We start from the raw sequence: 137,740 nt of genomic DNA, 5'->3' as shown, positions 1-137,740 counted from the left end.
AATTAAATTAGAAATTTTAAAAATAAAATTTAGTTCAAACTCAAATATTTAAATTTAAATCTTACATTCTATTGAACAAAATTGAAGTATACACCTTTCCTCCTATCATAATGAACCAATCAGCCAATGCTATTTTTATTTTTATTTTGACTTTCCTCTTACCATAATTGCTGAACATTTTCTGGGGTCATTGATAATTGTTGAACATTTAAAATTTTAACTGTTGTAATTTTTACATTTAATATTTTCCCGTGAACCGAACGACTCAAGCACCTACGAAGCTTCGTAAAAAGGGAGCGTTCACACATCTCTCTCTGTTCAATATTTATACGCCTCTTCCTTTTATGGTCAACACAAGTCCTCTGTTCCTCGTTCTTCTCATAACACAACAGCGTTAACTTTTCCTCTGTTCCCACAGCATGGCTTCAATCTCGCATGGTTTTGTTTTAACCACCGCCATGGTTCTGTCAACAACCGTCCTTTACCTTGCTTTCTCAAGGCATAAGACTTCCCCGCTATTTCAAATTCTTGGAGATTCCAAATCTCCACACTCCGAGAACCAAATTTTACGCTCTTGTTTATACTCAGGTAATTCCAATTCCATTTCCTTACCCTTTTTTCGTTTCCAAACGTTATTTTACATCATCCGACTTTGTTTTATGGTATTCATTTAACGTGTTGGTGTCTTTTATTTTTCCAGAGGAAAAGAAGAAGAAAAGGAAGAAGAAAAAGAAGAAGAAAGTTAAATTCGCAGAAAATGTGATGGTGAAGGAAGTATTCAGAGAAGAACAGGGGAAGCAAAACAGAGTATCAAGCAGCATCTGCGGAAATGAAACTTCAGAAATTCATGAAATGCCAGCGAATCGAGTTGCTCTGTATAATGGGATTTTAAGGGATCGAGTGCACAGAATGGCTTGCTGTCACTGATCAGTGATCACCCTAAGGCTTACGATCCTTCGTGTAGATTCTATTTTCCAAGGTGGAACAGGGGAGAGATTTTAATTCGAGCTGTTTCTTCTTCTTCTTCTTCCTTCGTTTCTTCTTTTTTAAAAAATTTCAAGTTATAGGAAACCTGAAAATAGGAAATTTTATGCCATAATTGTAGATGTAAGAGTCTTAAAATTTGTAAATATTTATAAAGAACTAAATAAATATAAATTTTTCAGAAGAAACTCTATTATCAGCGTTAGTGTGTTCACTCTGTTCTGCTGTTTTTTAAACCCAGGTTTTGAGCCATTTGTAACTACGGCTTATGGAAAAGTTGTTTTGTGAAGAAGAAGGAAAAAAATCTGATGTATTTTTGTGGTTGTAAACATGTACTTGTTCAATTTATGATTTTCTTATTTCTCAAATAATCAGCAAAGTCTAATTTATTTAAAAACTGCCCTGTTATTGCCTCTCTTTTTTTTTTTTTTGAAGTTCATAAATATAAAATAACCTCTTAATTAAAAATCTCTTTTTAGGAAAATAAGATAGATTTGGCATTCTTGTAAATGAAATGGATGGAAGAATTAAATGTTTAACATATTCACCTTTTATTGTATTTGAGAAAAATTATTACTAAAATTTAAATAGTTGTCATGCAAACATTTCTACCTGGTGTGCTGTAATAATTATTACCCGAATATTTATTTATTTATTTATTTATTTCCCCTAAGTGAGAGGACTATTCTTGAACACAACCAAACATGTATATTATTTGGTAGTTATTTTAGTTTATCTGGGTTCTGAGTTCAGTTCAAATTCCTATGAAACAATTGTACTAAAAATTCAAAAAACTTCATCACATATAGCTTAACTGACATGGTTAAGATTTAAATACCAGTATGATGCCTAAAGTGGGTTTTACATAAAGAAGATTAATTTTAACCATTAAATTTTATATGAATGATATATATTAATACACAAAATCATATTTTTTTAAGCAGTTGTATAACCTTTAACTTTTAATTTATTTAATTTTCTTTCAAATAAAAACAATATCAGTGGATAGATTCCTCGTATACAAAGAGGATCAGAAATAATTGGCGCTGTAATCAGGAACAGGTAAAGTGGGTTCATGAATAGAGACGTCCATATGAGGAGTGTGATGTGAAACAAAAACACGAATCAGAATGGACCACATAACATTACATGTTTAGATGTGTCAAAGTTTGAATGCTGAGTCTTGGCCTCACTAATCACCCTTCAACGTCGTAATCTCTTCAAATTTTCGGACTTTGTTGTTGAATTGGAAAGGAACCCATTTTAGTCTTATTAAGGTAGCCCACAAATTTGACCAACCCAACTTGAACAACTGAAATCAAAACTATATCGTTTTAAACAATTTTAAACAGTACTTTCATTCATAGCTTACTATAAAGTTACATAGACATGTAATGTAAGAGCTACAACAGTTAAAAAAACTTAAAAATGATAATTCATTAAAAAAAGAAATCAAAATAAAATAAAAGACCATTTAAAAGAAATTAAAACTAAAAATTTATTAAAATATCATGAGTGAAAATACATTTAAGTCTTTTAAATATTATGACCTGAATTTTTTTAATCTGTATCTCATTAATCTGGATTCTGATTTGGATGTCAATTTTTTAAAGTATGACGTTGTTTTTAAAGAGAAAAAAGGATACTATTATAGAGTTGAATATTCTCCTATTGCGACATTTACAGGTTTTCAAAATGGGCCTTACATACCACGCCCAAAAAAAAATCTTTCAAAAAAAAACTTGTCTTGACCTTTTCTCTCGGATTAAAATCTTATAAAGTCAATGCTTTTCTAGACATAAATGTATTAATTATTTTACGAATTAGCCACGAACTATGCGTACATGTATTTTTTTTTAAAAAAAAAATGGAAAACAAATCTAAAAGTTACCATAGTAATTTCCCACTTTTTTTACACCCTTTTTCTGTGCTAGGTAAATATTCTCATAATCATATTAAACTCGGAAAATAGAACTTGTCATTAGCAATGAAAAGGAGACAACGGAACCTGTACACTTTTATAGTCAAGAAAAAACTTAAAAATAAATCTGTCTCAAGACTCTAAGCACATCTCTTACATAACTATTGATAAAACCATGTTAATAGCTACATAAAATGCAATATAGTTAGGAAGATAAAATGTTTAAATAAGATAAAATTTATGCCATACTTGTTGAATTTGCGTTTATATCGATTGCTTTCACTACCCAAATCATTCTAAAGGAAAACGGGGACAAGCTTGGTGAGAATAATTTAAACCAGAAAACAGGTAGAAAAACAACAAAGACATTGTGGGAGAAAGGAAACGCTAATTAGAAACCAGTCAAAGTCATAGCAGGCAACAACATCGGATAACTAAAACCTGTCATAGACATCTTCAGAAAAACAAAAACTTCTCCACCAGGCATCACGTACTATATCAAGATTATTACTATGCAGTGATGAAAACACAGATTAATTACGATGTAAGCAATCAGAGTTTTATAACAGAGTACAAAATCAAACTAGGTAGTGAGGATAGGGGGGAGGTAGTCAGCTTTGCCACCAAGAATGCGCGCCTTGGTGTCAGGGAAGAACTCAAATCCTGGCAGCTCTGTGACATCACCTTCACTGGCAACTCCGATAGGATATCGGAGCAGGTGACCGGGAAGGTCATGTTCAAGTGTCTCACTAGAATAGAGATCCCAATATTTATCAGCAATCTGGTTCACCTTACTAATGCATTCGTCACTTTCCGGCCGGTTGAAGGAGTCGTGAAGCATGCCGAGGTGCTCATACCACAATGACATGCGGAAGCCATGGATTTGACCCCGTGCCGGCTGCCTGGTAGCCAAATGATAGGGCTGATAAGCGCCCATGGCAATCTCAGAGTCCCTAGCACCATCCATGGACCTCTGGTTGATGTTGGCAGATCCAATGATTATGTATTCATCATCAACTGCAAAGGAAGAACATATATAATTTTGACAATAATGATAATAATATCCAATGTCATGGATCCAAAACGTAAATCATTTGTAAGTTTGTTTTCCAATTTACCTATCATCATCTTGGTGTGGACATAAATCATGAAACGTCGAGCCTCTTGGGCTCTCATATAATCTGAATCAGGTTCTGGTTGTTCAGAAGGCTCATATTCTCCCTGTTTCTTCACCTCGCGATTGCCAAGGCAGAAGAAAGTTAAATAGTTCCGAGGATCTTCCTCAATTCCCTTGGCCCTGAGTGCTTGAATAACGTCCTTGTACATCATCTCCATTGTTCTCTTCTGCCAGTCCAATATTGCCTGAACTGATGCACTTTCTGGGACACCCTCTGGCCACATTGGGACCACAACATACACGGCAAACCTTTCCCCAGCTTCAATCTTACTTACAATCTTAAGTGATAGTTCCTTCGGGATTAGATGCAAGGCGCCGATATCTTCAGGCTTAATTCCATCGGCACTCCATGCAAAACAGCTGCCAAGGAAATACTGATTTTCAATATAGATGAAATTCTTTGCACGTCGAATAGCATGAATATAAGCATCTTGAATGCTACGATCTATGATATTATCCTTCCCACTAACAAGTCCAGCTTTGGCAGCATCTTCAGGAGTCTCTGGGAACCCAAAAGCAGCCCCCCCATCAATTGATCTAAATAACTGAACATTCCATGTCTCATGATCTTCAGGAAACATTACTGGGGATGGAGGAATGATGTCATCTTCAAGCTCTCTCAGTGGAACAAGTAGGTCCTTCCCACCTTGCTTCCTCCATCTCTGCTCAAAGTTAAACAAAACATCCCAAGCTATGGGTCCCTCGAGTCGGGAGTGGATGTCATGCCAAGGTTCCCTGGGACCACCTTTTGTGATTGCAGCACCAGGAAAGTTAGGCTGATGAAAATCATCATGGTGTGCCGTGTCTAGGGTTCTGAAAAGTGAGTGGAAAGCAGTGTCATATCTTCCATCACAAAGGTCAATACCCCCAACAAAGCTCACAATTCTTCGCTTATTTGACCCTCCATTAGGCAATTCACTGTCAACCACCACAATCTTCTGGTGATGAGTAAACATGGCAGAAATTTGTAAATCCTGAACAATGCTGCCACCATCATCAGGATTGCGGGGGCATAAAACACAGTGCACCTCGGTGCCATTGAAGAACTGCACGGTTTCTTCATCATGAGTAGCCATCAATCCATCTTTTTTCAACAAACCAACTGATGTTCTATCATCCCAAACAAGCATCAATACCCTAACACCTTCATTTGCTTTTTTCTTAAGAAGCTCACCAAGTGTTGCGTCCCCCCCAGCCTTAGGCCTTCTAGAATCCCTTACCAATGAAATTTCAGTATAAACAGACCAACCAGTAATGTATATCAAGTGTTTTGCATTCGTTATTGCATCAAAAATATCCTCCCAACACCTATGAGGCTCATAAGTCTTTCCTCCAGCAAGAGGTATTTTAGGGACAAAATTATCTGGCACATGAGCATCTTGGTATAGAGACACCTTACATCCTTTCCTCTGTGAGAAGAAAGTATAGGGAACACCAGGGAATTTAGCACTTTTAATGCCTTGAGCCCAGTTACGGTCTTTTGTGACATCAAAATATTGCAGCTTCACATGGATTTTTGAACCTTCGCGTATTGGATTTTTATCCTCATCCAAGATTTCAACCCACCTATCTATTTCCTCACCATCCAAGACCTCCGAAACAGGCACATATGCTCTTCCAATTAAAGTTGCCCCAATAGGATTATCATCTTTCACAGTGAATACAATATTCGAAGCCATATGGCCACAATAAATATGAAAAGACTCATACCATCTGGGATTAGTATGTTCATTTTCTATAATTCTAGTCCTTCCCACTCTTGCCTTCTCCAGATCAATGGTTGCATAGAGTTTAGTAACTCCCTTTCCAATACCAACAGTCTCCTCAATGTTTTGCTTGAGCTGTAATAGAATAAGCATTACATACATCAAATGTGGCTTGCTAAAAGAATAATTAATAGATAAGGCTACACATATTGGCTCGTACATAAAAATATTCAATCCAGCTTTTGCAGAAATAATATGCAAAGCAAAATACACTCTAAGCAAAATACATATGATAGAATTAATGGCTGAGGTAAAAGACCGTTAAATGAACATAAGGTGGTCTCAGCTGAAGACCAACAATTTGATTCATGTTTTGTAAACAGTTAAATCACAACTTGTAATTAACATTTATTTCCAAAACCCTTGACTACAAATACTGATATAGATTAATATTGTTCTTATTTTAATGACAAAAGCTGTTAAATATCATCACAATTCATTTCAAGATAGAATTCCAATACAGGTTTGCAATCAATTGGCAGTACTAGAAACAAACAAGAGTTTAAACCAGATAGGAAATTTAAACCGATGAATCATTTGCACGGAGGTTCATGGACAATCTCACAATTGCATCATCTTTAACTTCCTTTTCCTTATAATACATCACAGAAAGCAATATAGCAGGAGTAGTTTCTTCTTTTAATAAACAAAAGTTCCCAGATCCTTCATTTTGAGTTTAAATCACTGAAACATCATCACCAAGACATTTATTCGATTTAAGAATTCGTCAACACAGATGGAAACACATGCACTTGAAAATCCGAAAAATTGGAAATCGAAAAAATCAACCAATTAAATCACCAGATTCAACAAGATCCAAATAGGCCAAAAAATACACCTTGCTCAAAAAATTGCCACCACCACCAGCATTGAGCTTATCAACCTCATAGATGGTGGCATGAAGAGTTCCATGAAGCAGAATTTGCGCCATGTCTCACCTACAACACAAATTCACACAACCCCACTTCGCATTAGATAACATAAAGCTGAAAACACTAGAAAAGCGTCACCTCAGAACAAATAAGCGGAATTGAAGTGTATGACGCACAAAGATACAAACTTTGCGAGATGAAAGAGTTAGATCGGATCACGGGTTGGATCAAAACGGTTTAAAGTTGAAATGAGGATTTGTGGATAGAAACAGAGCATGTGAAAAAACAGAGAAAGAAGAGAAAAGATACTAACTTGGGCAGGGAAAACGTTGAAGAGGAAGAAAGGAGGGAAAGGGTGTGAGAGAGATCCGAGAAAGGTGCAGTAACAATGGAGGAGTAAGTGTGTCTCAGCTTTTAACAAAGGAAGAAAGAACATGCATATTTTTCAACTTTATTATTACATAATAATTTTTATATATATTGCAATCTAATCTCTTCGTGTCTGTGGGAATGCATAATCATCTCCTTCACTTGACTTCTTCCATTCCTGTTGATGTTTTGTTTTTAATTATAAATTTAATACAATTTAATTTAAAAACAAATGATTACTTAAGATAATTATTCAAATCAATTAGTTTTCAATTAACCATGATTAATATTACAAAGATTTCCGTATATATTTTTTCAATTAATTTAATACATTTACTTATTCAGTAATTCCTAATAAAATAAATGAAAAAAAGTTGTCTACGTCTTCCATTTTTCTATTTATCAAAACCAATATATCTATAAAAAAATTAAATATGAAATATTAAATGCACGATTAAATTTTTTAGTTCTTATTATTATGTAGACCACTTGCATATATAATAATTTAAACTTAAAATAATTATGATTAAAATAACAACAGTATGTTGTTGGACAAATAATATAATTATTTTAACAGTAGCAGTATATTTAACTAAGGAAAACATTAAAGAGAATTTTTACGACACATGTTAAGAGTTTAAAAATGTCAAATAGAGACTAATTTTTCAAATTCTCAATGCATTAAAACACAAAACAATATTTTTATGACTGAACAATTGTCATTAAAATAAACTTATAGACAGTCTCGTATTGAAAATAGAAAATAAATCTATTATCGCGGATCTGAATAGTTAAAGATACAAAACCGTGTAGCGTTAATTGCACGAAACAGCGATTAATGTCGGTAGGAAATCAACGTGTCAATTTCATGCCTCACTTTTCAATTTGTTGGATATCAATTAATTCAATGCTTCTCAAAGGTGTATATAAAAACAAATAATCTGAGACCAGACTATGTTTTTTAATCATTTAAATTATGTTAATATAATTTTTTATAATTTAAAAAAAATAATAAATATGGATGATTATAACGTGATTAGTTGAGATTATATAGTTTTAGATATTTTTTTCAAGGATAAAATTCTTTCTAAAATTTATTAGATTTTTATCTGAGAAAAGAGGATAGGATTATAATTTTTGCATGTGATAAGATTTAAAGTTCAGTAATTTCTTCCATTTCATGTTTTTCTAACTTTTATCATTGAGGAACTATGAAATTTTAATTAAAATAATTAGTCGACATTGTTCAGTTGGGTTCGTTCTTTAGCCCGTTTCTTGTCTGTCTTTGGGCCTTTAATCTTCAGGCTCTTGCAATCCAACTACTATTGACCAAAAGGAGAGTGCTTAGTATTTTGGGCCCTTCGTGGGTGCTCTTATATCTTTTGGGCCTTTTTCGCTTCTTTTGTTTTGAACAAAAATTCAAGAGGAGAGTGAGGAGATTTTTAAAAAAAAAAGAAAATAATGGTCTTATTTTGTTGAGCATTACTGCATCATTATAACCATACAAATTTTATTAGACATTACGTTACATTCAATCAAATGGCACACATTAGCCACTTTATCCAAACCTTACGAAATATCAGTCGAGATTTTCACCCCTAGAAAATATTTTTTTTTATTAAAACCACCCTAAAAAATGTGGTGAAGGAGATATAAGGGGTTTTTGAGAAAGTTTATTGAACTTAAATAGAAGCAACGACTTTTTTATAAAGTGCGTTTGTCAATGTAACATTTTAATAATATTTTCTCAAAAAGTCCTATATGTAATTTTTGAACATATAATATCTTAACTCTTTTTTTATAAATTTTTATCCACACTATATTATGTTTTTTGTTTTTCCTCATCCTCTTTAATTCTGTAAACCCTGAGAGGAATTTTAACGACCATTGCACAACACTGTTTTTCAGCTTAGGAATCATTCATAACACAATACCAACATTAGAGTTGCATCACGTGGCAGATCATAGAATCAATGGTTCCTTCTACGATGAACAGTTCTAAATGTGACAAAAATGGACAGAATAGTGTGATTGTCCTTGGTGATCTTTGACTGCTTCAGCGTGGATGACGTTCTTCACCAGTGTCACTGTCTCTTCCCACTATGCCACGGCCATCCACCACCCCAAGAGTACAGAAAGAAGATTGGGTGGGAAAGGAAGAAAAATTGAAACGATGAGGAGGAGATAGATTCGGTGAGGGAGGAAGAAAATCTGTCAAGAAAAAAATCAGTTGGGGGGAGGAATATTGTAAAAGAAGAGAGAGAGAGGGGTGGATGAACACACAAGAAGGAAAAATATAGTCTCAAAATGAAAATAAAAGTAAAAAGATGCGAAGTAGACTTTAAATTGGAACCTATTTAGTGATTTTTTTTAAGTTACACTAAAAGAAAACAAAGTTGCTTAAAGTGAAAAAAAATTTGTCCTTGATATACATCACTTTAACCATAGCCATTTGGTTAATTATGACAATTATTTAAAAAAAAACAAGTTTGTAAAATTTACTATTATTATTATTAATTGTTTAAATATTGATATTGAAAAAAGTTGTCAACATACTCTTAACATATTTTTTGAATATACTTTTAATTATTAACAAATTTATTAAAAATAATAAAAATTATACAGTTTTTACTCTTTTTCACTTTTAAATTGATATTTTTATTTTATATTTTTATATTTTTTAATAAATTTTAAGTAATAATTAGAAGTATATTAAAAAAGGTGTGTTATAAAATATGTTGTTAAATTCCTCATGTTATATTAGTTGAACAAGTGGACTTGTCCCATTCATACTATTGTCAAACTATTGATCATTAATAATTAATTAATTATAGACATGCTTGACGTAATGGATAGACAGAGGTATTAGACCATGATTACCTCATGATCACACATGCATGCAAAGATATATGGGTTGAGAGAAAAAAATTTGTTGTTGGATAATGACAAGTTAACTAGTCCTCATTTAGTGCCATGTTGCCTCAATCATATGTGCGACTGAAAGTAACTCCTAATTTAATATCATTTATGATGTAATTAATTACGTGTAATTAGGTTTAATTACAAAAATCCTTTTAAGACAGTGATTCTTCCTGGCAAAGTATTCTTGTTCCTAATTATTGATAACAATGCTTATGCTAAAATCAAGGCAAATTAAGGGGCGGGGATTAGTGGAAGGACTGAGTTTAGAAATTGAATGGAACATTCGACCCATGTCACAATGTCATTAAGTTCGGAATATTAGAACTTTTAATGTGATGTAAGATATTTATTTTCTTAAGATTTATAAGAAGTGGGTAGTGGGAGATAGCTGTCTGAGTCAAGCATCAAAATTTAGACAAGGCAAAGCGTTAGGCCAAGGTTGTCCAACGAAGGCACTGACCCTAATCAATTTGATCGTAAACCCTTTAGTTAAATCAATAAAATGACAGGGTGGTTGATACACAACGTGAATCCCCTTCCACTAGATGGAGAGAGAGAGAGAGAGATGAAAAGTAGCTTGCACAAGCAATAGTTAAACTTGGAGTGTTCAAGGGAAGCCCCTCCTACACATGTGCAATTGTGTAATGCTATCCCAGCTTGTAATAAAGGCCTTGCACATACCATGGTAGCTATGAGGAAGCATGCACGTTACCTTGGGGTGTTCAACCCCGCTAGCTTCTATATGTCGCCATAAATAATGCTCTACCACAGTGCAATCACTTGTACTATGCCACTCAATGTTTACATCAGATGAGCTGTTAGTTTTTCTATTACGGTGAAAACACTCACGCTATGTGCTCAACTTAGTTAGGTAGTTGCTCCTTTTGAACCACTAACCTTGATACAACATGCCACTTTATGAAACAGGACCACTCTTCTGTTACCACAAGGTTAGAATCAAAAGACAAAAAATATGAGAAAGAATATATTGATGCCGTGTATAATTTTTTACTAGTGAATTCAACTATTTTGCCATTTGAGCTTTCTATAATTTTAAGTCAACGTAAAAATTCAAGAGCCAAGATACAAGTAAAAATGCACGTGCATTCCTCAATCATGATAGTGATCACACTCCTAAATTGGAAGGAACGTCTTTGCTGTTTGAATTACCAATGCGGAATAATCAAGGAAAAGTGCATTTACTAAATACAGCTTTTTCCCTTACATAAAATCCTACCCCTTTCCTTATAACTTTTTCATTACCTTTATATCTGTATGAGAAATACATAAAAGCTTTCTATGTCACTAACATGCAAATTTGTTATTCCAAGTATAAGAAATGCATCAAAACTTTCTTGAACATATTCACATGCAAATTTGTTGGTCCAAGTATTTGTGCAGCATTTTCCTAAGAAAAACCAGCACGTTCTCACACCTCTGCTTGCTTTCTGGAGACTCAACCTTATTTTCCTTCAAAAGAAACATTCGTACTGATAACTGAAAAGTTGAAATCAGATCAATCAATGTAGGAAATGAACGCAAGAGAATACTTGGTGAATATGTATATATCAATGACTGGAGTATGCTATATGCATATCATGCTTCAAAATTCATACTATTCTTATATCTGCACATCTATGTGCACACATCTTGAGATACACAAAGTGATGTGGAATGATAATAGTGTGGCAATAGAACAAGATATAGGTTGGTTTGAGACTGCAGATAGAAATACACATTTTTTTGTACTTTGCTATCAAAGATTAATAATGGATTCGGACATGCATCATTTTGTGTCCTTTTGTCCATGGTGTTTTGGGAGATAATGAAACCTTGAACAAGTTTCTGATCATTTTAACTTCTTCATTATACACTAAAAAGTCAAGGCTTGGTTAAAAAATTCTTGGTAGTGGATGCTAAATTCTAGGACCATATGCTTTTAACCCTGAAAAGATAAAAATTGATGAAAACCAATTGCTGCTGGGTTTTGTTTATCCAGAACTGTGGGACATGATTTGTGGTAATATATTCAAAATTACAGAATGGTTTTTGAATTTTTCTTGAGATTTATTCACCGTTACTTGGCCAGACTAGTATATAGAATAAAGGAACTTTCAAAACTAGGACTATTGGTTACCACTTTGTTGCAATTGACAATCACTTCCAAATTATGCTGAACTGAAGCATTAGAAAAGGACAGCCGCCAACCTATATATACATATGCATACATACATTACAGATACGTATATGATGAATTCCACCATGCATGGCGGAAGATGTTTATATAGATTTTACAGCTTGGATCTCCATCCACTGTATTTATGTTATGAATTATATACTCATCTTCCTATATCATGATATTCTTTGAAGGTTGAACTTAAGTGATAACTTGAGTGGAGATGTCTCTATCAAAGAGCCAAGCATGTTATATTTATGAGGTCACTAACAATCACAGTCGCCAACTTGCCATCTACATAGCACTGGATAATGGACCACTACTTAAGTATATATATTAACAGTGGAGTGAGATATTAGTTGAGGTAGAAGGTGAAACTCTTATTATTATCTTAGAAAGAAAACTGAAATAACCAACTTATGAGCTTACCAAAATAAGATAGCAGTTTGTGTTTGTAATTGTAACCCTTCCATGGAATTGGAATATCAATATCAGTGGTAAAAAGAGGGTAAAACAATTTGGTCCATTGGTTTACCTTTGGTGTGTGGAAATCCTACCAAACCAACAATCACGTGTACCCTTGTGTGGAGGTAGCCTTAAATTGCTGCACCATCACCACCCCGTGCTCTATAACTTGGCATGACTTTCTCATTCTTTCTCACAAATTCCATATACCCTCTATCACTCGTTCTTTCTTTCTCTCTCACTCTCTCTCTTTGGTAAGACAAGATAGTTCTGACCAACATGGTGCAATCAAAGAAATTCAGAGGTGTAAGGCAACGCCATTGGGGCTCGTGGGTTTCTGAGATTCGTCACCCTTTATTGTACTCTCATCAAACTCAACTCACCAAAGATTTTCAATTCTATATTTATTTTTTTCACTTCTCGAAAAAGTTTGCACAGCATCATTCCTTTTTCGTTTCATCTTTTAATATGCTTTCGTACACTCCTTGCCTCATTACCAAGAGATATTACTTAAGATCTTTGAAGTATGTGAATTAAATTTGGTGCCACATGAAACTGTGCATTAAATGTGAGTCTTATAAATTTTGTGGTGTTTGAATAGGAAAAGGAGGGTGTGGCTTGGGACATTTGAGACAGCAGAAGAAGCAGCAAGAGCATATGATGAAGCAGCCATTTTGATGAGTGGTAGAAATGCCAAAACAAACTTCCCAGTTGCTGATAACCCAATGGCAAATCAAAGTTCTACTTCTTCCTCCTCTTCCACAACATTATCTGCAGTTCTAAGTGCAAAGCTTAGGAAGTGCTGCAAGTCCCCTTCACCTTCTCTCACATGCCTAAGGCTTGACACTGAGAATTCTCACATTGGAGTGTGGCAGAAGCGAGCTGGCCCACGTTCTGATGCAAACTGGATCATGATGGTTGAGTTGGAAAGGAAGAAAAACCATGAGGGCAGTCCTTCTCATTCAGAAATACCTGTACTTGTTGATGCACCAGAGAAGGTAAAGCCTGAGGAAGACAGTGGCTTAGATGAGGAGCAGAGAATGGCTTTGCAGATGATAGAGGAACTTCTCAATAGGAATTGAAATAAGCTCGTTTGTTATGTGCTTTTATTTTCACGTGGGTTCAAGCTCATAGGAGGAGTTTCAAGTCCCATCTTAAGTCCTTTTCACTTCGGTTTTATGGGTTTGTTGTTTGTCCCAAGTAGGATAGGAGAGTGCCATACATTCATTTCGTGAAGAATGAGGATGTTTAGTGTTTGTGTTAGTGTTTGTGGCTGTTAATGCCTCCCAACGTGTGTAACTAGTTACCTACCTAGATTCACTGTGGTTAAAGTTCCTTTTCTCTGTAAAAAAAAAATATTCCTTGTATTTGGAACTATGCTTGAGTTCCATTCCATGCATAAATTTTATATCATCGATCTTATTATTATTAAATGAATGAAATATGAAATGCCTTGGTTATTTTTTGTCCAGAGAAAAGTTCGTAGGGGATCTTATATTTATGTTTCTTTTATTCAACATTTTTAGTAAACTCATATTAGAATAGGTATTGAGAAGATAATTTAAAAGGACATAACATTTATCATTTTATGAATAGAGAGATTGGTTCTTTAAGTCTCTTTCTCATTAATAATTATGGTTTATACTATCACCATCGATGTCGATGTGAGAAAATAAACAAAAAAGTTTCGTACAAAGATGGAAAAATAAAATAATGAAAACGAAAAAAACCATGGGATTTTCCGAAGTCAGTGCATCATTATACAGTGTTTTAAAAAAAATTAGCCTTGAAAATATTTAAATTATAACTTTTTAAAGATTTTATCATCAAATTAGCAACATGTTTTTTCAAATACATTATTAAACACATTTTTCTGTGAGTGATAAGTTTTTTTTTAAAATAAAATATTTTTTAGAAAGTGTTCCATTTAGGAAATAAATATTTTGATTTTTTTAAAATAGACTAATTATAAATAGTATGTTAGAGATTGTATTTAAAGAATATAGTGTTATTATTATTTTTATTAAATTTAATTAATCCCTAAAATTTCTAAAATTTCATTGTATTGATTATTATAAAGTGTTAAAATGGGGATAAACAATATTTTAAAAAATTAACTTAGTGACAAATTGCACTCGTGTATTTTAAAATGAATAAAATGTAATGTTAGATGTCTTTATTATTAATATAACACATTTTTATTTCATTGTACATAAATAGAGTAAAAAAATTAAATGGTTAATGTTGTAAACAAATAATTTCCACTACTAGAAAAGTGCTTAATACAGACAGATTTTATAGACGGATTTTAATCCGTCTGTATTACAAATGACTTTACAGATGGATTTGTGGAATAATTTTTTTTTTTATTTTCTAAAAAATCCGTCTGTAATATAGATTGATTAAAATTTGTCTGTAAAATCCGTCTGTATTTAGCCCGCCTTTTGGCGCCAAACGTTATAGACAGTAATTAGTAATTTGAAAATAGGAGGAAATATTATAGCAGGAAATTACAGACGGAAGCGAGAAATTACAGACAGATTTTCCCATCTGTAAATATGGCGATTTTAACCGACCTTTCAGGTGGCACATTACAGACGAATTTTTCCATCTGTAAATGGGATTGACGCATTTACAGACAGAAAAATCCGTCTGTAATGTGCCACCTGAAATGCACTGTTTCATTAAACCCATTACAGACAGATTTTCCCGTCTGAAATGACTGACACCCATAAAAAATGCGTCTCCTCTTCCCTCCCCCATTATCAGAACCCCCTCTTTCTCTCGCTCCTCCCTCTCTCTCTAGGAGCTCAGTGTTTTGGCCATTGCGAGTGATTGAAGCAACCATTTGAAAGTTTTTTTACATCATTGTATTCCTTGTACGATACTCTAACTTTTAATCAGTTTAGTTTTTTAATTTTTTATATTTTTTAGAGACTTAAAATTTCTAAGATAGAGTTGTAGGATTGGAGATTGTATGACTAAGGGAAGGGCGAGGTCCTTCTCTGAACCTGATTATTGTGTGCTGTGGATTGTTTGTATTTGTGCAGTTTGTAGAATATGCATGTTGTGGAGTTACAAGGAGATGTGCTCTAGAACGGTTTAGGATTGTGATGTGTTTATGTTTGATGTATCGAATAATTTATTGTTATATAATTTATTAGTTGATTTTAGGTGAAATTTTCATTTTTGTAAATTAATGGTAAACAAATGTAAGGAAATTAACATGTATTAGGGGAGATTCTGCCAAAATTTATATTAAAAATTTCTGTAATGTATTAGGGGAGATTATGGATGAACTTTCATCGAATAATGATGAAGGTAGTCTTGAACTATCAGAGTAAATGAGGTAAAGTAAGTAGGTTTGTTAATTTACTATATTGTCATGATTATTTAATTTGAGTTATCACCAATATTATTCATATTTTAAACAAATTATAGTATTTGTCTCTAAACATATATATGGTTTGATTCATATCCCCTGCATCTGTCACTGGAGATGCCCCTTCTCTTGCACCTGAGGATGTGGAGGACATGGTCCGCACTCAGGTCCATGCCCTCAATGAATAACTCCAGAAGCAGAATGAGAAGATGTGGAAGAGCAAAGAAAGTGCATGGAAGAAGAAGTGGGCAAAGAAAATGGAGAAGAAGGTGGCGTCGAGAATGCAAAGGGAGGTCCAACAGCAGATGACGCAACAGCATATGCAAATGCAGCAGATGCATGCTTATTTTGAGCTCATGAGAGCAAGCAGTTCTACACCTCTTCCTCCTCCTCCACCAGCTCCAGCACCACTGGTTTTCACCTCCATGCATCATTCCTCTACTGACTCCTCTTCTATTGATGATGATGCGCCTTCGGATTATGACCATACAGATTATTCCTGATGAAGACTTGTATTTTATTTTTAAATGTATTTATTTAGATGCTTTTTTGTCTTCCTTTATAATAACATTTAAATTTTATATTTTATAAATCATTTTGGAATGTTTAGATGTCGAATCTATAGTTTCTATTTTGTTTATAAATTGTGATAATCAAGAACAGCAGAAAATAACTATCTATATAAATAAAAAAATATCAATAATAGTAAAATATATCACCGACGAATTACAGATAAATTTTTCTGTCTATAACTTACAGACGGATTTAAAAATTCGTCTGTAATTCTTTACCGACGAAGATATTACAGACGGACATAAACCATCTATAAATCTGTCTGTATAAACAGACTTTTTAGTAGTGTTTCAATCCAACTCATTATCTTTATATTTATTAATTGAATATGGTGCATTAAAATTTAAAATCAAAATTGGTTAAGATTATAATAATATTAAATGTTAGTTTATAAAAAAAAATCTTAATTTATTCCGGTGAGTTAAGATTGAAAATATTATATTATATTTAAAACTAAATTAACTCAATTGAAATAAAAATATTATAGAGGAATAAATAATACACAATATAAAATAGTAATCTTTATGCAAAAAGTTAAAGACATGTGATTTAATAAAAGAGTAATTTTTAAACAAATTCTTATTAAAAAATGGGTGGCAAGAATGTATAACACATAGCTACATGGTAAGATTGAAAATTCATGTCATATGGATCATATTTATAAAATATTAGATTATATTGATTTAAAATTATTTAATAGTTGATAAATTATGTTAAAATTAGTATAATATATGCTTTTAAAATATAAAAATAAAAAAACTTTAATCGTATTTTTACTATTATCAATTTCTTAAAAAATTGACATAATCAATCAAGATAACATGGAATCTAAATTGATAATCAAATCAATAAAAATTACATTTTACATAGAATTATTATTAATAATGTAAAAATTGATATAAGTTATAAATATATACTTTGTTTCTTTCTTTAAAAGGTTATTAATTTGGTGATGAAATTTTAGTTTAAAAGGTTAATTTGATAATTAAAACTTTTAAACAAATTATATAATGGCCCGCATATTACATATGTAACTTTGATGGATGAAATTTAGAGTTTTGTCAAATCTATTTCGCTCCAAAAGAGAGTGATTTTACGGTTCCTAATGAGAAATGAAAATTCCTGTCCATTACCAATGCTTCAGTTTCAATGCTCATCCATCAAGCCATGCCAAAGTCATCACACCTATAAAGAAGGAAGCACAATAACACGTAAAAGTTGCAATCTTTTTTTCAAGATGCTAACAATATAATTTTTTTATCACACTTTTAATTATTATTAAAATTTGTTGAAAATACAAAAAATTTGTAGACCCTATACTTTTTCACTTTGGAAATATTTTTCTCTCACTTTTATAATTTTAATAAAATTTAACTAGTGTTAAAAAAATACATTTTATCAACAGAGATTAGTGCTAATAGCAAGTAGCTCAGTATCATTTAAGTAAAATTTTGAGTTTAAATTTTTATATATATAAAAAAATTTCTGTGATAAATTTATTCATCTTGTTCTGATGCATGACTAGATCAAATTTAATTTAAATCAAATGTAAAGAAAAAAAAACATTTTTAATACTTTTCTTTTGTTATAAATAACTCGCAAAGAAATGCTGATAAAATAAATTGACTCTATTGCCAATTAAAATATAAATGTAAAAAAACCTTATCCCTTAAATTTAAATACTCAAATAATTAGTTTGGATTTCTTTTTTCAGTTTGCTTCGATAAAACCTCCTATTTATGTGAGTTTAGTGCAACTTAGCTTGCGTGGTTTTTGAGCTGACGACATTAACACCACTTTTAAATTTTTTTAATACAAAAATAATTATTTTTAAATGTTACTCTATTGCATATGAATAGTAGATGTCACTAATAATTTTTTAAAATAATAAATATCACTAAAAATGATTATTTTAAATTTATAAGAGATGATATATTTTTAGATTTGATAGATGAACTAATGATATTAAGTTGTAACATGTTTTAATTTACTTTAAATACATTATAATTTAACACTTTAAATTAAAAATGTGAATATTTTTTTTGTTTACATCTCATGCATATTTCATGAAAAGTAATACTACATTATCATAGACGATAGAATTAAACTAAAACAATCTTGTAATAAATAATCTATATACTCAATAATAATTAACAATACGAATCTAATTATATAAAACAAACTATTATACAGATTAGTACACGTAAATTAGCTACATTTATAAATTCAAAACACTGTCCTGTTTAGCTCGTACATAAATTTACTATGCAGCCGGGGCCTATGCAGCTCTAGAATACAATGTACACACACTAGCTCGTACATAAACGCGTCCTGCTAGCAGAAACGAAGGATAATTAAATTAAATTAAAGTATTTATTATGCATAATTAACTTTAAATCAACAATAAATAAAATTTAAAAATTTCATATTTTATAATGAAATCTCACAGCAGGGATACGATGTTTTATGACTCAAGCATCTCATAGTTTCGTTTAAAACACAACTCATTATCTCCAAAAGCTAATAGCAAAGATTCATGTTCTTCCAAACCTAACAGGAACTGTGTACGATTGTTCCGTAATTTGTAAAAGAGAAAACACGACAAAAGTAGTTGTGACTTCATCAATAGATGTCGACCCTCGACATATTAGCAATTATCGTTTGGCATGATCCTATTGTTTTGTTAACGTGTGAGAAATAGAAAAATAATTCTAACATTTTATTAATTTATTTTGCAAAAATAAATCAATAAATAATTCTTAAACCTTTTTGGAATATTAAATATGTTTCATGTTCATTTATTTTTATTTTTCAATTTATGAATATATTCCGGGGAACATGATTATCCACACCCATACATTTATATAAATTATTTAGTATATAATGCTTGTATATATATATATATATCTCTATCACATCTAACGACCGTGTAGAAGCACCCCAAAGTATTTATGCATATGCTTTGTCAAAATCAAAGAAACATTGCTAATTAAAGTACCCATATCAAAACATATGCTAATTTCGGAGACTACGACGTGGCTTTGGTTCTTTAATAACTATGAAAGCTAATAATTGATGGAATTTAAATTGATATCGACAGATGAAAGATTCGTGATCCCATCATCATTAGCTAGATAATCAATTTTCACATTGAAAATTCCTGCCGACAATTATAACTATTGCCAAAAAAAATATTTTCGACAGAGAAGATTTTAACATCTAATTTATTTTAAAATGATTATATTTAATTATTATTCTTATTGTTTGGAGTAGTTTTAAAATGATGAGTTGATCATAACATGCATTATACTATTCTACCATTTCAAATTTTTGCAAAATTCTACCAGATTGGAAGTTTTATTAGGCATGAAGAAATTAAATTGGTCATGATTTGCAGTTTGGGAGTAAAATCCTCAATCCCTTACTTAAAAAAATAGTTTAAGAAAGACAATGAAGAATTGAACCCCGTATTAATTTATGGGGTGATGTCAAAGCATGGCAGAGGAGAATGGAAAAAGAGATTCATCTGTATTCTATAAAGGGTGTAAGACTGAAACATCCCATCATTGAATGGAAATTAATGAATTTTGGAGTAACAAAGTGCATGTGGTAGAGATTTTATAGGCTCCATAGGTAATGGCACTTGTGTTTCTAACAAGAACATGGAAGATTAAATTGACTTCGAATGAGCACTACTGTGGAAAGATGCTGCTGCTTCTAATTTGTTTGTCTTATTGTATGAGCTGTCCATATGATAATGTTGAAGAGATAGTTAGCAATTTATTTAAAACTTATGGGAAGTGTAAAAGAAGTACACAAGTGAAGTGAAGCTATGTTGATCTTTCATAAGCACTACAGCTTCGATGTACTTACCACTGTACCAGCGGTGTTTAATGTTACCTATTTACTAATTAATAATGTCTATTTTCAGTATAAGTTTATCGTTATATTATTTATAATTATGAATGTGATAGATATATTTTTAGTTGATAGGCCTAAAATAACCCTTAATAGTTGTTTATAAATTTGAATTCAAAATTCAAACTCTTAAACAATTGTTTATAATTTTCAATTCAAAGTATAAATCTTGAATAGTTACATTCGAGTAGTATGGATAGAAGGACCATGATCTATGGAAGGCTTCGATCTTTATTTATTTATTTTTGGTAATTGTCACTCACTGCTGGTAACAACACTGACATTAAGTTCACTTGATATTTAAAGTTCTAGTAGTTTTCATGTTAGTATTATAACACCAAAATTGCCATTCTAATCTCTTGCAGAGTAGATTGTCCCAACAACAATGAAATGGACACATTGATTTAGTCGGCATAGATCAATATGCTCGTGTAATCATGTTTTTGCTGTAGTAACCACTCACTTACCTTGTTACAGTAACATATTTTTTTCTATTGAAAAACATGCAAAGTGTGATTGACAATTTTTTCAATCAATTTTGGGTTGATCCTCTATTGTCGGCAATGAATTTTTGGTTAACAAAATTGTCTCATATGGTCGACGACAAAATTTTGATCGATAGATTTGTCTTTGATCATCGACAACAATTTTTCAGTTGATAAATTTATCGTACACTATTGATAACAAATCTGCAGTGAACAAAATTGTCTCACATTGCTAGCAGTAATTTTTTGTTGACGAATTTGTTTCACACTATTGGCTTACTCGTACTTGTTGATCGTACTACACCAATTTAATTGAATGAAATTGCATTTAACATTTTGTCCTGAAATTACTAGTTGACTTTATGCATATTTTGTCAGCAAGTTCACTTGTAAACAACAAAAAGGTCTTTGTCGAAAACCAATTTTACTCCCAACAATAAAATAGAACGAAAATGTAATAAAACATCATGAAATGGAATGATAATCATCTTGTTTCTTTTTGTTTCTCTTCAATGCGAAGATAAGAGGTGAAATCAATTATTTTTTATTTATTTTTTAGTCTAAATCACATGCATTCTCTTCAAGAGATAATGATAAAATTATTATAAAAAAGAAAGTTCTTCTTTCAATTTTTTTCATTCAATTATAAAATAATGAAATAATAATTTTTAAATAAAACTAAAGATTCTAGTCATATCTTGCAGCACACAGATGAATCAATACTAACACATTTGTTAAAATGGAAAGTCAATAATAAACAATTAAACATACCGTTAATAAAACATTTGAGGACATTTAAGTGTTGAAGTACCATACGTTAGAAATTAAAGTAAAATTTTTGTAAAATCATAAATTAAAAGGATTGAAGCTTGTATATTGAGAGACAATATTTACTCTTATTTTTTCTCAGCGCTTCTCAGTTATACTGGAACCCCATCAATTTCTTCAATTCGTTTCCAACAGCTCGAATTTCTCATGCTGATATCTAAAAATTGAATTTTGCTAATCGATTCCTGTTATTTTGATTGGATGCGAAATGGGTTTAGCTTGGTTTTGATGGAATGGGGTAGTTGTAGTAGGTTTCTGAAACTATGTGAAGGAGGGACTTTCGTCATTTTGTTTGTGTTAAAACCAGCAGTTTCAAAAACTTTCACTCTTTCAGAAATACAAGATTAAGCTTGATTAATTAGGGTAATTAATTATAAGGTATCTATGTTTGCTTACATGAATTGCTTTATCTAAGAGCACTCTGTCATAGATTCTGAAACTAGGAATGAACCTTGGTATCGCTAAGTTGAAGTTGAACCCTTTTATTTGAAATTTTGAATCATGGTGAATGTAAATTGTCATGGACTCTACTCAGTTCTCATTCTGTATTGTTAGTGCAAGAAAGATTAACAAACTAAATAACAATACTTAGTAGAATAAACCTGATATTTTGGTAAAACAACAATTCCAGATGGTGTAACTGGTAACAGGAATATCATAAATGAATTGTAGAAGAGGAAGCCAAATGAATAAATCACACACGTGGAAACTTGTTCTATATATGATGTTTTTCTGTTTAGAGAAACTAGAATCATCATTTTTATTTTTTTTTATCATAATTTGGCTTTTCTTTGCCTTCCTTTTTATCACTTGCATATTGTTTGCTATATCAACCATGTTTTCATTCAATACTTATTTTATGGATTTTGAAGGGCACTCCCAAGTTTCCTAAGTACTGCTCCATCTTCATGAATGTTGGGCAGTTGTTAGCTAAGGATTGGAGAGTCTATGAAGCTTTTCAGTGGCAAAGCCTAATTCTCTACAGTACCAAAAAAACAATACTTAATTTTATTGAATGAGGAGTTTCCAGGCTTGGTTAAAGACATTTCATTTTGATACCATTTCAATGAACTGAGAATACATTTTAGGGGGTGTTTGTGAGAAAATTTTGAAAGAGAAAAAGAAAAGAAAAGACAATAATTTTTTTTAAATTAAAAGAATCATGTATTATTTATAATAATAATTAATTAATTTTATATTATTTTTAAAAACATTAAATTAAAATATAATTATTTAAAATAAAAAATGCTCTTTCAAACAATTTCTTACAGATGTATGAAATTGAACTTATGAGTTCAGTACAACGCTATTAACATTAAGTCTAAGAATAATTGTACTGTAAGTTATTTAATTTTAATTAAAATACACATTAAATATCTATGATTAATATTTATTTATGAATTAGTTTGTAAACATTAAAAAAAGTTATACTTTAACCAGTGTACTAATATTTCATTACATTTTAGTTCTTAATATTGCTATAAAAATACAATTCAATAAATAGTAATTTTTATTAATAATGTTATAATATTATGAATTTAAATATATAAAACACTCATAAAAATATTAAATGTAATTTAAAAAAATAGAAGTTAATTTATAAATTAGTTTTAATTATAGCCCATAACAATTGCAAAACTAAAGGAAAGGACCCCTCTTGTTTATGAAAATTTGAACCAAGAGGAGATTTGAGAGTCAATATAAAAAAAAAAGTTAACAATTCTTTTAGTAGTTTTGTTAATGACATTGATCAAGAAATTAAGAAATAATAAAATTTTCTTAAAAGCGACGTTAAGACATCTTTAAACTAATGGAGAGAAGTATTTTTAAATTTTCTAATAAAATAATTTTATTTTTATTCATTAAGGGCACTGATTAACAAATTTTTCAATAATTATTTTTTGAACCTATCGTTCCTAAAGTCGTACGGCAGGGAAAGTGCATGGGCAATTTGGTCTATTCAAGAGTTGAACGCACTATATCTTCTGAGTCATTGGCTCTGAAGCCGTTTCTCACTGTTTCTCTGCCTTAAACCCAAAACCAGATCTAGGGTTTACTTTTCATTTTGAAGAAGCCTCTAAATTGTTCGCGTGATCTAAGGTCAGCTACTATATACTCTCTCTCTCTCTCTCTCTGTTAAACCAATTCAATTCACTCTCTATGATTCTCTCGAACTGAAACTGAAGACTCTAACCCTAACCAACAGAAGTAGAATGGGTGAATTGAAGGACACAGAGGCTTACGAGGAAGAGCTCATCGACTACGAAGAAGAAGATGAAAAGGCCCCCGATTCTGCAAAACCCGCTGCTGAAGCTGGCAAGAAGTTAGTTTCCATATCCTTTATCTTATCCACTTATTTTAGAAAGTAAAAAAAATAAAATCAAAATATGTTGCTATGAGAATGCTAATTCATAAAATTCGTAAATTAGGTTGTGATACCACGTATAGCTATAAAGGTTAAAGTTAGTAGGATATAGTATGTTTGTGCTTCATGGGCTTGCTTTTGTGGTGCTGAATTCTGATAAAAATTGTTCTATATCATGCGTATTGGAGAGGGTCTTGTATGCTATTTCTACATGTTTATTAATGTTTGGCTTTAAGATTCTTGTGACATATCAATGCAACTCTTTGTAATTAAATATTTATTTGATTGGGTTTTATAGGGAAACTTAGATGTTACCCCTTTACTCATATTGTGTATAAATTTTGTGGTGCAGGGGTTATGTTGGGATCCATAGTTCGGGATTTAGAGACTTCCTGTTGAAACCAGAGCTTCTTCGAGCCATTGTAGATTCGGGGTTTGAGCATCCATCCGAAGGCAAGTTTTAGCTATACTGTCATTGCATGACTCTAATATAGATGGATCATCAAATAGTTTATATAAACTTGTCTTGTGTTGGGCGTTCATTAAGTTGTATTTTTCTTTCTAGTAATTCTAGATGGCCTGCTTACCTGTGCTCTTAGTTGGTTCCATTGCCAATGCTATTGATCCTGATATTTTGTACTTTTTGTTACCATTCTCAATATATTTTGTGCTATGTTGAATTCATTGGTGTCTCAAGTGTATATTTTTCTAGGGTGTGGCTTACTGATCATTGTACAATTTAGGGCATGCTTGTTTGGTTTCTTGGGAGGAAATAATTGCCTCTTTTTCCTTGAAATCTTTTTTCGGAGTTATCATAAAAGGCTTTTTTGATCTCAGAAGTTAATCCAGATTCCAGACACATTTATTCATCTTATCATATTCATCTACTGGAGAATTTCTTGCTTGTTTATCTCATTATTTATCAAAAATCTTGGATAGTAGTGTGTAGCTGCTACCCTAAAAACTGTATAGCGATATTGATGGATGATGTTCCAAATTTTAAAATAATTTATACATATAAATGCTAAATTTTTAAAAAAAATACTCAACCTTCATGACATATTTATACAATAAAGGGTCATAGGTTTTAAGCAAAACATACCAGTAAACAACAATAAAACTCAAGGAAACGAACAAAATTCACAACATATTCATGTTTCAAATGCATCTTAAACAACAACAAAGCTGTATTCTACTAAGTGGGGTGTTCAGTGCAGATTCAGAGTTCAAATTTCAAGCCTTATCTTAAAAAGTGAGAATGGGTGTTTCTAAGAGAAAAGAACAGAGGAGGTTGAGCGTTCAGAGTGGAGGTATTCAGGGTTCAAAGTAGAAAACAAAATGGAATGTAATTGTTGCGAGAAATAGTGCTGGAAATGGGTGGGTGTACAGTGTGAGTATTGTGCCATAGATAAAAGCATGGGAAACTCAATCCAATTGTGGCTTTTTTAAATTCTTAAAAAGGACAGGGAAATCTCAACTTTGTCCCTAAACACCCCCTCTCCAATGCTGCTATTTTGATGGCAAAAATGGGTTGTCAAAAAAGCCTCACTCTAATATCGCACCCACTATGAGAGCACCACAATTGCGGCTGCTATTAAAAAATGTACTGTTGTTCAAAACTTGAATTGATAACTATTTTATTTATTTATCCTAGTCTCTTTTCATTATTATGATTTTCTCTGATGTTTTTTCCCCCTGAAATTTTCAGGTAATCCTTAATAGCTTATGAATACGTCACGAAAATTGGTTGGTAAACCTTTACATTAAAAGGATCTGGCAGATCATATATACTTACTGAGGATTCGTCCACTACAATTTTGTTTGCTTCTTCATTAGTGCAACACGAATGCATCCCTCAAGCAATTTTAGGAATGGATGTCATTTGCCAAGCAAAATCTGGAATGGGAAAGACTGCTGTTTTTGTTCTTTCAACTCTTCAGCAAATTGATCCTGTTCCTGGTCAAGTTGCAGCTCTTGTTCTTTGCCACACAAGAGAACTTGCCTATCAGGTATGCGTACATTAATTTGGATATAATAATATATCTGAACTGTTTTACTTGTGTTTCCAAACACTAACTGAATAACATTTGTGTGCATGTGTACTTTAACAGAAGCTTCTTTTTTTGTTGAATTTGTTCAGATTTGCCATGAATTTAAGAGATTCAGCACTTATCTTCCTGATATAAAGGTTGCTGTTTTTTATGGTGGTGTCAATATCAAGGTTCACAAAGAATTGCTCAAGAATGAATGTCCTCACATTGTTGTTGGAACACCTGGGAGGATTCTTGCTCTGGCTAGAGACAAGGACCTAGGTTTAAAGAATGTGAGGCATTTTATACTTGATGAGTGTGACAAGATGCTTGAATCACTTGGTCTCTTTCTCCATTCTCTCTGTAAATTTGTGTATTTGTGGTGTTGCATTTTCAAACTATGCAACATCTGCATTTTTTATTTCTTAACATATCTTCTGTATGTATGTCCTCCACAGATATGAGAAGAGATGTCCAAGAGATTTTCAAATTGACTCCACATGATAAGCAAGTGATGATGTTTTCAGCTACACTCAGCAAAGAGATCAGACCTGTTTGCAAGAAATTTATGCAAGATGTAATATTATATTTATGTGGTGATTTCTTTTACTTAATATGGGTGGATGGTTTTCATTGTTCCGCTTAATGTGATGTTGCTATTATTGGTGAATAGCATTGCTGCCCTTTTTTCCATCAAAATCGTTAACTTTTTGAAGCATTTTTGTTTTTTCTGTAGTTATATTTGCAATAAGTTTTGAACTCTTTGTCCTTTGTTAAACGTTACTGCAATCACTGTTTTATGAATCAAAATCACTGAAATCTATATATCTGTTTTCTTTAATTAAAGTTATCTTTATCCTCTCATTGATGATCTTTTTTGTTCAGCCTATGGAAATTTATGTGGATGATGAGGCCAAATTGACTCTTCATGGTCTTGTCCAGGTGTGTTTTATGAACATTTTCCCCTCCTCTTGTTAATTTTTTGAATCAAATTATGTCCATTAGCTTATTTCTGTTCATTGGTCACCTTTTCAGCACTACATCAAATTGCAAGAGTCTGAGAAGAATCGTAAATTGAATGATCTTCTTGATGCGTTGGACTTCAACCAAGTTGTTATTTTTGTCAAAAGTGTCAGCAGAGCTGCAGAGTTGAACAAGTTGCTTGTGGAATGTAATTTCCCATCAATCTGCATACATTCTGCTATGTCACAGGAAGAGAGGTATTTACAAATTATTTTGAAATTGGTGGTATATGCATAGTTTTCATGCATTTTTAATGCTTTATGCTGATTTTTTATATGCTTGAAGTTTTTTTAACCTTTGGGTTGTTTTACCTGTAAAGAACTGTTAAAATGTGCCTATCCTTGGCTCGGTAAATATTGGTCTGGTCCTCGTAAGTGTCAATTCCAAGTGGGGTAGACTGGTTTGGCATTACTTGGTGGGTGAGATCAGGTCACCCTATCACTTTTGGAATAATTTACACATTTAGTGTGTTTTTGCAGGGATGTTGATTTTTATCTAGTAATTGCAGTTTCACAACTTTTTATTCTCAATAGAATGCATTTCCCTGTTCAGATTGAAACGATACAAGGGCTTCAAGGAAGGGAAGCAAAGGATTCTTGTGGCAACAGACTTAGTTGGAAGGGGGATTGATATAGAACGTGTTAATATAGTTATCAACTATGACATGCCTGACTCTGCTGATACTTACTTGCACAGGGTAATTGCTGGATCCATATTATAAAATTTATTTTCTCTTAAATATATTTTCTGGCATGGGTTTGTGGTGTGCTGACATGCTTGTAATTGATCTCTGTTCTTTCCACTGTTGGATGCTTTGTCAACATGTGAATTGATAGGTGGGAAGGGCTGGTAGATTTGGCACTAAGGGGCTTGCAATTACATTTGTGTCCTCTACCGCAGACTCCGAAGTTCTAAATCAGGTTAAGTTCCACTTTCATAGAGATATAGGAGTTGTTTGTTTGTGCTGCTGTTATTGAGAAGAGGATGGAGGAATAAACGGATGTTTCATCATGCAATGTTTTTTAGTAACTAATATCTAAACTCTGATTTCAGGTGCAATCTAGGTTTGAGGTTGATATAAAGGAGCTTCCTGAACAAATTGACACTTCTACATACAGTAAGATGATTTTCCTGGATGCTTAACTAGTTTTGACTTAAATCATATTTGAGTAGATGCACAAAGTTTATCAGAATTAGAAGTTTGATGTTTGCATATAGTAGTACTTTCTCAAACACTCTGATTTGAGACTTGAGTCTAAAGCAGAGCAGGTTCTGAGTTGATTAACTCTGAAGTAGCATTTGGTAGACAGGTCAGAACACAACATAATACGAGTTCTACTCTTATGTTTGGTATTAGTTTTAAAATCGAACACAATGAGGCATAAGAATTAACAATTGGGACATTTTGTTTCGACTTTATTATCTATTTCTCATTAGCAAAAATAAAACTAAAATATTTTTACATATCGATCACCCATTACTGCTCCATCACTTAACCATATCAATTCTGGGCCAACGAAGACATTTTTGATGATTCAAAATTCCTAGTTATCCCCTGAAATAAATTTTGAGGTTCCATCAAGTTAATAAGCTTCTTATTTTTTTCAGGCTCTTCGTTAGTTATTTTGTTTCACACCTTTCAGTTAGTTTTGTTGATATCTCCTGACAACTGTTTCATAATTATTAATGTGTTTTTCTTATGATTATCCATTGGCTTATACAGTTATTATTGTTTTCATTCTCAGATGGGAAATTCTCAAATTTGATTATTATATGATAATTCTTTTGGAATAATTTATAAAATGTATTTTATAAATTAAAATAATCCATCCAAAGTTTTTATCTTAATAAATGCTTTAACAATTCTTGTATGAACTAAAAAACTTTAAGATACTAATGTTTTAAATAAAAATTGTCAAATGCAAAACAAAACACGTGGTCCTGTTCAGTTCTAAATTTACCAAACAGAATGCAGACCTCATTGGTCCAGTTCCGGTCTATTATGTTCCATTCCGTTTTCTTCTTTTTATGCGTAACATTATTTACCAAACAAATTTTTCTTTTTGTTATCGAGTAGGTTTGTAACTAGGTCATATAAATGTAACATCATTTTTATTTTTTGCAGTGCCAAACTGATGAAGTTACGAGACAATTAGGAGGTGGAATGCGAATGATTTATTGCTGTCGGGGATGGATTAGTCGGCATTTCATCAATTTGAGAGTTTCGGCACACTATTTAACCAACGATGTTATTCTTTAAATTGTACGGAATATTGGCCAATTTGAATGACTCCCTGTGAGACTGAGGAGATGTATCAGTAATTCAACTTTTTTTTATGCTCCTGTATCCGCGTTTTATTCAGATGTAGAAATGCGAAATAGAGTCAGCGTAGCTTATAAATGTATTGTTAATCATCTATTCGTTGAACATTTTCAGTAGTGGCACTTGCTATAATTATTCGTGCTGTTTTATAAGTTGAATTGAACGAATTTAACCACCCCGCCCCCTCTCCCCGCTCTCGCACCCACATCGATTATTTATGATTGAATTTCTGGGCCAGATTAGATATCACTGTTCTTTTGAGGCACTACTGTGGTTGGCAATATCGCTTTGTGTTGTTTTTTAGAGTCGAGGGATGGTGTTTTTATGGTGATGTTGCGACTGCAAGTATTTGTTGTTAGAGTTTGGTGTAATTCTATTCATCGGTTTTTGATATGCCATTGCTAGGTTAGGGGTGATTGAGAGGAAGAGAAATGTTAGAAAGATACCCTCGCAGAACACTTTTCAGTACTCATAACAGGATAGAATTTACAGAGCTCAGTAATTGATGAAATTTATATATTGCCTTTGATTATATTTATTTTTAGAGAGAAAAAAAAAATAGATTAAAGAGATTGATTATTGTTAGAAATATCCAATAAATGTAAATATTTTGTTTATTAAAAAAGTTAACAATTTTGTCTTGAATTTTTTTGGATAGGTAAACAAGAACGGAAGTATTTGAAGGGATTAACTTGAGTTTTTCTTATTTAATATCCTAGGCCAATAAATTTGCTGATATTTCCGGTTGTTGATGATAGAGGACGGAAAAGTCATTATAAGCGACGGTTAACATCACAAAGTTTGTCATGAAAAATGGAAAACTTGTCATTTTCCTAATATATGCTCTCTGGACTTGTTGGCAAATTCATGTCTATATATAATTTCGTATGGTTTTCTATTAATTTTGAAATATCTAGACCCTATACGCTTAGCGATAACTTATTCCCCTCGATCTTAATGGAAAATGAAGAAAGAACAAAAAAAAAAAAAAAACTATTACACTTTCAAGAGTTGCCAGCTTTTTAACGTCACGATTCTCCTGTTTGGGAACCATCACCCGCCAAATCAAATGGCCCAACACACAAAGCGGGTGCATATGTTGTAAGTTGTATTTTGGGAATCGAGGGATGGGTCATATCTTCTTGGTGTATATAATCAAACATTGTGACGAGCAAGCTTTCTTCAAGGTTCCCCATCCTTCTCTTCTAGTGTCATCTTAACCAGAATGGATTACTCATTCATACTCTGTTTCTATCAACAAAATTGAAGGCTTGAGTCACTTGCAGCCGAATGGAAGACGGGGAAACAACTTTCGTTATCACAGTGAAGTTAATTAAGCAATTAGCAGCTAAATATGCCTAAGTGATTGGTGTTATGGTGAAAGTGGTAAACCATATGATGCGTATTTAAGAGTGAGTGTCTTATCTTTGAGACCGATATATGTCATCAAACTATTTTAAAAAAATATATTTTAACAAATTGAAATTGTATTTTGCTAACATATGTTTTTTTTCCCAAAAGATAAGGCCGAGAGAGTATATCAACGTTTTAAAAAGAATGGATAGTTAGTTAACATCAAGAAAAAACTTTAAAAGAAATTCCTCTTTTAAGTCATATTTAATTGCTAATCATTTGTATATACTTCAAATATTTAGCATAATTTCAGGTATCTTGTTATGAAGTATAATGGTGGCAGATAAAGAATGCTTAAATAAATGAATTTAGTAATTTCTAAGTTAAACAAAGAACACGAAAGAAAATTCTAAAGCATGAAAACGCAAAACCACGAAGCTAAAATAGGGCATTCAGAGACATGCATGCACTTGAAATGATCATGTGTGCCCACTTGATCAATAACACGATGGGTATTTATAATTGTATGCCCACTACTGTCCATACACTAATTGTGCCAAAAATTCATTAGTGAGAGTGTTTAATAAATAAATAAAACATAACATCAATACAAACGAAAAAACAAGCTGACAGAAGCTAAGGGGTGCCTTTCTGAAAAGTGACACACTAGCACTTCATATGCAGCATAATGCCAGAAGTAAAAAGTGATGAATCCCAGACCCAAAATCACAACTTGAATTCGCAAAAACACTCGGGTAGAGCAGAGCCTCTTCCCATGGCAAAATCATCTCTGTGAAGCTTCCATAGGGCTTGCATCAACTCCTTTCCCTCAAGACCCTGTGAGGTTAATTCTGCAAAACCTTTTCTGCTCAAAAATAGTGTTCTGTACAAACCTTTGAAAGCTCTCATTGCTGCAACCATCTTATCCATGTTCCCAAAATATGTAGCTATATATGAATCACTGTTAATAGACACATAATAATCCAAAGCAGCTTTTGTATTGCCATGCATGCTTGTGAAGTCTTCCCCACTGAGAAGGCTAGACTTGGTAAATATGTTAGTGTAAGTATCTGTCAACCCTTCAATTTCCATCAGACCATCTCCAGCTGCCAAGTATATATTTGTGGTTGGTGAGATGGAAAGAGATTGAAGTATTAAAGTTGTCTCATTAGGTGTAAGGGGACATTTCCCCCGTTGTCTCCAAATGCGGGCCAATTCTCCAGTCCATGGTTTTCTGTCCACCTGTGCGGCTTCTATGGCTTTGATGGAAGCAGGAGAAAGCCCTGGGTACTCGCACTGGCTGTATGCAACCATGTCTGGCTCAAAACGAAGATGAAGAGACAAAAACGGTTTAGGTATTGCATCAAGGAGCTGAGAGGCTTTCATTTCCAAGGATCTGGTGAGACGTAATGCCTTGTAACAAGCTTGACAGAGAGCAGCTTTTGCATACAAAGGGTTTCTGCAACGGTAGAAGGAAGTCAAAGAACAACCAAACTCAATTATAACTGAAAAATAAAGAGGGGGAGGGGGGAGGGGGGAGGGGGGAGGTTCAAGCAAAATAATCTTATAGCTCCCATTTTCCATAGCAGTTTATTCATTCTGGATTACTGAATGGCATTCCTTCTATCTTATTCTCTAATTTAAGCTATAGCTAGCTTCATGACGACTGAAGTTGATTGTATCAATTGCAACTCAAATGAATTATTCTCACCAGTATTAAGTGGATCAAGCTTCAAGGAAAAGCTCATAGCAATAGTAGATAATATATATCAATATATCATGTTGACAACTTTGACAATGGATGAAGACAAATGCTGTCACAAATAATTTTGCTTGTAAAAAGTTATACTAAAAATGCTAAGAATTTACTCATTATAAGATTGACATAATGAGGTAAATCCTCCTCAAAATACAGAGAAAGGGAAAAGAAAAATAAATTGGAAGCAAATTATTCAGTATGAAATTATTTCAATCAACGATATCCAAGATGTTTATATTTTAAAAGCAATTAATATCCAGTCTCAACTAAGAAAGAGACAGTTAACACGTCGCAATTGATGGAGGTGAGATGCATAATCATACCTGTCTCTTCTTTGAGACATTGCTGGTGTGATGGAAATGTATTTGTGCTTTAACAAAGATGGAAGAACACTTTCAACATAATCAAATTGCCCCTTTCGTTTGCTACAGTCTACTCGAACGGGTTCTTTTGATGCAATCTCTGGTGGTATCTCTTTCACGACTTTGACAAAGCCATTCATTTGTTGAATGAAATAGTCTACATCATATACATCTGCAAAACCACTATAATTTGAATCGAGTATTCAGAAGTAATTTTAGCAGGACTAAGGCAAGTGGAACATCGAAACTTGGAATAAGATAGATCAGATGATAGAACAACAAAATTTACTAACCAACCAATAAAGAAAATTTCTAATAAAATATTACAATTAGAACAGTTCCACAGAAATGGAAAGGAAAATTGCCTTGTTTCATTCCAATATGCAGCCACTTCAAACTTTGGCAGGACAAGGGTTGCATTTAAGAGTCGAGCAACGCCCACACCATCACAGAACTGCAACAACCATTGTAGATTTTATCTCAATTTTAAGAATGCAGCAAAACAGTATTGAACATTTTCTTCAAGCACTCACATCTCTTCGCATCTGATTCAGGCCTCCATAGCAATCAACTCTGATATATCCATTGGTTTCTAATGGTAGAGCTGCACCATTTCAACAACAAACAAAAAAAGGAAAGCAATTGTCTGCAATGAAAGCCAATTAAGGTTGATTCAGAAAATAAAAAGCCAATCAGCAACCCTCACCCTCAACAATTTGATCCTATCCATTGCCAATTCCAAGTTCCAATACAATGAAAAACCAAGCCTATGTCCTAACTTACAATTATTCAAAACAAGTAGAGTTATTTCAAGTAATTTCATAAAGTTTAATCACTATTTCCTATGAGACTCTGACTTACTAAATGAATGCAAAAACCAATCCCGAACTCATTTTCACTAAATGAATCTAGTAATCACGAAAGTTCATTCAAGAGAACATAATTTTACACTCCAAAGCTGAATCAAATGATTAAGAGAAAAGTACCTGTTAGGTGACCTTGTAGCCACCAATTGCAAGGTTTCCATTCCACGAGTCTCCGAACACTCCATATATCCACCTCCCCTCTGAACAACACATTTCAGAGATCAGCAACAAAAACCAAAAACGTCACTGCCCAAGATGCTAAATTCCATATTCAAAATGCCTAGTTGCCAAGTTCAAAACTTTTTAGCAGATTCAATCCTTAGAAAAGAAGGGAATTGAAAATTGTTAACATACAGTGAGGGTTCCCCAGAAATTTGACTTTGGGAGAAACGTGAAGGAGTGAATAGCAATGCGAGAACGAGAACAAGTGAGAGTGAGATGACAAGAAGGCTGAATAAGGGTTTCACAGAAAAAACGACCATTTGATCACAGAACGGTTTGTCTCTACGATTGCGACGACGATGGAATGTCGGTGAAAAATCGCTTCGCTGTATGCAGCATATTACATTTGGGTCTTCTGTTTTGTTTTTTTTTCCAAATAAAATACAACTCTTTTGGTCGCTATACTTTTTAGTTTTGTACATTGCAATGAATTTGAATAAAAATTGTATGCAAACAATAATTAAGTTTTATTTCAATAAGTAAAATAGATTACATGAATCACCAGTCAACTCAGTAAAAAATTAAATTTTTAAAAATGCTTTTATAATCAAATCTCTTTTGATAATTTATTTTGAAGTTTTTTTAATCTCTCTACTCCTTTTAATAAAATTTAATTGTCAATAGTATTAAGAAATTAAATACAAAAATAATTTATCAGAAAGTATTTATAATATTATAATATGTATTTTTATCATAATTTTTTTAGTAAAATACTAAAAATATTTATTAGTTATTTGATCAATGCCTAAAAAACAACACCCTTTTGAGCAAGATTAACGTCCGTGTCCTACACGGTCCTTATTTGCAAAATAGGGATGGCCTTAATAATAATAATAATAAATGGCTTCTTGTAACAATAATTAGTCAGTTTGACATAACATTTTAGTTGATAGCTCATGACTTCTAGTTAATCAAATTTAGTGTTGAAAAAAAATAGTACGGACATGTTCGTGTCTCTGTATTAGCAATCCTGTTGTAAAGTTAACGACTAAAAATGTGTTTCACAGACATTAAGATGTAGTACATTGAATAATAACACTTTTTCTAACTTCATGCAAAATCAATTATTCGCTGTGGACAAACAGGCCTTTTGTGACCATTCAAGAGAGACTTGACAACAATTATGCGACAATATTGATTCCTCTCAGAGCAAAAATTATTGTTGTCAGTAAATGTGTCTCGAAATTGGTTTTTTCATAAAATTGACGGTCTAACTTTAAATAGGAATCGATTGTGGATAGCTACACGCCAAAACAATGTATTAGGAATTGTGTTAAACAAAACTAGTATGACATGATTGTTAATGGCTTAAAACATATACAGCCATTGCTGATTTATTTTATCAAATTACTTCCGCTTTTTCCATTTGATCGCTTTAAAAATCTAGTAATATTTTGAATACGAAATGCAATGAATATCTTCATTTATATTCAAAGAACTTTTAATTTTAGTATGCCTCCTACTATTAGGACCATAGACCATAAAGGCATTTAGGTCCTCAAATGTAAGAGAGCCAAATAAAATCCCCACAAATCATGGATCTTTTGCCGTCCATATATTTCTCATTGGCAAGATCCATATTGAGCTAATAAATTCACAAAACCAAAGGCTTCGTACGTAGTTAGCAATGTTTATGATCAGTAAATATTTGATATTATGAGCTGTATTATCCCAAAACTAGTTCAAAATTTAGTAGTTAAATGTGCCAATCCACCCTTTCCAATGAAAAACGACCAACCGAACCCAGCATAGGTGAACACACAAAAAAACTCTATTTATATGGGAAAGAAATGAAGGAATTACATAGTTCAACATACCAGATCACTCTATAATGAATTCTGTGCTTGTCCACTACCTACTAATAACACAAATGCAATTCATTAAAGAGTACATATCTTCACCCGAGACAGGTGTAATTTTGATAAACTTCATGCGGTGTGCTCCTCAACATCTCCATTTTCACCTTCCTCCGCAGCTGCGGCAGCCATCAGCTCATCGAAATTCGCAGTCTTCCCCAATAATATTTCAATCTAAAACATGATACAAACATGTAGTACTTACAAGGTAAGTCATAAAGCAGAATCCAAAGCCATAAGTTGGAATGATTAATAAAATACATATTCTAAAGTCAGCAAGAATTGTGGTTTCATCCTTACCTTGGCCTTTTGGACTGGTCTACCTCTAGAATCATCTTTGATGTCAACTGTTGATGTCATGATTTCTACAAAAAAGATTCCATCATGAATCAAATTTGATTGTTCAAGAATTTGAGAGCGGCGAAAGGGAGACAATTCACTCAAAAAGAGAACGTAAAATCTCACTCTTTTCAACAGCAAGCCCATTATTTTTCAATATTTCAGCTACAGTAACCACTGTAGCGATAGCTGTGACAATAAAAAAAAAAGGATATCAGAAATAGGACAAATATCACCAAGAAAATAGGTTGGCCATTATCAAACTTCAACGGAATGAATCTATAAATCATGAAATGTATATGTAATAAACTTAAACCCCAGATTAAAACTGCAAGGGGAGTTTAAATTTCATCATCAATACAAAATAAAATTTTATAGACAGGAGCTGTTTTCCTATCAGAATCAGATCTCAAATGGCTTCTTAAATGCACAAGTTATGTTATTTGTTCACAAATCTCAATTTCTTTTACATATTATATCATTGGCAGAAGCAGAATTTCTTTTTTCCTTTTCAATAAATATGCTAGATCCTAACAGACTAATACAATAAGAGTATACCTAGCTTTACTCTGTCCATGTTCAGGGAAGACAGAGTCACAGAGGCAGCGAAAGAAACCTAAATAACACCTTAACCACCTGTTCAACTGGCCAAGGCCTTAAAACATTTACAGAGACTACCTATAAGAAAATCATGTTTACGAAGACTGATATGCAATATGCAATATGCAACACGCAACATGCAACATTCGTATCAAAGGCAGCATCTACATTCTACAGTTCAATATAGTTCCAATATATACTATTCTTCAGTTTATTACAATTTTTAATTAACATAATTAAAGTGATCCATGAAATAATTAAATTAAAAAAACTCAACGATTAAAGGGGAAAGTCCCCATTACAAAATGCGCAAAAACAAAAAGAAGAAAAGGGATTTAGTTCCAAGATGCGATACCCATTCCTAGTGCTGAGAGCTCAACCTCATTATGCTGCTGCATATACCTCTGCAATAAATAAATAAATAACAATAATGCGACAAAACAAAGTAACAAAAAATTAAACAAAATTGAAGGTATACGCAATAATTAAAGATGACCCATAACTGAACAATTTCACAAGTTTGAAACTTGAATATGGAAAGGGAAATGATTTTGAAGATTACCTTAGCGAGATTAACGTAGAAAAAGAGGGGCTTTTTGGTGTTGGAGACCTGAATGCGATTCTTCTTGAAAGAATCGGAAATGTTGATGTTGTTCACTCCCTCCGTGATTGCTTCCATTGCTCTGTGTGTCACTCTGAGGCAACTGATACAAACAAACGATTCACTCCAAACAAATAGAAACCCTAATCAATAAAACGTTCTACCAAATCCATTTGTTTTTCTGCTGAAGGAAAGGGCAGACAAATTGGGCCACACTGCCACAGCTTTCTTGGGCCGTACTGTGGCCCTAATTATTGAACAAAAAATTGTGGCTAGTGTTTTTCGTGCATAGATTTTTGGGAAAAGGGGATGTTGTTTTTCTTGGAATGTGGTAGTAGTTGCTTTTAGCATCATGCTTCCTCTTTTCTGATCTTTAAATTTAATTTTTCAAATAATTAACATATTTTTAATTGTTTTTTTGAAAAGGAGTGATGTGATTAAAAAAAATGATGTAAAAAGAAAACAAAATAAAAAGCTTATTTATTGCTAAAAATATCCGATATATTGTGTAGGATAGATTCTGAAAATTTTAATCCAATTTTGCTTTCACATAGCCTGGTCTAACATAAACTGGATGTCCCATGCAGGTTGTTGCCCCCTTTATTTTATACTTTATAAGGTTTAAATTCTTTTCTTGCTATTGTTTTTATAAAAAAATTATTCATTTTAATTCGTCAAAATTTAAAATAAAAACTTTTATAAGAATTATAATAAAAAATTACACAAAAATATATTTAAGCTTAATATTCTTGTTTAATTATTAGGTACCTTTTTTATATTAGATTCAATCTTCATATTAAAAATAACAAACAAAATATTTGAAGTTATTAGGAGTGCGATATTGTTGAAGTATAATAAGAAAATGATAATTTTACATAAATGTAGTATAGATATTTGTGTGTTTAATCTTTATCATTATTTTTTTTTTGTTATATAGTGATGGAATAATAATTTGTCGTATCATTATTTATAGGTGGCACAAAAATCTCAATTAGTCCTAAAATAGAATTGTCTCCAAGATAGCATACTCTTTTGCTTAAATAAAAATAAAAATAAAAAATCAGGCCTGACCAACAAAATGAAGAGAGTGAGTTCAATATGGAAGAGATGACGAGAAAATGTGAACTTTGCTAGAAAATTAAGAGAAAAAACGAAAGGGTAGATGGATGAAGGCATGAATTTTGCAAATTTAAAAAGGTTCTATGCATGCTACTGTCGTGGGTTAAAAAAGTTAGAAAAATGAAATAAAAATGGGTTTTCAACATTGAATTGATACCATTCAGTAACGTTGATCAAATACAAGAAAGAAATAATGTCAAAATGACATGAAAAAATGTGGGACAATTTACGAAACATATTTAATAAACTTATAAAAATTAAACTATTGGAAATAAAAGTTATTTGATCAATTTAAAAGATTAAAAAATATGTGATGTATATTGTAAGATTTGAATAAAAATTTAGTAATTTGACCAAGTAACATCATTAAAGATGGTCTAAGTGAGAGTCATGTCATCTTTTCATCCCTTTTTTATCTCCAAAACCAATGGATCGAAATCACACTTACCCTGATCATGGTAACAAACAAACAACCACCCAATAATCTTGACGGGGAGTAATAAACCTAAATTAAGCTGTCAAAGTAAAAATTACAAAATAAAATATTGAAGGGTAAATCATTCTTTATTTTGTATTTTTTTTAAAAATAGATTAACACATATCTTAATGAAAGTTGTGGTGCCCAATATTTTGAAAAACATAAAAATTAAAGAACACTCGTTTATGTACCAAATAAAACTAAAGAACCATAAAATTTAATAAAAAATTATTATTATTAGTTATTTATCCTTTATCATAATAATAGAATATTATTAGATGAAATAATGATCATCAGTGTTAGTGTAGTAGTATTATTATTTTAACAATAAGATGGTATTGTGTTGTATATATTAATGTCAATATTCCTAACTGGAGAAATTATGAGGATGATCACACACACATACGACAATAAAACTTTCCAAGAAACTTTAACCGGTTTACTAATCTTAGGTCATGTTAAGGTCAATTGCAAACATTAATGTCGCCACTAACATATATATGTTTGAGGGATTCTCATCCCTAACATTGACGATGAAAAGCACTTATGCTTCACTTTCAAACAAAAAAGAGTAACCTCCTTTCCGTCATTTTAATTTGGTTGTAGGCACATCATCATATTAGGGAGGTAGATATGGCTTATTCTAGCAAAGAAACATTTGCTGAACTTCACATTCATATATAAATCTTTTACAAAATGGTAAGTGTAGATGAGAAGTTGAGAACGGGACGACTATATATAATAACAGCAACATGTATATAGTTGTTTTCGATGTGTATGATATCAAAATAGGCAACATGTTTCAAACCATCATTATATTTTCAAAATGAAAATGACAACTAAGGTATAATTAATAATAAGTACTTATAATTAAGAACCAAGTACCAGCTGCGAACCATGCACTTTGAAAGAGTTTAATATAGTCAACTATATGTGAATGAATTAGTAAACAAATAAAGTTGTATATCTAATTGGATTTGTTAATTAGAACGCCACTTTTTTGACATATATAATGATGAAGAATGTAAAGCAGTGCATGTATCGTATTGGCTTAAACTTTATTTTTAATTTCAATTTGCTTTTGTAGTAATTATTATCGCCACGTACGAGTGAATGCGATTTGCAATTAATTTTTAATTATAAAAATAAAACTGGCGTCATTTTAAAAATATATATAGATAAGATTCGCATACCTTTATTTATGAGCTTTTGAGGTTGAATATGGGTGAGCTAGACACTATCTATCTATAAACTAAGACAACAATTAAAAGCTCTAAATTAATAAGTATCAGATGAAGTTTGCTATGAATTTTTGTTGTAGGAGAATTTTATTTTATTTTTTTCAATTGTTACTTGTGTAGAAGGGCTGAGTTTTTAATGGGCAACAATATATAAATAAACATGAATAAATGCATGCATTTTTACATTTATAATATATAATATATATGGGTTAAGCCTATAAATGAGTGTCAAGATTTTTTTAATCACTTAAACTTGGTTTGTTAAATGATAGATTTATTTATTTCATTTTATTTGACATATATATAAATAATCATATTTGAAATATTTTAGTTAATTTAAATTTTATTATATACGAATATACTAAATAACATATGAGGTTAAAAAATATGAATAAGATTCACATACCTTTTGGACAGTTTCGTTTGTTCTTAGGTATTTCCCAAACCCACAGATCAACTTGCCTTATAATTACTCTTATACTAGATATTAAAAAAGGACCGTCAATAAAAATAAAAATAAGTTTTAATTTCCAACATATATTAAATTTAATTTCAATAATTACAATTTTTTGTTTAAATTTATATATTTTTTAAAAATAATGTAATATTTAACCACTATTGAATAATAACATAACTACCTTAAATATGAGTCGACAAATTTTATAAAATAACGAAGGACTTTTTTCTTAGCCCACACATGAAGTAAACTAAACGATAAACAGAGCTAATCAAGTAGTGTTGTGGTGCTTATCTACTGTGTACTCCATAATCAATACTAATACGAAAATCACTATATTTAAATACTGTTAATTGTAGGTAGATAGTTTTAAATAACGTTTGGTAAGAATAATAATAAAGCTATTATTTATTCATACGTAGCTTTGGAAGCTATTGTCTTGTTCTTACTGTACACTGAGGTATACTCATGTGATGTGATGTGTCAAACAAAACCGCAGCTATGCGTTCTCTTCCCATTGTTTTTCATATGTTGAGGACTATTTAGCAAGTTATTTGATGTGTAAAACACCGTGTAATAATTAAAAATAATTTTAATTTTTTATTTATAATTATATGATTAAAAAAAAACTCTCTCATTATATATATGGGGATTTTTAATGTAAAAGAGTGAGATAGATAAATATTAAATATAAATATTGTAATGAATAGTGTAGAAGCTATATGATTTTTTTAAAAAAAAATAATTTTTTTAAGGAAATCATGCTATTTAATAGACGAATTTCTCGTGTATTTGATCGTAATTTAATTATTGTATGCTGGTTATTTGAGCTGTAATTAAAAAAAATGTCACAATATTATCTAGGAAAATTCTTTAATATTCACGTTTATAGCAACAAGGGAGTCAACTCAGTAGTAGAGTATGCTTTTAATTTTTTATTTATATATTTCTAAAATTTAATATAATTTATATAATGTTAGCAAAACTTTGTTAATTATTAAATAAGTATGAAATTTCTTTTTTCAGAGAACGATGCTGGTATGCTTACCATTTATCAGCAAATGGATCGGCAACAAAATTGATAAAATCTTGGCAAATCAACATTAATTATATAAATTATAACATTGTTCTAAATGAGATAGGTTGGTATGTTTGAACTTTGAACATTGTGGCAAAATGGAAAATGATGACAGGTTGGGATGGCAAAACAGCCTTCATCATCTTAGTCCTCTGAAAAGTATACTTAATATTTTAGTTTGACTGCACAAGAGTTATTTAATTTCCCAAAAATTTTAAAAAGTAAATTAATATATATATCTATATATATTTTAAATTATACTACTTACAAACATTTATATAATATTTTTAAAAGAATAATAACTAATAAATAATGATATTTTTGAAAAATAAAAACATAAGTTAAAAGGAAACAGAATAGACGATCCAACAAATATGAAACAGGAACTCACTAGCAATTTAGAATGGACCACTCGGATGCACAGCCACCTTTGGAATAATTGCAGTCCAAATTCATGAAGATCAAATAGAGTCAATGATGTGATTGTTCGTACACATTAATATTAATATAATAAATATCAAACTCGTGAAACTACCTTTTAATTTATTAATGAACTATATCCCCATCGAGTGACATATTACAATTTAAAAAGAAATATAAACAGTATATAGTTTTTAAATTGATGTTCATGAAAACGCCATATGTATATTTTACTACAATCTGTAATAATTATTACACATTTTTCTATTTACGGATCAATATTTGGTGTAATTTACTCACTGAACTGCAAATCGTGTATATGTTTACTTTTATATTTTGTAATATGTATAACATATTTTTAAATGGAGATCCTAAACAGTTTATTAATTGGAGTGTTGATTTACTATTTGTTACCTCCCATCTATTTCCTGTGTCAATTAATTATTCAATTAATGAAAATACATTCATTTTAATATTCTTTATGGTTATTTCTGTTTGAAGTTGCATTGATCCATATAAAATTACAGATACGTAGAATCAAAAGGTGAAGTAATTTTCAACAGTGAAATTAATTGCTGTGGCATATAAATTATAATAATAATAATAATCGGGTTGCAATAGTCCAACTCAAGACACTAAGCGCAACATGATAAATATTGTACATGGAAGCTCACGTGTCACGGCCCCACATAACACTCAAAATCCTAGTCAGCAACGTGTAATTGATGTGACAGACAAAATACGTATCTGACACGTATACGGAAACGTGGCGCACAACAGCGGCTTCTTGGTTTCTATATAGAGCTGTACCCATCTCATTACTTTCGTGACAATCTCTCTAGCTAGATCAGTGTTTTTCCTACTTTGAATTTTCTCCTTCTTCTCTTCTTTAACTTTTTCTAACCACATTGTTTTTCTCTCAAAGTTTTAAATTTTGTTTTTCGGATTAGCATTTTCTTCTAGTTTATAGTTGAATTTTTTTAAGAGACGATGAAGGAAAGTGTGGGAAACCCTTTGCACCTTAAGTCTGTGAACCATATCTCCCTCATATGCCGATCAGTGGAAGAATCAATGCTTTTTTACCAGAACGTTCTTGGTTTTTCCCCAATCAGGAGGCCTGGCTCTTTTGATTTTGATGGGGCATGGTAATTTCACAAACATGATCATCACAAGCAAATATAATATATATATATATATATATATATATATATATATATATATATATCTTTGCAACTGATAAATGATGCCTTGTGGGTTTAAAAATTAAAAAAAAAGGTCATATAAACATGATAAAACATACAGAATTTCGTTTTTAAACTGTTTTTCTTTGTTTTCCTAGATAGGAAGAAAATTTTGATGTGGTGTATAACTTTGCAGGCTATTCGGCTATGGTATTGGAATTCACTTGCTAGAAGCTGAGAATCCAGAGAATTTGCCAAAGAAGAAGGAAATTAATCCAAAAGATAATCATATATCTTTTCAGGTGAGATTAATTTGCATCCAGTTATGGTCATCAAACTTCACATCATTGATCATTTAGTTTCGCAGGTGGATATGTTTCTAAATTAAAGAATTGCATTGATGGATTAATTAATTAATGAAATGTTTTAGGTGAGAAGTAAAGAACGCTAGAACAATCTAGAGATGAAAGTAGATATAGAACACGACAAGGTTAAAAGGTAGACAAAATGATGACCCTTTCAGCCTAATATTGTTGGCATTATCACTTTGAACATTTGTCTGAACTTCTAACTATTTCGGTCTCATTCATAAGTGAGAAGAAGAGACAAAATACACACAAACAAACTTATTACTATAGCGACATTTTGCGATTACTTGCACGCGTCTTTTAGTGTTAATTACGTAGCTGTCATAAACTAGGAGTGGGAAATTAATTATGTTTTGAAGATATTATTATTATGTGTGTAATTTGTGGTTGAGCAGTGTGAGAGCATGGGAGCAGTGGAGAAAAAGCTGAAGGAGATGGAAATAGATTATGTGAGAGCAACAGTAGAGGAAGGTGGGATCCAAGTAGATCAATTGTTTTTCCATGACCCAGATGGTTTTATGATTGAGATATGCAATTGTGATAGTCTTCCTGTGATTCCCTTGGTGGGTGAGGTGGCAAGATCATGCTCTCGTGTGAATCTTGGGATAATGCAGAATCAACAGCAGATGCAGAAAATGGTCCACCAATTGTGAGCCTTCTGTTATTGTGGATAACAACATTGAAAATTCTCATGTATCACGAGGAATTACTGTCTTTTTTGTGTTGTCTAGTTGTCATTGTACCATGCTGTTCCTTTTGTTCTGTTTCCTTTGTGTTCATTCACTAAATTGTTGTTCCTCACCAAAATTGAGTTGCCATTTTGCGTCTATCAGGGGTGTTTGCTTTCTGGTATTTGTTTCTAATTTAATAATAATGTGATTTCTGGTAAAGTGCGTGCATTGTAACCTTTTTTTGTCCAAGTGACCCACGAATTGAATAATTAATTGTACCTGGTTTAACTAGGGACAACTTTACAAACTCTGACATTAAATAATTCTGTCATATCTTATTTACTTTTTATAACCTTTTTTAATTTTATAAATTGATTTTTATTCTTTTATGTAAGTCACAAACTTTATGTTTTTTTATTATTAACAAATTTTAAAAATGTTAAATTGTGAAAATTGCTTCCTACATATATATCTAAAAGTATATAAGATATACTTGAATTAAAATCTGCCTCTGCACAGCTCAATTGGTCGAAAATTAATACTATAATGTCCAGGAAGACTATGACAGCATTATCTGACTAAAAATGGATATTTGTGGGTATTTTTTATACTATAAATATATTTTTGGGATGTGTGTGTATAAGTAAAATAAATAAAAAAATAATATATAGTATTACATACAACAATTAACGGAACTGTATCATCTACCAGCATTTAATTGGGCATTGACAGCAAATGCTGATGTGATAGCAACTTTAGTGGAAATTGTTTGAAAACGATCATGTTTTTTCTTTAATCATTAGAGGAGATATTCTTTTAATATTTAAATTATATTTTTGAGATATGTATATTTAAAAAATGAAATACAAAAATTACCGGTACGTTAAGTCAAATATATTATTAGTTTTAATAATTTAAATAAGAGAAATTGTTTTAAAATAAGTAATTATTACATAATAAATTATAAGTTTAAAGTTGTTTAGGTAAAGAAGTGAGATTTGCACTAAAAAAGAAATCTATGTATACATAATTATATTATTTAAATTATTAAAGTTTAATACTGTATATAATTATATTTTTCCCACTTATTTTTTCTGTACATATATGTATCAAAAAACAAATTTTAAAAGCATAATACCCCTACAGGTGTCCCTTCTATATGCAATCCATAGATAACCCATATTCTAAAATAAACACAACCCAGAGTTTGGTCCAATACTAATTTGTTTGGATCCGAGGGACACACCATCGTCCTGAAATTGTAGGTACGATCATAAATTTTTTTTAATTTTACTTGTAATGATAAATGTTTGATTAATATATTAATTTATTTTAAAAAATATTAATTTTAAATATATTTATTTAAAATAAAAAAATTGTTTCTTTTCCTCTCCCTTTCTCAAACAACACTTTAGAAAGAGTGCACATGACGGTATGAATAAGAAATGGAACCTACACACATATATATATATCAAAGTTCTTTATGAAAAATAATCGTTACACAAATATATATTACATGCATAAGCCAAATGAGGGCCAGGGACTGGAAGAATCAACATTATTTAATTTCTCATATGATCCCTTGATGTAAAACTATGCTTTGGGCATAGAAAAGTGGAAAGAAAAACAACGTTATGAAATAATGCATACATAACATTAATATAGCCGCATGCAAGAGCAGATACGACTAATAATTTATTTATATATAACTATAATTAACTGAGGATATGTTGATGAGCTTGCTACTGATCCCTTGCAAGCATTTTCTTGTGATTCTCTATGGATTCGAGCCTCTGAAGCATCAAATGGTGCCTGAAATTCTTGATGAATGCATCAGCACTAGCGTTGATGTCTTCTGTTGGCATCCTCTCTAGCTTCTTTGTCTGGCTCTGAGAAGTCTCTTTCTTCTCTTCTTTTCCATGCTCCTTTGGAAAAGCTTGATGATTGTGGCGTGAAGGTTCCATGTAGCTTCTTCTCATTCTTGCTTCTATTATTGTCTGTGTTAGTGTTTGTGTTGTGTTGCAATGGAATGAAATGGATGCTCCATGTGCTTCCTTATATATAGCTTAGCAAGCGAAAAGGAATATGCATTTTCTGATACTTGACATTTTAATTTTCTTATTCTTTTCAAAATGTTCTTTCTTTCTAACTTTTTCAAACCCGTTGTTCAAATCAAAGTCAAAGATGGGTGACAACTATATAAGATGCGTAGAAATTTCTAAGCATATATTATCTTATATTTCCTTTTCAAGTCTCTCATTTTTTACCAGAAAATCTAGTGTCGTCTGATTTATAGAATTTTCAATTTTCAAATTAAAATAATTAAGCTTATGTTTATTATTATTATTATTACAGCTTAATTTTGGCAAATAATTAATATAAAAACTATATTGACTGCCAATTAAAATTATTATAAAAAGTAATAATTTTTAATTATATGACAGCGTAAAATATATATATATTAATTAAATTCTTATTATTAAAGACAAATTAAGTATAACTTGGAAAAGTTCATTTTAAATATTACGTGTAATATTGGAAAAATTTAAAACGAAATTGCTAATATGACAAAATTGTTTATTTGACTGAAGACTAAGGGCTAAAATTATCCACACGGACTTGTCTTGTGTTAGGCCATTCAATTTATGATCATTGCCTGGAAGTAGTAATCCTTCAAAGCTTCTTGTTTGCTGAGTCAAATAACAATGCTGCAACTTTAGTTGATGAGAGATTCTTGTGTGCATTAAATTTAGGTTTTGGTAACAAGTATCTTACACATGACCAAGCAATTGTTCATTTGTGTTTGCATTTGATTTACTCTTCAAAACACTAGAACGATTAATTATGAGATTTATTTAATAATTTTTTTAAGAAAAGGGAAAATAATTATAAAACATGTATTATTTTTAAATAATTTTGATATATTAAGTATTTTCTATTTGTTTAAGTATAGTATTTTCTCTTAATTAATTGTCATTTTAATGACATTTGCATATTCCATAAAGTAATTTTTTTAATAAAATTTTGTTAAATGAAATGATTTCTTAACAATCAAATCTTATAATATTAAGTGAGGTCAGTTATATAAATCAGACAATGCTATTAAATTTAATAAAAAGTTAAAATAATTTAATATATTATTTATCACCATATTTTTTTACAATAATTTTCTGTAAAGCTTTTTCTTTTTATTAAATAAAAATTATGTTATTTACTTCTTTTCACTAACTATTTTAATTTCTTTATTTGCATGTGTTTAAATAACTTTAATTATTTTATACAATAAATATTATTTTAATATTCTTTCACATATAATAACTTTTTATGATATCCTTTCTCGCGTGGTCATTAATTTATTTTACCAATCTCACATTTAAATTTTTAATTTGTTCCTTGTATTGAATTAACTGTAATTGATTTATGAATTTAGTAAACATATATTAATGCATGTGATAATTTCCAGAAAATGTTTTCTTAAAAATAATAAAGAATAATTGACCACCTGGCATCTATACCTACCTGCCTAACCTTTGATTAACAGAGGAGACAGATACAGTGCATGCAAAGTAGTTCCTCGTAGGGAAAGAGATTAAGAAACATGGTTCGTATAAATGGTATTTATGATGCCCATACGTGGCATTGATTAGAAAAGTAGAAGCTTTTATCCCTATGGGGTTTTTAATAATTTCTATATCTCTATACTAAGTCATGGTAATGCCAAAAATGTTAAAGTTCTAAGCTTATACTCAACGAGTTAATTATCATTTTTTGCATGGACTTGTATAGCATGTTTAGATTATATTATTTTTAGAATTTATACATAAAAGTTAACAATTTATTTTTTCTTCTCAACAGCTGATTAATTTAAATATAAAACTGGTTACTATAAATACTTTGATTTATTTGTTATAATTTTCTATAGAAAAAGTCTTTTGAATAACATAAACAAAATAAATTATCTTAAAATTAACTTTTATTTAACATATTTAAACAGCATTTATTTCACACAATTAATCATAACAATAATCGATTAAAAAACATTTTTTTTCACAACTCAAACACTTAGTTTGACTGTTGAATTTGACTTAGATTCTATCCTATGTTAGATAGGTTACAATTTAATCCATATCCAATTTTCATTGGTAGATGGATAAACATGAGTCCAGGTTCTTTGACAAAGCAAATAGAGCATATCGCAGGGCATTCAAATAACTTGAAGACTAAGTAATAGAATTCCTTCTAATTTATGAAGAACATTGTACAAATATTCATTTCGACAAGGAACTCTAAAAGTAAATAAATAAAACAAATTTAACTTCATTCAGCAGAAAGAAAAGCATAACATCATGTAAATTAAACTAATAGGAGTTTCTTATGGGTAAGGCTAGAAATGGATAAGTTGAATTAAGCTTTCTAAGATTTTAGTGTGATTTGATCTTTGAATTTAAGATTTGAGTCCAGTTTATCTATTTTATATGAATTATTTTTTAAAGTTTGAGCTAATATTTGTAAAAGTCTAACTTAACTTACAAGTTTATTTAAAAACTTATTTTATAATAATATTTTTAAACAAATAAAAAATATTTATCATTAACTAAATTAACGAACTTAAATTTATATATAATTCAACAAAATTAAGTCTTTAATAAATATAATTTTAAGATATTACAACAAGGAAATAAATTTATTTCTAAATTTCTCTACTCAATAACATTTTTTATACATAAAATTTTATTAATCAAATTATTCAATCATAAAATCTTATCTCCACAATGAATATCAAACTTTGAAAAAAATTCAATACTTATAACTATATAATTTTACAAGTGATCTTTGTTTGTATTTTAAATTGCATATTATATTTTAAAATTAAATTGTTTGATAAGATTATATTTTTTGAAATAATAAAATTTTATATGTATGAAAAATTGTTAAATTAAATAAATCAGACAAAACTTACTCTTATAATAAGTTGACTTCTTCTATTATAATAATAATAATAATAACAATAATAATAATAATGAGTAGTAGTAGTAGTCCACATATCCATTTTCATCAATAGGCATACATAGCTATTTTACTTGGAGAAAATAATATTTAACTGCTCAATCTCTCCAAGTAATAATAATTATTTTACACATAGCATGAGATCAATAATAATTATTTTTTGTCAAAAAATAAAGAAATATATTTATAATCTCAAACAATCATCATATAAAACGTAATTAAATTTTAATAAATTTTCTTATACAAAATATGTCACATGATAATCGACTGAAATTATAAAATTTTAAACCTCTTAATAATTATTATATATGTAATGGACTTTGTCCCATGCAGACATCTCTAGGAAAGAGTGAAGTAAAAAAGGGAGATAAGGTTTGAATCAATCCACACATAAGATCCAATTCTTGAGTCTCTTAATATTATGCACAAAATCCATTGTCTGAACCATGGTCCAATCCAATTCAACTCTCCGTTGGTTGGGTTCAGTTGAAAACAGATTATGAACCCAAAATCCATTTCATGGCTTAGTTTGGGTCCAAAATAACATAACCCATAAACACTCTGAACCAGACGGGTGACAGTGGTTTTGGTGGTGAAGATAATCTGCAGAATTCAAAGCAGAAAGGCAATGGCCATGGAGGCCTTGCACTTGTACCGTGTGCTTCCCATATCTCTCTTTTGGCGTTCTACTGCCACCCCCTTACCCTCAATTGTCACTGCAAGGCCACCATTGAGTTTGAGCTCAGCGTCTTCTCAAACTACCACTGCCAGAGCAGGGTGGTTTTTGGGTCTTGGATCAGATAACAAAAAATTGAACTTGCCTGACACTGTCAAAGCTGGTGACCCTGTTCTTCATGAGCCTGCCCAGAATGTTGATCCTAATGAGATTGGGTCTGAGAGAGTGCAGAAGATCATTGATGACATGATCCGGGTCATGAGGAATGCTCCTGGAGTTGGCCTAGCTGCCCCCCAGATTGGAATTCCTTTGAGGGTCTGTTTCTTTCTTTATAAATTTGTGCTTTCTTATAGATTAAGGCCTTTGAGGGTACTTCTTTTGAAAAAGGTAGCAATTTTAGGATGAAATTACTTCATGCTTGCTTGGTTACAACTTACAATAATAATGTGGGATAATTGAAAATGAATTGGTGCCATTCCTTTAATATAAAGGTGTGTCGAAGGTCTTTCTTGCAAAAATTTAAACTTTCCAGTCCGCCCTCTTTTTTCACCCTGAATGTGCCTATAGTTTAAAGCAGTGAGGTTTATTGTGTTAAAATCTTCTGGATGTTACTGCACAATGTGGAGCTGTATAAAGTTATGTATATATTGTTTTTTTTTTTTTGGTTCTTTTCATGTATGCAGATAATTGTTTTGGAAGATACCAAAGAATATATTAGTTATGTACCAAAGGAAGAGACTAAGGCTCAAGACAGACGACCTTTTGATCTTTTGGTATGTTCATATGCTGAGAAATGGAGTGTGTTCACTTTAAATCTATAGTTTTGCCCTTAAGATCTGTTGTTTAATACATCATCCATGAGCTCCTCTTGAGGCAGGTGATCCTGAATCCCAAGCTAGAGAAGAAGAGCAACAGGACTGCCCTATTTTTTGAAGGGTGCTTGAGGTGTGGCAATAATTGACATTTTACTTTGTCCTTCTTTATTACCCCTCTTGCTTTGTCAGATAACGATTCACTTTTTTATGCTCGTAACAATTCAGTATTTGAGATGAGAAGTAGAAGCTAATGCATATCTCTTGTTACTCTAAAAAATTTGTGCATATGGTTATGGGATTTCAAACTTGACAGAATACTATATTCCTTAAATACCAGTCTGAACGCTTTTTGTATTGCTTGAATCTAGCACACTCACCACGTATTCTGATGTGAACCTGCATCTGTTTTGTTTTTATAATTTGATGCCAATATTCACGAGCTTTGTGAAATTTAAATTTTAAGCAATCCTAAACTATAATTTGTCAACGGTAAATTATCTTAGTGTAAAACATGAAAATTGCATGGTTCCCAAAGTGGCCTCTGACAGTATAGTATGATATCTTAATGTTATGTAGTCCTCTAACTGTAAATATGCCACGTTTGAGTGATTTAGGTAGCAATATTGTGAGCAACCATACATATACTCATTCCTTTATCCAGTGTACCGTTAACATCTTCAATTGTTATAACATTTTGCAGTGTTGATGGTTTTAGAGCAGTGGTGGAGCGGTACCTTGACGTTGAGGTTACAGGTTTGGACCGTAATGGTGCGCCAATCAAAATAAATGCTTCTGGTTGGCAGGCCCGGATTTTACAACATGAATGCGATCACTTGGATGGAACTCTATATGTTGATAAGATGGTACCTAGAACTTTCAGAACTGTTGACAACATGGAACTGCCTCTTGCTCAGGGGTGTCCCAAACTTGGTCCTCGTTAACCCAGGTTTTAAGGCTGTGGATGCCTCTGATTAGGCCATCAATATGGGTTTCGTATGAATGTTGGGGAAAAGTTGACATTTTTAGATCCTGTAATCGAGGCCAGGTTCCATATGTTAGAAATAGTCTCAAATTGAGAAAAGTTAAATCTCCCTTAGTTTCCAATGCCGTCATTTTGCCTAGAATTGTCATTTTTATACACTATTAATTAATTCACTTCATGTAAGTTTCAATTTTACAGCTTATACTAGAAAATTTTTGTAGAGGTGTGGACTATGGTCTTTTGATATTGATGGTGCCTAACTTTTCTATAGATTGAACCTTTGGTGATTTGGAGCATTCAGGTAGTTAATAGGGCATTAGAAATTTATGTAACTTCATTTGTTCGCTGTAGTGCAGGTGTGCGCAGATCTTGCTTGCTTCATCCTCCAGTGATGAGGGAAAACTGATCGGTGTAATGAATCAAAATGATATGAAAGTCATTGTTCTAAATACAAAATCCGTTCTAAATCATCTGTTTTTACCCATTTTTATGGTGACTTTGCTTTTGCCACTATGTTAAGCCTAACTCTGCTGGTATTCGGTCATGATATTTATAGTCTACTAGAGACTTAAAACATATTATTGAAATTTGACAAATATAAAATACATTATAAGGGAACTGAGTCAACAACGGATGAAAGAAAGTATAAGGATTTATGCGGATTTTATACAGCATTCACTATTTCTGCTTTCTAGTTGGACAATTGTCCATAAATTATGCGTTGTTACGGCATTTATATACAATTTTTTTCTAAATAGAATATGTTTGTTCAGATGGAACCAAAGCAGAGTCCATCTCTAGCCAGACATTTTGCCTAATGAAATCACTGCCGCTAGTAAAACAGGCAGGAGGGTATACAAAACCCCTAGTAGAACCATGAGCATTCCAGCAGCAAGATTTTGTATTTCCTCCAAAACCTGGTATAAGATAAATATTTTCTAGATATAGTCCTTCACAGGGAAAGGTATCGCTGCAAGCAAATTTTATTGCTTCCTCTGTTGCTGAAGTTCCTTGAATATCAATGAAGGATATACTCTCCACTTTTAAAGCTGAAGTCTGCATTCTCTTACGGTAGAGAACATCACATTCTTGCGACATATGTTAGCATCAGGATAATTAAAAAACTTATATTCCTATGTCAAAAGCAAACTACTTTATCGACTATTTTGAATTGAGTTTTGAGAAACATCAAGTACTGTAGTCCTTGGATATTGAGAGGTGTATGTCGTGATTCTAATGATAATGTGAATTATGAAATTAACTGTTGTTTTTCAAAGAAAGACTTGCTTTTAGAATCATTTACAGAATTAATAAAAGAGCCATGCAAATGCAAGCTATTCCACCTAGAAGCATCACATACCTGATTCTTACATGGGATTTTTGAATCACAGTAATATTGGTCTATTATTATTGGATTTGACACATTTTCCATCAAGATATTCTGGAAATTGATATTGGAGACAAAGCCATCACCACCCTAACGAACATTCAAGGCAAGTCGATCAACTTGATCATCTCTGGAAAGAAAGAGCTAAAATTTGTCAAGAAGAATACCTGCCATGTTTTGATCCGCACGCCATTATCAGTGTTATAAAGATAAGCTCCTTTGACATTTACATCTTGCACCTTCTCCCATGCTTTTGATTTTCCCAAGCTACCAATACTGAAAGAATACGTTCCTGTTATGCTACTTAATGTCATGTAGCGAAAATGAAATTCTTGTTTCACCTTATGCCATGGCCTGGACCACAATAAATGTTGCTGATTCTGACCCTTGAAGAATTTCTGACTATTGAGATGCAATCATCTCCTGAAATAAATTGAACAAGACTCAATGTTTGTTGTTCAGATACACTACTTGAAGAGAGCTGTTGACCAAAAAAAGAAAATTTATTCATGAACTCCAATTAAGTAATTGCTCAAAAGTAATCATTACTCATTAGTTACTGTTTGCTTGTGTCTACTATCATAAGTTACTCACTTAAATATGTTCAATGTGTCACAATTACATTTTTGTCAGTTCATCAAGTCGCGTGTGCATTTATTTTCCTTCTACTCCTTCGTATCTCATAACAACAAGGAAGAATGATAAATATTTTAATTTGTGCCAAACTTGGTCTGGTTTAACAAAAATCAATGCATAGAGGACAAAATATGAAAGAATTCACCTGCGTATCATATTCAAACACCTCCACAAGCCAAAAGAAGTTTCAGATGTTACTTTGTTTCTAAATCCATTGTTACTTGAGAATACAAAAAAGACATTTTAACTCATCCTAATCTTTAGGAGTATATGTTTTCTGAAATATGGCATACTATATAATAATTAGTAACAATTACAAATTACAATTTAAAAGAAAAATGACATGTTAAAAGTACCCCAGAAGCCTTTTTTTTTCCTTTAAGACAAGTAAAGCTAATGTTGCATTTAATGAGGATAACCAACCTGTTCTTATTAAGCTGTCCTTGATCTCAATACCCCTTGTGGCACTAATGTGGACTCCATCAGTATTGGGGCTGAAAGCAGGCGCTAGTACTTCAAGATTGGATGCAACAACCCGGATGCAGCCGGTGAAAGCCATGTGCATTTTTTGGCTATTCAACACCATCAGGTTTCTGACTTTCAGATTCTTGCATTTATGAAAAGTGATGGCCTGCAGTATAATCGTGGCTTCATAATCAGGGAAATGTACTATTGTACTCCATTTTCTGAAGCACCCTAAGTACTAACCGTTGGAGCAGGTTGACATGGCTGACAAGGGACATTGTGAGGTAACAATTTTAGTGCAAAATTCATATTATTCACTTCTAATAAAACATTGAAGTTAAGATTTCCAAGTTCCATACATTTGTGGAGTTGATTTTGCATGATTTGGCCCACCATTCCTGTCCCATTCCATTGATTCTTCCTCCACCATCAACAGTTAGGTGATTCACCTCGTGGAAGTAAAGCCATCTCCGCTGATTTAAACCGTGCCACAGTGCAGGATCTTTTGGTGCTACTATTGTACCTAAGATCTATCATATCATACATTTACCAAGAATCACGAAAACAAAATAGGGCACCTTTGAATAATATTTTTATCAAGTACTTATTCAAGAAACTCTTATTACATAAGAGATTTATATTACAAATTAAATCATGAAACTTGTTGACACAAGTTTAAAATTTTTTTATTTTGATAATTTACCGAAAGAACTTTATTGAAATAAGCTGGAAAGAGCCTTTCAGAGTGTATGTTATTTGTATAAGTTATTTCGAATTTAGCAATAAACATTCTCCATAAACAACATCACGAACAAACTTTATGAGCTGATGCAAAAATTTACTAAAACAATCCAGAGGTTCATACAGTCAGAGTTATCTTAGATCGACAATGCCCGGCAATGTTAACTGGATGGACCAGAAAAGTTTTCCCTGGTGGAAACACAACATTCATTCGTCCAGAGTGAGCACAAGCATCATTCCAAGCCTCCAGGAAGGCCTGAAAAGATAAACAAATTAAGTCAATATCGACGTTTGATGTTTCAATAACATCATGGTGCTTGTACATTGTGTTCATAAACATGCTGCATGAAATTTCATATCAGTTTTCTTAATTTCATTCCTTAAGCTTGAGTTTAAGCATGAAAAAGTAAGAATTTTTCATTGGATAAGAAAATATTTATTATATTTTTGCATCTCCCAACATAATAAATATTTGAACTGATAGAACTATCAAATGTATACTAAAACAATAAAAGAAATTATATCGATTAAAATGCAAATTATAGAACAAATATTTTAGTAGAGATACATAACTAGCCCGGAGCCCATCGCTCCTCTCAAAGTAATGCTCTAAGCATTCTCTGTCAAACTAAACAATTTTACAACAAATTACTGCAATGCTGCCACCCCTCTATCCCCATTCTCTCCTTATATACCAAACTCACTCTCAAAAGTTACTTAGAGTGAGTAAATTGTTTAAACCTTATAAAAAGTATTTTGAACATGTTTCTCAGTCGACATGAGATATCTTAACATTTTGCGCTCACTATTGCCTCTCCATTAAGTATTTGAATAAGATGGACCCTGCTAGTTCTTAAGCAAATCAGTAAATTAACTTATTATACTGATCTTCCTCTTGCAGTAGAATTTCCAGAAACACTTGCTTATTTACAGTAAGCACACAGTGAGTACATTTTCCAAATCACGAGGGAAAAAAAAGAACTTTTTGCTTTTTAAGCAATGAATTCATCTTTGGAATGGTGGGAAAGATAGGAAAAGGAGCATTGAAGCAGAAAAGGATAACCAAATATGGAAAGGAATGAAAGGAAACTTGAAAGTCATATAATTGAATGATTACATAAGCTACCTTGGTGTCATTATGAAGACCATCCCCTTTGGCACCATAATCAATGACAGAAAGAACGCGTTTAGATCTGGTCAACGCTGAATGTGGAAGCTGTATGACAGAGTCAAACCCTTTTGTTTGAGGGAAGAATGAACTCAGTAGAAGGTGTATATGAACAAAGACAAAGGTGGATGTTGAAGATGAAAAGCATCTCAACTTCTTCATTTTTTGTCAGATATTGTGTGATTATGTGGAACATGATCCTTTATAAAAGCAGGATGTGCACATTAATATATTACAGGTTCTGATTAATTAACAAAGATTCATATTTTAATGATTAAGATCTTTATGTTTATTTTTAAACCGTTAAGGTACCTGATTCAAGATTAAGATACTCTATCCCCATCTAATATTAATTTTTTTTTTCAAATTAAGTTTTAAGACCTGAATTACCCTTATTTAAAATATGTCTAAATTAATCAGGTCAACTTGAATTAAGATTTTTCTTCATATGTTGATTAAATTTTAAAATTTAGATAAATAAATAACTTAATTTTAACACGAGAATAATAAATACTAAGATAAAGACTATTTTTAAAGCCTTGCACTAAAATGTTTATTGATAATTTATCCAATAAAAAATAATGTCTTAAATATGTAGTAATGTTGCTGAAAAAGAGACAAACAAAGGAGGAGAAGGTGCATGGTAAACGAGGGAATGAGAGAAAATGTTTAATGTGAAATTTTAAAAATTAAATTTATTTTGTTTGATGAGTAAATAAAAAATAAATTGATAAAGATTATATATTCAAATATAGTAATTTAAAAAATATATTATGTGCAGTTTGGATTGGATGATTTATTAACCTAAGCCTATTTTAACTCAATTAAATCAAAATTGGAGACACTGATAACCTTTTTTAAAAAAATTTGATGGACAAGGTAAAACTTAATCTGAAGTTACGAAGTGCTTGGACAATATTGGGTCATGGGTAGAGTCATTGTCTAAATACTTTTGTGTTATGGTTATATAAGGAAAGTGGAAAATATAAAATAATTTTTTATTTAAAATATTAACATGACAAAGAAGTAAATTAAATTTCATAAAGAAATAGTAAATTATTATTAAAAGGAGGAAAAAAGTGATCTATAAAAGCTGTGAATTTATCTAGTTCCCTTATTTATTGCAAATCTATTTTATTTAATAAGTTTTAAATATAACTTAGTAATTATTTGGTTTTCCTCTTTAAATTTATTCTTTGTGTTATTCTGTTCTGTTTTTTTTAGGTGAAAATCTCCTTAATTTTATTCAGCTGGGTTAATTACGAATAACTAAACTGTATAGTCGTTTTCTTTGAATTTTGTTAACTTTTCATATTTGTGTTAGGTTATGTATGCATGAATATTTATTTTATTCTCTCTTGACTCTTCAATGAAAGATCACTAAGTTCAATTGTTCGATTCATGATAGTTTCTTTAAGTACCAGACATTCAAACATTTTACTAAATGAATTTATAGATTTTCCTAATTTCTTGGAATGAACTAAGACTTGTCAATGATCAAATAGGACTAAAAATTCAGCAAATCCTGCATAACAGAATAAAATAAAAAACCTTGAGTTTAATATAAGGTTTGAATTGTTATAATTATATTACAAGTCATGTCAAATGTGAAATGAAATCACCTATTCCATATTTTTTGTATATATAGTGAAGTTTTGATTTGTTTTTATAAAGAGTTATGGTGGAGGTTCTGTCCGGGGAAGGTTATGCTGTTGATTCTCATATAAATATTAGTGAGAAAACTTTTAAAATAATATCCAAAGGTTTTCCATATGTTGAAAGAAAGAAAAAAAGTGCATATTTTTTCAAATTATTTTGTAAAAATAATTGTTTTTACTTCTAAAAATATTATAATTAATTATTTTCTTAAATTATACTAACATTTTATTTGTACAAGAGATAAAAGAAGTAATAAAAAATAAAAAAATACAAAAATATATGTTATTTAAATGGATTAAAAATAGAAAGAAAAAGTCATTAATTTAGATAAATAAAAATTATTATATGATATAATACTTACGATGATAGTAAAATAATAATTTGTTATTCTTGCATATTTTTATATTATGTAAAATATTACTCAATATTAAAAATTAATAAAATAAAAAACCACTCCCTTCTCTTTCCACACATTTAGAAAAGATAAACGTTAATACCCTTTCATCTTTAATACATTAAAAGAATCATAACGATTAAAAAAAATTGTCTATGTCATAATAAAATCATTTTCAGACACCATAACCAATGTTTAAGGTGAAATTTAAAATTAAGATTAATTAAATAGACAACTTAGTAATGTTTAATAATTTAAAATAGAGTTTATAAAAATAAAATAACTTTATCAAAATCTATCTTTCAAAATAAAATAGATAAACAGGGAAAATGTTGACACGGTAATGGTGTAAAACAGAAGCTTGTCTTTATGAGAATGTAAAAGAAAAGAAAGCACACTTGGATTGGATAATGTCGTTTGGTCTAATTTGGCTGCGACGCTGGCATTATGTGTAGCTCACGGTTTTCTTTCTTTCTTTCTTTTCTCACCAATGAACAAATCCAAATACAAGTAATCATATTCTACCTCCCATGAATGTAATTATATATTCATATACTAATCAAAACAATTATTTAATGCAGCAAGTAATAACAATATGTAATAATAATTTTCAAACATGGGTTGGAGCATCTTTTTACTAAGACCAATTTTGTAACAATAAAAAGATAAGTGGGTGTTTGAGTTAAAGTAATATTGATTTATGTTGGAAACTTGTCTTTTAAAAATAAATATATAGTAAAAATTAGTATAAATTTTTCAACTTAAACACAGAAATTATATTTTATCATACATTGGTTAAAACATAAACTTTAAGATAAAATTTTTGATAAGAATATCTAAATATTAAATTTTTTTATAAAATCGTATTATGATAAAAGAATTTTATTACCCTCGACCCTTATAGTTGAATTTAAGCATAAAAAATAAAATAAAAATTATAAAAATATAATAAATACTTCTTTTTTTAATAAAATTTTATTATTATTAGTTACTTCTCCTTAAATGAGTTTAACAAAACTCTATAATAAAATATGATAAGAAGAATCTAGCATTTTGACACGCTAAAACTCCACCTACAAAAATAATAGAAAAAAAAGTGAAAAGCAAACAGGAAAAAATAAAATTTGAAAGCAATATGATGTAACAAAAGAATAAGAAGTTAGTGGGAATGTTTGAAAATGATTCCTAGAAACACAAATCGCTAATCACTGATAAAAGATTGCTCTCACTTTCTCGTGGGCAAAACACTACTTGCTCTAAGGTGTCGTCTCATGGAGATGGGGAAAAACCCATGTTGATTTCGACAAAATCGTTTTTTCAACTTTCGAATCAATTATAGACCCAACAAAATATTAATCAAATCCCTTCTGCACCACCGACATTGAATGGCTAATTAACCAAACATCTTTATGTTTTAACCAAAATAATAAGGAATCTTATTCTTATTCATAATTTTATAACCTTGTTGAAAAGTGCAAAATAAGATAAATGATGTTACAAAAGAAATACAAAAAAGTTATAAAAATAGAATAACTGAAATTAAGAAGGGAGAGGATAATGGAAAGGGAAGAGTATGCATAAAGATTTTCCTTTCCTAGCATGCATAGTATTTCAATTCCCAAACCCAGTGGGATAAGAGATTGCTACCTCTAATTACTTCTGGATGGGTATATCCAAAAAGGCCCATTTAATTCCTGTTACACCAACATCAATTAAGTGATGTCTACCCATTCTTTTTAAAAATGCTCATCAATCTATTGTCATTCACTAACGTTATAATCAACAATGAAAAAAGTTACACCCACGTGAAATTTGACTTGTAGCTGATCACAAAAAAACAAACAACTTAGAGGATAGGGTTGATTTGAAACAATGGAGATTGAATGTGACGATGATCTTAAATAGCGTTTTCCTAAATTTCCTTGCATCCATAACATGTTCATATTTATTTATCAAATATATATGATCACATACAATGCTTTATCTTATTAAACAAAAATAAATTAAAAAAAAGGGGTACCCATTATTCAATCACGTTCAAGTATGAGGAAACCTTGTAAAATATTATGCAAATTTCGCATCCATCCCTAACTAACAAAAGCATAATCATGTGAAAGATCCCATTCGAGATATACTTTGTACATAGATCAAAATTCTTCGTGGACCCGACAAATATACAAATAATTACAACCCAACCCATTCTCAAACAATCTTTTGAGTGTCTATGAATTCACGTTTAAGTACTTATAAGATTTACGTTTCAACGTTGTTTTACTAATTGTAACTTCTGCTAGAGTTCTTTCAACATGAATCCAAACCTATGCTTAATTGAAACAAAAGCTCAAACACAGACGCAAACACAAGAGTTTTTTTTTCATACATGATGAACTCGAACCCTACCCTCTTCAACCAAACAACCCATCTCCGGTGACCGAAAAAGGCGCAACGATGATTGAGCAACCTACCTCGATCGATGCTTAATTGCCTTGGAGCGTTGACCCTTATCCCCTGTTTTTCCAAAAGCACCACAGAACCCACAAGCAGAGAGCTTGGGAGAGGGAGGCTCGATCGCCGGCGAGACTTTTCCGGTCCGGTAGCCACGAGCGCCGCCGTTGGAGCGGCTTCTCTGGACGGTGTTGATAGGTTCAAGCGTTGTTCCTGGGTTAAGCTCTTTAATCTCTGTTTTTTGGTGTTGTTCTTCTGGTTGATCGAGTTTGTTCAATTCCCCTGACAAAAACCTGTCATCCCAAACAAGCCCTGATGAACCTTGTCTTCTGAAAGACACTGCGGATCTTTGAAGACCAGCCATAGACACAATCACGTACACACACACTTTCTCTCTCTATCACTAGGTATCTTTTCTGGATCTTTCTTTGTAGGTGTAGATAGCTGAAGTTAAAGAGATTTATACGAGTGAATTTGTGTGTCTACAAGTGTGACTTTCTCTGTGTAAGTATATATATATATAATGGGAATGAGTAATGATGATGATAGAGAAAGAAAGAGAAAAATGGAATGGAAGAGAGAGTTGGTGAAGGAAGCTAATGGGTAATGGAAAATGGTCATAACAAGACAACCTAGTCAATTAAACCTCTTTCTTTTTTGTTATGTTTTCTACTTGTCTTTCTGTTCTGCTTCCACATACGGTTTTGTTTTGGTATTCACTTTTTTTGTGGGACTAGGGGATTAAATTTAAACCACAATGTATATATATATAAACAAAGTCATTAATATGTTAAAAAGTTAAAACTAAATATATTGGTTGGTAAGTTTTTATATTGAATGAGTATTTTTACTTTTAAATAAAATAAAAATAAAACATAATGAGATATATTTTTACTTTAAGATAAATGAATATAAATTTTACTGTATTAAATATGAATAAATAAATTAAAAACTAATATTATGTGTTTAAAAAGGAGGAAATAAACTGAAGGAGTAAAGGGCTGAACACTTGTAATCTTGAGAACTATTCAATTATTTCTTTCTAAGGACCAAATAAAATTGAATAGTTTTTGTAGGAAATTAAATTGGGTGTTGACTCAGACTATTTTCAAATAGGTAAGTTCAATTTAGATTAGACTATATCAATTTCAAAAATAAGATTTAAAATATAACCCAAATTAAAAGGGGGAGGTTTTCATATATATTTTTTTACATTATATAGGATCAGCTGATAACTTTCCTACATATTTGTATTCTTAAAAAGTTATGTGATGAAAACAATGTGGAGTTGGTCTTGAACTTATAATATAGCTGGACCACAAATATGAACTGGTTTTGTTAATTGTTCACTCAATCTGAGCCCTTTCAATCAATTCTTGAAGCATTCAAAATGATATTTTAGTTGGTCATATATATAATAATCAATGTCAGGGTTTGCAGGTTGCACGATTACTGTGTCTAAGTGCGTAGCACATTCAGTTGCGTAGCTTTATAAAGAGGCAATGAATTTGCAACCCAGATTGGAGGATAAATACAGTACGTAATGGGTATGTGGAATCAATCAAGAAAGGAAAAGCCAGCACGCAGATAGAGTTTTATTTTAATATGATTCATTAATTGCCAATTTTTGTGTCATAATCAAACATTCGTTAATGGGTAATTATTGACGAAGACAAAATCGGAAATTGCACAGAAGACGAATTTCAATACACCAGTTTCAGCTGGAAATTATAAACTGTGCATGTTTAAACAAGAGTAGAACACACAGGTTAAAAATTAAAAAATCTAAATTTTGTCCTATAAAATAGTTGAATAAAACTCTTAATTATTCCTTTAGGATGATATAATAAATATAATTATTTTATAAGTGTTTTTTCAGTGCAGGAAAGTCCACATAATTAAGAACTTAGTTGTTCACGGTTTAATTTGTTTTACGTATATGATTATATATCCATGTCAAATGAGTATCCTTAAAATTAAATGTATTCATGATTCATATAACATATATTATATTTCAACTATCAAATGGCAAGTCCTCTTCCATATTATAAAAAAAACAATACGTGTCTGAATAAGTATAAGACAGAAATAAAAAACTATAAATAGTGTAAAACCATGAATACTAAAAAACAGTTGAATTAATTAGAACAGCTGAACTGTAATAAAGTTTGATTGAATAATCTAAATGTTATCAACAGATGAAGACAAAGTTGTAAAATGGTAGATACTCATAATGGTGTTTAAAATTTGATAATGGTGTTATTTAAAAACAAAAAAAAATGTTGACTGTGTGGACAAGGGAGCATGAGGGTTACTGTGTTAGGTCCACCAATGCACCGAGTGCGTTACTTCTAATGTTCTCATAATCAATCAATAATGAAAGCCATATAATGCATTCATGTCCTCATCAATGTGATGTCAACTCGCTAACATTCTTTTAAAGGAATAAAATCATATACGTATATGTAAATTTGGTTTTAATTAGATAACATAGATTTTTAAAATTAGATCTAAAATCTAATTCAGTCAAATCTTTTTTGTTTTTGTTTTTTTGGTTTAGTTTTGTGGTTTATATTGGATTTGATTTATACGTGAACAATAAATACTCTTCGTAGGCTTTGATGAATTAAGTTTAATAATTAACAAAACATAACAATTATGTAATCTATTATTAATTTATATACATTTTAAAAATATAAAAAATAAATAAAATAAAAAGGTTTTATTATATTTTATTTAAATATTTATATATTTTTACAATTTATTTAAATTTATTAAATATGTCATACTTTATTATATTTTTACTAAATATTAAATAAAAATTTAATTAAAACAATTAAAATTTAAAAGAACTAAAATCACACATAAATTAAAATATTAGAACAAAAGTATAATTATTTCAAAATGTTTTAAGCGTAATCCTAATTAGCAAGGGATATGTTAACCCTTTTGACTTGGTCCACAAATATATACGAGATGACATTAATTCGTAATTATGCTCTACGAATTCGGTAAGCTACCTTATGATGAGGACAAAGAAGCCAAAAAACATGGTTAGCCAACTTTAATTATTCAAAACATTTTTTTTATAAATTAATACAAAAAGTTGTCATCGTCATGATCATCATCTTCACATCATCAATGTTATCAACTGAATCAAAGATTGCTCAAATAATAGATAACCTTTTCGATAGGTTGCCATTAAAGTTGACATAATAGGTATGGAAATTGACATTCAAATATGATCCCAAAACCAATTTTATATAGAGAAACGATAACATCATTTTTAATATTATTTCTATCATGTTTTCATTAAAATATAAATTTAACTTATTCAATAATATTCACATATAATGGTTTGTTAGCGAGTGATCATGGGAAGTTGTTAAAGCATACGAATACTCTCGTTCTGGTATAATACATTAGATATGACTATTTTTAAATAAAAGAATAAATTTTAATGGTAAATCTTATTAAAAATGGTTATATTTAAAACGTGAAAATTATGCTATATTATTTAATTTTAAATATTAACTATTTATATATGATTGTACATTTTAAATTTATCTTTTTTATTCTCATATTAAAATATCATTTTTATTAATATATTTTGATTTACACACTGGACATTCACCAAAACCTACGTTAAAGAAAGTATTGCATAGACATTTTTTAGCCCATATACTAAAAAATAAAGATTTTTTGAATTAGTGGAAGAGTGAGTTAAAAGAAATGAAGAAATTATATAAAAGAAATTGACACTCTTAAATTAAATGTGTCAAACCATAATTGTCAAACCAATGAAGAGTAATATGAAATACAAATATGATTCTTAGAAATAAAAATAGGTAAAGTATTCAATTAGTACTCACAAAATTTATCCTCTACATATAAAGTATTTACTTGTTACATGAGTACGAGTATATGTATAAAAAATATCTACAAATTTTAATAAGATGAGTGCGTGTATGGGTACTTAAGTACCCAACTCACCCCATACCCCCCTCCACACACACACACATATATATAATGCTACTTATATGAGTGAAGCATTAATCCAAAAGTCTATTATGAGGAGAAATTAGGGTTAATACTTAATACTTTATATATTTGGTTATGTTCACTCTGTAGTCGTTAACAATTATGTAATCATATGAGTTGTTTCACAACTTGTCCTATCGAGAGTTATATTTTAGGGGTATAACTTACAGATAAATTTCTAACCCATCATTTCTCATATCCTATCGAGAGTTGTATTTTAAGGGTATAATTTACAGATAAATATCTAACTCATCACTTCTCATAGGATTCAGAGATCAAGTTCAACAATTTTTATACTAAATAAGTATTTAATAAGTAAGTCTAAAACTATGTTATAATAATTATTAATATTTTCAATTATCTTTATTGTTCTAATTTCATATAATCTTGTTTGAATAATTTTTTACTTACAGTTGAACAACTAAGAATTTAAGAAAACAAAAACTTAACTCACTTTTAGTTTTTAGAAAGTTTTTGTTGATGCTTTTATAAAATATTGGTCAAGATAAAAATTTTACTATTTATTTTATGTAATTTTATATTTTATATTTTTTACTCATTTCAGAATTTTTTTATAGATTATAATTATTTTATTTTTTTGAATGAATAAATTCTTTATTTTGAATTTTTGGGTAATATTATCTTTCAACTTATAATTTTCTATTTTCAAAATTTTTATATGCAAAATAAAAATGTTAAAATTTTTAATATAAATATTTATGTTACTCAAATAAAAGAATACATATTTAAAGATATAAAAATTTATCTAATTAAATTTATTTTATAAGATTAACATAAAAAAATATTTATCAATAAACTAAACTATAATTTTTTTATATTTTTAATAGATAATTTATTTATAATTTTATATCATTTAATTATGCTAATACAATTTAATTATTACATGGTTGATATAAAAATTAATTCTTATTATATAAATATATGTTCTAGTTTCTTTTGGTATTGTTTGACCAAAGCAATATGTAAATCTAAAAAATAAGTGTTTGCTCTCATTTAGAGAGTCTAACTTTGATGAAGAGGCAAAATAGCCTAACTATATCTATTTTTTTAACTTTATAATAAATAATTAACTAAGATTCTTTTTTTTTAAGTCTTGGAGAGTAATATTACATGACTTTCAAGTTTATGAATTAGTTGTTTTAGATAATCTTGAAAAATATGTGTAAAATTTTGCTTATAATTTTTAAGTACTTTAGTTTAAAAATTTGATGTATTAAAATACACCTATCACTTATAATTTTTGAATATTTATTTTCTATTTATGTTGAAATTTTATTCGTAAGTTATATATCAAAATTTTTATATTATTATACTATTTATATAAAGTTATATAAATATATTTTTTTTAGACAAATACGGATAATAAAAATAAGTATAGATATGTAAGTACCTATAAAATACAAATATGAAAATTAAAATTACTATCCACATAAATATAAAATTAAATATGAGTATTTTTTAATATGCGAGTATGGGATAGTACCATACTCATTCTCATCCCTAATTTTGCCTCTACTCTTCAAAAAAGTGAGGACAAAATTTTTGAGTGGACTCTGCATCCAAAAGTTTCCTTTCCCCCTCCCCCCCTCTTTAATCTATCACCATCTTAAGCTATTAGCTTTATACATTCTTCTCCTATTCTCTTATCTATGTTTCTCTTCTCCTACATATCTATGCATAATTGTAAGAGTTCATTTTATCATCGTTGACTGAAATAATAAAAGCAGAGTAAAATTTAAGTGGAGATTAAATTAGACCTCAGTTTGTATTAATTCAACCCAATCCAATCCAACCCAACCCAATCCTACTATGTGCTAATATTTCACCTGACAGTAACATTCTATAACATTTCAATTCATTTATTTTAATGAAGTTGTACATAAATTAATCCTTCCAAAACTCTCACAATCTCACTTCCAAACATTTACATGTACCAAAAGATGACTAAGGATTAAAAGATTAGAGAGGAAGCAAGTGTAGGGTGAATAAGCGCCCCTCTTATTGGGCAATTGGGCACTTGTTTCCCCTTGATGTAGCCACACCCATCAACCCAAACCCATTCCCATCTACACATATCCCTTACTCTTTTGCAAACTAACATTCCAGTTCCAAGATCCCTATACAAACAAATAGCATCATCACTACCAACACACTTAACACTCTCCCAATTTCTCTTCCCAGAGAGCAATCTCAAACCCAATTCACTTGGCACCTTATCCACTAAGCACCATGTGTCCCCTTCATTAAGCTCCCAAATGCAAGCACTCCCACCACACGTGCCACCAACCAATGCCAATGCACCATTCCACCGAACAAGCGTGGCAAATTCTAGGCTCTCCGCATTGGGCACACCCAACTCCCTCCATCTGTTTGAGCCAACACCAAACTCCATCACACTATAGGCTCTAGCCGAGGTTATCCAATACAACGTTGTTGTATCCTCTATGTACACATTTTCATTGGGTGTCCAAACGGTAAGTCTAACGGCAAATTCTACAGGCATGGACCCCACAACCTGCCACGTGTCTAACCTTGAATCATACATTTCCACATTGTGTTCATAGGTGGCACCACCTGGTGCTGCCTCCGACATGCCACCAGCCACGTAGATTCTAAAGGAAGGAAACAGAACATCATGGTTTGGCTCAGAAATTGCGACTCCAACAGCAGGGTTAGTCCTTGAAACGTGTAACCGAGGAAGGTACCTAAACTGGGTTGTGAAGGGGTTGCAAAGACCCAATTGCAGGGAGGTAGAATTTGTGAGCCTCAGGAGAAGGAGGTTCCCAATTGTAGCAACTAGTCTAATTGATCCAAGGGGTAAGAATTGTAGGGAGAGTTGGTGCCAATTATCTATTACTGGGTTGTGAACATATAAGCATGGTTTGTGGTTGCGAATTGGCAAAGCCAAGAACCATGGAGAGGTTGTTGGGGTCAAAGGATAAGCCTTTGAACATGTGTGCCAATTCTTGCAAGTTGATCTAGCTCTTGCTAAGGTGTCTGGGGACAGAAAGGAGAAGATTTTGGTTAATAGATCAAAGGGTAGGTTGCTCCACATAGTTGAAAAGTGAAGGTTTCAGCATGTGTGAGAGATAGATGTGTGAGAAGCAGAGGGGTGATGGTTAGCATATATCTATCAACAAGTAGATTGTAAATGTCACCTTGCTTGCCCATGTTCTCATTCATACCGTCTTATTATATAACTAAAAACTTCATCATCAACATTTGATTCACTTTTAGTAAATTTTGTTGTGCTACTTATACATGGTATTTTTACAATGGTTGGTGGCCCCATACAATTATTAGAGGCCAATTATTGCATCGGTATGTGTGACCCACATGTGATGCGGAGCTCTGTCATCTCACCCACTTGTGTGAATTTGTTCCTTTTCAATTTTAATATCTTCCCTCTGTGCCTGCTTTCAAACCTAAGTTGGATGGTTCCTGGATTTAGCCAAAGGGTGAGAGAATATATACTAGCTACCCTTCTTTTCTTCACGTCCACAGGAAGAATTTGGCTGACTCCTCTCATCTTTTTTCAAAATAAATTCTGTTACTCTAAATCCTCTATTATTTTTTGAAAGTAAATTTTTATGTAAAGATTCATACTAGTTTTAGATTAGTTGTTTGTAATTTTCTTTTCTTTATCAGTAGTACATTGTTATAAATTATAGTTTGTAATTTCAAGGTTTAATGCAAACAAGAGGTTAACTATTCATAATGATTACCAATATAAAGAAAATGACCATGGAATATGGCTTTTATGGATTTTGAGTGCTCAAGTTGTTACCAACTTACCAAAGCTGTGTGTTGCTTTAGCATAAAAAGCTACGCCTATTGCTTAATTAATTAATTAAAACATCATTACGGCTGTGCTTAGAACCTTTTCCTCAAGTAAGATTGTCAAAGATGAGGTGATACTGATATAGATTATGTTACTGTCAGAAAAGGCAACGTTGCGTCTTAAATTTGTGTGCTATACAGTTTTTTTTTATTCAATGTGATACGTATCATACAGAGGAGGATTAGGAATTACGAATACACTTTCAATTATTAGTTGAAATTTGTTAAAAATTATAAAAATATGAGAAAGAATTAAGATGTCAAATTATTAAATAAAGAAGAAACTTATATAATTTTATAAAGTTGGTTAATAATTAAGAGTATATTAAAAAATGTGTCATTATTTTATTTATATAACAAAAATATGGTAATAGCCACACTAGCAATTTGGGTCCTTACCCTCCGTATTGCGATTGGGATTAAAAATTTTCAATTGTTTTCATTGAGATGAACCAACAAAAGGGTGTGACGTGCTCAATTTGTCTAGGCCCAAAATTTTTATTCAGTATAATCGGACATATGAATGACCCGAATTTCTTTTTTTCTTTTTGGGTTTTTTATGCCATCATTTTACACCTTTTAATCGGCAATGCCCAAATAAAAACCATTTTAACAATTGGTGAAATCCTGCCTTACTTGATCTCTCTCTTAAAATAAATAAAAATAAAATAAGTGTTGTGTTTCAGTGGAATCGTTGTCGAGTCACATGCTCAATCAGGATTCAAATGATTTAATTTATAAAAAAGAAGATTCCTCGACGTTGATATGTACATAGAATTTGGCAGTATATGAAAAATAAAAACAAGAGAGTTAGATGTGGATGTGGTCCAATGCAGACCAAATAGTTACCAAACAACAATCGTAGAAAAACCAAAATGTTTCCCTTGTTACGTTAAAACTTGTTGATTTCCCTTCACTCCGATTTCCTATAAATTCAGAGGGATTAACGTCTTTTGCAAACTGTAAATAAAATAAGAGATAAAGTTCAAAGGGATTTTATGCGATTTTTAGGGTAAAATTGAAACTGTCAAATTGTTCACATCTCTGTTTGCCATTGCCACATCTATTCCATCAGTTTCATTTTTCGGGACCTTTTAGAGGGTCCTCTCAAAGATTTGTTGCCATGGCTTCTTCTAAGAGATGGGCTAGCCTCATTTGCTCCATTGCTTTTTCAATCTATTTCTTTATCATCATTTTTCAAGTACCCATTTTCAGGTATCATTTTCCTTAATTTTTTTCACCCTAAAATTTGATAAAAATATTATTTTTAACCCGGGAATCTTTTTTTCTTAAGCTATAACCCTACAATGGTCAAATTTTGTTTATAATCAAAGAACGCTTCTTGTCATTTTCTTTTTAGCATTTCCCATTCAGAATACCAGGGTTATAACCTTAATGAAATCATACGTATCTTCAATTAAATATTCCTGAAATTAGGGTTGATGTAACATTTAGGCAACCCACCTTTTTTGTTACTTATATATTTTAATTTTCTGTAAGTTTCTGATGTGTTGGTCTACAGTATCATATACTCATGAACTAACAAACAGAAGCGTAAAATCAATCTTCTAGGTATCAGACAGTTGAAGTAGCATGTAGAAAATCATAACATTATTTGGGTTCATGATTGCACTGCCTCTATTATTGGAATTGAGTTCTGAAACAGTACTTTTAAATTCTGTTTCAGTGATAACTCAGAAAAATCCTATTTGTATTATAGTGATGATACTCACACAAGTCCTATGCATTTTCCAGTGTTCCATGTAGAACAGGAATTTGTGAGACACCACTAGAAGTGACATCTTCTCAGTTAATTGCAAGTGAGATTTTCCCTCGTTTTATAGTGAAGGTTCTTCTCTACCCAGGAGCTCTTGCAAAGGCCATTTGCAAGCACAAAACCATCCCAAGCTTTGGAAATCTACTAAAGTTGTACAAGTTCAATACAAGAGCAATCACTTCCACATCAGATCTCCAACGCCTTGAGGTGTTGATTAGCAACTGAGAAATAATGTTAATGCCTCTATTAATTAGTATTGAATATTGATGAACTCCTTGAAGGTTAAACTTTGGTACTCATTTTGAAGTTGGGTTCTTCATGCAGGTTCTAGCAGGAAGCTATTTGTCTGTGGCAGGAGCAATCATGGGTCTGATAAAATCAGGAAAAATGAGCCTTTTTGGAATACTTCTTCTTATGTGGGGTCTGATTAGAGAGTCCATTATGGGAAAATCTAGTTTCACTCATGCAAAAGGTATCCATATCTATCCAGCCATGTATATTGCACTAATCTCAGCATTCTTCTCTATCAGAAAGGATGTCAGGAAGATAATTCGTAGCTTCACTCGAAAGCATGTTGTGAAGGGAAAACGTTTCTAGATGAAAGGTAAAATGAGACTAGCAATGGCATGCATGCATCCATCGCCTAACTAGCTAGGATGTTTGAGTTTTGCTTACTGTTTAAGGCTTCTTAATCTTAGGCTAGGAATTGGAGAATATGCAGCATAAAATCTTGTGTATTATTTTTGAATGAGAATGAGTTGTAGACATGCATATAACCTTCGGGTTTTCATTGTTAAGTTCGTTCATTGCTGCTGTTCTGAATAGAGGGTTGACATAATTCTTCAGGATGTTCACAATGCCAGCTTATTGTCAACTTTTAGTTCTTTCATTACATTATCAAATCCAAACAAAAAGGTGTTTTCCAAAAGGAGACATGTATAAACAGAATGAGTTGTAGACATTTAGACTTATTATTGTCTTTGTCGACCTCATTGCTGCTGTTCTGAATAAAAGATTGGCAGAATTCTTTAGGAAATGCAAAATGCATCTTATTGTGTGCACTTTTAGCTCTTCCATTGCATCTATTAAATCTAAATGACAAGTTGTTTATTTCCAAAACTTGAAAGCAAATCCAGCATTTTCTATGAGAGCTTAAAAGATCAATTTAGTTTGTTTCATTGCATTGTTAAATTGAAGTGTCCGTTTAGCTTTTGAAATTCAACACCACATTGGAACTTAAAAATGGGATTAGCCTTATTAATTCTATTTTTTATGTTTAGGATCTCTTCAATTTCATATGACAATTTTATGGAATTATAAAATAATTAGCTTGAATATCTTTCAATTTTTACTCAATACCATTTATTATCGATTCTACATTTAAAAATTAGAGGTGGGGATTGGCACAAGTTTGAATAGGCTCCTAAACTTGAGTTGAGTTGACTTATGTTTATTATATTTAAGTTAATAATTTGCTTTTAATTTATGAAAAGAAATTATTCATTTTCAATTAATTTTTTTTATAAATACTTTTTATAAGCTTACTTAAATCGAGCCATAATACAATTATTCAAAAACATGTTAGAATCACTTGATAAATACTGCTGTACGAAGTTATAACAATGATATATAGCAAAGATTGGTCTAAAAGCGTTTTATAATATAAAGATAAATATGAAAACCAAATTAGGAGAAAACATTATGTAAATTAACTACAAAAATTAAACTTAAACGAGGAAAAGAAGAGAAAGCAGCGACCTCACCAACCGCAGCACATAAAAACGACTTCGTTTTAAGACAGAATATAAACACAACAACGATTTGTTGGGGGCTGCTGAAAGGGGGAAAAGAAGAGAAAGAGTGTGCTGTTGAACTGCGACAATGGCGATGGCGTTGTTCTCTTCAACGGCAATTGCAACCGTTCCTCGAATCCTCGCATTCGCTTCCTCCAGCAAACTCTCCTTCTCTCTTCTTCCATCATCATCATCATCATCTTCTTCTTCTTCTCGATTCCTTTCATTTCCCACTTCTCCATCAAACCTCGCTCTCTCTCTTCAATCCCCACGCGCCTACGTGTCTCCTTCCGCCTCCGCATCAGCATCCGCATCCTTCCACGGCCTCTGCTATGTCGTCGGTGACAACATCGACACCGACCAGATCATTCCTGCCGAGTACCTCACCCTCGTCCCTTCCAAGCCCGACGAATACGAGCAGCTTGGTTCCTTCGCCCTCGTTGGTCTCCCCGCTTCCTACGCCACTCGATTCATCGATCCCGGCGAGACCAAAACTAAGTACGCGATCATCATTGCCGGCGCTAACTTCGGCTGCGGCTCCTCCCGCGAGCACGCGCCCGTCGCGCTTGGTGCCTCCGGTGCCGCTGCCGTTGTGGCTGAGTCCTACGCTCGCATCTTCTTCCGAAACTCGGTGGCGACCGGCGAGGTCTATCCGCTGGAATCGGAGAGTCGCCTCTGCGAGGAGTGCAGAACTGGCGACGTGGTGACGATCGAGCTCGGAGAGAATCGGTTGATCAATCACACTACCGGAAAGGAGTATCGGTTGAAACCGATCGGCGATGCGGGTCCTGTGATTGAGGCCGGTGGTATCTTTGCGTATGCTAGGAACACCGGCATGATTCCCTCTCGTTGAGGTATTACATTCTTCTATTCAATTACTTTATAGGTTAATTATCTTATCAGGGACTAAATGAGGATTTAAAATTCAGGGTAAAAGTTATTAGTGCTTAGGGTTTGCTCAAGAAAAAGTGATGAAGCAAAAACATGCATGTTAGATGTGCTATTGATTATGAAAGACTAACTTGAAGAAACTAAACAATGACTGTTAGATATGCAAGTTATGATCATTAACAAGCTTTCACTGTGTAAGGACCGCGTGAATTATGCGTAGTTAAATTCTTGATAGTGAACTGAAGAACAGGTAGAAAAGGGTCCCTATGATATTCTTAGGAACTGCAAGAGTTATGATAGATCCCCCGTTTCCATTACTTGTCATCCCAACCTAAGAGGCTAATATTGCAAGTTAACACAAAATTGAAAAGAGTAGGCTAATATTGCAAGTTTGTTGTTCTCAATATGTATTTGATTATGGATCTGGACCCCAGCATTTGCCTACCCTGAGATTAGATGCTGTGACATGCGGAATAATTTCATGAAAACCATTTTCAGATTAATTTGATTGTTGTTGATGTTTTTATGGTATTTTAAAAATGAAAATAATACAATGGAGCGGATGTTATTGTCATTCTTTTGAGATTTTGTTGTTTGATTTGTTCTCAACATTCAACTAGGTTTTTACATCATTTTTTAAAGTTAAGTTAGCGTGCCGATGATGTTTATGCTCTTTATGTGTTTCCAATCCAAAATCTTGTTGGCTCGGCTCTTATTTATATTTGCTCTTGAAGTAGATGAGACCAGACTTTTGTTCTCTGTTTTCGTTGGGGTTCTAACATCATATGTGTCTGCATCAATTGGATTGGAAAACTTTTTACCCTCCAGATAGATGTTGCATGTGACAGTAGACATTTCGGGAAGCTGGAACCATTCATGGATTTGTTGGAACTGTGACAACTTCTTTGGCAGCAACTGACAACTACCCAATTATTTGAGTATTTGCAATATACTGCCTGCTCAATTCAGATTCTTTCTCGAAAGGCAGTTTCAATTGACAGTCAATTCGGCAGATAACTACTGTATTGTGTACTGTCTTTCTAAGATGAAAGTTAATTGGTTGAAAATTAGTATTGTAATTTGGCGTTAAACTTTAGGAAATATGGAGTTTCCTTTTTTGCTTGATGTTTATGCTTCCATTAGAACATTTGAAACTTTAAATGTATGTTGCATCAGCAGGATCTTTAGTGTATTCTTCTCTTGTACTCCTTCGCAAGTGCTGACTTGGATTGGCTAGTTTTTAATTAATATAATTGAAAACAGGGGTATTAATATTTTAAATTTTCAAATGCTGTACGAATCACAATAACCGTTTTGATTAGCTACAAAATAATATAAAAAAATGGCAAAAAATTATGTTTCGGCCTGAAGTTTTATCTTGTATTTTGACTTGAGGAAGATGTCTTGAAACTGATGTCCTAATGCCAGTTGCACAAACAAAAACCGTTTTTTCTTCTTTGAATTCTTGCAAAGCATATTCGTGATATCAGATAATGAGTTGTTTAACATAGACAAAACATTCAAATGCAGAGAATTGTCAACACACCGGTGGAGTACAATGACTGCGTTTCTCACTTTGCTGTCTCGTGTTTATAATGACTTGTGTTGACTGTTTAGAAAAAAAATGTTTAACTGTATTTCTGATAACTTGAGTTTAGATTATATGCAATTTTGATGATCTTATTTTTTTTGAGCCCATTAAGTATTTTTTTTTAAATCAAGCAAAATTGGAGCATCTATCAAATTTCTTGTCTAAAGCTATAGTTTTTGTTTTCTATTCAAGTATGTGTAGGTTTATCATGCATTTGGAACAAGAAATTGTTTTAGAACTTTTCAAGTTAGAAATTTAGTGAAAATTTAATAAAATGTTTTACAAGATGTGTGATTAAAGTTTGCAGATGAGAAGAATGTATATATAATATATATAAATTGGATAGTTTGATGTTTTGGTTAGTGAGATTTAAATAGAAGGTTTAAAACAGATTTAATTTGTAAAAAAAAATGGTGAAAGATGAGAATGAGGTTTAAAGTAGTTGAAAGTTAATGAATGGGCTAAATTTGTTTAATTTTAAAAATAGGATATAATTTGCTTGAAAGAAAAATTGAGAGACTAATATTACATGTACTTCAAATTAAAGGGATAAAAATATAATTAAATGAAAAGAATAAGAAGACAAAAATTAGTAACGTTTTATGCTTACCAACTCATGGATGTCTAGGATGAAAGGAAGAAATTGGGCACGCCTATAAATGAGTACCCCCCAAAAAAATCTAAAAACTTACAAACCAAGAATATGTGATCTACTCACAAAAAAGTGCTTTTTTGTTTTTTTTGTTATAGGTCAGCTCTATATTTTTATTGGTTTTGGTCAAGGTAACTCAGCTCTATTTCATTCTACCATCTGGGCGATCAGTGGATCAAGAGTAGTTTAGAAAAAGCCTTAACAACTTCTTTCATGAGCCTGGGCCCAAACATACGGCTACCCAATTTGCATCCTTTGGAAGAGGATGTTGTTAAGAATCTCATATTGGCAAGTGTAATTTTTTTTGTTTATTATGTTATTTTAGAATATTACAGTATTGCTTTTTAACAATAACTATTTAAAACCATATTTCAAATACTTTTTAATTAGTTGATAGTATAATTTTATTTACATTAAGATTGTATCAAAATTAAATTATATTTTAAATAAATTTGACTCTTTAGAAACGGATGTGTTTTGTATGATAAAACAAAAGTATAATTATAATTATATAATTAAGATTTTAACAACTTAAACTTTGTTAACTTTCTGATCAGCTGTTATAATTGCATTTTATCCCATGGATCTTGAATAGTCGAAGACGAACAACATCAACTTGAGTCAACCGGAGAACATGACAGTACAACTAATGCGAAACGTGACACGAAGATTCTTCGTGGTTTTAGATATTGTAGCTGCATTTTACACACGGGCATTTAAATATACGGTTTTCTTAAATTTTATATTTGTATTTTCAGTCCAATTACCAATTTAAAAAGCTACCCTTCATTTGATTTTGTGATAAATGACGATTAGAAACATGACTTAAGGTTTTTTGGTTTCAGAATTTAGTTATCGTCTTAGAATTACAACTTAAAATACAGCCATCGGTTTGCCTGGATAGAAGTTCAGTACATGGGCCTACTTTGGCGTAAATTCAGGTGTCTGCACAAGGGATTTTGGTTGGTTCCTGTTCTTTGAGTTTCTTACTACACTCCAGTCCAGAACACAAACGGGGTTGTAAATTTCATGCACGAGAAACCCTTTTTGATCAGAGGAGAAAAAAGATGAATTCCTGATTGTTCAAGTTCTAAGGTACACCGTTCTTCATTTTTTACTTGTCAATGAAAGCTGTAGAACTCCAACTACAAAGTGTTTTCACACATTGGAGATGTTCCATGTCATTTTGACAACGTCTTTCCAGAGCTTATGTTGTCTGTCCCAGACATTAGGCTTTATAAATTCACCTAGAAATCTGTACAAGGCACGGTCTTGCCAAGTACAGGCTGCACCTCCCTCATCAATTATTTTAAACGCATATGAAAGTGATGAATTTTCTGAGGGTAAGAAACTTTATGGATCTGCCACCCCTTTGGTCAATCAGGCCAGTAGCGTGGGAATAATTGGAGGGGTATCTGTGAATGCTACACTCAAATTTTTTAGGAAACTTGTGGAGTTCAGTGCTGAAGATGGAGGAAATCCCCCTCCTTTGGTACTGTGTTCTGATCCTCTTTTGAGTAGGGAGCTTTTGTCCTATGAAAGAGATTATTTGGTTTCTGGTACTAGTAAAGTGGAAAATTTGAAATTGGATTCTTCATCTATTGTGCAGAACGTTATAAATAAAAGGGTTTTTCTTGAGTCTTCTGGGGCTCGTTGCATTGTGATGCCTTGTCATGTATCACATTCTTGGTATAAAGAGATATCAGCGGGATGTTCTGTTCCTTTTCTTCACATGGCTGAGTGTGTTGCCAGGAAGCTCAAAGAAGCTAAGTTAAAGCCACTTGAAGCTGGTAATTCTTTGCGGATTGGAGTGCTTGCAACTAATGCAACTCTAGCAGCTGGGTTTTATCAGGAGAAGCTTCACAATGAAGTAATTTCCCCTAGCACATAATATGTTGTGATATTGTTTTTAATAGATAGCATTTTTAATTAAATGCAATTAGCGTATCTTCTGCTTAAGAAGAAAAGTAGATGCCCTGACAAATGCCCCATTTTAAAGACTTGCTTTTTTACTGTATTACTTTTAAAATATTCCATGTGATGCAGAGTTGTAGATCTTTGTAAACTTTCTTTTAAAATTTGTGGATTTCTTCTAGGTTGGTTATGACATACGAGAAATTGAAGAACTGTTGCAGGTTTGCTTGAATTTGAACATATTTATGCATTTAAAATTTGAATTACATGGCAGTTCATATTTTCTAAATCAAGAGTAGAAAAAGGAAAGGGAAGCTCCTTCTTTTAATGGATGGTGTGATTGAGGTGTTTTGGTGTAATTACCTAAAAGTTTAATTTAGGTGAATTTGAAATATTGTCAAACATGCAAACTCTAATGTTTGAGCAAATTTTGACTTTTCAATTTCTTAATTTATATTCTTCACTAGGAACTAACTCTGTTATGCTCTAGTACGCAATGAGCATATAATTTATCTATTATGTTCTTTACTTCATCAAACAAGTGCCAACAATATTTGTCTTATGCTAAACCCTGCAATAAGGTGTTAGAGTTCTGTGATACCTTGGCTGTTTCTATATTATCTGTAACCCAATTATGTCTGTATTTTGGAATATGGTGGGATTTGAATATTGATCTAGTAGTCTCCCAAGAGACAGTACTATGCCACATGAACTAACGTGCTTGAGTGCATTGTCATGCTTAATATTTGGAAAACTTTGGAAGGCTTACAAGTTACATCTTATTAAACTACAGCTACATCTGTGCAATGTTGTTAGTAACCATTTGCAAATGACAATGTTTATAATGAATTTCTATGTCTAGCATGTGCACGCAAAATTTTGTTAGTGCAGCCCTGCCTTTGTATTTTACTGTGCTTTTCAAGTCAATTTCTTGACTAAATTTCTTCTTTTGCTTATTTCACTCATTTCTTTGCTTTTCTCCAATGCTTACTTCTACATCACAATTTAGGGGTTTGAGGTTGTGCTGCCTGATAGAGCAACTATGGAGCATACAGTGATACCTGCAATTGAAGCTTTGAACAGAAAGGATATGGAAGGGGCATGCAATCTATTGAGAATTGCACTTCAAGTTCTTTTGGTGAGGGCAGTGAACTCTGTTATCCTTGCTTCTGATGATATGCGGGATCTATTGCCCAAAGATGATCCTCTTCTTAAGAAATGCGTTGATCCAATGGATGCCTTAGCTTGGTCAACTATCAAATGGGCAAGATCATCTGGAGATAATATATGGCAATAGAAAGTGAAATTATGGTTCTTTCTGAGCTGCTTCTGTAATCTCATTGATATCATGTTTCGAGTTAATGTAATTTTTTGTATTTTGTATTCATCATTGAATTCCATTTCCCTCATTTATACTCAAAATGTTACTTATTTTTCATTAAACAAGACAAATAAATGACTATAAAGAAAATAATCAATGGATTCTAACTCTGGCAAAGAGAGAGGAACCCAAAAAGAAATGGGAAAACTTGTTTAATCAAGGAAAATGTCCCTTATTGGAAAGAAGAATAAAAAATATTCAACTTCAGAATTGATAGGTATATTAGATTTTCAAGGGGATAATTTTTAATAATGAGCACCGTTGCCGAACTGCATCCAACTAGGTGGACATCTTGGGACCTCCAACTGATAAGTTATGTAGCTTTTAACAAAATAGTAATAATAGTAAAATTTAGAATAATGGTATAATCGTTATATAAGGAGGACCATAGACATTATATTAATATAATCGAGATTCTAGATTTGGAGACATTTCATCAACATAAAGCTTGCCCGAAAAGAATTGGAAACACTTCACTAACATAAAGCTTGCCTGAAAGGAAGATAAGTGTCCTACATAAAAGCAAATATAGTTATGGAGTCTTGGGCTCATCTTTTGAATCTGCAATGGACATCCTTTTTAAAGGTATACTTTACATTCAGTGAAAGGAATCCAATGTGATTTGTGTTTCAAATATGCTAGCTAAACCAGTAAAGTCAGGACTTGGAGATATTTCTTATAAAAAATGAAAAGAGGTTAAGGAATATATCTCAGTAATGGGTACTCTGCCCTAGGACTCTTATACGCTGGCCATTTAAAATATGCTAAACTTAATAATTACATGACAAAGGTCTTTGTCTTCTTTATTTCTACCCTTATTAGCGAATTGAACTGTTTGAATGCTGATTCAAAGTTAAGTATTATCTTGGTCAACTTAAAGGTTTAAAAGGATCCTTGTTAAATAAATTGCTTAGTGGACTTCTGTGTGTCTAGTTCTATTTTGTTTTTTAGTTACCAAATAGTAACAAATGGCGTACCATATGAACTCGCATGCATGCTTAACTTTGTTGCTGTCTAATTATACAAAATAACCTGGTCCACTCCATGATGGTGAGTGAGGTGAATGATGGATAATTCCATCACACCTTCTGACATATCCGTTTAGAAAGTAGTAGTTCATCTCATGAGAAAAGACGAGATTCATATTCATTTAAGAAAACCACGCACCATACAATAAATGAACTCTCTAACACAAAAACTAAAGAAAATAGTTTAAAGCACCAAACAACATTGCTGTAGTTCTTGAGGTAAATCCCAAGGGATGTAGCTTCTCTGTAACATAGCATTTAAACCTCCTTTTCAGAATTCACACTGTCTTTAACATCCCAAAGAAATTAATAAAGAAATCTTGCAGCATCTCTAGTAATTAATGTAGTCTTCTTGCTGGGATAATTTCATTTCTAGTACGTGTCCCTTGGGGCACTGCATTTAAAACATTCCATTCTGCTAGCAAAGTTGTGCTCATTGCATCCTGATCTGCTCAAAGAAAAATAAAATAAAATAAAATAAAATATTGTCAAGACAAGAAAAGCATAGAAAGACTACTGTTTTACTTTTACCTATTTAAATAAATAGTGAATGAACCATATTTTGCACCTATGATCACTAAGCATAAGGGACAACCATTCAAAGTATGCAAATTTATAAAAGCAGTCAAAGAAAGGGGAACCCAATAAAGATATCAGTTGTGCCTATAACTTTGGTTTGTGATATATGTCATATTCTTCAAACATCAAAGGCAGGAAATAAACCAAAAAGTGTAAGGTGTCTCCTACGAAAGAACCAATAATTAAAAACTAAGAAACAAGAAATCAATCACCTGTTGCATATCCAGTCACCAGATTTCCATCCAGGTCTTCCATTGCCACCAAAACCTCTAGAGCGCAAGATGTCACTGTTATAGCCTCCAGCTAAGTCATCCTTGAAAGCACCACACTTGAAGCAGCTTGAGCGGCTAGCAAAGTTGTGTGCACCACAGTTAGCAGCAGCACAATACCAGTCACCAGGGCGAACATCTGACCCAGTCAACCCAAATGAAGACCCTCCTCTTCCTCCAAATGCTCCAAAATCAACTCTATCTCCATATTTTGAGTCCCCACATCGTTGACAAGAATCTCTCCTCTGGAAGTTCAGGTGCTGGCATGACCTGCAGTTCCAGTCTCCTGGCCTACTCATTTTTACTTATCTGCAAATTACTGTTGCATCCAGCAATCTTCATTAGAGGATCACATGCAGAAATGATGCAGAAATAGTCAAATATTAATGCATTGTTAATGTGCCATATCATTATTTTTACGAAACTAAATTTTATGTTAATCAAACTTGATATATTCCTATATAATAATTGCCACATTAGGCTGCATAAGTGTTTGTGAATGGTACTAGGTACTAGCTTGCTAGCTAGAATCCTGCTTATTATAATATAAGGACAAAAAATAAAAACAAATGGTGGGTTAACTTCTCTGAAAGCTATAAAAACAAGTTACGAGGCTGACATAATAGAGCACTAGACAGATTGATCACATTACTAATAACTGAAGAGTTAGCCAAAAGTTTTTGAAGATTAGGTAAGACTGAAAAAGAAAATGAGGGTGGATAATGGAAGTGAAAAAAAATGAAAGACCAACCTCAAGAAAATAGAGTTGCTTGAACTATTGGAGATACAGAAGCTGAAGAGGATTTGCTGATGAGGAAAGGTGATAGAGGGGTGGTTTATATACTGGCAGAGACCACAGAAAAAAGAGAATAAATGGAGGGCCGTGTTGTAGTACTTTTTAGTGTTGTTTGAGTGGCAACCTAGATAAATGGAATCAATGAATTCTAAAGGAGGGAAAAGAGATAAAGGAAAATCGTGCTACAATTCCAAAGAGAGCACACTTTGAATTTTGAACATATACTTTGGCAGTGGGCTACAATTTCATTTTGTTTAAGTTTTAATGGTACGGTAATGGATACAAAGTGCATATAGGATAATCATTTGTCCTTCAACTCCAATATCAGACACAGACAGGAGAAGGGGAAGTGGGGGTTGGTAGGTCTAGTCTGAACTGAACTTGGTATTTCTATTCTTTCAAATTTTCTGTCTCCAAGCCTTAAAAGGATTACATGCGTTACGGTTCAAGCACAACAGGCGCATTCAATTTGATAGCTTTTTTCATTATATAACATGGCCTATGGGAGCTAAAACCCTGGCCATACGGACTATTATGTTAATGGAAAGATTTACATTCCTTTTTATAAGCAAGCAAGATGTCAGAATATGCAACTTCGCAATTGCAGGATTAGTTTATGTATGACCTTAAAATTGATATTGAATTTTAAACATTTTTCTCCTTCAATTAGGTAATAGCAAAGTGGCTCTTAAATTCACAAAGCTAGAGTTTAAAGAAAAATTCTGATGGAGCCACATAAAATCATTTGTACAGCTATACATCTTACAAAGTCTGTAAATAACATTAATTATGAAAAGCTATTTGTTAGTATTATTTATGGAATTTGCACTATTATATGTTATTTGATATTCAACCATTGCACAACACTAAATAAGCAAACACTTTCTCATGATCTATATAGCTGCTAGCAAAAATAGCTAAGTCAACAAACTCAAGACATACAGAAAGAGCATGTAACCTAATAGCACAACAGACAGTGTCCAAAGATCTCATCAATCAAATAAACCATGAGCCCTAGAAAGTCCCTTTGACCACAGCATTTGGTTATATGAATCAAATTCGAATTGTGCAGCCCCACAAACAGAATCCATGTATACAACAAAAAGAAAAAAATCAACTGTATAGGAAGAAAAAAAGAAAAGAAAAGAAAGTTGGAGGCCTCTAATTGGACAATGTGGAATCCAAATCAGCATTTGCCACCATGTAATGAATATTCGTACCATTAAAATCATATACTCCGGCCCACTAATTATCCCAATAACATCCACGAGGGGATCTAGGTCTCTTTCATGTCCATTACTCTTTGGGAATCAACAGAATTTTGACAGTCAATATGTTTCTAAAATAGTTTCTGCTTTACAATTGATTTGAATATTCTTTTATTCTCTAATAAAAGCAAGAAGGGTAATGAGTAAAAAGTTTAGTAATAAAATTATTAGGATATATGAGTTTTCCTCAAACAATAATAATGATAATAATAAATATAAGATCTTGCATATAGACACATTAATTTTGTAGCCAAGAATTTTTTGAGGGGTAAAAAAAAACTGAAACAAAAATCTTGGAACTGTAGAGGTCAAGGCTAAAATATATACAAAAGAAAAATGTATGATATATATTAAGTTGTAATAGATATACATATGATATGAGTGGAGGCAAGGAAGCAAGCTAGTAGAACTTTGAAAGCAAAACAGACAAGAAGATTAAATAAATGGAAAAAGAGAAAAGAAAAGGTAAATGGTGAGTTTCAATAAAGATAGGTGAAGCTTATGATGGAATAACAAGTCTTCGAGGTTTCATTTTGACCATCTTTTGTATTCTTTTTCTATTCTTTGCTTGATGCACTGCTGCGGCTGCTGCTGAACTATTTTATTCTCTTTCTCTCACTCTAACCTCACCCTTTTATCTCTATGCATATGTATGTATATATGCTTATGCCTATGATCTCTCTCTCTCTCTTGAAGGGTAAGAATGAATGAGCCAAGATCTGGCCTCCATTCTCTTGGGGAAGGGTAAAGGGAAGTAGGCAAACTGTAAAGAAGAATAAAGGGGGAAGTGGGCTGATTCGATTCGTCTTGGGAATCGTTTCCATGCAAGACCACGACCACATAATGTGCATTCTCTTCTGCTATGTGTCATTGTGTGCGTACTTTTGCTAAGCAAAGATATTCATACTTAATGTTTACTACTCATTGCTGCTAACTATATCCTCCTCAGTTTCTTTTTTATTTTTTGATAATTGTTATAATATTATAGGATATCTGCTTTTTTTCTCACTTTTTTTTCTTGGTCAATCACTTTCTTTCCTATTTTGTAAAAGTGTTTGTTGTTCATTGAGAAGATCATCTACATATCACATGGTTTGGTTTTATACGTAACTTAATAGTTAAGCACACTAAATCTATTGGTAATTATATGACTTCTATAACGAGAAAGGAATACTCAATTCCAAATTTTATTATGTCATTATCAAGTATATTCGTTTGGATTTGGCTCCTTTGAAAGATAGATTTTGTGATAAATTACATGGACATATATAATGAATCATAAAATTATCTTATTAATTAATAACTATATATTGCTCCACATTTTATCTTTTAAAATGCATCCTATATTTTAAAAAGTCAAATCCAATACATATAAATGCAATTGTTAATATACCTGTGAGTGTTAAATTAATATGGAGTTCCTAAAAAAAACACATAAAAATTTCATGTAAAAAATAATTTAAGTTGAACTACGTACATGCAGAAAATTCAAAATCTCGAAGTTAAAAAATATTATATTTAGCAATCAAGTGCCCCAATTTTAGTGAGAGTCTTGTTGAACACAATGCATGGGAGATCGATGCTCAGGTGTAGAGATTTCAGATTTTAATCTTTTGATGTAACAACACCATGATTTTTGTTTCCTGCTCTTTATATGCCATGTTACAATCAAAATGGGCTAGGTTAGCATTGATCCACCGCGTGGTGGACCAAACAAGTTTCTTTAATCATTGGTTTAAAGAAAAAAAAAATCATATATCAAGCAATATATATATTTTAACCTAAACAAAATTCACAATTTAAAAAAATTAAAAACTTACATGACTTCTTGTGAGTCAAATATTAGTGCCAAAACAATAAAATTGAAATAGTAAAAAATATACAAGAAATTATAGTATATAGAGATGAAAATTGAAATCAATAAATTCTCACAAAATTCATATGTAATGAACAAAGCTTTATCTATAAAAAGACCCTTGATCGAGTCTAAATTAGAAAAAAATTATTAGCATAGACGTGAATTTGAACACCACGTTTTTCACTGTATCTCATATCGATGCATGTTCACAGAACATATATATAAAATAATATAATTATATACTTGAACAAGCACTTGGAGAATTCAAAGCTTAGCTATCACTGGGTAGCTTTTATATGTTGTTTTCATTATTTATTCTCAAAGTGCATGTTCTTAAGTGCGAGGCTGCTTCTTGAGCAATGCTTTCACTTGCCCTCCCATCTATATTTCATATAACTGGAAATAAAGTGTTAATAGAATTTTCCTTTTCCTTTTTTGTTTTTTGGACGTGAAAAAAGTGTTACCAGAACTATTCTTGGTCAAATTTTACTTCTATGTTTCTATTCATTTCTTTTTGAAATCATGCGAAGGAAAATCCATTTGTTGCACGTTTGAAATCATTAGTGAGGGAGATAATACCCCTTTAAGGGGTACATGATGCGCTAATTAAGATCAAAGTTCTTTTAATTATTTCTGTTTGATATTTATTCAAATAAATATTCCAATGCAATTACTAGTTCAACAACAATAATAATAATGTAATTGTTAATTAATTGTAATGTACTTGCCAGTTGAACAAGGGTAGTGGGTAGATTGACCTGCGTTTGTCCCTTGGTTCTCACGTCATCTTTCCTAATAAAAAATAACCCCCAACACTTGAGATTAAAGGAAGAAAAGAACAAAACAAAATTTCTTTTTCTTGATCTTGTACTTCAATTGCTTTTGAGTCATATACTTTGCAGAACTCTTTTCTAATTTAATTTTCTTTTCTAACAAACAGAAAATCAAATGATTTATACATAGTTGATTCGTATACCCCTGTTTTCCATATTGGTTTCGACAATTTCTCCATTACTATGCACAAATCTATCACTAGTTAAACATTTGTTTTTGCTTTTACAAATTTTTCAAAAAATGAATCTATCACTAGTCATCCAACTATCATTATATCATCATTCAACCGATGGCAACGTGGCAAGATTCCAATGGCTCATTCCCCCTATCCAAATATATCTTATATATAAAGGTGCTCAAATTTGTATCCATCACCTTAGAGGGGCACGTGTCGTACACGTGTCATGAAATTGGACACGTGGCAGTAATGCACAATCCATGAAAATACTATAGATTAAGAATCAACACAATTCAAACCTCGTCATGAACATAACTTGCTAGCAATATCACAAGAAAAAATTGTATTACAGTAGTAGTGAGCTTATTACACCCTTTGAAGAAGAAAAAAATGGCATCCCATGAGCAGAGCTACAGTGCTGGTGAGGCCAAGGGCCGAACTGAGGTAACAAATATATCATTCAACTTACGTTATTTGTACACTTTTTTTTTTACGCATTGCATCAATAGGATGCAGAGTCATTATTTATGCAACTTCACTTATACAGATAAAATAAATAATGTAATTTCTTTTTCACCTTAAAACATAATAGTTTCATCCTCGAGGAGGATTCAAATCAACATAAGTTAATAACGACAATTTTTTATTTGATTGGTGTGTTGTTATTGATTATTATTAAAATTTTAAATTTTATGAAAAAAAAAGTGAAAAATAGTTTTTTTTTTCTATTTATATAAAGTAGTTTATTAGTGGTCTGTTTGTTGATGGATTAATGGATCAGGAAAAGACCAACCAGATGATGGGCAATGTGGGGCAGAAGGCCCAAGAAGCTAAGGAAAAAACGAAAGGGGCAGCCCAAGCTGCAAAGGACAAGACCCAGCAGGCGGCTCAATCTGCAAAGGAGAAGGCCCAAGAGAAGAGTGGTAAAACAAAAGAAAAGGCTTCAGAGATGGGCCAGTCGACAAAGGAGTCGGCCCAATCTGGAAAGAACAACACAAGTGGGTTTCTGCAGCAAACGGGGGAAAAGGTGAAGGGAATGGCCCAAGGTGCTACTGAGGCTGTGAAACACACATTTGGAATGGCACCACAGCGTGATGAAGAGAAGGAGCACTACGCAGCCCAACATGGCAGAGATTACTAGTCACACTGTTTTATTTTAATTAATGCAATTTGTGTTTCTTCAATGTAATTTTCACTTTCTACTATCTAGTTTCAACTATGTTTTACAAAGCTATCGAAAAAACTTGCCTACTATAAAGTATTAAAAAAATGCTACTTAATTTTTTTTCTAATAATTGTTATATATATATATATATATATACACACACACACGTTAGTATTCACACTCCAATTTACTAGTTATATAAAACCATGTAAATTTTCTTAACGACTTTTTACGTGATCTTGTGAGACTAAACAAATTTAAACTAAGGAATGTCAAATTTTCAAACGTGTTGGTATTAGTATGTGCATAGGCAAATATATGGGGGTTGTAACATAAATTGAGGACCAATCAATGTTCACTTGAGCTGAGACAAGTTTTGAGAAGAAACAAAAAAGTGTGCTTGACACTATCAATCTTCCAATATATCATCACTTGCATCAATGTCACTAACACCATCAAATGCTTCATCTGATTGTTGTTCATCTTGGTCAGTTTCCATGGCATCCTCAGATTCTTCTTCACTGTCATCCTTATCCTCGTAGATGACTGGAACTATTTCACCTTCATCTACCTCCTCATCAACAACCTTTTCAAAAGAAACCACTAATAAATACAAGTTTATCACAACTACTAACTACTTGTAGACAAATTGTGTAGAGGATTACCCTCGTGTAAAGGATGTCTAAGCAACTTGAGAGTTGGATGGCAGATTTGAAGGTGGAAACTCTAGACTCAATCAACTGCACAAAAAAGCAAAAGATCAAATAAGGAAAAAACTATTGGAATTCATGTCCATGATAGTTTAGATTCTTTAGAAGAAAGAGGTAGAGCAAGTGACATATTAAGTGCTTATCAAGTGGATTCATCACACAGAACTTACTTGATACAGAGAGTTCAAAACTTTTAATGAAGATTCCTGGGACATTATTCCACTTGCGTGTTGTAGTAGTAGACACTTCAGCCATGGAAGAGCACATGCCAAAATTGCACCCCTAAAAAGTAATTTTAATGGTTAAAAGTTTTGATGTAGTACATATAAGCAGTAAATTATGGTTGCAGTTGATTGTTGTTCAAGCTATTGTGTTAATGTGGTGCTGATTTTGTAGCAAACTTTTTATGAATATAGTTTATCTCTGTTAATGTGGTTTTTCTAATAAACATTTCCCACAGGCAAACAGAAGACTTATATCAAATAAGTAATCTCTTCAACACTAACAGGCATATTGAACATACATTACCCGATTATTGTTATGATGTGTTACCTAGATTCAATAATGGATATGAGAGAGTGTAGAAGTTTGAGGACGTTAGATGGGTTCAACTGTGCAATTGACTTCCTAATAACCTGCAAAAGGTGTTACAACATGCATAACACACAAGAAACTGAGCAAGTGGGCAATGTCTATTTAAGTTTACACACAGTTTAGTAGAAATAGGAGGGAAAGAGAACCTTCTCATCTTGCGTATACAAGCAATCTAACAGAAGGGCGCGATCATCAGCATTTAATGCCTGCTTAAGCAAAACATGAACAGAGTCTGCACTTGGAGGCTTTGCTGGGATAGATGATTCTGGCTCTTTCTGACTCATGGATTTGTTCTCATCCAGCAGACTGAGACTAGCAAGTTTCTCTCCCATTGTTGGTTCATTCAGATCATCATCAAGAAGGACTCCTTCTGCAGCCTCTCGTTGATCTACATTAAATACCAGTAAAAGAAATACTCATCAATAATTAATACAGAATGTACACTTCTCAGAATGGTGATACTCTTGCCATTGATCAAACCAAAGAATAATTTTACATAAAATCAACACATGACAGATTTTAGTAAATCAAATTGTCATATTTAGTATGATTTTTTAAAATCTTATAGTACTCAGATTTCAATAGCCCACATAACTATAGTGAGTTTAGGAATTTGTAATGTAAATCATGCGTACACTAAAAATATAAGTACTTTTCAAAATTCAGGAATAAACAACCCTGAGTATAACTGTAATATAAATTTCAATGGGAACACATACCAAGAAAATGAAGTGCAAAACATAAAGATACTTGATGAAGTTGGAACAAATATCTCATGCTGACTAACATCTTAAAATATTATAATTCTTACCAAAATCAATCTCGTCAGTTCTGGTCGGAAGATCAGGATCAGATGTTGCTTGTCTTTTCTTAGCCTTCTTGGTTTCTGTTGGTACAGCTGCTTATAGTTCCAAGTCAAAGGAGTTTAAAATGATTAGAGAACTTGTAAACAACAAACAAAGGAAAAATGGGAATACCATGAGCTTGCCAACAATATATCACGAATTCCTATAGGAAAAGTATTTAAGATTTATTAATCATGAAAACATAATAAAAATTCGAATCACCTAATATTTGATCAGAAGGAAGTACAAGAAAAGCTATGAGTTTATCAGACCTTTGCTAGAAGGATTGTCATGCAGCTGAACAGAATCAGCCTCATCTCCTACATTTAATATTATATTCTCCCCTGAATTGCTAATATTTAAGACAGTAAACTGTGGATGATCAACAGAACCATAAGTCACAAGAGCTTTCATCTGTTTGTCTTCCCCTACAGATTGTAATCTGCATGCAATAATTGATGTCCGCTTTTTCTTTGAACTTTCACTGTTTTCCATATCAGTTTCAACTTTTTTAGTATTTGTTGTCAATTTAGTTGGCTGTATCTGATCTTCGGAGGAGTTATTCAAATTCCATATATAAGCAGAACCTGAACTCGTAACTGCTAAGACAACAAAATCTTCTTCTTTATTGCAACCACAGTGGCATTCAAGAACTAATGGTCGATGCTTCATGGGAAGTGTAGGACCACTACTCACAGTTCCTGAATTTAAATCACACCTCCAAACTTGAAGATGCTTACACTCAAGATCTGATGTAACTAAAACTTTAGCATCACTGGATATAGAAACATACTGTGCATTTCCCTGATAAACAATAAAAATAAAATCTGATGATGCTTTGAGCTTGTACGAACTAATATTCATATCCAGCATAGGTAATGAAGTGTACCAAATCATCAGGGAACTTCAGAACCTCTTTCCCAATTTCCCAGCTTATTACCCTCAGTTTAGTGCTCACAATAGCTAAATATTTTTCATCTGGAGAGATAAGTAAAATGACATGTGTCAGTTGTTGTGTAAGAAGATCAATGAACATGAGGGACCAAGCATAAAATGGATTTAGTACTCACCATGTGAGAAAGATAGAGAAGAGATGGACTTTTTTGAAATTTTAAATTCTTTTAAAAGCTCTCCAGTTTCAGTGTTAACCTCGTATCCCATCCCATTATGTCCAACAATTCGAAGGATATGTCCTTTCTGTGCAAATGTAAGTCCACAAACGCCCCTGGATGATTACAAGAACCATATTCTACACTGGTATTAATTATCATTTTAATCTCATAATCAAACAGCAATAGCTTTTGAAAAAGATAGCATGCATGGAGATTTACAAACAAAAAAATCATTTGTATTACTTTGTTACAATATGATTATATGTTGAGACTTTATAAGATAAATATAACAATACATTGAAGTTTTACATTAAAAAGAGGAAGTGAAATAACAACAATACCCAGGGTAGTTAGTAGTCCACTCTCTCTCACCACTGGAAACATCAACAGCCAGAACGCTTCCGTCAACTGTGCCAAGAGCTAATAAGCAAGTTCCCTGTTCTTTTCTACGCTAATTATAAAAGCATACAATTCTTATCAGATGGGGAAAAGTAAGATTCCAGCATAAAAAAGTAGTAGCAATTAAGTTTATTTTCCTATGAGCCCATACTACCTTTTTTCCAATGAAACTACATGCAATACAAGAATAACGAATATCGTGATCTCCATCTGATGCCTTCCACTCTGCTAACAAATATCCAGTGCTTGTGTTCCAAATCTGAAAATTATATGATGGTTTTTTGTTATCAAACTAACAACCTTACAAGAACCATGGTAAATACCATCACAAAATTACAACATCCAACAAAATCTCACTTTCAACTGCAATGCATGTTGACTGTTTAACATTATTTTGACTCGCCAATGATTGACAGTACATCAGTGATAAATCTCATTAGGTACCGTTTATCAAAATTGTTCTTATGCAAATGTGAAGACTTGTAGTGTATAAAGTACCAAAGTAAGACATAGTTATCATCTAATAACCGTAAACTCAAAGTAAGACTAATCCGCTATAGCAAAACAAAAAAAGCAATTCAAAATCATCCACAATCAGTGCTCAAAAGGGAAACTTAAGCACTTATCCCGGAATAGTTCAGGTACACTACTACTAAACATGACTTCATTTGGGAGGGGAGAAGAAGATGGATTTACTTTGGCCTTTCCATTGGGAGACAGAATGGCCGCAAAGTCACCATTATAAGTGAAAGCCGTGAGAACATGTTTCTTTAATTTGTCCTTCACCATCTCAGTCAATTTTCTTCTTCTTCTTCCAAGTAAACAATTTTGGATAGGCAAACAGTGAGTTAGCAACAGCACCTAAATCAGACATAAGCCAGTCAGCACCAAGTAAAGATCATAACTTAGTAGTTATACAAACAAAGAGGCCAATTGTGTAGGTTCAACCATATCATAACAAACACAAATTACCGAAAGTTCAACCATAACAAACAAGTGAAACCAATACAATAAATGACAAAACTTCTCAAATTCAACATATTTTCAAAACCTTGCTCACACATAACATATCAATAATATAATAGGCTCAAGAGAACAGCATGGAATTGAGGCATAAGAAATTGAAGGAAATTTAATAAACAGAAGAGAAAGAAGATAAAGGTAAAAGAGAAAAATGATACATAAAGGCTAACCTAAACAAAACGTAAGGAAACCGATCAAAGGAGATTGCTTTTGATGGCGTCTTCAAGAACGAGGCTGCGGAATATGATTGTTGAGTTGAGGAACAGAAAGGGTTTTGGGTTTTGGAATAGGAAATATTATCCAGGGGTATTTCTGACCTTTCAAAATGAACACTCATTCACTCTTTTTTTTTTTTTTTTTTAAAAAATCCTTTTTTTAATCCTACACCAAGAAAGTGTGGCTTCAAACAGCGAATCCAGTGTTGGGTGCATTCAGATTTTGGTTCCTCAGTGAATTCGAATGGCGACGTCGTTGTCAAACATGCTTTTCAAGGGAATCGTAGCTCGTTCCCTTAGCAGGCCCGTAAGATGTTCAAGCTTTCATTTTTGTGCATTTTAATCGTTACTAGTTTACTTTTGGCTTCTACTTGTGTGAATCATAAAAAGTTGCAGTCTTTACTTAACCCTGCTTAATGGGTATCGTTTATTTTGTGAATTTTTTCACTTTGTGATTTCAATCTGTCTTGGCTAGTTTGTTGAACTGCACTGTTCTGGGGAATTTTTTTTCCCCATTTTTTCTCCTTTTGTGGCATTGCATTACTTAGTGCCAACTGTTATTGAATGGTTTTTTTTAATTCTTCAAACTGCAAATTGTAATTTCCTTTTCTAATGGTCTTACTTTAAGATGCTGGCAGTTAAATGGATCATTCTATCGCATGAGATACTCAACTACTGTGTCAACTGATTCTGACACGCATGATGACTTCAAGCCAGCTAATAAGCTTGAGAGTTCTGGCATTTCTTTAACAAATGTTATTGAGCATGTAAGGGTATATCAATTAAATATTTTACCCGTGAATTTTTTTTTTCTTGCTTTAATAATTTTAGTAGTCTGTAAGTTGAACTTTTGTTCACTGTAATTAATATGTGCAGGATGTCAACGGTAATCCTGTTATGGTTTACATGAAAGGTGTGCCTGATTTTCCACAATGTGGATTTAGTTCGCTTGCTGTTAAAGTTTTAAAACATTATGGTGAGTAGTACTAAAACTATAAATTAAAACACAGGGACTTATATGTTCTGAAATTGTTTCTTCATGGTGGAAGTGCTCCATTTCCCCATGTTAAAGAATTCTATGGTAAAGTTGTAGAAAAAAATTTGTTACACTGTGAATTCACATTACTTGATAACAATTTTGTAAGGTGCAATTATCATTATATATTACTCTTGCAGATGTTCCAATAAGTGCTAGAAACATTTTGGAGGATCCTGAACTGAAAAGTGCAGTAAAAGCATTCAGGTAACTTAATACTTATTTATCTTATTACCTCTCTGCTGCCTAACATATTGATTCTTTCTCTCTAACTCATTCTCGGATGTTATTACTTTGCTTGTTGAGCTTAATTTATGGCCACTTTCTATCCTCGTTCTCTCTCTTTATTCTATGTAATAGATTAGGCTATTTTTGAGCATTAATGTTTGATCATTAACTATCAGTAGCTCATAATACCAAGGGTGGGGATATACCCTATCAAGAAATATTTTATTATTATCAGCAGATCTTCTCAGTATGAAGATGAGTTGAATGGGTTTTACAATTAATGTTATGACAAAGTTTTTTCAATAAAATGAAATAGCAAAGCAAGATTCTTCAATGCCCATGGAATTTAAAGGATGAATGTCCACTGAAAGTCAGATGGTCAAAATTTGTTCATTTCTTTGTATTTGCATAAATCTGGAGCAATTGATCTAATAATGCCTAGTGAATTTTACCGGTTGTTATTTGTCTTTTCTTTGCTTAAAAACCCTCTAGTCTCTGAAAATCTGAACCACAAGCCATGTCAAAATCTCTGGAAAGTAGTCAACCCGCAGATATCTATACATATTTGTGGATATATGTCATTTTGTCTTTACACTTAATAATGGGATACAACTATGATCTTGTATTTGATTGGTTCTTACCACCGGAAAAGTACAGTTACTTCCAAGTTTTATTATTGGTTTCCTTTACAATTTTTTGTATGATCCCAGTGTTCTCCATGTTCTTTCTGTGCAGTAACTGGCCAACATTTCCTCAAATTTTCATTAAGGGAGAGTTTGTTGGGGGATCAGATATTATTCTTAATATGCACCAGGTTTGTTTTCGTTTAAATACTTGATTTTTTTCACTCGTGGCTATTATTTTATCACTGTACTGATCAATAAATATTTTACATCCATGTAGACTGGTGAGTTGAAGGAAAAGCTTAAAGATGTTACTCCCAAGCAGTAAACACGGGCATAAGATGATTGAATTTTAAGAGTTGTGGTGTGTTTGAATTCACGTTCAAAAGCCAGTAAACATGGATCAACACAGAAGTTACAAGAGATGTTGTATTTGAGTTGCCAAAAGATTAAATTATGTTAATTCTTTGTACCTGGATTTATGGATTATATTCAAATAAGAACTCTGTAAACTGCATCTAGCTTTAATGATTTAAGGGACTTTGTGGTAAGGAATTTAACTAGTTTGTACGATTTCATAGCTTCAAACTTCCGAGCAAGCATTGCACACATCCCCGCCCGCAAAAGAAAACACTGATATTGAGCAATAAAGCAGCTAAGTTCTATGTATTGTTACAATATTTAAAACAAAATCTTTCCAACAGTACAGCTGACCCTGTCTCTAGGTTCTATGGTAATATAGAGAGAGCGATAACTACTTGGAAAACACATTCGGATCTTATTTCTGACTGAAGAACCTAGAAGACTAATCCTCCTATACCATACTATTTATATTGGAGAACCGTTCCGTGATGGAGTCACATGTTATTTTACAGGCATGCCCTGACTGATACTATGTTATTCATGTTGTTCCCCCGAGCCCCAGCCTTGAGCTCAGCCAATTGGAGACCTCATCCATCTCCCTAGGAACTGTATAATGACCAAGCCTGCACCGAAAAAGTGAAACATAATTGCTTTAATTATCCGTGAATCATTCAGAATTGAGTTAAGGTTATTTCTGCTGAGAAAAAGAGATGTTACCCATCATAGGATTTGAATGTAATATATCGAAATCCTGCTGCACTTAAGGATTGTGCTGATTTCTCTCCGTATTTGTAGAGAACTACATCATCACCTACAAGATCAATATTAAAGGTTGGCTTCAATAGTTTAATCAAACGGCTTTACGAGCAGTTAATTTGCAAGTACATGCTTATTAAAAACATAAAAATGCACTCATCTTACGAATTTTAATGCATTTCAAAATAATTTTCAATATAAATTATTATTTGCTAATTACTTAACCAACTTCACCAAAACCTCCAAAAATAAACATTATTTATTCATTTCTCACCTACCAACGTATCTCTGTCATTAGCAATCAATAATTAAAGTGGCTTCCACTGGCTTGGGTGGGATGCGCCACGCCCGTGCAGTAGTGCAACACATGGGCGACGCGTGAGAGGCCCAATAGCAAGCTATTGTAATGGACTCTCTCCCTAAAAAGATTAATTTAATATCATGTGGGCCTATGGCCCACGTATCAGATATTAAACTGATAAGAACAGATACTACACTTGATCTTAGCCAAAAGGCCGAGAAAGGTATGCTTGACACTGTTCCTGGACTCAAATTTTATATACACGTCTTGGATGTAACATTTTACACACAAGCAGTGTGGGACTTGGTCACAGGTAGCATAGAACACTAAATAATGCAACCAAGTAAACGATCGAGTATGACATAATGATACGTGAAGTGGTAAAAGGATGTTGCAACATCAACAATAAGTCTATGTCACATAAATGAAAAGGAATATATTTCCGCATAAACTAGAAATTTCTTAGTCCATGCATGGAAATAGAACTAATTTATAAGCACCCCACTCTAATAAAAAAGAAACATTCTGTAGCATATAAGATGTAAGATGTATAGATATGTACTGATTCCATGGCTCAGCAAAATAGGTAACGAAGCAGCTCGCCTTCTTGCTTCATGTGACACTTCTATCTTATTCCTTAAGCTCCTACATGAACAGAAGTTGCCAACCATAGCAACAATCATTAGCATGTGACTACATGGACCATCATATATGCATATTATATTAATGGGGTAGGGAAGGTTGCAGAAAAAATACTATAATCATACCTTGATCCTGGAAGCCAACCACTTAGTCCAACAACTGCTCTTAAGTTGACAGGGTATGGTATGCCATTTCCATACCTTCCCATGGCAAAACAAGTTGCAGAGTATAGAGCTACAGCAGCACCCATACTGAAGCCTCCAATTCCAACATTAACTGTTACAAAAAATTGTAAGTCTTATTGAACTTCATTAACTGAATGAATGAATCCCCAAAATATCAATTGCATGTCCCAAATTGGACATACTTGAAGTTGGAAAATCATCTTACAAATTAGAGTTTGATTAATTTTTTCTTTTACATGAACAAGGATTATATTTAGAGTTTGAAAGTACCATCAGCTGGCTCTGTTGACAATAAGTTGGCAATATGTGCTGCTGAAGCATCTAAACCCTCACAATCATCTGGACCATCTTCTGAAAGTTCTCCCATATCAAACCCTGATTAATGCAAGAAAGGTTTTCATACCCATCACAGGAGCTTACAGTTACACAGTGCTGATTCAATTAGAAAGAATAGAAATACAAGAGGGATTGAATATTACATGCTGTGCAAGAAAAACCACCAAGTATTGCTACAGGGCGGGTAGGAGCAGTAGGGCAAATCCATTTTATCTGAACATATCACATCATAAGAAACATCGGCACCAGAGAATATAGATTTATGAGAATATTATGGAGATGAAGTGAGAATATTTCTGTTCAAAAGCAAATAGAGAATAAGTCCATTTCTTACATTTGGAAGTGGAAGGGATTCCAGCAGCTGATATGAGCTGCCACAAAACCAAGTTCAAGATCTTTATTATGTTTGCCGCATAAATTAGAATATGAGAAGAATGCAGACATCAATTAGGGAAACACCAACTTGCTAGATAAAAATCCATGGATTAAAATGATCAAATTTAATGATATTTTCTATGACCACTCTAAACACACTGTTCAATGAAAAATTCTAGAATGATTGCTTTCTATTCATATAATATTCTTCTGTCAAATCATGTCAAGTTGCTCATTTGAGTATAGGAACAAATGATCTTGTGGTCCCTCAGTCGAGAATCTAGTATATACTCTTCCAAATCAAACTTCCAACAATTATAATTAGCAACTTTTTCCAACAGTATTTATTCCATTTAGAATCTCAACTAAAAGAAAACACTCCACATTGAAAACATACAACATACATCAGAAAAACCCAAGTTTGGATCCCTCTGATATCATTAAACTTTCCTTCTCACTATGAAGAGTATTCTTGTCAGAAATACTCCCTACACTTACCTTCTAACACTGAAAGAGCAGATAAAAAAAGAAATACAAAAAGAGGGTTTAGGTAAAGGAAAAAATAACGACGAGGAGATAAGGTAGACCAAGAAGAGAGGGATCCACAGTAGAAAAAGTACAAAACATGCATCTATACCTCAAACCATTGTCACCAAGACCATGCAGCCAAACGATAGTGGCTTGGTGTTTTCCTTTTGGCCTCACCACATGTGTCTTCCCAAACTCCAAACTTCTCCTTGCAGTTCTACTACCTGCAAATGGCATACAAATGTTGAAAATAGCTGATAGATTTCAAAACATGGGAAAAAAGTAATGATAATCCTCCAAATGGACCAAGGAGATTATCATTGATGAAAGTTAACAATAGAAGTAGCTAGAACAAGAAAAGAAAACGCATGAATTATAAAAATGACTTTCCAAACGCTCAACCATTCAATAGCAAGAAAAAGTTAATGCAAGGGATAACAATCTATTGATCCAAAGTTTATGCAAGGTGCAAGGAAGGATAAAGGACTATCAAGGGGAGCAAAAGAACTAACCAGAGCCCATATGATAATGTGCATAGCTCATTTTGCTGTTTCAAAATTTCAAAGCACTCCAACCTATCGAAGGGACTAAGAGGTTCTTCAATGAAGAAAATGCAGAATGGTGAGCCCTCTTTATACCAAGACGGGTAAGGTGGAGTTGGAATAAAACGGGTATGTGTGCATCCTCCTCATGTACATGTAGTGTTCACACTACACCAGCTATAGAGTGTACCTAGAACCGCCTAAGAAAGCATCAATGAAAAGGAGAGGGTATAGACAGAGAAAAGCAAGAAACCTTTTATGGGCAGAGAGAATCCAAGCAGTGTAAAGCACATTCATCCATTTCTAAGGCACACAGCAAGGACAGAGGACTCGCACATAGAGAGAATCTATGCTTGTGGGCAGTGGCCAGAAAATAAAGATAACAGCAACAGCAGCTGAAGAATATTACTGAAAACAAGAAAGAATAACCATGCTTGTAAGATCATATTTGTTTATCAATTCCTGCTTGATTGATTGATGGATACCCATTAACCTCAAACTAAAATCTTTCTTTTTTCTTCACTTTTTGTGTACTCAAATTATCACAGACAAAAACAAATTTAAGGGAAAAAAATAACAAAGAAATGCTATTGGAAAGGGAACCGTAGCTTCTAGGTATTTTCCCCTACTTTCTAGCTCTTAACGGATAACATTTAAGCTTAGTAACCTGGATCTCAAATTATAAGTGACAAGAAAAAGCATGTAAGCCTTTTACTATAACCTACCTCTCTCTTCTTTCTTGTTTGCCACTATACCTAGTTGCACAAGAAAAGTTGTTTGTTTATAGTCATGCGAAACTACATGCGTCCAAAGACTAGAGCTTCTCTTTAGTACTGTGACAAAACAAAAACAAAAAGAGATAGGCTCTTAGACACGTTTAGATGAAAAATAACATCCTAGAATCTTCATGTATTTTTTGTCTTTATAAATGCATCCAACATTAAGCCAAAACAATGGAAGCAAGACCAGTATTTACAAAATCACATTTCTAAATTATTAACATATTGCTGATTATCTTTTCTATCGTATGATAAAAAATGGCTTTAGTTGACTCCAACTATACACATTACACACACACCCCTGTCCAGTTCTTTATACTTTGTTTATATATTGATTTTCTGTTTTAGTGTCCTCAAGGTGTGCAGATATTTGCAGCTTTGATTCTCACAGTAATAGAAAATATGTAGTTTATTGTGAAAAGTGGAAGCAGCATATATCCATCCCATCTTCAGCAAGATAAATTTGAAGTATACGGAAGCAGAGGCACTATGCATAGGTCAACGAGTACATTCATTGTACACCACTATGTCTGTTCACCTATAGAATGCAGCTTTCATGCTGAAATCTTAAAGTGTTATATGTGCTTCCTTCTTTCACCTAACTGGTTTGTTGTTTGGTTATTGGTGCCACTCTTTCTGTAGTTCTACGCCTTCATTGATGGAGATTCTGGACTAACGTGTGAACAATTCAATTTGGATATGCCCAATCTAGGAAAATCAACCCACCACCAACATTTTTTTATTTCTTCTGCTTGATGTAATAATAATGTCAATCAAACTTTAATGATGTTCAATGGCTTCTTCGTCCTGTTAATATGGTTTTATTTTGTGGGTATCTTGTTAATATGTTAATAACAAGATATTTGGGGTTTTAATATTAATTTTACATGTTAATAACAAGAGTAATAACAATATTGTTTTTATATGTCACACTATTTTATTTTTCTGCGTTACTCTTCACATATTATTTGTGGTTAGTATTCCAAGAGATCTCACATATAGAAAGAAGGGGGAAAGATAAAGGATATTTAAATGAAGCGAAGTATTAAAAAAGAGATCAAAATTTGTTTCATTAAAGAGTAAGTGTAAAATATAAGGGTAAAAAATAAGATAAAAGTAAAAGTATAGTATTATTCATGAGTTAAAAACTCTGATTTTCTATATTCATTTTTCTCTTTTTTTTTTTTATCTCCTTCTTTCTCATATTCATTTCATATCTCATGATATGATGTGGAAAAAAAAATCACTATTGATATATTAAAATCTTTCAAATTTAATGCTGTCAAAAACCAAGGACTCACTTGAAGAAAGATAAATCTCGTTTAAAGATTACTTCTGTTTTTTTTTTTTTACCTTCATTTTAGAAGATAACAAAAAAATATATAATTAATAGTTTCTTAATATTGAAATCATTTTTAAAAAATGATTCGAAAGGTTAAAAAATGGAAATTTCAGATTGAAAATATTTTTTAGTACACAGAGGAGAAGATTTTCATGTGAATTATATCATTAATACAAGATCTTCTTAATAACAATTTTTATAACATTATATTTTTGTTTTTCTCTCTACCACATTAACTATTTTGTTTATATTTTTCTCTTGGTTCTCTCTTTGTTGTATATATATAACATAAAAGATATGCTTGTTTATTGCATAGAAGACACTGCTAGCACAAACAGCAATGTTAATATTAAACTGATTGACTTAAACCACAAATAAGTGAGTCCCACTTACATGGCAGATTCTACTTTGATGGCCAACAAATGGTTCAGCATCTAATGTCTTCTAAGGTCAACAAAATAATGCGTTTTTTCTAATATAAGAAGTTAGACCAACCTTTGGCCCCTAACTCCTCCCTAGCCTCATATACATACTCAATACAGGGAAGGACAACATTAAGAAAAATAACAATAATTATAAACCATAAGTAAAAATCAATTATAAATCCTTTAAACTTAAAAACGCTCTATATTCATCGACCTTCAAAAAAGAGAAAAGAAGAAAAAGAAAAAGAAAGAGATGTTGTGGACACCACCTTCTCATTACTACAGGTAAGGGTAATTTTGTTGAATTTTGGTGATTTGGCAGCACCAATAGTTAAAGCTTTACATCAAGGAACATTAATAGAGTACCTAATTAAAAAGGAAAGCAAACTAAGAAAATATAAAATTAGTGCAACTGGAGTATGACCATTTTCAAATATTTTAGAGCTCTCATTTGCATTAAGCTGGCATGCACACCAGCAAATATATTCCTTCTGATGAACAAAAATTGAAAACTTCCCTCTACTTGGGAACGAACACAATTTATGGATTTGTTTTTATAAACTTGCACGTTACGTTTGTGGTATTAATTGGATTACTTTCATGTAGGTTACGAAGCTGGTGCTCATCTATTGACTAGACATTTGTGAACCATAACAATTCTGTTTATAGCTTCACTTTCTGTCACTCACAACTAGTATAGTATACATTAATTATCCGATGAGGATAAAATAAATTACTCTATCTTTGTTAGGACAAAACGAACTTTATGTAATTTGATGGAAATGATGTTGAAGGCACGATCAGAAAAATGATTCTTCTCGATTCACTCATACCTATCTTTTCTTTTCTTTTTCTTTTAACAAATTTGTTGTTTTTTACAAAGGCCCGCTTGAATTTACGTATAAATCTATATAGAGTTGTATTGAAAATATTTTACATATTTATATATGATGAATATAGTTTGAAATGGTATGTCAGATACCCTTCAAGAGGGTGTGTGGATAAAAACTCTCCATAAAATTACCCAAAATAACACTCTTTTTTTCTTGGTCCACACTCTGATGTGATTTTGCTGCCATGTTAGTTAATCGAGTTTCAACTATATATCGAATCAATTGATGTGGTAGAGTGGATGCGAATTCATCATTAAGTAAATTTTAGAATACATCTTATGAATCTTAAAAAGTGAAATAAAGTTAACATGAAATTTTTATTAAAAAAAAAGGATAAATTTCATTATTTTTGTGACGAGACATTTATATGTATAAAAAAGTTACATGTGTTATCGTATTATTCCTTCAAATGAAATTTTCACTCTTTTAATTCTTCAAAAACATTAGTTTAGTAAAGTTTTAGATTTTTAGAGAATCTTGTGATTTGGTGTCATGAGAAAAATATTTTAATACATAAAATAACTTATTTTTAATTTTAACATATAAATTTAAAACCATTATTTATGATATATTATTTTCTAGTTTCAATATATTTTAAAATTAATTGTCTCAAAGCAACGAAGTTAAACTTTAATTATACTGTAATAATATATTTTAGTTATGTATAAAGTTAATATAAATTATATTTATCTGCCTTGATAACTGGATTATTCCATGTCATGTATTTTAATTTATCCAAATAATAATAAATTTATTCATCAAAATAATAAAGTTACACGCATGTATGGGTGTGTAATTGTTTTGTTAAACCATAACTATCTTTTATGAAAAAAAAAATCTTCTGATAAAAATTTTATTCATACATAAAATTCAAACTTTAAGTCTTGAGATAATTATATTTAGTTTATATTAATGAATAATAATAGAATATTTCATTGTAAAAAAAAAATATTATTATTATTATTATTATTACACACACAAATGCATACATTTATATTATGATATAAGATGATATGATGTGTAAAGTAAAACATCATGGAAGAAAACATGATTCACCTAGAAGGAACAATACTATAATAGTTGTTGGTAGAGCTGTTCCCAAATTTTCCTTCAATCTATATGTAGCTCCTTGTAACTTCAATTTGAAGGGAAAGTGAAGGATGTCTTTTATCATTATTAGTATGAGGTTATGTGTGAGACTTTGAATCTATTCTGTTCAGATGCCAATTACTTGATTTAGGTTCCATTACTTCAGTATGCAAATATTACATTTTTAAGGGTGCAGAAACGGCTAAAAGCATTTGGGATAAATCTTCCCAAGAATTAAGAATATATAGTTGTCATTTCGTTATTTTTCAATGGTTACTTTTTCTTTCGTATATTTTGCTCCTTTCCATTTAGCCTTTGCGCTATACTTTTTAATGAAATAAAAACAGGAAAAATGTATGGTCACTAATGACTATGCTCTCATTTCTACATATTGGGATGCAATAAACAGCTCCGATACTCCCATCACAAACATTTTGTATTTTTGTACTAAAAGAACTCCATCGTTTCAAGAATGAAGATTAGTTTTCTACAGCGAAGTCAAATGATTCCCTTGCCACGGTCGGACCCAAGCTACATATATATGGATTTGGAATGATAAATTCTTAAGTCCTGCATTTTAATTTTGGGGACATAAATTACGCTTTAATCTTGACATGATTGTTCTTCAAAAGCAGCTTAGATTTATTAATAAGGCATGCCAATTCTTTTTTATAATTATATGGCATACCAACTGGTTGTAGTTATCAACTTGTAAATATTTTCAAAGGGATTCAAAATCATACATCAATGGTAGTGTAATCAAATTACTAGTCACATTTTTCATTTGCTCCATACTAATTCCAGTCTACGAATTCATCATCAAACATCAATTTCTAAAGCTAATTTTTGCACAGCCAGACGAACGTTCCACATGGTTGAAATAACCAAACATTTCACGTGGCTTTTCATCTGCAAAAGATTCTTTTGTTTTTTGGTCAAGATTCCTTTCATCAGCAAAAGATTCTTCAACAAGATGATTCGTTTAAGATATTTTAGGTGTTTTAAACGTGAAAAAAATAAAGTGAAGTGAGACATAATAGAACGAAATAAAAAGGTGGAAAAACTGTGTGGTTTAGGGTGGCGAGAGAACCCTCGTGGCCATTACACTCATTCCTTTCAAATAATTATGAACACATTTTTAGCCATTCATTTCTTTGCCCCTCCCTCCCTTGCAACCCTCCAAAACATAATTCCTTTCGTTGTTTAGGTGCTTAAAATCGCTTAACGTTCCAGAAATTCAAACCGAGTTAAAGAATCATCAAGTTCTATCAATTATTTTGCAACGCACAAAACATAATCTAACAGAATTGATAGCTCAAGCAAATGAGCATCCTGCGTAATCACAGAAACTTTCTATCTCAAAAGTTGCGACATCACAAGGTATAGACAAATCAAAACCAAACATAGGCCACAGGATTTTGAAAGGCCAGAGTGTATGCTAGACAATGTCTCTTCATCTTTCCAGAATTTATTCCAGAAGGAAAATTGAAGTATGCAATCAATGATGATCATCATCGCCATGTCCATCAGGTGGTCCACCAGGTCCTACCACTTCAAGCTGTTTGGGAAAAAAAGGATAGAATAATTAGCGTCAATTTGTAAACAGTCATTTGATTAACGTCCATCAATGTTCCAAATAGCTGACAAGAATTTGATCGAAATTTGTTCTCAAAATTTGGACTCAGTTTAAAGAAACCTATGCGCTGCATTACTTGGGTTATATTCTCCCCCAATTCCCTTGCAGCCATAATAAAAATCGGCTTAGTACTTTTCATGTAGACATACATTATACGGTGTTTCTGAACCAACCATCAACTAACATTCAGTAAAGCATATTGATGACATTGGCAGAAGAAAACAAAAGTAAAATTCTGGTAAAATTTTGAACTATTCTGTTGGATTAAGTTGATAATGCGAGAACTAAATTGGTTTGTTCAAAATGACCACGAGCTAATAAAATTTTGATTCTAACAATATGTTTTGTTATTTGATAGTCATTCGCTTTCGGAAGCAGGTGCACCAGAGAACTTAGGAGGCCTATTGAATTAGTTTGCACTTATCTTAGTACAAGTGGAAGCGGTTAAGCAGAAAAACTAAGGTGCTTGGTTAAGCTTATGCAAGTGACTGATGACCTTTCTATAAGTTCTTTTCACCTCATTTCAATAAGCTTAACAGTGAAGCTTATAAAAATAAGCTTATTAAATTAAGTGCTTCCGACATAAGTTCTCATATGATATGCCCTCGTTGAATGAGACCTTAAACTGTTTACCCAAACATGCCTTTAAACCAAGTTGGCTCTAGATGATAATAGCAGCCAAACAATGAAAATATTAAATTGTAAAGGTTGAAATCATCTCACCTCTGCATTAACTAATTTAGCATGTCTTCTAAGTTCTGGCTAAAATGAGAATTATTTCACAGCAATAAGCCAAAAACCCCCCAATATCATGCAGCACCAGATAATCATACTTCAGAAAAGTCACAGGCATTCAGATTGTGGAAATAATTGAAGTTAAAGGAACTAAAAACCACTCAAAGCATATTTTAAACAAGCAGCCTCAGTCCGTGTAGCCATTAACAATCACTAAGCAACGGTGCTTGACAATCACTGTGAACAGGTGAAGCACACAAGTACGTAATTCACTCTAAATACTAACATATCTTGGGATTCAACTCTACACCTATCTAAAGTAACAACAAAAGATATCCTCAAGATTTAAATATGTTTTTCTAGTCCCTATAAATAAGGCTAAAATTGGTTTCACTCTGCATAAATTTTAAAACTTCTTAAAATGGTCCTTGTCAGTTGTCAATACTTAGCAGTGATGTCACATACATCTAGACATGTCACGTCAGCAACTATTTGATCGTAGCATGTGACGTTACATGTCAAAATACACATTATGTCATTGGTAAGTGAAGATAGGGACTAAAAAAATTTAACCATATTTATAAGAACCAAATCAATAAAAAATTTAAAGAACTAAAACCAAATTTAACCATATTTACGGGGATTAAAAACATATTTTACTCAATACCAAATGTTTCTCAACTTGCCAACCAAAAAAAAAAAAAAAAAAACTTTGCAACAGTAAAAGATATACTAAATGTCATTATGAACTTACCACAAAATACTGTGCACACACTGGACATTCGTGAGGCTTGCCTTTCTCCAGCCAGAACCAGACAACATCGTGCTCATCCTCTGCAATCAAAACAGTTCACCTCCTCAACAACTTAACCAAAATTCTAGCATTTTTCATCACCTTGGGAAGAAGTTCACATGCAAGGATAAGTTATGAAAAACAAAGAATACTCTGATACTCACCGCCTTCACCTCCTGGGCATCCGACAATCCTTTTATCATAGTAAGATTTAACAATAGCAGGTGCTTCCTATGAACCAAAACAAACAATAAAAGTATAGATGAAACATATGTAAAGTCATTATCTATTAATATTATGGCAATGTAAATCTGAATGAACTATACAAAAGGAGAGAAAGAAACAAATATACTTAGATAGGCAGATATCTCTTTCAGTAAAAAAAAATGAAAAGGGAAATATTAGGAAGCTTAAGTAAGCCACTATGGTTGGGTATAGGATAAGAAAGGCTTAGACAATCATAGATACTGTTAGATAAGAGCCCATCAATTAAATGAGGTTGAGATGGGTCAATTTTTGGTGAATTTTCCGTTCAATCTAAACCAAACCAACCTAATTAGGTCTAAGGAAGTTCGGGGTGAGTCATTGGGTTGCAAGAGAAAGAAGGTACTTTTATTAAACGTTTAATTCAAACACACACATATAAAATGTGGGGGGTTGAGATTGGGTCAAACGGGTTTGAAATCCCTAGTCTTGACACACAAACCGGATGTCATTGGGCCGACACCATTGTACCCAACCTAATCCAATAGCATGAACTGAGCAGATTTTAAGACGTACTGTCAGTTCAGGTCCATGGGTTGACCTGGACCTAAGCCCACCCCTTAGGGTTAGGACCTTATAGTTTCAAAATATTTTGGTTGCCATTATTAATATTTTTGGATATCAATAAATAGAGTCTAAAGATGTCTGGAGTCTCACTATCCTGGGTCTTTTATGGATCCAAACATATATTTGATTGTGATGATGAGTGAACAAAGCTGATGATTCGTTGAGTGTGCTTAAGACAACTAGACTATATCTATCAAGTCTAAAAGACCTGAAGACCTCAAGATGTCTAAAGACCAAGAAGAGACTAAGCTCATCAGACGTTAACTCTGACAGAATGTTTTGTTTAAGAAATTGATCAAGTCTGATTCATTTCTTCTAGCTAAAGCTTTTAAGCTAGCATGGTCATAGTTCTGCATGTCCAAGTTGCTCAGTGATAGGAGTCTGTCATTAACCATTTTGGCAAAAGAAAAGGATAACTTTTGACTGGTGCAAACTGTTAACTTGCATAGACAGAGAAAAGTCAAGCAGAAAAGTTATTCCGAAGCGACAGATATTTTGCAGATTGTCTTGAAAACAGTTTTGTATCGCAAGAGTACGATTTCAACAATTATGGCATTAATTACTTGTCAAACTGTTCTAGTTTCTCCAACGAATACAATTGAAGAAATAGATATTTTTCGAGTCTTCCATATTCCACCTCTAAATAAGAACGACACAGCTATCTTGAAGACTTTGAATTATAAATATACCAGATCTCCACATTTATGAGAAGTTAATACTATTGATTTATCCTTGCAACAATTCTGAGTTCTTAAGCCGTCTTTAAGTGCTTGTATATTATGTCTTGTGCGATCCTTTCAGCTATCTCAGAGAGAGAATACGTAACTACTTTGTGCGCAACATAGCATCAGATATCGTGTGACTGAGGGGAGCTAGATGTACTGGAAATCCTTTCTTTTTTATATCTTGCACTTAGTCTGAAGTGGTTGTATTCAAACAATATCAAAGAAATCTTATTAAACCCATTGAGTATCATCTACTGACCCAATGGTTTATGACAATGAGAACCATAGGCTTAAACCATGTAATCTACCCTAGAAGTAGCAGAAATACTCCTTCTGTCTTTCATAATCAAGACTTTTATGCTCTGTCATGCAAAAAGTTTCGGTCATACCAACATCCAAATTCCAAAACATTTTCCAATAAGTAACTACCAAGATTCAACAGTTACAACAAAGCTTGCTCTACTTATGCAGAGAGAGTCAAAGGTACTGCGTACGCCAGTGAAAATAACACGGAATAATGAATTAGAACTTAGAAGTTTTCAACACTTTCCAAATAAGAACTTGCCGTACATGCATAAATCCAGAACAGAAGATGCAATGAAGAATGAAATAGAGAACACCACTCATTCAGCCAAAATACAATGAAAGAACGATTTCCTACTATGCTATGCAATTCTTACAGTTTTCTTCTTACAAAACAAAAACTAGGCATTTATAGTAAATATAATTGAGACAAGCAAATAACACTGACCTTTGTGCCGAAGGGACCTACGGGGTGGTTTATTTCAAGAATATCCCTTCCCTAACCAAAAGAATAACAATAACACAAAATGAGAATCACCCTTCAAATGCGGAAAGCACCAACTCTACAGCAGCAAACGCTTGGTTTTGTTTAAATTGCATATAGAAAACAACACTTTAGTCGAATGGCACTTTCTTCAGCATTTTGATCATATATACATTATTTTCGTGCGTGAGAGAACAAAAAAGTATTAGTGAAGCACAGAAAAACTCATTAATGAAGAAATCCCGTTTTTACCCTAAAAATAGGACACGGAAAAATATAAGTGAAGCACATTTGGCACTCAATATAAAAGAGAGAGAGAGAGAGACCTCAAGCTCAGCCTGAAGCTCCTCGCGCTCGTGGCCAGTAGCGATAGGCATTACATCCTCAACCTTCTTTTTGATGGAAGTAGAGTCCTCTGTGAGAAGAAGAAGAAGCAACATGAGTGAATCAGACAATAAGAAACGGAAGATGCATAAGGAAAGAGTACCGGATTGGGTTGAGAGGTAGCGGGAGAAGCGAGGAAGAACGGCGAATCTGGCGGCGGCGGAAGCAGATCGGGAAGTGGAAGAAGACGAAGCAGCGACAGTTAGGGTTTTGAGGTGAGAAGAGAGAAGCCTCCGCCACATGGTGTCACTGTTTCAGTTTGATCTCAGGTCACGCCTCTTCTTTCCCTTTCACTTCGTCGATTCCCAAATTGTAATTCTCACTTTGCCAATTGCCAGAGCCAAACACAGTGGTGAACCCAAGATGGGACCGACCAGCGGATTGACTTTCCCACGTGAGAGATACCAAGCACGTGCCACTCACTTCTTGTCCATTTTTGTTGTGTGTTGATGGACACAATCAAAATTAACTTCATTGTATTTTAAATTTTAGTGTTTTTGTCCATATATTTTTTTTCCTTAAACTTTAATTTCCAATGATATTATACTATATTATATTTTTTATATATAGAGAGAGATAGATGGTCTTTATTACATTTCTATTAATTATTAAATAAAAATTTAAAGTAAGAAACTTAAATTTATATACTTAAAATTAATGAGACTAAAATTACATATAAATTAAAATATAGGGCTAAAAGTATAATTAAGTGAGATATAACGATATAAAAAAAAAAAAGAAAAATCATTTGATGCCTAGTTAAAAAAATTAAAAATCTAGTAAGTTTATTTAATATTTTTATTCTATAAACTTATGAACAGGCAAATACAAAAAAAAAATTGTAAGAAAGGTCTCTTCACTCAAAATTCAAAAATAATTAACAAAAAAAATGGATCAATTAAATCAATAAATGGTTGATATATTACTGCATACAAAGTACATTAATAAAATTTCAATTTTATATTATCACCACTCTCAAAATAAAGGAATCAAATAACTTAGATTTGTCATTTCAGGTTACATGTACCTTCTATGAACCATTGCGTAACTAATGTTTCTGAAATTAGAAAGATTGTTAAATTGTTGAACTCACAATTCACATAATATTTCAATGGTTCACTGTAATCACAAAGTGAAACATCCAACATGCATTACATATCAAATTTATTTCAATTCATACTTATATGTAATTGTCGTATGTGCACGCCCTTTTAATTTGGTATATACGTTTTTTCTTATTAGAAATAATATATTATAGTTTATATAAATTTAAAACAAATATTGATTTGATAAAAACACATTGGTATGGGTTTGATAAATATCTTGGACATTTTTTTTGGTATGTAATTATCTTTTACGTGTACATATGAATATTCAAATGCAGTCCCAACTGGACCGATTTATTTGACTTTGGACTATGATATATACTCCTTCACGTTTTAAATATAAATACATAATTAAATTACGCTAATTAAAAATAATAATTAATCTTATTTAATATTTTTTAAAAATAAACTACATTCTCTAACTTCTAGATTATTTGAGAAAGATTTATCAAAGGTAAATATCATTAGTTAAAGGTTTAAATTCATATCCTAAATGTTAAAAATTAAGAAGTCATTTAACATCTTAATGAAAGAAAATTAAATTCCGACAACTAGTTTCAAAGAGATTTCTCTTTTCATTTTGAAAGTTATATAAAATTATTAATTAATGTCTTAAAAATAAATAAAGTCACTTAAAGTAAGATTTGAATTAAATAAGCATATTTTAGAGATAATTTTATTAAATAGTGTGAAATTAGTTAAAATTTATTTATATTTTAGACCACTATAGCTCAAGGACATATTTTATCGGATATATTTTTTCATCATAAATTTATTTTAACATATTGCCAATATAAAAATTTTACACTATCAATTAATTAAATAATATTTTATATTATTTTTAAAATCATTATCACAAAAGTAATAATTTTCAATGATATAATAATATACGATTATTGATAATGAAAAAAAAATTGTATATAATGCAATACAATTAAATTATAATATGTATGTACGTATGCAATATAATGTGAAATAATAATTATAAATTGTTCCCAATTTAGCATCTCTGTCTATTTTATGTATGCAATTCATTGAGAATTTGGCATCTATGTCTATGTCATACATTACATACAGGTGTGATGCAAAATCTAATGATACTGAAAATTAATATTCAAGCATGCATAAACTGCAACTCAAAGCAAAACAGTTTTTAAAAGTAGTAAAATTTTGGCTCAGCCAATCAGCAGTTGCCTAGATCTTTTAGCTTTACCCTGTTGCTCTTCCCCTTCATCTAATTTCCTTCTCAACTTTTTCAGATCTTCTTCACTAACCAAGCCATTCAATTCTTTATTCAATGCATATGCCTCACCCATTTTCCTTCTGCACTCTTTACTTGCAGAATCATGAGAAACAACTGAAAGAGAATAGGCAAGTATAGCATGGACTTTATCAGAAAAAATATTGTAAAAGCTTATTCAAGCCATGTGCTTTTGCCTTTCTGGCTATTAACATGCATATATTCATACAATATATGTTAATTTGTATATAACAATTGCACCCTGAACGACAGAACTTACTAGGCTTTGGGTAGTCTTTGCCAATTATACAATTTGCTTTTGTCTGAATGCTTAGAGGTGCAGTCCATGGTTCATAAATGTACTCCCTAGGCATATCTGCTCACAGATATTGATTTCTAGGTTCTAACATCTTAAAATACGAAATTGACTAGCTGATAGAACATGATTGATGAGGGAACTTAAACATACCTTTTAAGAGTGGGAGAAAATGCCTAATATAGTCTCCATTAGGGTCATACTTCTTACCAAAAGTGGTAGGAGAATAGATACGATTATACTGACCATGATAGAAAATACATGAGATAAGGGTCCATGCAAAATTCAGGATTCAACCTCTGAAGCAGAAAATTTTAGTCACTTTACACTGAAAATTAAGAACTAACTGATGCAGTATACTTCATACCTGATAAAAGAAAGATGAACATGAGAGCCACATCCAATTTCCATTATTAATTGCCCAATCTGAATCAATCAAAAGCCTCTCAAAGACATCACGTCCTTTTTCCCAGTGAACAAACTGTCAGCGACTCAGTAAAAACAAATAACATTAGCATAGAACAACAATGTTATAGTATAATTAATTTGGCATTGGCATGCTTCAAGTATTGAAATCATATACCAGATCACCACGCGTTAGAAAACACGCAACAGAATGTCGTGCTAGATGATGCATCCAACCCCATTGCCGTAGCTACAACATGAAATGATTATTTCAAATGCACTTCCTAAGTGAGAAGGCTGATAATAAAATGTATCACAAGAGACTAGTTTTTAGGCATGCAAATTCAAAATAATACAAATATTGCCCATTGTCTCATTTGGAAAAGGATGTTAAAACCCAAACCTGGATCATGATAGCATCAATCCAAGGAAATCCTGTCCTAGCCTCCCTCCAAGCCTCTAGCAGTTTATCATCATCCTTCCAAGGAATCTATAATATATATTTTAAATAACATTAATTATAATTAGGCGGGTGTCACATTTACTTTCATAAATCAGTATTAATCTCTGACAACATCAACCTCATACTGATAGTCAAAGATTCAACAACAAACAAGCCTTATTCCATTCACACAATATCGTCATGAGTGATCTATGTAAATGTTTCGACAAGATTTATGTTGACTGTTATCACACCTGCTTGCATATCCTATTGCCTTTCATTCTATCAAAATTTGGAGTCCCAAAAGCTGCCGTGTAAAAGAAGTCTCGCCACAACAGCTGCACCAGTCAACAAGGCCATAACTTCAGTTTCCTAAAAAAAAATTCGAGAAAATACAGCACTAACTTCAGGAGATAGCAGGACCTGTCCGATAAGAGAAACAGGTGGTGATGTATGCTTTGGCAGACTTTTATATACATCTTGAATGCACTGGTAGAAATATCTAGCAGAGAGACAACCAAACTGCCAAGGAGGTTAGCAAAAATAAAATATATAGAACAGATACCAAGATTCATGTGTGGTTAATAGTGCAATCAAACAAAATGGACATATTAAACAAACTCAACTGTAACAGGTTTTGACTTACTTTCAGGTAAGGTGATAAAACAGTTGTTGCTGGCTTAAGAAATGCAGATGGATTGCCCTTGGGTTTCTCAAAGTTTGCCACCCACTTCTAAGATCACAAAAATAAGAAAATAAGGCATGCTACCAAATTATGTTACATTCCCAATTGCATGCAATTGATCTTTCAGCAAGAAACATCGATTTCATATGAGAATACCGATGAATTGGCATTGCAGCATGGAGCTTACAGTTTATATTTTCAAACGCTAGAGTTTACAAAGCACCTTGTCTTTCATGCATTCAGCCAACCTCTTCAACGCTTCTGATTCACCACCTTTGAAAGGAGAGAACTCATCCTGAACATAACAACTTCTCTCATTAGGTACTCATGAAGACATATAATCTGAAATATATAACATGCACACCTGTTCATCATCTCCATATCCAAGATCTCTGATTGTTGGAACTTCAGAAATTTGACAACTTCCAAGATGGCCAAGTGGAGGAAGTGAAGAGTGCACGGTTGAGAGAGGGGATGGCGGGTCCCCAGCAAGCTTGACAAAAGATTGATAACTAAGAGGTGGCTTCCCTCCATTCTATTTTGGCATTGGCACAAAAACATAGACAAGTGATCACAAGTTAATATAATCAGAACAAAAACAACAAGGAATGTCATAGGAATAAAAAATTGAAATAATTTCTTCAAGCTTCAATTTCACCTTCTTTATAATATCCATGGGATCGAAGAGTGTGTGGCTTACAGGAGAGAAAACCTCAATTCCAGCAGCAAGTGCAAAGTTCTGTCAACAGATGCATACCCATTAACAATAACTACTAACCAAAACCAACACACCCTTTGACAACATAAACAGTACCTTAACTTTGATATCCAGAGCCTGATAATAAGGTTCAGTGTCGTACTCAAAGCACAGCTTCTTCACATTCCACTGAAGCAACAAACAGAAATGACTACCTTAAATTTTGTCTCTATCTGCAAAAAAGTTCCAAACTTTTCGGCAAAATAGAATAGAACAATATAGGGATGTTGTCATGTTGATGGTTGTTAACTTGTCATACCTCCTTCAAGCACCGAATAACAACTTCAGCAGGGTCACCTTTAAGAATCAAAAGTCGAGAGCCAAGGTTTTTGAGGTTGAGGTCAAGGTCAAGGAGGCTCTCCAGCAAGAACGTGATGCGGTTGAGACCCGCACGAGAGGACCCGGGAGAGAAAGCATGCGGGTCGGGCTTCATGTAATGCGGGTCGATCACGAAGACAGGGTAGAGATGAGAAGCCCCTCGGGTAGCGAAATCGAGAGCCAGGTTGTCGTGGATCCGAAGACCCTTCCGGAACCACAAGAGAGAACCCGACCCGGATGCCATCAAAGTGGTATTGCTGTTGCCAGTGGCACAATAAGGAGACAACCGCATGGAACCACCCAACTCCTTTGCTTCGAGCGATTAACTAACATTTTCAGATTCGAGTTGGTCTTTTCTAACGTGCGCCGGGAGTTGTACTTAGTTCAACTATGCTGTGGCAAGTGCAACTGGGTCCACTGAAAATTTAGTTTACGCCATCGGCGTATCTTAGAAGTGGTTCCGATGGGGGGGAAATGTAACGGTCCCTAAATTGCCACGTTGTGTCTTATATGCCACTTACTGTTCCCCCCCTCTGAATTCAATTAATTCTCAAGTTTATAATAAAATAATTTAATTTAATGTCTTTAGTTTTTACTCCTTTTAGTATTTTTTTAATTTTTTAAATATTAATTTATTTTTTATTTTAAAATTTTATCCAATAATTAATAAAAATATAATAGAAAAATGAAAAAAGTATAAAAAATAAAATGTATAAAATATAATAAACATTTTAATCTTAGAGTGAAAAACTGAATTTGAACATTTGAAAAATTAAAGATATTAAATGTAAGTAATTAAAATTAAAGAAACTAAAATCATACGTACATTAAAATTTAGACACTAAAAGCGTAACTAATAATTTTTTATTATTATAACTTTCTTTTTTAATTGTCATGTTATCTTGAAAATTTATTACTTGTTATTATTCAGACGGATTGTTTTACTTAATTATAACCTATTTTGTAACTCTATGTACATCTAGAAGTTATCTTTGTTTCTGTATGTTGTAAGTACACATAATTATAAGAGAACTTAATAAATAGGAGCATATGATTTCTTTTACTACCCAATGCCTTTATAAACTTAACAAAAGAAAGATTTGAAACTATACACTAGTTTGGATGTGTTTGAATCCAACAAGTGTTATAATAATAATAATAATCCAACTTGTTTAACTTGTCGCCAATAAACTTCCAATAGTGGGTATAGTATCATCAATCCAGCAACCATTTTAATTTACCGTTCATCGTTATCAATAATTACATTTATCAAAATCGTATATTAATTTTATAAAAAAATTATGAAACGAAAAAATGTTTAGCACTAATTACAAACCAATTATTATTATTATTAGCTTTGGCTATCAATATTGATGAAAAGGCATCTTAACGCTTCATTCAACCACAGATAATAAACTGTGGCATAAAACGATTCCTGCTCCCGAAATACTGTATTTAGGTTACCAAAGAAAAAATATACATTATTCTCTCATGGATGAAAATGTAAGGAGAAATTTTGTGCTATAAACGATTATGATGTGTTCATATTTAATTATTTCTCTTATTCTCATATATTTCTTTTTCTTTAATTTCTCTACATCTTTTACTTATCTCCTCTTTAATAAAATATATATACACACTTGAAAAAAGTGTGTCAAACAATTTTTCCCTGAGACATAAATAATTTCCTAGATTTATTTTTCTTTGGATGCACTTCTTAATATGCTTTAAGTGCATTATTGAAATAGACTGATTTGTTTGTTTTTCAATTGTCTTTTTGGGGTCTCTTTCGTGAGTGGGTGGTTCCATTTTACTATAAGCCTTTTCGTGTAAGATGAATCTGTGCAACAACCATGTGAGTTGCTGCAGTGATGGTTAGTATTAATTAATATTTGTCAATCATTTTCAAGTATCAAATGATTACATTCAAAGGTTTCGCAAGGGAGATTTGGATTTCATTCAAGCAAAGTGCCTCTTGATTCGTGTAGCCAACTTTTTTCATTACATTGTTTTGAGATACATATGGATAAAAGTATTCATTAATTAAATTGAAATGGCAACTTTCTTCTAATTAGTTAAGTTTATTGGAAAACACATCGACGCGTGAATATCATTATTTGTTACTACAAAATTCACCCTCATATTCAAAACACTGCATAATTCACACACCTCTCAATCTTTTCATCCCTTTCAATCCGATGTGTCATTGTTGAAAGAGTGTCAACAACTCTTTCTCCTTACATGATTGAAACGTGTAGTTTATATGGTCGACTAAATGGATGATCAAGGTAACAACATGCATTTTGACTTCTGATTGAACTAGCTAGCCATGCAACTTGATCAAGCACGTTAAGGATAACGTACACTAAGCAATCTTACATCGTCTATTACGGGTCCACAAAGTGAACCGGAGTTATCATTCTTCATTGTGTAAAATGTGCTTAAGAACCTTACACGTGTGCGTGTTGACACAGCCTTGAATCGAAGCTTGCCTCTAATGAACCCTCCTTTGCCCTTAGACTGATATTGGACTTGGACAGTGTCTCTACCGGCAAATGCTTCTACCACCATGGAACCTGCACATAAATTGTTGGCATCACCCACGGCAAAAGTAAGGTCATAAACCTTGCCTATTGTTGTTATGACCATTTGTGCAATGGCACTCTCCTTTCCCGCAACAAGTTCAATGGCTCTTTGTCCCTCAGGGACAGCAAAGTGATCAGAATCAATGTACTTTACAGCCTTGAGAGACTCAACCATCCATCCTGGCAAAGGACTATGAGCATCCTCAATGTGGGGTGGGATCAAAACCCCCCAAGATTCCTTGGGGAGCACATATGGCCCTTCTTCAAAGTTTCCATTTTTCAACAAACTGTCTGTACCCACATTGCAATATTTCAACTTTAGTCAACATAGTTGTGTGGGAACTACATGAATATTGCAATAAAAAAGAAACAATAAATCTCCAACACTCGCCTTTAAATGCTTAAAAGTAAAATGTATATACATGTTACCACGGAATTTTCTTTCTAGTTAGCTAGACCTAAAGAATAATTATTAAAAAAAAAGATCATGTAAGAATTATTTATGAATGTGTATATCAAGAGTGGAGGGAAGAGAGAATTTACCTCTGGTTCGTTTGGGTGAGTACAAAACTTTCAAGGCAACAGAGTCAATAAGTGGACCACATGCAGGATCCTCCTCCATGCCAGGGTTATGGATCACGATTTCCACTTGAGGGTAATCAGCTCGGAACCCACATGCATAAGAGTCAAAACCATTGCTACCATACATAGTCTGAATGGGAAACACTCCCCAATCACTCTTCTCATTGGTTGGTACCACAGACACGTTGAGTTTCTCCTCTTGTGCACAAGTGCGAGCTGCACTGAAAGTTAAGGAATAGAACATACCCTTCACAAGCTCAATCTTCTGCTTAATGGAAGCTTCATTGCCAAGCCTTATAGCATAGTTACCCTGAGGCACAACCAACAACATGTCACCCTGTTTTTGCCCTGCTTTTATGTATTCAACGATTCCTGAAATTTTCCAATGGGGAATGGCATTGTGCCCAGTTACTACTGACCCCTTCAACTCTGATGGTTTTGGCCCAAGCTCGAAGTCTCCATTTGGCAACAAACCTGAAAAAAATATTGTTTTTAAAGTATAAAAAAAATTGTATTAATTCACGATTTTAGCTCTTAGAAGATTGTGTTTCTTTACTATAACAAAATAGTCCCAAGATTATAAATATCAATTACTTTATTCTTCGATTTTATTAAAAAGTTTTTACTTTAATTTATTTTCAACACATTATCGGTTGAAATGAATCACATTTTGTAAAATTAACAATTAAAGTGAAAAAAAAATGGGGTTTACTCAAGTTAACAATCTAGAACTAAATTAAGTATCTGGAATTGGACTATGACTAACAATGGGCAATTGTTTGAGATCCAGCACAAAAAGAAGAGGCCAATTTTGTCATAGTAAAAATATGATTTAAGATAAATATTAATAACAATAAGATAATGCCTAAAAGATGACGAGATGGATTTTGCTTTGCCGATTCAGAATGCAACATCTACGTAACTACGTCCAAAGCAAAATGACTGGCATTTCACATGGTCTCCTCACATGCAATACTGCAAATCCTACGTAATATATTACAGTAATATACTATTTATTAATTTGAAAATATCAATCTCAATATCACAAGCAAATTAATGATTGTTGAAAACAAGAATGAAATTATTGAACATATAATCACAAACTTGTTTTAGTCGTCGAAAAAGTTGGTAGCAATTCAGCTCTCACAAACACCAAGCTCAGCTGAAAGTATAATTAACAAACCTACCCACTTAGCAAAGTATATATTATATTTAAGATTGGAGGAATCAACTTCTTCATAACCTTGCTGCGGATTATATATATATATATATATATATATATATATGGTGTCTGTGTTAAGACTTCAAAATTCTTATGCCTAGGAAAAACATTCATAATTCTGAACCTATTCGAGAAATGCATTGAATTGCTTGATTTTCTCATAATAATTGAAGAATTTGAAATGTGCAAAAGAACAAGAGGAGTAATTTTACATGCATGCATCTAAATATATAAAAAAAAGAGTAAATATATACCATCAGTGATGGACAAAGAGACATGGGAGGTTGCGAAGAATAGGACTAATAGCAGTTTAAGCTTCATTTTCATGTGAGAGCACTTCACTTGTTGTCAAGAATTCATGTGCAAGCATTGCGTTTTAAATGAATGATATATTGAAAACGCCACTGCGTTTGAAGGTAAACTACATGAATTGCCACTGGAACTATTCTAAATTAAAAAATCAACTTCTCAAGATTCAAGAAGATACATTTGTCCCAAACAAATCTGCGACGACGTTGAAATTAATTTTATTTGTTTAATGTTATAAAGTTATAATACAGCTCATATGTCCTCTGTTTTATTGGGTGAGTAACGAGATTGACACAAAACTTTGTCTTTCTAAATTATGAAAGCGGCTATTTTTAGAATTATCCACTTTCATATAATAATAAATAAATAAAGTGGGGCCCTATGATACATGATGAATCAATGTAAAATATTTTCTTTATGAATTATGGTGCCCTTGCTGAAGTTAATTACATTGTGCTTATATTTTCTCTTCATATTTTGTTATTTAAATGATAGTATTTTTTGTTGTTTGGTATCTTAATATATATAAATAACTGTCTTGTTTGTTAAATTTGATTTGAAAATGATACATTAAAATCTCAACAAAATTTGTATAGTTCGCTTTGCAAAAAAGTAACCAAGTTTCAAATGGAGTACTTACATTGTCGGTTGCTACCTATTCTTGTCCTATTAATGAAAGGGTTCTTATAAAATTCCCACTGAAAACTAGAGGAGGAGAAAGATAGAAATTGGAAAGAAATTAATGTTCATTGAGACATCGTTAAATCCCAATCTACAAATAGCAAAAATATTTCTACAAAAAGACAAGGATAATATTTAAAAAAATATTTTCTATAAAAATACTATTTTCAAATTTAAATTTTTATTTCAAAAAATTATATTCGATGTAGAATACAATTGATATATATACATAGAAAAAATTATCGTTTTTCGTTATTACAGTTTTAGCCCCATCATGGATTTGCATTTGTTTCACCATCATAAATTATGGAAATAAAAATGTTAAATTGATTTAGAAATCACCGTATTTGAGCAAAAATTGATTTTGGAATTCATTGTGAAGAAAAGAAAAAGTATTAAAAGAGGTCTTTATTTTAACATTGGAATGTATGTACTTTAAGTAATAAGATATTATATAAAACCTAGAAAAATGAATTTACAAAACAAAACGCAAGGAAAATGACCATGTTGTCCTGCGAATTTGATCATGTTCATATGATTCTTCTCTTAAGACTGAGTTGCCATGTTCTTTGGATCAAAATGACAAGAATATATCAGCATCAAACCTGGGAATGTGCAATCATGGAGCTGGTATCAAATGTTATCCTATGCAGGAGGCAACCCATGTGACATGGTAAGGGACTTTGATTTCAGTGTACCTTAAACTACCAACAAATAAGGTTTCTTTTTTTTAAAAAAACTTTTTTTTTTTGGTTTTTTCCTATTTGGTCGGCAACAATTTTATAAATTTTACAAAATGAGTAAATTTGGTATTAAGCAAATGATAATGATTTAGAGGCAGCTAGAGAACAATTGCATGTATGTACAAATATTAGACAACAGTTAACGTGCTTGTTTGTGTTTCTGTATCTAGTTCGTTTGGTCGTATCTATTCAGGTTCATTAGCAAAAGTTGAAGACCTGCAATTTGAAAAGAATAATTATAAACCTGAAAAAAAAATAACAAAAAAAAAAATATTATGCAAAATTTACTTAAAGAAATTGTTTAAGCAAATTTTATAAATTCACCACTATCTTCCACGTATGTGAGAGAGAAGGGAGTAGGTAAAAGGAGTTTAATCTTGAAAAAGGTAAGAGTTAAAATTTTTTGTTATTTTTTAGTATTTGTATCTATCGAATAAAGAAACTGAAATTACAAAAGTATTGAATATTTTTGTGTATACATTTTTAAGGTATTAAATATATTTGCTTTCTCATTTAATATTTTTTATAAAGTAGTAAGAAAATTAATAAAAGAATATTTAGGGGAGGATATAGGCATTCTGGTTTGGAGAAAAGAAAGTCAGAATATCAAATAACTCAAAATGTATAAAAATTAAATATATTTTTATATTTCATTTTGACCAAAAAGGAATTATTTTTATTCTATAAAAGCTTAAAAGCAGTGCTTGTGTGTCAAATATTGCAATTACTCTTTCGTCACTGATCACTTAGGCAGGGGAATGAATCAAATAAATAAATCACACCTCTAAAGTCACGAATGTACTTTAAATAGAAATGTGTGAAATTGTATAAATTGGTTACTTTAAAAAAATAACAACTTTATGATTTTCTATACATAAGTATACATTTCAGAATTCACAATATCAACCGCTATGTTTTCAACAAGTAATTAAAACTAAAAACTCTACATTTTCACTCTAAACTGCACCCTTCAACAGCATAAAAATCGAACTTGTGGTAAGTGATGAGCTTTGCAGTTGCATTATTCTTATATTGCACCCTTTGGTGGCTACAAATTTAAACAAGAGTTTCCTAATGTACAGAAACAAAAAAGTGTTAACATACAGAATAATTATTTATTTGAAGAAACATGTAGACTAATGAATAATACTAAATGAAATTATTTATTTATTTATTTTGGTCATGAATGAAAATTTTTAGTATGAACATGTCAGTGGATGTCTATGCCATTTGTTGCAGGAAATTTTATTTAGGCTTTACAATTTGGGGTGAACCCATATGCACTCCCTATGACCATGGGCCTTTTAAGAACCATATTATTACAAATAAACTAAATCATATAGCATCTAATTTCAATCATACATCTAAGAAAATGATAAATAAAAACTAGGAGATGGGTGAAGAGACGAAAAGCCAGAAACAGCTATAGAAATCATATTCATACACATAGATTAAAGTGTCCCAAACGATTGACATGCTAATTGTTCAAAGTTGAAGGACATTAAAAAGAAAATTAACGATAACTAAGCACAAATTAGGTAGAAAATGTTAAAATCGACGAATTAGAAACATGCGAAGCTTAAGCTTCTATTTCTCGTACCCTTCGGAAACATCAGAGGCGAGTCTGGACGCAATAGCGGAGTGGTACATTAGGTCATGAAACGACGACGTTTCCATGGTCTTCCTCCGCAGTTCTCTTGCCTTTTCCTCCGTGAAGCACCCGGGTGTGAACTTGGATCTGAGCCGGCCCAGTTCCCGATCCGGATCCACTTTATGAGATGAATTGGGGCTCCCGATGTAGTCTGGATCCGTGGGCCACCCGAACAACGGAGCCCACCAATTGGAAGAACCGGGCTTTCTGTTGTTCGGCTCGGGCTTCCCGGAAGGAACAGCGGAGGCCCGGACCATCATCGCGGGTCGGAAAAACGTGAGTGTGTTTGCCATTAGAGAGAGAAAGAGCGTGCTGTCACAGGTTTTGCTTTGGAGCAACTCATAGTGGGTTGGGGGTACGGAAATTGTTGGGTGCGGTGAGGATCTATCAGGGCTTGCAGTGCCGGCGGTATTTACAACGGTTCGATTATTTGATAAGATAAAGAAAGACAGTATTATGGTTTGGGTGTGAATGAAGAATTGGGTTGTAGAAGAAGAATGATGGGGAGCGTATCAGGGAATAATGATTGTGGATAAGGCAATACACGTGGAGGGTCTTGAAGATGGAGTTCACTGTTCTATTCAGCTGTCTATTTTTTGGTTTCGCTTTTTCGAGATATTATTAGTGATATTTTTGGTGCACTTTTTATCTTTTTGGACCACTTTTGTGAGGATGTTGATACACGCTTATAGCCAATTTTGATACCCCAACCACTTGTGCAATATTACTATTATTTTCAACTTAAATTGTGGGCTTTCAGTTTTTTTGTGGTAGAATGAATCACTTGTCCCCATTTTGTTTCCCCCTTATCATGTCTATCTTATCACCACTTAAAAAAAACATTATACGTCTAATTAAGGTGGTGTTTATAAAATGTAAAAAAAAGGTATTTATAATTTTTAATTATTGAATTTGAGATCAATATCTAATTATATACCTATTTATTTATAGTGCATAAAACCTGAAAATTAAATGGTGAAATTGACATGTTAACATAAACATTCTCTATTATTAAGCCATGTCAACTAAATTATTTAAATTGGCATGCTGAAGATCCATGTTCACTCACTAATTCATCGGGACAGACCTGCAAACTGGGCCTTCAAACAAATATTTTTGAGGGATAAACAAAAACAAAAGCAGGGACAATTCATTAAGCTCCAAATAGAGAAAAAAAGCAATTGAATTGTATTGTGGTTAATTCAATGGGCATGTCTTTCCTCAGTAAAGCTAACAGTTCTAACTCATCTAATATTTCATGGTCACACATTTCCCTTGATCCAAAACTTCTTGATTCCATTTATTGAGAAAAAGTAAGGAAACTCTTCTACATTCCTAATTGGTGGCTAAAATAAAATTGAGATCAAAGAGTGAGAGAGAATTAAGCATGACAGAGAAAGAAAGTATTGGAGCACCAGCAATTTCTACAAAGTTAATGGTGAAAGAGAGTTTATTTCTCCTCCCATCCCGGCATGACCAGGCAAGAAAGAAAATTCATAGCAAACAGATGTTTAGGCGTCATTAGTGATTTTCACTTAGTATTTTCAAGAACTGGTTTATCGTCTAAACCTTTTTTTTTCTTCCATTTGTCTACAAAACTTCCATATTCCAACCATTTTTTTTTCATCCAAATATTAACATATATATATATATATTCTCACTTTTATCCAAACAAACCTGGAGAATAACCCTTTTACCTTGGTTGTTCTTTCATGCCAAGGCACCCTTAATGAAAAAGATCAATGATTCTTCCAAACAATGCTTTGAATTTGATCAAATTCGTGCTTTATATGGATTATTTAAATATAAGTCGAGTCTTAGATATCTTCATTTAAACAGTGAACCCTTCAATTACTAGAATTTTATGAATATTATATGCCAAATCTCTATGTCAATTGAGTGCACTCCTGGGGATTGACAATAAATATTAATCAGCACTAGGCATATAAATAAGTAATTTAGAACCCATTTAAGTTCATTGCAGTTGTTTTATTAGTTATGATCAAATCTTGTATTTTGGAGGTGCCAAATGAAAATTTCCTTGGTTGCTGGTAGGAAATGGAAGCCAAAATTATTAAACTGATAAACCCAACTCACTCCTGAAGGAGTTATTGGCGTTGGGAGTATAAATTAATGCGCTCAGCGGCCAGAAACAAAGCCATGCCAAACTATATTCATGCTCAATCTGACGATGAATTTACAAATGTATGTTGTCTCCCCCACCTTTACGTGGGAAAAATGACAGGCAGATGAAATGAACATAATATTGACAGTTAAAATAAGGGGGAAAAGATGGAGAAGATACAGGTTAAAACCCCTAAGACTACCACGTCAAAAACACCCCAGAGAAGAGAAGACCCTTTAGTAGTCTCTTGCTCTTGAAGTAATATTGCTTAGAAAGAAATAGGAGGATAAAAACCAAAACAAAGACGGAAAATATAGATAATAACCCTATGTATAATCAGCTTTGAAAGAAATGAACTTATTGGCTTTGCGACTCGGATGCAGACAAGAGTCTATTAATGAAGGGTAACATGGCCGCAAGCAATGCCTTTGGACACTCTTCATGGGGTAAATGACCACAACCAGAAATGGCAACCAGTCTCTGCTTGTAAAATGGTAAGAAACGCATTAGAAACCTAATGAGGCAGAATCACATGATAAATGCTTGGGAAATTAAAAATGGACAGTAGTAAAGACGGAATGGGATTGGTTCCAGGTATAGCTTCAGCCCTCATTTTCTCCTTATCCATTTTCCACATCCAATTTTCAGCCTCACTACATACTTAAAAGTATTTACAAATATTGCATAAAGTTTATGAAAATATGGTGAAAGAAAGATACTTACAGAATTAACAAGTTTGGAGGCCATAGCTTGACAAGATTTCAAAGAGACAAGGGAATCTTCAGCTCCGGCAATGACTAACACTGGAATGTCTTCTACAGCTTGCAACAATGATTCTGCATTTTTATCTGAAAGGATGGTTTCGGATGACAATTTACCAATCTCATGAAGTGCCTCATCCCATCCTTCAACAGATAGAGGAGCCTAAACACATAGCCACATACATCAGCAGTCAATAAATTTTTTAATCTAGAAATGATGCTCAGTAAAAGTTATAAAGGAAAGTAAGGGTAAAAAAGATCATGTAAACAAGTTGCAGCCTCAAGTGCAGATTTAAAAAGAAAAATTGATTCAAAAACTCATTCATGCCCCTCAGGAAAAATGTACAAGGTATTCAACACAAAAAACTAAAGAAAATTGTATATTTATCCATCATGCCTATGTAAACAAAGTGGAAACCAAATCTTGATTGTTCTTGGGCATTATCAATTTGTGATAGCTCATTATACAGCATTTATTTCTAGGTTAGGTTATCATTTATGCAACTACCTAGTAATAATTTTCTGCTGAGATCCTTCCATAAAATTTACTATTTTAGTTCACAGATCCAAACTTATAAAGAACAGAGCAATTCTCATTTATAGCTTAAGGTATAAGTATACCTTGTACAGAGTCAAAACTTCTGGTGTCAATTTGGTAGAATCATACCAAGCACGCCGATTCACCACTTGAGTGATTTCTGTCCTTAGTAGAGAACGAACCAAATGCTTCTTTCCAAGTGAGGTATGTAGCAGGATTCTTGCAAAGGATGGAACCAACTCTCTTGACAAGCTAACATTCAGCAATACAACTCCTTTCACAGTAACCTGAATGGACACAAAATAGATCAGAACTAAAGAGACTAAATCAAATGTAAATTATGAGCACCCATTCTTGCAAACTGACAATGTTCAACTAAAACATGAATTGGTAAGGATTCAAGTAAGTAACTGTAAGCAATCACACATACCATGACAAGAATAAAAAGAGTAAAGCTACAAAAACATGTTTCCGAACCCATATTGTGGTTTACATTTAGATAAAAGCTCAGAATCATAATTTGGCAAATCAAATTCACTAGTTATCTACTTACCGAAAAACAAGCAAGAATAAATACTCACATTGAAATAATTCATTGATGTTTGAACTCTTTGGGCAGCCATCAAGGCAAGCAACCCTCCATCATCATGACCAATCAGCACCACTGAAGAAAATCCAATCTCCGAACAGAAGGATAAAAGCAGGTCAACCTGATAAAACAAAATCAATCAGATATTCAATTTCAGATGAAACCTGAATTAAAATTTGAAAATTAAAGATAGTTACATAAAATTTATGGCATTGAATATCAACTCCGAAGAAAAATAAGAAAGAGAAAAAGGATTACACTACTGAATGTTTGTGCTGCTAGTCTCTCTATTTGGAATTCTTTTCCACTTTACATGGTTCAGTAATCCATGATACCTAACTCAAATTTTATTTACTTTCTTAATCTTCTGACCACCAAAGCATAGTTATCAGGATTCAGGAATTTTATATATGCAATATTTGATAAGCTCTAGGCCTTGGAAACCAGAATTTGTCTTCATAATAGAAAGGGTAGCATTTTGATCATAACCCTCTTGTTAAATCAAGATAAGGAAGAGGAAAATAACCATAACCAAATGCATTCTCAAAGAATTTGCACTAATGATAGAATTAGAAAATAATTACCTGGCTTTCAAGCTTATAAGGATTAGGCAACTCTTTTTCCTCCCACTCCTCCCGGCGAGGCCTTGAACTTAATCCCCAACCAGGCCTATCGAATGCAGCAACTGTGCAATTACTCTCCCGAGCTAGAGATGGCATCACATGTCTCCAAGAGAAGACTCCACCACCAAACCCATGTATTAAAACAATACCTAGTTGGTCAATATTATCTACATTTTGCTCCAGAGATTGAAAATCCAATTTACTAGTTTCATCTTCTTCACAAATACCATCTAGGCGAAAAACAGGGATATCTTCAGAAATATTAGAAGTTATAGGACCATCTAATAGAGGAACATGTAGAGAAGAGCCATGGACTCTACTGCTATAGCTCCTGTATAGCTGTGGCTGGATATTTGGAGATGTATTTAACAAATGTCTACTAGATTTTGCCAACCCAGCAGCCATTAACAAAGCACTGCGACCAGAATTCAACTCAATGCAGGATGTTAAAGACAATGTATGTGGAGGTGAACCAGACAAGCTGAGCTTGTAATGGAGTGTAAGTCCTTGGCATGTAATGAATTTGCTGTCAGAATTTGCAAGTAATCTGACCAGCAGTTCTTCATCACGCGTTGTCCCAAAAGGTCTCCGCTTCATCTCACTGTCACTTTTGGGGGTTCTCCCCCCAGAAGGAGTTGGAGATCGTGGTACCTTTGGATAGCCAGAGAAAACATTTTTGCACGATATGACCTGTTCAATTAAACATAAAGAAATTAATGCTGATTTCAGATTTTTTTGGACAAACTACAAGTATTTTTTTGTAAAATTCTGTAAACAAAATTACAGTTTACTCTGATCACCCGAGCAATAACGGTGCTCTAATGTCGACGTAAATTACTAAAATGAAACTAATGTTGATAAAAAAAATTAATATAAAAAACACCTATAGTTTTGCACTTAAATTTTTTTTCCTTTTCTTTGGAACAGGCCTGTAGTATTACAACCATTTAATTCAAAAAGAAGTAACATAAGCACTGGCCTAGGAAATTAAAGAGACTAAATATTATAATTTTTTTCCATTCCTTTAGAACAGGCCCTTAGTATTACAACCATTTAATTCAAAAAGTAGTAACATAAGCACTAGCCTGGGAAATTGAGGAGACAAGAAAATAGAAAGCTGTTCTAAAACTTACAGCTTCAGGATCAGCTCGATGAAACAAGAGCTTTCTGCGTGCTCTGCAGCTGGTTCTATAAGCAACCACAGTATGGCCAAGGGCAAACACAACTGAGGAAAGAAAAAGGACTGGCATTCCCCATGACTTCTTCAAATGGAGTCTCTGCTTCCTGAGGGATGCGGAAGCTTCCGCTTCAATTTGGGAATTTACAGTGAAAACACAAGCTTTGACCGAAAGGAGAGCAATAGACAGAAAGGAGCACAGAGTCACAGTTCCAAGGTAAGGACCATGTGAAAGAGCAGGGCCATCACAAATGGAATAAACACCTGCCATCAAAAGACACACCCAACATGAGAACTGCGCTACCAAACATCTAGGAATAATCCCATTATTTTTCTTTCTAACAATCTATACATGCAATTCATTCTTCAAAAAATATCAATATTTTATTTATCCATAAAGGGTCGCAATAAGGGAACCAAGTGACCCAACACTTCAATTTAACGCAATTTTAATTTTTCTAATTAATTCGAAAAAATAAGGGAGCTAAAACAAGTAACCCTGCATTTTCTGATTAACTTCAACCTTTTAATTTGAAGTAGAGCAGCTGAATATAAGATTAGTCATTTAAACTTATAATAAGTTGAATTGGAATAAGGCAACGAGCTCTAGGCGTTGTTGAAGCAGAATCTGATTGTATAAACTACATTCATATGCTTGGGCTGGAAATGAATACGAGAAATAAACTGAAGAAACAAACAAAGATTAGAAGCACGATAAAAAAAACAAAATTGTTTTAACGAAGTACGATTAGAAATTGGAAACATAAGCTTTTACGATTCCTTGAAAGAGCAGCAACAGAAGCAGAAAAGCGAACGAAACGAAACGCCAAAAAAGGGGAGAGAAAAAGAGAGAAAGAAGCACACAGAGAATGATAAGGGATCTTATGACCGAAACCAGAGGAATATCCATCAAGGAGCTCTTGAAAGCGTAACGATGAAAATGCTCCTTAATGTTGTAACACTTGACGCAAGTGAAGTTCGATATCAAAACGCAAGGCACCAACACGTCCACCACCGCCACCACCACCGGAAGCGACGTCACCGCCAGCGACGCCACCAATGCTACCACAAAGAAAACCGTCCGAACGCACCTCCGAAGCTTCTCGAAGAAGCATTGCCCTCCCTTCGCCATAACAGCCACCGAACAAACACGGCAGCCAGTAACGGCCCTAACAACCTCTCCGGTGCTGACGGACGGTTAGTTACGATCGTCCGAACAGATTTGTTAATTAGTTAGTTAGAAAGAAAGAAAAACAGAGAGAGATCTATTAGGTGAGGTTCCCTGTCAGAGACCAACAATAGTTTCTCCGCCGACGGCAGCTCGTGAGCCATTTCCGGCGGCGGGAGAAACGAGGAGAAAAAGTTCAAGGTCGTCGGAAATATTGCGTGGCGGCAGCAGAGAACGCCATGAACAACGGTGGCCGTTGGCTAGGGTTCCGGTGGGAATAGTGCCCTCTCCAATTTTTTCCGAACGTTTTGAATGCCCTCTCTTACCTTTCTTCTCGTTTTCTCTCCCTTTTTCCTTCTACCTCTCTATCTCTCTCCCCTCTGTTTTTCAGTTGCTCTGTTTTATTTTTTTTACTAACTTTTATTTTTTTTTGCTTTCATTGTTTCGTTGTTATTCGCATGTATAATGTATATGCTAGAATTAAACTCAATTTTAATACTAAAAAATTTATATTTATTATATTTGTAATCTTTTACTAATCTCATAATATTTTATTTTGGAGAATTGTTTGCATTTGGTGGCTTATGACGACGAAGGCAACGGTAGTGTTGGCAGATCGGAAATCCATCGTTAATTAATTAGAATAATATATATCGGGTACTCTTGCTTCAGCCTGGAACATACCTGGCGACCTTTATGCGAATTCACCAAATTAACCTTTAATATTGCAATTATTATTTTTTTCATTCTATTTACACTGGTTTTACTAGCTATGCAAGCAATACTGATTTGCATTTTAAAGTTAAGAACTGAATTAATGAATTGAAGAGCCAATGCAAAAGGTACATTCCAAAAAATAATACAAGAGACCCTCTGTTCGTGTCCAGAGGATTTTCAAATTTCAAAAATACACCATGAGGGATAATATATATAACAAGAGAATCTAAAAATTTAAGTAATGTCCCATTCATGCAAAAAATAATGTTTTCAAATATCTAATTTCAGATTGAATAATAATCCATTTTTCGAATATAATTTTTATTAAATGCGTGCAATTGATTTGATATTTGTAAAGCAGAAGCAATGGGAGATAAAGGAATAGGTGACGATGTCAAGGGAACAAGAGATATATAAGGAAAAAAAAAACTAAACCTTAATTTCGGAGTATCTTATAACTTATAACCGGCGCGCGCATGTATATATATATATATATATATATATATGACAAAATTTACACTAATATTAGTGTAAATCTAACTATTCTTACATTTAATTTGAGTTATTTTATTTAAGTTAAATAAAAAATTTAGATTGAGTGTAAGAGTTTTTAAACTTATACCAATATAAAAAATATTTTCCTATATATATATATAATTTACTATTTTATTTTAGAGAAATCAAACATATTACCTATATACTTAAATAAACTTTTATTAGTATCCATGTTATTCTAATTCAGCTTCATAAATTTATACACCCGAATCTTGCAATAAAATTTTAAAAATGCAAGAAAAAAATTATTTAGTTTCAATTTAGTTAACCTGTGAACCAAACGTCATTTCATTTTTGTTTAAAAAAATGACAAAAAAAATTATACAAAATTAATTTAAGCAAATTTTTTAATTTAAGTGAACTTTACATATTTGCTTAAATAGATTATGTTGACTTAAGTAAATTTTACATTTTTTCTTTTAATATTTTCTTTTCCTTCTCCTCATGCTTAATATTATCTTCTCAACATCTATATTTAACTATTTTTAATCTCCATATTCAACATTTTTCTTTTTTTTGTATCAAACTTCTTTATTTCTCTCCTAACTTTCTTTTGTCTTCATTCCATATACAACTCTTCTTTTTTTCTTCTTACTTTCACATCAACTTATACCTATATCTTTCTCTTTGTTCTACACTCAACTCTTTACTTTCCTCTTTTTTCGTCGTCACCCCATGCCACCACTCGCCTTATCTCTATTTATTTTTATTCCTCTTTTTCTTTTACACCTAACTTATGTACAAAATTTGTTTAAGTTAACATAATTTGTTTAAATGAATATGTAAAATTTGTTAATTTTACATTAAAAAATGTATCTATATTTTTTTAAATAAAAATAAAACTAAATGTTGTCTATTTATTACATTAAAAATCAAGAAAAAATGAAATCAACCAACAGTATTAAACTCACTAAAGTTCGACTAGCAAAACATTTTTTTTACAAGTATGATGTTAGCAACGATTTTAATTTAATATTTTTAATTTTCTTATATTTATTTTCTTTAACATTTTACTAATATATATTTTTAATTTATAATTTAACGGGAAAAAACATCATCCGGGGGTGTAGAGAAACGTAACGGTTAGGCTACAGAATGCTTTGGGAACTAAAATTCAAAGAGGAGGGGCGAATAGGGACCCCATCCTTCAAGTCCAGTCACCATCACACCCTGTTCCGCTGTTTGGTGACTGCCACCTGTCAGAATCAATTTTCCATTTATTCTTCTTTTTTATATGATATTTAATATATATATTAAAATATAATTTAAGAAAGAAAAAAAACAAGAATATAATAAGGTAAAGTAAAACTATGTCTGATATTGAAATATTTGTGTTAAAGTGAATTTTCTACTTTTAAAATGAATAAATTGAAACCGGTCAAACTTGATTAATGATACAATTGAAGTAAAGCAATTTGTCTATGCCTTGTTTGGAAGTTATGTTTGTTCCAGTTTTGCTGTCTCTTTTAGAATTATTAATATTTCCTTCATTTGTGATTTCGTGTAATCTTAAAGAATAGAAATTGCCTTCGTTGTGTTTAATAAACAAAACGATTAAATTCAGTATTAATGAAAAACATCGTTTCTAAACTTTTTTTACATAAAAATAACTTCTTTTTATTGCTCATCTATTATATATCTTCAATAATTATACACATTAAGTGAGATTTAAGAATGAAATAATGAAATTATTGTTTGTTTACTTCAACCATATTGCGCACAGCAATGGCCATATCAACCTATCTCACCAACCATTCTCCTCTTATATTAATTGGGGCAAATTTTTGAAAAAGGAGTGAGGAGAGTAACTTGCATTTCTTCAAATAGGGTCTACTCTTTAGGGCAGTACATGAATTTGGTTGGATCAAATTTGTAGGAAATAAATTTGTCCTGATCAATCAAATAAATTTAAGTTGGGTTAGATCAATTTCATCAAACTTTTCAACTAATCCAACCCTTATAATGTACCTGAAACTGGGAGTAATTTATTTTTTGGTCTTTAAAATTATAAATACTTATTACATTAATTTTTGAAATTATAGAAAAATTTAGCCTTTAAAATTAAGAATAGAATAGTAAAATATTAAATTATATAATTATATCATCATAAATTATGTAAAACTATATCACTACACTATAATTATACTATTAAAAATAGAATAATAAATTTTTATTTAAATAAAAGTAAATAATTTTTATTATAAATATAAAAATATTTTATTATATATTTAGTTTAAAATAATATAAATAAAATTTTGTTTCAATTTTCATGGAAGAATAAAAAATAGCCCTTAAATATTTTAAACATATTTGTTTCATGTATAATTAATATATTGTTATGTTATAAATTTAACTTTTTACCATTTTATTAATTTTTATAAATACAATTTTGATAAAGTCCAAAAGTAAGATCATCATTATATATAATTGGATCTACAAATCTTCTACTTTCTCAATGCATGTTTCAAAGTGTGTAATAAAATATTAATAAAAAATTATATTTTTATTATATAACATCAAACACGTATTAAAATAATATTTAACTTTAGACTATATTTAAAAGTTAAGTTTAGAAAGAAAGAAAAAAGATGGAAGATATTAAAAATAATTTAATCTTATTTGAAAGTTGTCTAATTAAGAATAAAGAGTTATGGAAGTTTTTTTAAACTCTTCAAAAGTTTATTTTGTTAATTTTTCTATTTTAGAAATTTCTCTCTATCATTTTTTTATACAATTTTATAAATAAAATTTTAATTTAAAAAAATTATTAAATTTTCGAATGATAATTTTTTAAACCTTTTTTCCTTCTCTTCCTCCAAACTCACAGACAAATCCTTAATCACTATTTGGTTTTGATCCATCTGCAGTCTGTTATACATTATATGTAAGAAAATGGTTCATATAAACTCTTACTATTCGTTTTGTTTGAGAAAAAATAATAAAAATAGTATAAATAAATAGAAATTGATGAATTTTTTAAAAAAAATAGTTAATATGAAAATAAAATAAAATAATTTTTTTTTATAAATACAACTATATCCTCAGAATAAAAAAAACAAACCTTAAAAAAAGGGGCATATAACAGTGATAAAAATGAAAAAGTAGTTAGTTCTTTTTGTTCTCTTTTAATTTCTTCACAGCGTTGAAGAGAAAAGAATAAAACCGTTTATCTTAACTTTTTATGTTACACAAATATACATAAATAAATTTTATTTTATATCAGTGTAAATTGAATTAAATTAATTTTAACGTTGCACTTCACTTAGTGAATATTTATTTGGTATAAATTTGTGGCACTTATGATGATGCATGCGAAGAGACGTGTTCCCATATGATGAGATAGAAGAAGCATTATTGTTATTATTATTTTGTGCATCGACAAAGGCACATCACAGAGGGTGTGGGGGTGTGGGAAGTAGCAAGGTAACGAGTACAGCCCTCTCTGGCAATGGGGACAATCAACTACCAATATTTTTCCTTTGGCCATAATGAATTTTAGGTCCATTCATGGAAATGGAAGAAAATGGAGGTGTTGCTTTTCCCATTTGGTTGCCCAAAGAAACGTCATGGATGATTCTTCTTCTTCTTCTTCTTCTACACACCACTAGACTTTAATACCATAATACACTTCTCCTCTCCCATGTGCCCTTTCTTTCAAAACAGCCAAAGTCCAAAAACCTGACCCCTTTTTCCCCAAACACTGTTTCAGACAGAAGGGATGCTATAACTGTTTTAAATATGAAAATGAGACACAAGGGCAGCTCAAAAGATGGCATGAGAGTGACTTGTGTGAGAGATTCTTCCATTATTTCAAATAAGTTACTATTTTATGTTGATAAATCATAACAAGTATTCCTCTTTAAGAAATCCAAAAATGGAAATATTTTATATAAAAAATATTATTATCATGTGTTTACCTGAGTTTTTCTTGTATTTTGATTTTTTTATATATATAATTGAATTGAGTTATTGTACTTTGAATGATACGAGAATTTTTTAACAATAAAAGAGTAGATTTTTGAGGCACCTTTTAGTCAATCCAACCATGCTCTTGCTGATGTAGGAGTGGTCCCTCTCTGTTTCTTTCTTTACACTGTTTGATGACAGGATCCTTTGTTTTTTTATACATACATACACAAGAGGATCTAGTAAGTAATGATATACAGTTTTTCAGTTGGAACAAGCAACAACTGAAGAATCTCTTTTCTCTTTTATCCTCTGCGTTAACTCAACAGGTGCAGCTCGGGAATCTGAAGTCACCCTTTTTCTGCTGTGTACTGGGGCCAGCAACAAAATAGTGACTTAGGCCAAATTACCATAGTAGAAACATGATCCGTTATAAATATAAATACTATCTGAATAATTGTTCAAATTTTGCAAAATTTGTTTATTAAATCACGGAGTGGTGGAGTCATTTTAGCAATTGAGGGGGAAACTGTATCTCAAACAAGTTGCTGTTTGCAGATAAGGAGGGCCTATTTTTTATTGGTGTTACCTTCTTTTATTGTTTTGATCTGTGGCATATTATGTTTCCTTCTTCCATTATTGGAGATTAATGATGACTACTTAGATTCTCTTCAGTCATTGATTGTTTTCTAGACCATATTGGGCCATTTCACTGTCAAAGATAAAAATTGAATGGTCAAGATTTGGTGATAGCCAATTGGACAACAACATCCTTTGTTTTTTTTTGGTAACCACCACTAATCTAAAGTCTAATCACCTTTTAAAAAGCTTATTCCTAATATCGTTCATAAGGTTTACATGGTCACCAATGCAGATTAGGAGGTTTCAATTTAACTTAAATAATACTCTCCTAAGAGCCTTTTAATCAATATTTTACAATTAGTATTATAATGTCCAGTATATTGGACATTAACATCTTTTTTTTTCCCCTACATCAAATGTAGTCGGAACACAGAGTAATGATTTCTTACTGAAAACTTGCAGTGGTTGCTTCAAAAATATTGAATACTTTCGCAACATAAAATGGCACTATTTCTTTACCACTTTCAATGCTCAGATTTTCAAAGTTTAAAATGAGTTGTGGAATACACAAACCAATGAATTGCGTAGTACAATCTAACGATATAGGAGAACTTTAATATACGATGAATTAGGGAATATTCTGCACTCATCATTCTTTAAAACATGGATACCCAAGTAGCAAAGTAAGCTGTTTAATATTTATTTGCTAACTCCTAACAATGTAACAAAAAAAATGAAATTAACTCCTAACATTTATGGTAAAATCAACCATGAATACTTACTTAAAATTAATCAACAATATTGTGCCATAATGTTAGCATCTTATTGATCTCTTCAACATTTTTTACTGTTACCTCCCTAACATTTACACACACATTCGTGCTTATTCAAATTTGGAATTTGGGTACCTATGATCTGTCCATTGGTGCAAAGTGAGCACCTTGTCCATTACTTTGTATAGAAACAATGATAACCTTAAACTTTTGCATTTCATTAACTATTCTCAAACATGCAGCTGGAAGCCTAGAATGCAGGAAACTTGTACCTCGAGTATTTGTGTTTGGTGTGGTCCCTTTGGTTAGGCTTTACAGCCATCAACTGCTATGATATATCCCCACCAGTGCATGTCTCCAAGGCACTTCTACCTGTTTGGATTGTTGCGTTTTGGAATGGATATATATTGTTGAAATATTCTTCCTCATACACACATACAATAAAATAATTCCAAAGCAAAGTCCAGCATTCTCTTATGCATGGAACGGAACAAAATGAATGATACAACTAATGTTCTGTTTGTCTTCATCATAAAGCCTATACACTGTTTCAGCTTATAATTACACAAGAAAGGAAGCACAAGTCAATGGCACGTAAAAAAAAAAAGAGACATTAAAAGATTAAGTCCTCAAATAATTTCACGGTTCCTTCTTAGTATTACAAGAAAATCTAAATCCTAGAGCGTCACCTTTAGGTTGGTAAATGACTTCTGCAATTAGTCATCGTGATTAAAAAATGGGAATTCCAGAATATGACAAAGTTCAGACACAAACAATGTTGGCCTGCATGTCTCATGGTATGACAATTTATGTGCCAATAGACAACATATAAGACAGAAAACTAACCGGATAATTAATGAAATTTGTTTTAGTTTAATCTTGCATGTCTCTTTCTCCCTTAACCTATACATGAAGCACTGGGTCTGACATTTAAATAATTGATGCTTATAATTGCTAGATTTTGTTAAAAAAAAATTGAAATAAGTCCTAACACTGTTCAGGTTTATAAAAGAAATGGTGACCAAAATTATACAAGTTTTTTTGTTTTAAGTTTGAAAACACTTTAAACTTTTATATGACTTTCATATTTATTTTATAATTTTATCTTAAGTGAAGTGTTTAAATATTTACTTTGAAGAGTATAAATATATTGAGACTGAGTGGTAGTTAAGAGAGAAGCTCATGTGTTATAAAAAAATTTACGTGTTTTTTAATATAAATTTTGGTTTTATATTAATTCTTAATTGTGATTGTATTTAATTTTTCGATTTGCAGGGAATTCTAAAAAATATTTTAATTTTTTTCAACAATAGCAGTCTTCTTCTAAATTTCTAATTTCAAAGATATATTAGTTTACATAAGATATTAATTTATTTAATTCAGAGTGAAATTTATTTATATGATTATTCGATGATATTTTATCATGTTATCAACTGAAATTAATTTTGACTTTTAAATGAGTCTTTTAATATTGCATATCAACCCATGATTTAAGGATAATATATAAGGGTGTTTGGAGAATAATGACTTTTTTTGTATGATAGGAGCTGTTGGTAATTCAACCCATTAGATTGATGTATGTATTTGTTCAGAACAAACCAACTAACAATGAAACTTTCTATAAAACCAACACAATTTTCATTCATTCGTGATAGATTGCTCAAGGTTTTATTTCTTAATTTTGAGACTAATGTCATCTTTTTTAGTTGAACTTCTGTGGTTGATCATGCGAGAATAAGTAACTTTTCATGTGAGATATATACAGAGGATGTAAACGTAGGTGTCTAAGTCGAGTGGCTAAGGATGTTAACTTGAGTTAAACATGAAGTGATTCCAAAAATATACAAATTAGGTTGGTAAATGAGAGTTAGCCCTCAAATTTAAAATGTATTAATTAATAATTATAATTATTAAATTTATCTTTTCAATTTTATGCAAACATGAAGTCGGATTAAATATTTGTATGTTTAAAATAATAATTAAAATTGTAGTGTAAATTAACGAAATAAATCGTTTTAAATTAGTATTTTAGATTTTAATTATTTAAATAAAAAATACAGGCTAGTCATTTAACTTGAATTGGCAAACTTAACATTGTATTTATTCATAGTCCAACCCATCTTTCTGCTATACATAAATCCAATCTAATAAACATTGATTAGAAAAATATCTTGGACCCTTGTTTAATCTAACCGGGCCAGCCCAAAGAAAGTGGAGGAAGTCCAACATATTTTAAGGCCCAAATCATTACTGCTTACTCTTGGTCTGCAGAATAATCAGAGCAAATTATTATTTTAATTTAATGTTTTAAACTAAATTTTATCAACTTTGTTTTTTTTTTTAAATTTCTATACAAATGAAAGTATATAAAAAAAGTATTCACTATTTCTGTGCTTTGATGTGGAGGTTGATCTTTTACTTGTGGGGCTTGAATTCTATATTCTTGCTGAACCTGTTGCCTTCAGCTTCCTGTTGTTTGTACTATATCATGACATTCTTCAATTTTGTCCTTGGTTTTTTATAAAAAAATATATATTTTATATTCCTCGTCTTTTCAATCATGTTGGGGGTATTCAGAGATTATTTCAATTTAATTTTTGATCTCAAAGTTTGAGTCTCAAATAACACATATATTTGAAAGTGTTGCTAATAATAAATCTATTTGACTTTCTCATAATTACTTGTAACAAAGAATATCTATATATAGACTAAAAAATTTCTTTAAAAAGAAAATCATCTTTCTCATTAAATGTAATTTGTTTTTGTTATTGATTTGTAATTGATAACAATAACATGGTTTTGGGCTAAATCATTTGCTAACTTAACATAGATAGAAGTTGATGATGATGTGAAGTTTTATAACTTTTATTTTGGTAGTTTCTACTTTCTACTTCTGAAATCTTGAACTGATACCCACTGTTTATAATGGGGCCATATTCCAGGGAATTGGGCCATGGTGATAGAATATGTGTGAGAATAAACTCATCCATTGATGTTCAAAGAATATAGAGGCAAGTGGGTGAGTACCACAGTTATTAAGACTTGCGTTTTAGTTCAAGAGTCACAAACTCAACACAAGCCCAACTTATTCTATTTTGCCAAACAAACCTTAGTTATCTACTTTGTTATGTTCTTGTATTTACGAAATGAG

The 137,740-nt window shown here is 32.0% G+C and overlaps 24 protein-coding genes and 1 non-coding gene across 42 annotated transcripts; 10 read left to right on the top strand and 15 right to left on the bottom strand.

Annotated features, from left to right (window-relative positions):
- Positions 1–271: 271 nt before the first annotated feature.
- On the top strand, positions 272–1,346 carry LOC113857263. The gene is made up of 2 exons (XM_027489063.1): positions 272–588; positions 701–1,346. Exons 1-2 carry the CDS (start codon positions 420–422, stop codon positions 925–927), a joined length of 396 nt encoding a protein of 131 aa, XP_027344864.1. The 5' UTR covers positions 272–419; the 3' UTR covers positions 928–1,346.
- A 1,784-nt stretch (positions 1,347–3,130) lies between these two features.
- Positions 3,131–7,833, bottom strand: LOC113857101 (phospholipase D alpha 1). Of its 2 annotated transcripts, none has more exons than XM_027488837.1 (4): positions 7,034–7,833; positions 6,687–6,786; positions 4,024–5,923; positions 3,131–3,922 (listed from the first exon to the last, which is right to left on the bottom strand). In XM_027488837.1, exons 2-4 carry the CDS (start codon positions 6,777–6,779, stop codon positions 3,489–3,491), a joined length of 2,427 nt encoding a protein of 808 aa, XP_027344638.1. In that variant the 5' UTR covers positions 6,780–6,786; positions 7,034–7,833; the 3' UTR covers positions 3,131–3,488. The 2 variants fall into 2 exon arrangements, with proteins under 2 accessions (XP_027344638.1, XP_027344639.1); XM_027488838.1 differs by having other exon boundaries at positions 3,227–3,922; positions 6,897–7,205.
- A 5,098-nt stretch (positions 7,834–12,931) lies between these two features.
- Positions 12,932–13,734, top strand: LOC113857287 (ethylene-responsive transcription factor WIN1-like). Its single transcript, XM_027489102.1, has 2 exons — positions 12,932–13,011; positions 13,254–13,734. Exons 1-2 carry the CDS (start codon positions 12,932–12,934, stop codon positions 13,732–13,734), a joined length of 561 nt encoding a protein of 186 aa, XP_027344903.1.
- Positions 13,735–23,847: 10,113 nt separating this feature from the next.
- On the top strand, positions 23,848–30,539 carry LOC113857057 (DEAD-box ATP-dependent RNA helicase 56). 5 transcript variants are annotated; one of them, XM_027488745.1, is made up of 13 exons: positions 23,848–23,938; positions 24,045–24,161; positions 24,556–24,656; positions 25,421–25,806; positions 25,912–26,212; positions 26,344–26,575; positions 26,692–26,810; positions 27,119–27,175; positions 27,269–27,453; positions 27,809–27,953; positions 28,093–28,176; positions 28,310–28,373; positions 29,382–29,740. In XM_027488745.1, exons 5-13 carry the CDS (start codon positions 26,075–26,077, stop codon positions 29,390–29,392), a joined length of 1,035 nt encoding a protein of 344 aa, XP_027344546.1. In that variant the 5' UTR covers positions 23,848–23,938; positions 24,045–24,161; positions 24,556–24,656; positions 25,421–25,806; positions 25,912–26,074; the 3' UTR covers positions 29,393–29,740. The 5 variants fall into 5 exon arrangements, with proteins under 5 accessions (XP_027344546.1, XP_027344545.1, XP_027344543.1 ...); XM_027488744.1 differs by lacking the exon at positions 25,421–25,806 and having other exon boundaries at positions 23,849–23,938; positions 29,382–30,539; XM_027488742.1 differs by lacking the exon at positions 25,421–25,806 and having other exon boundaries at positions 23,850–23,938; positions 26,040–26,212; positions 29,382–30,073.
- Positions 30,540–31,430: 891 nt separating this feature from the next.
- LOC113857194 (O-fucosyltransferase 13) lies at positions 31,431–34,527 on the bottom strand. Of its 2 annotated transcripts, none has more exons than XM_027488983.1 (6): positions 34,274–34,526; positions 34,040–34,119; positions 33,587–33,699; positions 33,419–33,507; positions 33,015–33,236; positions 31,431–32,391 (listed from the first exon to the last, which is right to left on the bottom strand). In XM_027488983.1, exons 3-6 carry the CDS (start codon positions 33,596–33,598, stop codon positions 31,659–31,661), a joined length of 1,056 nt encoding a protein of 351 aa, XP_027344784.1. In that variant the 5' UTR covers positions 33,599–33,699; positions 34,040–34,119; positions 34,274–34,526; the 3' UTR covers positions 31,431–31,658. The 2 variants fall into 2 exon arrangements, with proteins under 2 accessions (XP_027344784.1, XP_027344783.1); XM_027488982.1 differs by having other exon boundaries at positions 31,548–32,391; positions 33,587–33,657; positions 34,274–34,527.
- Positions 34,528–35,894: 1,367 nt separating this feature from the next.
- Positions 35,895–37,688, bottom strand: LOC113857204 (uncharacterized protein At2g34160-like). The gene is made up of 5 exons (XM_027489002.1): positions 37,499–37,688; positions 37,292–37,340; positions 36,463–36,525; positions 36,298–36,362; positions 35,895–36,171 (listed from the first exon to the last, which is right to left on the bottom strand). The coding sequence occupies exons 1-5, from the start codon at positions 37,613–37,615 to the stop codon at positions 36,070–36,072; spliced, it is 396 nt and encodes a 131-aa protein (XP_027344803.1). The 5' UTR covers positions 37,616–37,688; the 3' UTR covers positions 35,895–36,069.
- A 5,468-nt stretch (positions 37,689–43,156) lies between these two features.
- LOC113857192 (metallothiol transferase FosB-like) lies at positions 43,157–44,851 on the top strand. The gene is made up of 3 exons (XM_027488980.1): positions 43,157–43,475; positions 43,708–43,813; positions 44,275–44,851. Exons 1-3 carry the CDS (start codon positions 43,321–43,323, stop codon positions 44,530–44,532), a joined length of 519 nt encoding a protein of 172 aa, XP_027344781.1. The 5' UTR covers positions 43,157–43,320; the 3' UTR covers positions 44,533–44,851.
- A 5,177-nt stretch (positions 44,852–50,028) lies between these two features.
- On the top strand, positions 50,029–52,474 carry LOC113857206 (peptide deformylase 1A, chloroplastic-like). The gene is made up of 4 exons (XM_027489005.1): positions 50,029–50,548; positions 50,917–51,006; positions 51,111–51,178; positions 51,749–52,474. Exons 1-4 carry the CDS (start codon positions 50,186–50,188, stop codon positions 51,987–51,989), a joined length of 762 nt encoding a protein of 253 aa, XP_027344806.1. The 5' UTR covers positions 50,029–50,185; the 3' UTR covers positions 51,990–52,474.
- Positions 52,475–52,577: 103 nt separating this feature from the next.
- LOC113857225 (probable polygalacturonase At1g80170) lies at positions 52,578–56,589 on the bottom strand. Its single transcript, XM_027489022.1, has 9 exons — positions 56,386–56,589; positions 55,384–55,515; positions 54,878–55,048; positions 54,762–54,782; positions 54,477–54,684; positions 53,759–53,840; positions 53,585–53,693; positions 53,391–53,507; positions 52,578–53,086 (listed from the first exon to the last, which is right to left on the bottom strand). The coding sequence occupies exons 1-9, from the start codon at positions 56,587–56,589 to the stop codon at positions 52,781–52,783; spliced, it is 1,350 nt and encodes a 449-aa protein (XP_027344823.1). The 3' UTR covers positions 52,578–52,780.
- A 4,055-nt stretch (positions 56,590–60,644) lies between these two features.
- Positions 60,645–61,504, bottom strand: LOC113857253 (uncharacterized protein At1g15400-like). The gene has a single exon (XM_027489052.1). It carries the CDS (start codon positions 61,287–61,289, stop codon positions 60,942–60,944), a length of 348 nt encoding a protein of 115 aa, XP_027344853.1. The 5' UTR covers positions 61,290–61,504; the 3' UTR covers positions 60,645–60,941.
- A 5,334-nt stretch (positions 61,505–66,838) lies between these two features.
- LOC113857261 (F-box/kelch-repeat protein At5g15710-like) lies at positions 66,839–68,150 on the bottom strand. The gene has a single exon (XM_027489061.1). The coding sequence runs from the start codon at positions 68,040–68,042 to the stop codon at positions 66,939–66,941; it is 1,104 nt and encodes a 367-aa protein (XP_027344862.1). The 5' UTR covers positions 68,043–68,150; the 3' UTR covers positions 66,839–66,938.
- A 1,800-nt stretch (positions 68,151–69,950) lies between these two features.
- LOC113857224 lies at positions 69,951–71,201 on the top strand. The gene is made up of 3 exons (XM_027489021.1): positions 69,951–70,042; positions 70,583–70,811; positions 70,929–71,201. The coding sequence occupies exons 1-3, from the start codon at positions 69,951–69,953 to the stop codon at positions 71,199–71,201; spliced, it is 594 nt and encodes a 197-aa protein (XP_027344822.1).
- Positions 71,202–72,410: 1,209 nt separating this feature from the next.
- LOC113857090 (3-isopropylmalate dehydratase small subunit 3-like) lies at positions 72,411–78,601 on the top strand. 5 transcript variants are annotated; one of them, XM_027488815.1, is made up of 2 exons: positions 72,411–73,251; positions 74,117–74,558. In XM_027488815.1, the coding sequence occupies exon 1, from the start codon at positions 72,486–72,488 to the stop codon at positions 73,248–73,250; it is 765 nt and encodes a 254-aa protein (XP_027344616.1). In that variant the 5' UTR covers positions 72,411–72,485; the 3' UTR covers position 73,251; positions 74,117–74,558. The 5 variants fall into 5 exon arrangements, with proteins under 5 accessions (XP_027344616.1, XP_027344618.1, XP_027344617.1 ...); XM_027488817.1 differs by lacking the exon at positions 74,117–74,558 and adding an exon at positions 78,482–78,601 and having other exon boundaries at positions 72,436–73,269; XM_027488816.1 differs by lacking the exon at positions 74,117–74,558 and adding an exon at positions 78,486–78,591 and having other exon boundaries at positions 72,436–73,273.
- Positions 76,386–78,856, top strand: LOC113857089 (probable amino-acid racemase). Its single transcript, XM_027488814.1, has 2 exons — positions 76,386–77,401; positions 78,455–78,856. The coding sequence occupies exons 1-2, from the start codon at positions 76,703–76,705 to the stop codon at positions 78,740–78,742; spliced, it is 987 nt and encodes a 328-aa protein (XP_027344615.1). The 5' UTR covers positions 76,386–76,702; the 3' UTR covers positions 78,743–78,856.
- A 1,348-nt stretch (positions 78,857–80,204) lies between these two features.
- Positions 80,205–81,501, bottom strand: LOC113857286 (TATA-binding protein-associated factor 2N). Its single transcript, XM_027489101.1, has 3 exons — positions 81,454–81,501; positions 80,646–81,021; positions 80,205–80,302 (listed from the first exon to the last, which is right to left on the bottom strand). The coding sequence occupies exons 2-3, from the start codon at positions 80,999–81,001 to the stop codon at positions 80,227–80,229; spliced, it is 432 nt and encodes a 143-aa protein (XP_027344902.1). The 5' UTR covers positions 81,002–81,021; positions 81,454–81,501; the 3' UTR covers positions 80,205–80,226.
- Positions 81,502–86,026: 4,525 nt separating this feature from the next.
- On the top strand, positions 86,027–86,777 carry LOC113857223 (late embryogenesis abundant protein 2-like). The gene is made up of 2 exons (XM_027489020.1): positions 86,027–86,080; positions 86,418–86,777. The coding sequence occupies exons 1-2, from the start codon at positions 86,027–86,029 to the stop codon at positions 86,775–86,777; spliced, it is 414 nt and encodes a 137-aa protein (XP_027344821.1).
- A 289-nt stretch (positions 86,778–87,066) lies between these two features.
- On the bottom strand, positions 87,067–91,729 carry LOC113857046 (WD repeat-containing protein 43-like). Of its 2 annotated transcripts, XM_027488724.1 has the most exons (13): positions 91,655–91,729; positions 91,158–91,322; positions 90,616–90,720; positions 90,404–90,508; positions 90,021–90,175; positions 89,840–89,928; positions 89,223–89,754; positions 88,917–89,003; positions 88,252–88,493; positions 88,064–88,146; positions 87,682–87,793; positions 87,467–87,541; positions 87,067–87,387 (listed from the first exon to the last, which is right to left on the bottom strand). In XM_027488724.1, exons 3-13 carry the CDS (start codon positions 90,669–90,671, stop codon positions 87,211–87,213), a joined length of 1,713 nt encoding a protein of 570 aa, XP_027344525.1. In that variant the 5' UTR covers positions 90,672–90,720; positions 91,158–91,322; positions 91,655–91,729; the 3' UTR covers positions 87,067–87,210. The 2 variants fall into 2 exon arrangements, with proteins under 2 accessions (XP_027344525.1, XP_027344524.1); XM_027488723.1 differs by lacking the exon at positions 91,655–91,729 and having other exon boundaries at positions 87,078–87,387; positions 90,404–90,513; positions 91,158–91,311.
- A 211-nt stretch (positions 91,730–91,940) lies between these two features.
- On the top strand, positions 91,941–93,996 carry LOC113857048 (monothiol glutaredoxin-S15, mitochondrial-like). 2 transcript variants are annotated; one of them, XM_027488727.1, is made up of 6 exons: positions 91,941–92,006; positions 92,328–92,466; positions 92,576–92,675; positions 92,876–92,942; positions 93,699–93,777; positions 93,867–93,996. In XM_027488727.1, the coding sequence occupies exons 2-6, from the start codon at positions 92,359–92,361 to the stop codon at positions 93,912–93,914; spliced, it is 402 nt and encodes a 133-aa protein (XP_027344528.1). In that variant the 5' UTR covers positions 91,941–92,006; positions 92,328–92,358; the 3' UTR covers positions 93,915–93,996. The 2 variants fall into 2 exon arrangements, with proteins under 2 accessions (XP_027344528.1, XP_027344527.1); XM_027488726.1 differs by having other exon boundaries at positions 91,944–92,006; positions 92,338–92,466.
- Positions 93,997–94,339: 343 nt separating this feature from the next.
- LOC113857047 (acyl-protein thioesterase 2-like) lies at positions 94,340–98,269 on the bottom strand. Its single transcript, XM_027488725.1, has 9 exons — positions 97,585–98,269; positions 97,182–97,296; positions 96,504–96,540; positions 96,313–96,382; positions 96,104–96,208; positions 95,774–95,924; positions 95,569–95,651; positions 94,667–94,760; positions 94,340–94,572 (listed from the first exon to the last, which is right to left on the bottom strand). Exons 1-9 carry the CDS (start codon positions 97,613–97,615, stop codon positions 94,488–94,490), a joined length of 771 nt encoding a protein of 256 aa, XP_027344526.1. The 5' UTR covers positions 97,616–98,269; the 3' UTR covers positions 94,340–94,487.
- On the bottom strand, positions 95,038–95,233 carry LOC113857300. Its single transcript, XR_003503190.1, has one exon. It is a non-coding gene; the product is annotated as a U2 spliceosomal RNA (small nuclear RNA).
- Positions 98,270–103,373: 5,104 nt separating the features above from the next.
- Positions 103,374–108,367, bottom strand: LOC113857117 (cytochrome c oxidase subunit 5b-2, mitochondrial-like). 2 transcript variants are annotated; one of them, XM_027488864.1, is made up of 6 exons: positions 108,137–108,367; positions 107,976–108,064; positions 107,614–107,664; positions 105,471–105,537; positions 105,268–105,347; positions 103,394–103,700 (listed from the first exon to the last, which is right to left on the bottom strand). In XM_027488864.1, exons 1-6 carry the CDS (start codon positions 108,273–108,275, stop codon positions 103,641–103,643), a joined length of 486 nt encoding a protein of 161 aa, XP_027344665.1. In that variant the 5' UTR covers positions 108,276–108,367; the 3' UTR covers positions 103,394–103,640. The 2 variants fall into 2 exon arrangements, with proteins under 2 accessions (XP_027344664.1, XP_027344665.1); XM_027488863.1 differs by having other exon boundaries at positions 103,374–103,700; positions 107,976–108,367.
- A 1,733-nt stretch (positions 108,368–110,100) lies between these two features.
- Positions 110,101–113,675, bottom strand: LOC113857070 ((6-4)DNA photolyase). 4 transcript variants are annotated; one of them, XM_027488765.1, is made up of 14 exons: positions 113,244–113,670; positions 113,042–113,113; positions 112,886–112,966; positions 112,592–112,762; positions 112,451–112,522; positions 112,189–112,275; positions 111,966–112,064; positions 111,797–111,880; positions 111,504–111,590; positions 111,279–111,350; positions 111,063–111,176; positions 110,849–110,936; positions 110,660–110,755; positions 110,101–110,496 (listed from the first exon to the last, which is right to left on the bottom strand). In XM_027488765.1, exons 1-14 carry the CDS (start codon positions 113,592–113,594, stop codon positions 110,315–110,317), a joined length of 1,656 nt encoding a protein of 551 aa, XP_027344566.1. In that variant the 5' UTR covers positions 113,595–113,670; the 3' UTR covers positions 110,101–110,314. The 4 variants fall into 4 exon arrangements, with proteins under 4 accessions (XP_027344566.1, XP_027344570.1, XP_027344569.1 ...); XM_027488768.1 differs by lacking the exon at positions 110,660–110,755 and having other exon boundaries at positions 110,108–110,496; positions 113,244–113,674; XM_027488767.1 differs by lacking the exon at positions 113,042–113,113 and having other exon boundaries at positions 110,134–110,496.
- A 1,976-nt stretch (positions 113,676–115,651) lies between these two features.
- Positions 115,652–118,012, bottom strand: LOC113857262. Its single transcript, XM_027489062.1, has 3 exons — positions 117,946–118,012; positions 116,431–116,943; positions 115,652–116,178 (listed from the first exon to the last, which is right to left on the bottom strand). Exons 1-3 carry the CDS (start codon positions 118,010–118,012, stop codon positions 115,652–115,654), a joined length of 1,107 nt encoding a protein of 368 aa, XP_027344863.1.
- A 2,874-nt stretch (positions 118,013–120,886) lies between these two features.
- On the bottom strand, positions 120,887–121,383 carry LOC113857275. Its single transcript, XM_027489075.1, has one exon. It carries the CDS (start codon positions 121,366–121,368, stop codon positions 121,012–121,014), a length of 357 nt encoding a protein of 118 aa, XP_027344876.1. The 5' UTR covers positions 121,369–121,383; the 3' UTR covers positions 120,887–121,011.
- A 1,843-nt stretch (positions 121,384–123,226) lies between these two features.
- On the bottom strand, positions 123,227–128,432 carry LOC113857205. 2 transcript variants are annotated; one of them, XM_027489003.1, is made up of 7 exons: positions 127,753–128,432; positions 126,845–127,152; positions 125,673–126,401; positions 125,081–125,209; positions 124,583–124,786; positions 123,924–124,124; positions 123,227–123,680 (listed from the first exon to the last, which is right to left on the bottom strand). In XM_027489003.1, exons 1-7 carry the CDS (start codon positions 128,018–128,020, stop codon positions 123,558–123,560), a joined length of 1,962 nt encoding a protein of 653 aa, XP_027344804.1. In that variant the 5' UTR covers positions 128,021–128,432; the 3' UTR covers positions 123,227–123,557. The 2 variants fall into 2 exon arrangements, with proteins under 2 accessions (XP_027344804.1, XP_027344805.1); XM_027489004.1 differs by having other exon boundaries at positions 127,412–128,415.
- Positions 128,433–137,740: the final 9,308 nt, after the last annotated feature.

This window comes from Abrus precatorius, unplaced genomic scaffold, assembly GCF_003935025.1.
Source record: "Abrus precatorius isolate BTA unplaced genomic scaffold, Abrus_2018 Scaffold153, whole genome shotgun sequence".
NCBI lineage: Eukaryota > Viridiplantae > Streptophyta > Magnoliopsida > Fabales > Fabaceae > Abrus > Abrus precatorius.
The sequence above is the reverse complement of the archived record's forward strand: the minus strand, read 5'-3'. Positions and strand labels throughout refer to the sequence as shown.

Bases quoted from the DNA above. Each gene is read 5' to 3' on its own strand.
- LOC113857263 (XM_027489063.1), top strand. From the start codon at position 420: ATGGCTTCAATCTCGCATGGTTTTGTTTTAACCACCGCCATGGTTCTG. The intron at 589-700 runs GTAATTCCAATT...TTATTTTTCCAG, and splicing joins ACGCTCTTGTTTATACTCAG to AGGAAAAGAAGAAGAAAAGG.
- LOC113857101 (XM_027488837.1), bottom strand. From the start codon at position 6,779: ATGGCGCAAATTCTGCTTCATGGAACTCTTCATGCCACCATCTATGAG. The intron at 5,924-6,686 runs GTGTATTTTTTG...ATTCTATTACAG, and splicing joins GTGGCAATTTTTTGAGCAAG to CTCAAGCAAAACATTGAGGA. The intron at 3,923-4,023 runs GTAAATTGGAAA...CTTCCTTTGCAG, and splicing joins CCACACCAAGATGATGATAG to TTGATGATGAATACATAATC.
- LOC113857287 (XM_027489102.1), top strand. From the start codon at position 12,932: ATGGTGCAATCAAAGAAATTCAGAGGTGTAAGGCAACGCCATTGGGGC. The intron at 13,012-13,253 runs GTACTCTCATCA...GTGTTTGAATAG, and splicing joins GAGATTCGTCACCCTTTATT to GAAAAGGAGGGTGTGGCTTG.
- LOC113857057 (XM_027488742.1), top strand. From the start codon at position 24,052: ATGGGTGAATTGAAGGACACAGAGGCTTACGAGGAAGAGCTCATCGAC. The intron at 24,162-24,555 runs GTTAGTTTCCAT...TTTGTGGTGCAG, and splicing joins GCTGCTGAAGCTGGCAAGAA to GGGTTATGTTGGGATCCATA. The intron at 27,454-27,808 runs GTATTTACAAAT...TTCCCTGTTCAG, and splicing joins GCTATGTCACAGGAAGAGAG to ATTGAAACGATACAAGGGCT.
- LOC113857194 (XM_027488982.1), bottom strand. From the start codon at position 34,401: ATGGTCGTTTTTTCTGTGAAACCCTTATTCAGCCTTCTTGTCATCTCA. The intron at 33,658-34,039 runs GTACTTTTCTCT...GAAATGGTGCAG, and splicing joins GCTACAAGGTCACCTAACAG to CTCTACCATTAGAAACCAAT. The intron at 33,508-33,586 runs GTGAGTGCTTGA...TGGTTGTTGCAG, and splicing joins TGAATCAGATGCGAAGAGAT to TTCTGTGATGGTGTGGGCGT.
- LOC113857204 (XM_027489002.1), bottom strand. From the start codon at position 37,615: ATGGAAGCAATCACGGAGGGAGTGAACAACATCAACATTTCCGATTCT. The intron at 37,341-37,498 runs GTAATCTTCAAA...TATTTATTGCAG, and splicing joins TCTACGTTAATCTCGCTAAG to AGGTATATGCAGCAGCATAA. The intron at 36,363-36,462 runs GTGAGATTTTAC...TCTTTTTTGTAG, and splicing joins TGGGCTTGCTGTTGAAAAGA to AAATCATGACATCAACAGTT.
- LOC113857192 (XM_027488980.1), top strand. From the start codon at position 43,321: ATGAAGGAAAGTGTGGGAAACCCTTTGCACCTTAAGTCTGTGAACCAT. The intron at 43,476-43,707 runs GTAATTTCACAA...ATAACTTTGCAG, and splicing joins TTTGATTTTGATGGGGCATG to GCTATTCGGCTATGGTATTG. The intron at 43,814-44,274 runs GTGAGATTAATT...GTGGTTGAGCAG, and splicing joins ATAATCATATATCTTTTCAG to TGTGAGAGCATGGGAGCAGT.
- LOC113857206 (XM_027489005.1), top strand. From the start codon at position 50,186: ATGGCCATGGAGGCCTTGCACTTGTACCGTGTGCTTCCCATATCTCTC. The intron at 51,007-51,110 runs GTATGTTCATAT...CTCTTGAGGCAG, and splicing joins GACGACCTTTTGATCTTTTG to GTGATCCTGAATCCCAAGCT. The intron at 51,179-51,748 runs GTGTGGCAATAA...AACATTTTGCAG, and splicing joins TTTTTTGAAGGGTGCTTGAG to TGTTGATGGTTTTAGAGCAG.
- LOC113857225 (XM_027489022.1), bottom strand. From the start codon at position 56,589: ATGAAGAAGTTGAGATGCTTTTCATCTTCAACATCCACCTTTGTCTTT. The intron at 54,685-54,761 runs GTTAGTACTTAG...ATTATACTGCAG, and splicing joins CATGTCAACCTGCTCCAACG to GCCATCACTTTTCATAAATG. The intron at 53,087-53,390 runs GTATGTGATGCT...AAGAGAATGCAG, and splicing joins AAATCCCATGTAAGAATCAG to ACTTCAGCTTTAAAAGTGGA.
- LOC113857253 (XM_027489052.1), bottom strand. From the start codon at position 61,289: ATGGCTGGTCTTCAAAGATCCGCAGTGTCTTTCAGAAGACAAGGTTCA.
- LOC113857261 (XM_027489061.1), bottom strand. From the start codon at position 68,042: ATGTGGAGCAACCTACCCTTTGATCTATTAACCAAAATCTTCTCCTTT.
- LOC113857224 (XM_027489021.1), top strand. From the start codon at position 69,951: ATGGCTTCTTCTAAGAGATGGGCTAGCCTCATTTGCTCCATTGCTTTT. The intron at 70,043-70,582 runs GTATCATTTTCC...TGCATTTTCCAG, and splicing joins TTTCAAGTACCCATTTTCAG to TGTTCCATGTAGAACAGGAA. The intron at 70,812-70,928 runs GTGTTGATTAGC...TTCTTCATGCAG, and splicing joins CAGATCTCCAACGCCTTGAG to GTTCTAGCAGGAAGCTATTT.
- LOC113857090 (XM_027488817.1), top strand. From the start codon at position 72,486: ATGGCGATGGCGTTGTTCTCTTCAACGGCAATTGCAACCGTTCCTCGA.
- LOC113857089 (XM_027488814.1), top strand. From the start codon at position 76,703: ATGTTCCATGTCATTTTGACAACGTCTTTCCAGAGCTTATGTTGTCTG. The intron at 77,402-78,454 runs GTAATTTCCCCT...ATCACAATTTAG, and splicing joins AGGAGAAGCTTCACAATGAA to GGGTTTGAGGTTGTGCTGCC.
- LOC113857286 (XM_027489101.1), bottom strand. From the start codon at position 81,001: ATGAGTAGGCCAGGAGACTGGAACTGCAGGTCATGCCAGCACCTGAAC. The intron at 80,303-80,645 runs GTGATTGATTTC...TTCTTTGAGCAG, and splicing joins GGTGACTGGATATGCAACAG to ATCAGGATGCAATGAGCACA.
- LOC113857223 (XM_027489020.1), top strand. From the start codon at position 86,027: ATGGCATCCCATGAGCAGAGCTACAGTGCTGGTGAGGCCAAGGGCCGA. The intron at 86,081-86,417 runs GTAACAAATATA...TTAATGGATCAG, and splicing joins AGGCCAAGGGCCGAACTGAG to GAAAAGACCAACCAGATGAT.
- LOC113857046 (XM_027488723.1), bottom strand. From the start codon at position 91,250: ATGGTGAAGGACAAATTAAAGAAACATGTTCTCACGGCTTTCACTTAT. The intron at 88,147-88,251 runs GTTCTCTTTCCC...CACCTTTTGCAG, and splicing joins TGTATACGCAAGATGAGAAG to GTTATTAGGAAGTCAATTGC. The intron at 87,388-87,466 runs GTAATCCTCTAC...TCTTTTGAAAAG, and splicing joins TAGACATCCTTTACACGAGG to GTTGTTGATGAGGAGGTAGA.
- LOC113857048 (XM_027488726.1), top strand. From the start codon at position 91,944: ATGGCGACGTCGTTGTCAAACATGCTTTTCAAGGGAATCGTAGCTCGT. The intron at 92,467-92,575 runs GTAAGGGTATAT...TAATATGTGCAG, and splicing joins TAACAAATGTTATTGAGCAT to GATGTCAACGGTAATCCTGT. The intron at 93,778-93,866 runs GTTTGTTTTCGT...ACATCCATGTAG, and splicing joins TTATTCTTAATATGCACCAG to ACTGGTGAGTTGAAGGAAAA.
- LOC113857047 (XM_027488725.1), bottom strand. From the start codon at position 97,615: ATGAGCTATGCACATTATCATATGGGCTCTG. The intron at 96,209-96,312 runs GTAATATTCAAT...TGCATTAATCAG, and splicing joins TGGTTTTTCTTGCACAGCAT to GGTTTGATATGGGAGAACTT. The intron at 95,652-95,773 runs GTATGATTATAG...CTGTTCATGTAG, and splicing joins GGTTGGCTTCCAGGATCAAG to GAGCTTAAGGAATAAGATAG.
- LOC113857117 (XM_027488863.1), bottom strand. From the start codon at position 108,275: ATGTGGCGGAGGCTTCTCTCTTCTCACCTCAAAACCCTAACTGTCGCT. The intron at 107,665-107,975 runs GTCTCTCTCTCT...TCTTTTGGTTAG, and splicing joins AGCTTCAGGCTGAGCTTGAG to GGAAGGGATATTCTTGAAAT. The intron at 103,701-105,267 runs GTAAGTTCATAA...TTTCCCAAACAG, and splicing joins TGTGTGCACAGTATTTTGTG to CTTGAAGTGGTAGGACCTGG.
- LOC113857070 (XM_027488765.1), bottom strand. From the start codon at position 113,594: ATGCGGTTGTCTCCTTATTGTGCCACTGGCAACAGCAATACCACTTTG. The intron at 112,967-113,041 runs GTACTGTTTATG...ATCTGTTGACAG, and splicing joins CTCTGGATATCAAAGTTAAG to AACTTTGCACTTGCTGCTGG. The intron at 111,881-111,965 runs GTCCTGCTATCT...TGACTGGTGCAG, and splicing joins CTGTTTCTCTTATCGGACAG to CTGTTGTGGCGAGACTTCTT.
- LOC113857262 (XM_027489062.1), bottom strand. From the start codon at position 118,012: ATGAAGCTTAAACTGCTATTAGTCCTATTCTTCGCAACCTCCCATGTC. The intron at 116,944-117,945 runs GTATATATTTAC...TATTTTTTTCAG, and splicing joins CTCTTTGTCCATCACTGATG to GTTTGTTGCCAAATGGAGAC. The intron at 116,179-116,430 runs GTAAATTCTCTC...ATGTGGGTACAG, and splicing joins CTCACCCAAACGAACCAGAG to ACAGTTTGTTGAAAAATGGA.
- LOC113857275 (XM_027489075.1), bottom strand. From the start codon at position 121,368: ATGGCAAACACACTCACGTTTTTCCGACCCGCGATGATGGTCCGGGCC.
- LOC113857205 (XM_027489003.1), bottom strand. From the start codon at position 128,020: ATGGCGAAGGGAGGGCAATGCTTCTTCGAGAAGCTTCGGAGGTGCGTT. The intron at 125,210-125,672 runs GTAATTATTTTC...TTGTTTTATCAG, and splicing joins CTTATAAGCTTGAAAGCCAG to GTTGACCTGCTTTTATCCTT. The intron at 123,681-123,923 runs GTAAGTATCTTT...TTTTACAAGCAG, and splicing joins CCTCCAAACTTGTTAATTCT to AGACTGGTTGCCATTTCTGG.